At 42.2% G+C, this 123,734-nt stretch overlaps 3 protein-coding genes across 3 annotated transcripts; 1 reads left to right on the forward strand and 2 right to left on the reverse strand.

Annotated features, from left to right (window-relative positions):
* Positions 1 to 471: 471 nt before the first annotated feature.
* TCEAL6 (transcription elongation factor A like 6) lies at positions 472 to 2,466 on the reverse strand. Its single transcript, XM_002831908.3, is given in 4 exon segments — positions 472 to 801; positions 803 to 1,348; positions 1,707 to 1,779; positions 2,346 to 2,466. Coding segments are annotated over 2 exon segments (552 nt in total). The 5' UTR covers positions 1,325 to 1,348; positions 1,707 to 1,779; positions 2,346 to 2,466; the 3' UTR covers positions 472 to 771.
* An 11,283-nt stretch (positions 2,467 to 13,749) lies between these two features.
* Positions 13,750 to 16,056, reverse strand: BEX5 (brain expressed X-linked 5). Its single transcript, XM_054544859.1, has 3 exons — positions 15,915 to 16,056; positions 14,799 to 14,865; positions 13,750 to 14,356 (listed from the first exon to the last, which is right to left on the reverse strand). The coding sequence occupies exon 3, from the start codon at positions 14,309 to 14,311 to the stop codon at positions 13,976 to 13,978; it is 336 nt and encodes a 111-aa protein (XP_054400834.1). The 5' UTR covers positions 14,312 to 14,356; positions 14,799 to 14,865; positions 15,915 to 16,056; the 3' UTR covers positions 13,750 to 13,975.
* Positions 16,057 to 48,526: 32,470 nt separating this feature from the next.
* Positions 48,527 to 121,312, forward strand: LOC100454300 (nuclear RNA export factor 2). Its single transcript, XM_002831912.3, has 23 exons — positions 48,527 to 48,665; positions 49,850 to 49,971; positions 101,614 to 101,709; positions 111,527 to 111,716; positions 111,943 to 112,093; positions 112,398 to 112,481; positions 112,593 to 112,697; positions 112,813 to 112,893; positions 113,045 to 113,114; positions 113,271 to 113,359; positions 113,480 to 113,587; positions 113,767 to 113,876; positions 115,585 to 115,621; positions 116,010 to 116,078; positions 116,165 to 116,220; positions 116,361 to 116,468; positions 116,589 to 116,647; positions 116,786 to 116,901; positions 116,997 to 117,039; positions 117,654 to 117,726; positions 118,261 to 118,443; positions 120,853 to 120,913; positions 121,060 to 121,312. Exons 3-23 carry the CDS (start codon positions 101,667 to 101,669, stop codon positions 121,102 to 121,104), a joined length of 1,881 nt encoding a protein of 626 aa, XP_002831958.1. The 5' UTR covers positions 48,527 to 48,665; positions 49,850 to 49,971; positions 101,614 to 101,666; the 3' UTR covers positions 121,105 to 121,312.
* Positions 121,313 to 123,734: the final 2,422 nt, after the last annotated feature.

A 123,734-nucleotide genomic window follows, 5' to 3' on the forward strand; every position in this document is an offset into this window, starting at 1 on the left:
TTACCTGTCATCTTATGTTCTGATAACAGGAATTCTAAGTGTCTTTATTGCCTTCGTAAGCTCACCGAACAGTTCAATTTCTTAGTATGTATTGTTTTCAGCTTTTATTCATTTTTTAGTATGACAAATATTTAGTATTATATTTTAGTATGAGTCTGAGTATGCAGACCCAGCACTCATGTTAGAGGACCCAGGAACATGATAGAGGACCCAGCAACAGTGCCCACTGACCTGGCTAGACCTAGGGAAGACATAAGGATGTGCACAGCAGCAGAGGAATGTCATGGAGGTACATACAAGAGGTGGTAGGACTCATTTTTGAATACAGGTGAGACCTATTCTTGGCTACCCTTCAGGAATAACCATTGCCTGCTTTTTAGTGTACATGCTTTCAGAGTTTTCTTTGCGCAGAGATGTATTATACAAACATTTACATTTTTATAAAAATTGGCTGATACTGTATATGCGGTTCTGCAAACTGTTCTTTATTTATTCATTTTTTACAATGTGTCATGAACATCTTTTCCACGCACATGGGTGAAAATTCTCTACTAAAATATAGAGCGCTGTAGTTGGGTCAAAAGGCTGCTGGTAACGAGATTGACATCTAAAGCAAAAATATCAGCTTAAGGTTAAAGCATTGGGCCTGGCAAATATCTACCAGGGAAAGCAGGGTTGACAATAATCTCATCAGAGAAGTCAGAATGGAAGGCCAAAGGCATTAAAGGTATGGGATATCGTGTAAGCCTCTTTGGCCCCTACCTCCACCCCTCACTCCCCTGACACCCCGTTGTCCCCTGGGGGCGAATGGATCCTGTACATCTCTTTGCATCCAATGAAAACCACCCATTTTCTGTTTTTTCCTTAGCTCCTCCTGAGCCCTTGACACATCTCCACATTCTCTCATCATCTCCTCACTGCTCAGATGCCTTTCCTGTAAGTCCTCCTGAGTGTCCTTGGGGGAATCGTCGGTCCCCCTGTCTGTTTTTCTTTTTGCTTTCCGGGGCACATAATCTCCAGCCGGGCGCTTTTCGGCGGCCCGTGGCTGGCTCTCTGGCTTTGCCTGGGAGGCTGGCTTGCCCTCGCCTTGTGGCTTGCCCTCACCTTCGGACCTGCCCTGCTTTTCCTGGCTTCCCTCATCTTCCAGTTGTCCCTCATCACCTGGCTCTCCCTTATCCTTTCGCTTTCCCTCGCATTCTGTCTTCCCCTCCGCGTCTGGCTTTTCTTCCTCGTCTGACTTTCCTTCATCATCAGGCTCTATTTCATCTTCTGGCTTTCCCTCGTTTTCCAGGTTTCCTTCATTTTTATTGTAGGGTTTTTCCATGTCGAGATTTCTCTTTTTCCTGTCCTGGGGGATGACAGTGGAGGGAAGAGGAGACAAAGAGGAGACATGGGAGACTGAGGGCCTGGGGTGGAATGCAGGTCTGGATAGTAATTGCATCTCACTCCTGGTGAGGGTTCCCCTAAGCTGGCCGGGCCTCCAAGAGGGCCTTCTGCCCACCACGTAGCCCACCACTCCTCCCACACACGTGAGCCAGCCATACCCTGGCAGACCCTGCCACCTTCTCTGAACTGATTCAGCCTGGTAAGGTGTGTGTTCACGTGGGTGGGGGTATGTGCAGGGGTCCCAATTTGGCCTTGGCCAGGCCCTCCACACTCTCAACCCTTGTGGGCCCCTGTCCATGCAGCCCCCTGCTTTCACAGACCTGCGGGGATTCTGGACAGGTTGCTCTTCCTTTGCAGGCCTCCAAGAGCGCTGGGAACAACAGACGCGCAGACCTGCGGACAGACAGGAGACAGGGGTAGGGGCTGCGTGCTCCTCGGGCTCACAGGAACTCCGTTTCCTTTTCTGAGTCCAGGCCCTGCTCACCCAATGTTTTCCTCCCCTACCTCCCCCGCACCCCAGCCGCCATTTCTTTCCAGGCCTCGGGCACCAAACCAGGATGCTTTCCAAACTGCGTTTGTCTCTTTGTGCCCTTCTCCCGGAGGCAACCTGTCTCGGCGCCACCCCGTTTTTGCGGAGGTCAGATGTTTCCATGGGAGCGGATTGTGAGAGGGGGTTATTTCCAGAATAAGTCTATGTTTCACTGTCGCACTGCAGGGTCGCTACCCCCACCCCCCCATTTCCAGCACTAAAATGGATGGAGGGCTCAGTGCAAGGGGCGTCGAGAAGGCGGGCCAGGTTCTCTTCGGGGTGCTCCCTCCCCTGCCCCCGCCCCGGCCCGCTCCGCATCCCCCGCCTCCCCAATCTACCGGATCCCTTCTCCGCCCCCTCCCCAATCCTATTGCCAGCCCCCTCCACCCCTGTCCCAGGGTCCGCCGGCATCGCACGCCTTCACACTGACCTGCGGGTACCCAGGACAGGCCTGTGCCTCCTCCGGCTCGCGGAAGCCCGCTTGCTGCTCCCCCGCCGCCTGGGCAGCTCAGACAGCTGATTCTGCGCGGGCGCCTGGACCGGACCGCAGGGCGGGCGGGCGGGCGCGGGGGCTGGTGCCCACGTAGGCGCCTGGTCACTCACGTGAGCACCGCGTCACGGGAGCTAGGCCACGACCACCCCCTTCCCGCCCACCTCACCATCCATCCCCGAGGGACCGGGAGGTTGCTGAAGGTGGGAGAGGGTGTGTGTAACAAAGGAATGGGGGTCATCAAGAAGAAGAGGAGGAGGGGTGGCTTTCTGATCCCAGGTGCTTTACCTGGCGCAGCTCACAGCATCCTCGCAAGGTATCTCTCTCTAATGCCCATTATCGCCAGGTGTGACAGCTGATCAGAGAGGGTACCCGACTTTGCCAAGAGCGCTTAGCCCCAGAACTCCACAGCCCGCTTTCAATACCTTGAGTGGCAGTGTTCCTGGGGTTGTGTCCTGGGCCTCCTCTCTCCTCAGTCCTCAAGTTGTCTCTCCCTGTGTGATCTCATTCATTTCCAGTAAACACCGATGACCCCCAGATCTACATCTCCAGGCTGTTCCCTTCTCCGTGTCTCATATCAGCTTTGCCAACTGTTTATTGGACATCACCGCCTGAGTATCCCTGAGGGACACGGTACGTAAAAACCCTGTACCACAAATTGATTTCAAAAGCCCATGTACCCCAGATTGATTTACCAACTTCCTTCTTATAATCTCCATTGGCCTTTCTCCACACTTGAAAGTTACCTTCGAACAGTTGACCAGTTTTCATAGAAAGAGAATGTCAGACAGCTAGGAAAGAAAGCATTCAAACGTTTTTAATATGAACTGTAGATCCACAAATTCATCATAACCCTTGGTTCACAACATGCTCTTCTCACTGACCACTGCTCCCTCCCCTGCTTTCCCCTCTTTCCCCCCACTGTTTACTTTCATTCCATTGTTTTTCTCTTTCACATTTGTGAAACCACCACTAAACCCAAAGAACTAGAAAATTGCTAATAACTGTTTACTTTCCTTCCATTGTTTTTCTCTTTCACATTTGTGAAACCACCACTGAACCCAAAGAACTAGAAAATTGCTAATATTCTTCTCACTACAGTGTAGTGTCATATATTTGGGTTTTGACAAGATGTTTATAACATGTTTTTGTTTGGATCTCTTTCAGATTATCCTGTTTGGAGTGTATTGAACTTCTTGGATACATAGATTGGTGTCTTTCCTCAAGTTTGAGTAATTTGCAGTCATTTTTCTTTTGAAAATTCTTTCTTCCCTATTCTATTTCTCTTCTTGTTGAACCCCCATCATGCATAAGTGTGCTCTGTTCATTTTTCACATTACTTTTATTTTTCTGCTCCTCGGACTGAATAATCTCAATTGACCTATTTTAAGTTCACTGATTCTTTTGCCTGCTCAAACCTACTGTTGTACCCCTCTAGTGACTTTTAGTTATTGTACTTTTCAAATACAGAATTTCTATTTATTTTATAATTTCTACATCTCTTTGTATTTTTACATCTTTACTGATATTGTGTATTTGCTGAGACATTCTTCTCTTTTTCTTTAGTCCTTTGTTTATGATTTCCTTTAGTTTTTCGAGCATATATAAGACAGTTCATTAAAAATATTTTCTAGTTATTCTAATACATGGGCTTCTTCATGATAGTATCTAATTATTTCTTTCCTGTGTATGGGCTATGTTTTCTTATTTCCTTATATGCCTCACAAAGTTTTGTTGAAATCTGTATATTTTGATTCTAATATGTTGACTCTGGAAATTAGATTCTCCCTCTTCCTTGGGTTTTGTTGTTACTCTCTTGTGGGTTATTGTTTACTTATTTAGTGACTTTTTAAACTATTTTAGCAAATTATGTATTCTTTGTCATGTGTAGCCACTAAAGTCTGTGTTTTATTAGCTTATTAATCAGCTGGTGTTTGAATGCCGTTACTCTAAGTATCTAAAGCCAACAAAAGAAAAACAATAAATAAAAAAATACTTTCCTGGCCTTGTGCAGTGGCTCACACCTGTAATCCCAGCAGCTGGGGAGGCCGAGGCAGGTGGATCACCTGGGCTCAGGAGTTCAAGACCACCCAGGGCAACATGGTGAAACCCCGTCTCTACTAAAAATACAAAAAAATTAACCAGGTGTGGTGGCACACGCCTCTAGTCCCAGCTACTTGGGAGGCTGAGACAGGAGAATCACTTGAGCCCCAGAGGTGAAGGTTGCAGTGAGCCGATATCGTGCCACTGTACTCCAGCTTGGGCTAGAGAGTGAGGCTCCATCTCAAAAAAAAAAAAAAAAAAAAAAAACAACAAAAAAAAAACTTTCCCAGTCTTTGCAGATGAACTCTGAGTTGGAGTACTTTTTTAATGCTTTACATTTTTCTTATGCAGAGCCTGAAGCTCAAATTCAATGAAGTTGAATGCTTGCATTTTCTCTAGTCTTTTCTGAGTATGTGTCCCACCCTTGGCATACACATGGCCTTCTTGATTTTCCAGTATATATAAAACGTTTTTTTAAATGCTTGTTCTTCCACATATCTTGTTTCCCAAACTCTTCCTTCTCAGGCTTCTCGGTCTGTTCATTGCTTGTTCTGAGTGTTGTCCTTTGCTCCAGACTTCTTTGGCCAATAACTGTGATTTTAAATGCTTCTGGCAAAAGCCAACTGGAGAGCCAATGCAGCCCAAGCCCTGGGAGTCCTCCCAGTCTGGTGTGATGAAAGAAGCCTCAGTGATGAAAGTGCTGCCAGGCAGGCTGATAGCCATACCACACGTCTATGAGAATACGGTCCGAATTCCTACCACTGGTACTAGCTATCTAAACCAGGATAGTGGGCTATCATCAACAGATCACTGCCAATCTGGGGCACAGAGAATGGTAGATAGGCAATTGAAAATTTCTTTCTTACAACAAATTAGCAGCTTTTATTCTTCACCAAATTTTCCTCTCATTGTTATAATTTTTTGACTGGATTCCAGAGTTCTGAGAAAGCTGATGACAGTTTTTGCCAGCTCACTAATTGCTCATTATTGAGTTCCAGAGTTCCATACACTACCATTTTTAATGATGTTACTTGTGTTTCTATTTATTTTTAAGTCAATTGGGTAGGTTGTGTCTTTTTTGGAATTCGTCCTGTTCATCTACCTTGTCTCATTTTATTGTCATGCGTTGTTAATAGTATTATCTTATAATTTTTTTTATATATCTGTAGAGTTGCTAATGATGACGCCTTTTTTATTCCTGATTTTAATAGTTTCAGTCTTCATCATTTTTTTATTGGTGAGTGTAGCTAAAGTTTTGTCAGGTTGTTTTTATATATATTTTCAAAGAACAAACTTTTAGTTTCGTTGATGTTCTATTCTGTAATTCATTTATTTCCACTCTAGTGGTTACTATTCCCTTCCTTCTGATTTCTTTGATTTAAGTTGCTCTTCTTTCTGTAGCTTTTTAAGATGAAAGTTTACTGATATGGGATTTTTATCTTTTCAAAGTAAACATTTACAGTTACACGTTTCCATCTAAATGCTGCTTAACTATATTCCATAACTTTTGATGTGTTCTGGTTTTTTTTTTTGTTTTTAAAAGTATTTTCCAATTTCTCTCATGATATTTCAGGTTGAATTGAAGTATATTGTTTAATTTCCACATATTTGCAGGGTTTTTGAATTTCTTTATGTTGTTGATTACAAATTTAATTCCATTATGATCATGGAATATTATTTTTATAATTTCTATACTTTTAAGTGTATGTAGGATTTTATTGTTTATTATGTAGTCTTTCCAGGAAAATGGTCCATGGGTGCTTGACAAGAATGTGTATGCTTATGCTGTTTGGAGTGTTCTATACAAGTCTGTTATTCCAGTTGGTTTTGTAGTTTTGTTTAAGTCTTCTTTTTCCTTGTTGATATTCTTATTTGTTTCATTTATTTTTGAATGTGTGGTTTTGAAGTCTCCAATTACTATTGTTAAATTGTCTTTATTTTCTTCTAATTTTTTCCTTCTATTCTGTAAGTTTTTGCTTTATGTATTTTGGAAATCTGTTTTATGTTCATATATGTTTATAATTTTTGTGTAGTCCTGATGGATAGGACTTGTTATATAACACGTTTTTATTCTACGATAACATTTTTTGTCTTAATGTCTTTTTCATCTGACTCTTTTGGTTATTCTTTGCATAGTATATATTTTCCGTCCTTTCACATTAATTTTATTTGCTTATTTAAATATATTCTCTTTTAGATAGTGTATAGTTGGATCATGCTTTTTTTTTTACCCATTCTGCTACTTTCTGCCTTTTGACTGAAGTGTTTAATCAACTTATATTTAATGCAATAATGATAAGGTAATTTTACATCTGCCGTTTTGCTATTTGTTTTCCATTTGTTGTGTATTTTTGTTCCTCTATTTCACCACTATTGAATTACTTTTAAAAGGATATTTTTTGGCCTACCATTTTAATTCTCCTTTTTCTTGTACAAACTTTTTGAATAATTTTCTTAGTGTAGTTGGCCTAGGGATTAAAATTAGTATATTAATTTAAAACAAGTGAATTTGTATCAATTCTGACTTAATTTTAATGGGATGCAAAACTTTATCTCCATTTCCTCTTTCCTCCTTTGTGATTTAGGAAGAGTGTCATAGAAATTACATCTTAGCCATTATATCTGTTTTGTAATTATTGTTTCATCAAGTTTTCTTTCTAATCTAATAAGAGGGAAATGAGTTACAGACAAATATACGTTTATAACTATTTGTATTTATTTCCTATTGTTGCTGTAACAATTACCACAAACTTAGTAGCTTAAAATAGGAAAAACTTATTCTTTTACAATGCTAGAAGTAAGAAATTAAAATGCCTTCATGGGGTTTTAACCAGAGTCAGCAGATATCCACTGCCTTATTTTTTTCAACTTCTGGAGCTGAATTTCTTGTATTCCTTGGCTTACGTCCCCTTCATTCATCTTAAAAGCCAGCAGCATAATATCTTCAAATGTCTCTCTGCTTCCATCATCACATACCTTTCTTTCTCCTTTGTGTCAAATTTCCCTGTGTCTCCTTATAAGAACACTTGTGATTGCATTTAGGGCCCACCTAGATAATTCAGGACAATTAAGACACTTAATAACATCTCAAGATACATAATAACATCTTCAAAGTCTCTTTTTGGCATAAAAGGTAACATTCACAGGTTCCAGGGGTTTGGACATGCATAACTTTTGGAAACCCACTATTCTGTCTACCACACTGTCTTTTATATTTACCTATTTAGTTACCTTACTAGTGTTCTTTATTTCTTCATGTGGATTCATGTTACCATCTAGTGTTTTCTAATTTCAGCATGAAGGACTCATTGGTATTTATTGTAGGACAGTGCTGCTGGTTAAAAATTACTCACTGTTTGTTATTTGAGAGTGTCTTAATTTATCCTTGAAGTTTTAAGGAGAGTTTCCAGACTAAGAAGTGTTAGTTAAGTCTTTTTCCTTCAACTTTCTGAAAATGTCATCTTACTGTCTTCTGGCCTCCATGATTTCTGATAAAAAGTCAGCTGTAGATTCATGTTTTCCATCAAGTTCAAAAAGTATTTTGTCATTATTTCTTCAAATACATTTTCCTGAAACTTTTCTTTTTCCCCTCTTTATGGAATTCCCTTCGTGCCTATGCTTGTATGCTTGATGGTGTACCATGGTTCTCTAATATCTCTATATTTTTCTCCATTTTTCTTTGTTTTTTTGTTCCTTATACTCATAATCTTCATTTACCTATCCTCAAGCTCACTGATTCTTTCTTCGTTCACTTCAAACCCATTATTGAGCTGCTCTAACAAGTTTTTCATTACAGTTGTTTTCTGCTCAATGGAGAAAAGGTAGTCTTTTCCACAAATGGTACTGGAAAAGTTGGATATTCTCATGCAAAAGAATGAAGTTGTACTATTATCTCATATCATTTATAAAAATTAACTAAAAGTTGATCAAAGACCTTAATGTAAAATCTAAAACTATGAAAACCTTAGAGAAAAATAGGAGAAAGCTTGATGACATTGGTCTTGGCTGTTGCTTCTTCAATATGACACACAAAGTATAGGCAACAAAAAATAGAAATTGATCAATATTTAACACTTTTGTGCATCACAGGACAGTGTCAAGAAAATGAAAATGCAACTTACAGGACAAAAGGAAATATTTGCAGGTCTATATCTGAAGAGGGATTAAAATCCAGAACATATTTTAAAACTTTCATAAGTCAGTGACCACAACAAAAAACCACATAGAACCCAATTTAAGAATGGGGAAATAAATTGAATCAACATTTCTCCAAAGATATACAAGTGGCCAATAAGCACATGAAAAGATGCCCAACATCACTAATCATTAAGGAAATGTAAATCAGAAACCCAGTGAGATACCACTTCATGCCCATTAGGATCATTGTTATCAAAAAAAAAATAAGCGTTGGTGAGTGCTACGGTCTAAGTTTGTTCCCACCAAAATATATGTTGATATTTCATCCCCATTGTGGTGGTGTTGGGACATGAGGCCTAATGGTGGATGTCTGGATCATGGGGATGGATCACTCATGAATGGCTTGGTGCTGCTCTGGAGGTAGTTAGTGAGTTTACACTCTGATGAGACTGGATTAGTTATCACTGGAATGGGTTAGTTCCCTGGAAAGTGGGTTGTTGTAAAGCCAGGACACCCCTTGTGTTTTATCTCTTTGCACATCTCTGCTTTCCCTTTGAACTTCTCTGCAATGTTTTGATCTAATTCATGGCTTGCAATAGAGGAAGAGCAGATGTGGGTGCCATGCTTCTTATATTTCCCAGCCCACAGAACCACGAGCTAAATAAACCTCTTTTCTTTATAAATTACCCATCCTCAGGTATTCTGTTTTAGCAACACAAAAAGGACTAAGGCAAGTAGGGTGTGGAGAAATTAGAACCCTCACACACTGCTGGTGGGAATGTAAAATTATACAGCCACCAGGGAAAACATTATGGCCTTTCTTCAAAAAATTAACATAAAATCACTATATTTCATTTCTGGGTATATGCCAAAAATAATAGAAAGCAGGCTCTGGAACAGGTATTTATACACCCGTGTTCCTAGCAGTATTATCAACAGTAGCTAAAGGTGGAAGTAAGTCAAGTGTACATCAAGAGATGAATAGATAAACAATATGTTATATGTACATACAAAAGAATATTAGTCAGCTTTAGAAAGGAATAAAATTCTGCTACATGCTAAAAAATTAGTGAACCTTAAAAACATTATACTAGGTGAAAGAAGCTGGACATCAAAGGGCACATACTGTATGATTCCATTTATATGAGATACCTAGAAAAGTCAAATTCATATAGACAGAAAGTAGAACAGTGGTTACCAGGGGACACAGGGAGAGGAAAATGGGGACTAGGAAGTTATTGTTTATGAGTACAGGGTTTCAGTTTGTAATGACACAAAATTTCTGGAGATGAATGCCGGTGATGATTCTAAAACAGAATGAATGTACTTAATACCAATAAATTGTACATTTACAAATGGCTAAGGTGTAAACTTTATATTATGTATATTTTTCCACAATTAAAAATATCTAAAAACTTAACTATTTTAAAGTGAACAATGCAATGACATTTACCACATTCACAGTGTTGTGCAACTACCACCTCTATCTAGTTCCAAACCATTTCCATCACCCCAAAGTAAAACCCCTCACCCACAAAGCAGTTTTTGATCGTTACTGTCTCCCCTAGTCCTTGATAACCACCAATATGTGTTATATTTTCTATCAGTCTACTAGCACTGCTATAACAAAATGCCACAGACTGGGTGGTTTAAATAGTAGAAGTTTATTTTTCACAGCTCTGGAGGCTGGAAGTTCAAGATCATGGTGTCAGCAGGCTTGGTTTCTCCTGAGGCCTTTCTTTTTGGCTTGCTGATGGCTGCCTTTGCTCTTCGTCTCATCTTCTATTTTAATTTACGTTTTTAGTTGAGAAGTAAAAATTGTATATATTTATGGTGCACAAAATGATGTTTTGATACATTTATACATTGTGGAAGTACTGAATTAAGCAATATAACACATGCATTAACTCACATACTAATCAATTTTTGTGGTGAGAACACTTAAAGTCTACTCTCCTAGCAATTTCAAGTAGACAATATTATGTTATTAACTATAGTCACCATGGTATAACTGATTTAGTGAACATATTCCTTTCTAACTGAAATTCCTTGAAGTTCCTTGAACTTTATTTACAGTCTTGCTTTACTTTGCAGAAGATTTAATATTTTTTACATGGTGAATGTCAATCTTTCCCTTTATGATTTAATGTTTTAAAATTTTTATTTTAGTTTTTTAAATTATTTTTTGTGCCCATATACATCTTCTCCTTGCTGCTCCTTTCCCTGAATTTGGGCAAACATTTATATTTTATTTTAGTTATTTTATTGGTTTGTTTTTTAACATAATCTGGATAAAAATGTATGCACAAGTGGTCCACAAACTCTAATGTGCATCAGAATCACCTAAAGATTGTTAACAATGTAGCTACCTGAGCACCATTGCCAAAGAGTGGATTTTGGATGGTGCCAGAATTATGTATTTTAAACAAGCTCCAAGTGGAATTCTGAAGTATTTGATAGGCTAGCAAAGCTGGACGAACACTGGCAAATATTTTCTTAAAAGGATGTTTTTGTGATTTGGGGGTATAATTCCTCCCCTAGGGTATTTCTTTCACAAGATATAAATTCTACATAAACAAATTAACCTGCTTAGGGTAACACAATCAGGGATAGTACAGAGAAAATAAGCCAAAGATATTTTAGCCACAACTTTCACTCACTTCTCAACTCTACTCTACATCAGAATCACCACGGGATCTTTCACACTAAGGATCTGTTGGTCTCACTTTTAATGAGTCTGACTCAGCTGGTTGGAATTGGGTACTGAGCTCCACTTTAAAGTATCCTCAGGTATTTCAAATCTGAAGCAAGGATTGAGAACATATGCACTAAAGACAATAGCATTAAAAAATAAAAGTAGTTGTCTCTTTAAGAAGGGCACCGTCTGATGGGGAAATAATGCCTGATGTATATAGATTAATTAAATTCTATGTAGTGTTTTCACAGGTCTCAGATCTACCAATCAACCAACCACCCATTTCTATAAAATATAAGGTGGGGAGAGGGGTGTCTGAGATTGACTAAAGCTGGGGCCTCCACTTTAATTTATGTAAGTCCAGAGATGTCTGATTAACTAGGGTACAGTGAGTATGGACTGAAACACATTTTTTTCTGAAGTTTTAGCCAGTTTTTCAGGCAATTTTGATGCATCTGGTCTATATAGCACATGCTGATAAACACTGACATATATAATGTTATGATAAGTGCATTTTTTTTGGAAATTGGCGTACAATGTTTCTTCTGCTGTGTTCCTTTTTAATTGCAAGCTACAGTCTGTAGGGAAAAGAAGCACTTGCCCATAAATAATCAGAAGCAACCCTGGGTCCAGATTGCAGGATTCAACTCAGCTATAATTAACTGTTGTGCCCTACAACTTATCAGGCCCTGTACTAAACACTAAGGGTACCAGTATAAATCAGACAAAATATTTATTGTGAGAAGGGCACAGTTTAGTGGGGAACAGTGATGACTGTGAACAATGTTTTAAAATTGGGATTCACCTACCAGATCCCCGGTTCCTGCCATTATTTCCCATCAATCTGTAATTACGGTTTATTTGGCACAGCAAATCTCAAAGCAAAGGAAGAGGGAAACGTATCTGGATCCGTGTAAGTTAGTGTAGACTACTGGGGACTCCTGAGGTCAGGGTGGTGTGAACCAGAACAGTCTTGGGAACATAAAATTATCCCTACAACTCCTATGTATGTGCAGAATGAAACCTGTAGCAGTGTCTGCACAGAAAATTGATAGTCAAGGAGACTAAGCTATATTCATCAGAGGATGGAAGAGATAGTCCAATTCTGAACACACTATCATGAGTGTCACTCAAATTTGTCTGGGAGAAGGGGATGAGGAAGGAAGTGGGAGAAAACCATAAAGGGCTGTTTGCATTTATAAGCAGTGTTGGTGAAGTATCTGCCTGGTTTAAGTATAACTCTAAAGCAGGGAGGGACACTCTATACATTTTTGAAAAGGCAAAATGGGGATTCAGATTACTGAAGGTTCCAGAGAAATCGGTGGGTCTTTGTCATCTTTAGGAGTCCAGTACATCTGCAGTGGTAGAAGCCAGTGGAGGAAGCAAAACGCAAGAGAAGAGGAAGATGTGCCTAATAGTTATGGCATTATGCAGAAAAGAAAGCCAGAGTAGCAGATGAATAGAAAAGCATTTACAGTTGAGCATCCCTAATCCAAAAATCCAAAATCGAAGTGCTCCAAAATCCAAGGCTTTTTGAACATGACATGATGCTACAAATGGAAAATTCCACACCTGACTTCATATACACAAACTTTGCTTCACACGCAAAATTATTTAAAATATTGTATAAAATTACCTTCAGGCTATGTGTTTGAGGTGTATATAAAATTAAATAAATTTCATGTTTAGAGTTGGGTTTCATCCTCAAGATAGCTCATTATGTACATGCAAATACTTCAAAAACTGAAAAAAAAAAACAACCCAGAAATCTGAAATACTTCTAGTCCCAAGCATTTCGGATAATGGATTTTGAACCTGTACTCACCTGGAAATCAACTGGACTTGCTGATAGGCACTCTCCTTGGAATCTTCCCTAAAAATGAAGGGCACCTGGAGGGCTGGAGCCTTGCATGTATAAATAGAGCGGGACACAGAGCTCAGTCATTACCTCATTTGATTCCCACAGCAGCCGTCTAAGACATTTATAATGTAACGTATCTGTAATTATCAGGTACATGTTTCTAAATGAGAGATCCATAGGTAATATAAGATTTATATGTCTTTAAACTGTGTTTCAAGTGTTTATTAATTGCCCCCATTTCCTATATAAGTTGATTGGTAAGTTCCTTGCTTCTTACTTTTTTTTTTCCTGAAACATAGGAAACACATGTATTCATTTTGGAAAAGTGAGAAAAAGCAGATAACTAAGAAAAAAATAAAGAAATTTAAAAGTACCAGTAACTATACAACATAGAAAAAGCACATTCTGGTTTTCATTCATTCATATACATATATATATTTCATATATATATTTCATATATATATTTCATATATATATTTCATATATATATTTCATATATATATTTCATATATATATTTCATATATATATTTCATATATATATTTCATATATATATTTCATATATAATATATAGTGTGCATACATACACATCTAAATGAAATAGTCTATCTATAGACTGCTTTTAAATTTCTTTATTAACTTTACAGTGTGCAATAAACATCTTTCCATGAAAGTTGATGAAAGTCCTCTTCTGACAGAAAAACTTACAGACTAGGTCAAAATGCAATCTCCAATCAGAAAATTGCAGAAGAATGCCAAAAGGTTCACATTAAAGGTACACCAGGAAAAATGCGAATTTAGAAAGCAGGGATTTTATGAGTATTAACCTCAAGATTCAAGGCATAAGGCAAAACTCATCATGATGACCATGGTGAGGGGGGTCCCCTATAAGAATGCGCAGACTGTACCTCAACTGAAGTTCCCTAATTTTCCTCCTTAGCTCTCTCATCTCCTCCATGAACCGTTCCATATCATCTCCATCTCCATCTATCATATCAATGTTATCGACAAGCCTATTGGGCACATCCTCTCCAAAACCCTGGGCAGGTGGAGCCCAAACTCCTCTAACATTTCCTCCAAGCTCCTGGTATTCACCACCTCCTAAAGCGGGGGCTTCATTCTGCACTGGGGCCTTCTCCACAACTTTGTTTTCCTTGGGGACATTTTCCATGTTGAGTTTTTTTCCTGTTTTTTTTTTTTTTTTTTTTTTTTCTTCCTAGAAGATAAAAAGCAAGAAGAGGGAATGAATGCTTGATAGGATTCAGAGTTCTGTTTGGCAAAGGTTTTCCCAACTGAGAAACTTTGTGAACCCTGTAGGGGGCGCCCCAGACCCAGCGCTGCCCCAAAGCCCATCATTTTCCCTGAAAATCCCTTCCCCAGGCCACTCCTACCGCCAAAATGCAGGACGACTTGGCGGAGGGGGACAATCATAGAGAGACCAGACTTCACCTCCCTGGGATCCTAATAAGCTCTCCAGGAGCGCCCCAGATCTCGCCCCTCTACTCCCTTCTTCCCTCATCAGACACAGGGCTGTCATTTTATGAAGACTCTCCTAAGTTTCTCCTGCACTCAACTCGGGCAGGAAGGGCTGTGAGTCACCCAGATTCTGCTCTGATCCTTGATACCCCTACACTAGAGGGCCCCAGGCGACCTCCTACCTTCAGGGATCAGAGGCAGTCTTTCTCTCTTAGCCTTGAAATCGGCTGCACAAACGCACTTAAAGACCTGCAGACAAATGCGACAATTACCAGGACTGATCTTTTAATCAAAGGACCGGTAATGGGAGTTGATTTAGGGTTCTCCTAGTATTAGCACCTTCTGTTTCTCCTCCATCCTGTCTCACGGCTTCTTTTCCCACCCTGTGACAGGCTATCCCACCTTCCAGAAATGGGCATCAAAGATGATTATTTCCAAAACGTTTTAACCTCTTCTTTAGGCGCCCATCTCTACTGTTTCCTCCTACCTGTCATCTAGTTACCCTTTCTGGAATGCAGGCAACTTGCCTGGCGGGGGAGTTAGAAGAGCTTGCTGAATGAATACGTAGTTTATTCACAAAAAATTTCAATCTAGGTATCCATCAGGCCCTCTCTCCACTCAATCCCCACTCCCATGCCCACCATTTTATGCATCAAGATGGACGATGAGTGAAGAGGTATGTGGGCACTGCAAACTAGGACCTGCTGCGGTCTCTGCGCTTTGTCATTCTCACTCCAGGATCTACAGGTAGCGCCCACGCTTACACCGACCGACCTGCTGAGACCAAAAACAGTTTCTCGCTCCTCGCCTCTGTCCCTCAGTCAGAAGCTCGCCCGCTCAACTGCCACAATAGGGACCTGCTTTCCAGACCTAATCTCTGTTCCCCTCCTCTGCAGCAATTCCTCTCCTCGGCCCCTGCAGCCTATCATTTCCAGCTCTAAATGGGTAGACGGTGAAGAAAAGATACCTAGAAGGCAGGCCTAAAACCTTGGCAGGGTCCGCCCTACCCACCCCTTGGTTGCCGGCTGCACCTCCCTCCCGCGGACCTGCAGGAAGCAGGCTGTTTCCTTTCAGTCTCCTCCACCCGCTGGACTCCATCAGACATTGCCCGATGGCCGGCCTCCTAGGAGATCTCAAATGGTATCCATTCTCAATCCGGCCCCCTCGGGAGATCCTCTCCCCAACCGCTCCATTTCTCACACTAAATGGGTGTGTATCTTTAAAGGGTGTGTATCCAGTCCTAGACCCGCTCTGGTCTTTGCCCTCTGCCGCTCCCACACCGGTCAGCGCCCACCAACCTGCCAGGGCTCAGGGGTCAGCTTCTACCACTTTCCACCTTTCCTGGGCAGCTGGCTCGCCTGCCTTCAGGGCAACAGCGAGCCGTCGCACGGCCAGCGACGACTACCAGATTGCAACTAGGAGGAGGGACTAATCCACGCATTGGCTCTGGGTCTCCTAAGGGCCACGTCACTGTGAGTTCAGATTTCCAATTACCATTCACACCCGCAGTGCGGCAGGAGGGTGGGGGCGGGACTGTGGGCGGGGCCACCTTTCTCTTCATTCCTGCTTTCTCCATCGCTACCACAGGCTACTACCCACCCCTCTATTTTTTTATTTAGCGATCCCCATGACCAAACGGGTCATAGTATTTTGTATTTGGCTTGCTCTGGTTTCTGATGGAGCTTTTAAAAAATCGCTTCTTCCTCTTCTATATCCCTAAACGCACACTTCTCTCCCCTTCACGTCCAGCAAGTAAAGCCCTAACAGTCTTGTAGGGCTTGGTCCCAGATTGGAACCCGGAGAAGGGGTGGGGAGCGAGAGGCTAGGAAGTCTGGAAAATAGGCAGGAAGTGGTATTCAATTTTTTTTTTCACTTCAACTACTTTCCTTTTTGTTTGTTTATTTGGGAAGGGGGTTCCTTTTATTTTTCATCAGCATGCATTCATTTTGTTGTTTTTATAACTAGACAATACAGTTATTTTCAGTTGAAAAAACAGGATTCGAGTTGTAAAAACATGGCAATCTGTTTCTCCTGCTGAATCATATTATAAATATAAACCTTCCAGAAAGCACTCCCCTGCCTCCTTTAAGGACTTTGAAATAAGGCCAGGCGCGGTGGCTCGCGCCTGTAATCCTAGCACTTTGGGAGGCCGAGGTGGGTGGATCACGAGGTCAGTAGTTCAAGACCAGCCTGGCCAAGATGATGAAACCCCGTCTCTACTAAAAATACAAAAAGTAGCTGGGCGTGGTGGCAGGTGCCTGTAATCCCAGCTACTCGGGAGGCTGAGGCAGGAGAATTGCTTGAACCTGGGTGGCAGAGGTTGTAGTGAGCCGAGGTAGCGCCATTGCATACCAAGCCTGGGCGATAGAGTGAGACTCTGTCAAGAAAGAAAGAAGGAAGGAAGGAAGGAAAAAGAAAAGAAAAGAAAAGAAAGGAAGAAAAGAAGGAAAGAAGTGATTTTCTTGTGAAGGATCTCTGTCTTCATGTCCTTCCATGAAATGATGCATTGAGTCTAATAGAGCCTCGCTGGTGGATTTTCATGTCTTGAGAACCTGTGACAAACTGATGATCTCCTCTAAATTGTGTTAGTGTAACCACAATTTACAATAACACCTAGCCCTGACGATTCAGGACAATAATTTGGGGAAGCTACCCCGACAGATGAAAATGTATTGTGATGGACACATAGAGGGGAACAACACTGGGGCCTACAGGAGGGTGGAGGGTGGGAGGAGGGAGAGGATCAGTTTACCTATATAACAAAGCTGCACATGTATTCCTGAACTTAAAAGTTTAAAAAGTATTGTGAAATTACAATGTTAAGATAATAGTGTACCAGAATAAATTTAGAACAAATGAACCAGAAAAGAAATTCGATTATCAAATCCAAATATGGAAAAAATGCTAGTAAATGCATTGAAATATTTTGAATCAGTGGGGAAAGGTTAGATTGAAGAAATTGTGTTGGGATAATTGACTATTTCCAAAAACGATGAAGTGCCTTATCATTCTCATACACTTAAAAATAGACACTAAATGTTTGCATAAAAGACATTAAACCATTAAAAATAGAACTTAGCATGTTATTTTTAATATAATCTTAGAATGGAAAAGTTATTTTAAAATATAGCACCAGATCCTGACAAGACAAAAAGGCAATTGGCTCAAATCTGCTGGGGACCCTCCAAGTCTCAGAAATGACTTAGAGTGCTCCTCAGAATTATCCTAACTAGTGATGAGAAGTTGGGGTATTTTTCTACAGACTTGGCCCTCTATTGGTGGATGTCACCCTGAGGATGTTAAAATCTCTGGCACTTTTAAGTTGTCCTACACCTGGGCTGAGCAAGTTCCCAAGGTACCAGAAAAAGCCCTCAGCAAAATTAGAAAACACAGGTAAGGTAGAAGGATAATATCAGTTTTATCCCCACTACAGGAAATATACTATTCACATTTTACTCTAAATCAGTCCAAATATCTCCCTTCTAAAACAAAGATAATACACACATATTCATTTTCTTCTTCTTCTTCTTCTTCTTCTTCTTATTACTATTATTATTATTATTATTATACTTTAAGTTCTGGGATACATGCGCAGAATGTGCAGGTTTGTTACATAGGTATGCATGTGCCATGGAGTGATTTGCTGCACCCATCAACTCATCATCTACATTAGGTATTTCTCCTAATTCTATCCCTCCCCTTGCCCCCCACCCCCAGACAGGCCCCAGTGTGTGATGTTCCCCTCTCTGTGCCCATATGTTCTCATTGTTCAACTCCCACTTATGAGTGAGAACATGTGGTGTTTGGTTTTCTGTTCCTGTGTTAGTTTGCTGAGAATGATGGTTTCCAGCTTCATCCATGTCCCTGCAAAGGACATGAACTCATTCTTTTATATAGCTGCGTAGTATTCCATGGTGTATATGTGCCACATTTTCTTTATCCAGTCTATCATTGATGGGGATTGGGTTGGTCCCAAGTCTTTGCTATTGTACACACATATTCATTTTCATATTTATAGATGTTTGGGTTGTTTGTAGTGTTCATGTTGATTGAACTTCTGTGTACATAAAATTTTCATACTAATATCATATTTTGAAATTTCTAGAACTGTCGTTTCTATATACATGTGGATATTTTTCATTGTCATAGAAGTCAATCCTGAAAAATGTCCAAATTTGGTATCTATAATGTATGAGCATTCCTGCTTTTTCATGTCTGCCAATGCTTAATATTGCCTGGTGTATTAATCATTTTCACACTGCTGATAAAGACATACCTGAAACTGGTCAATTTACAAAGAAAGAGATTTATTGGACTTACTTTCATGGGGCTGGGGAGGCCTTGCAATCATTGTGGAAGATGAAAGGCAAGGAGAAGCAAGTCACGTCTTACACGGATGGTGGCAGGCAAAGAGAGAGCTTGTGCAGAGAACTCTCATTTTTAAAACCATCATATCTCATGATTCTCATTCCCTATGATGAGAACAGCGCAGAAAAGACCCACCCCCGTAATTCAATCGCCTCCCACTGGGTTCCACATGGGAACTGTGGGAGTTACAATTCAAGATGAGATTTGGGTGGGGACACAGCCAAACCATATCACCTGGTTTATTTTTAAACTATTATTGTATTTTATTTTTTCTTTTGTTTAATTTTTTATTTAAATACACTTCTCAGGGTCACCAGGTAATGTTTTCTAAACTTGACACATCATAAGAAGCACTTGGGGTTAAGATTTTTAGGCTCTTTCTCTAAAGAGCCTAGTTTAATAGATTGGAGTCAGGTGTGAAAACCTGCATTTAAGAAGCTCCTTTGACATAATTTTTAATAGCAGATGGAGTTGGGAAACCCTGTCACAGGCAAAAACCAAAATGAAACAAAGAAAAAAGAATCTCCCATCATTATGTAAGTGATCTTTTTTAAAAAAATTATTATGAAATAATTTCAAACTTATAGAATGTTTTTGAGAAAAACCCCACATGCCCTTCACTGCATTTCCCAGTTCTCAGAGTTTTGCTACATTTGCTTTCTCATTCTCCCTTCATATAGAAGAATACATTATTATTTTTTCTGAAGCATTTGAAAATCAGTTGAAGACTAAATGGTCATTTAAAAATATTTAGTGCAATTGAGTCCATATTATTATATCATTAATTAACATAAACTGAAAAAACTAAAGTAATCACAAATGGTGGAGCAGCCATTTGTGATTCCTGTTGTGATAAAAAAATCCACAACAGGAATTTTTAGCTCAGTTAAAAATTTATAAGATAATCTGGCAGCCATGAAAATGTACCACTTATATCTCCTGCTGTGGGGAGTATTGTTGATTGATGGTTCTAGTTGCTGACCCACTGAATCCACCAGCACATTCATGCTGAGGTCATGAATCCCATGGGCTGATCCTTGCCAATAACTAGCACTTCAGTTGCATTTCTGTAAGTTACAGGGCTTCTCTAATTGAAGTCTTTGGCTCCACAGCTCCCCTTCAGCCTAACTGAAACCTTAGGATTATGTGACAGTCTAGGGCTCTTCCTGTCAAATCTTCCTCCTTTCCCTGCTCTCCTTCACGAATGTCAGATCTGCATTACCATCTGAACACTCTCTCCACCTTCTCCGACTCCTTCTCCTTTATCCTTCACAGGTGTTGTCCCCAATTAAACTCTTGCTCATCTATTCCCATTTGGGTTGTTACTTCTAAGAGGATAAGAGCTAACATAAGTGGTGACAGGAGCTGTCCAAGAAAAATTATGATACAGTGGAGTTTGGGATCTGACTCACTCGCTACCCACTGGGCAAATAAAACAATATCTTGAGTGGTATGTGGACACAGAGAGTTCCTGGCACAAGATAGTGATCAAATAGCTAAAAATTTCACCAGTCCTGACCTGGAAACATATCCTTTAGATGGAGAACACCCTTGCTAGCATTCAGGCATTTGAAAAATAAGAGAGAAATAATGCCTGTCAGGCAGCCAAGTAGGCTAGCTAATAGTTGGATAATTTTTATTGCTACTCTGAAGAGATATAATGAAAAACTGAAGGTTGGGCTGGGCGCAGTGGCTCACGTCTGTAATCCCAGCACTTTGGGAAGCTGAGGTGGGCAGATCACGAGGTCAGGAGTTCAAGATCAGCCTGGCTAACATAGTGAAACTCCGTCTCTACTAAAAATACAAAATAATACTAATAATAATAAGCCAGGTGTGGTGGCAGGCACCTGTAGTCCCAGCTACTTGGGAGGCTGAGGCAGGAGAATCACTTGAACCTGGGAGGTGGTGGTTGCTGTGATCCAAGATTGCACAACTGCGCTCCAGCCTGGGTGACACAGAAAGACTCTCTCAAACAAAAACAAAACAAAAACAAAAAACTGAGGCTCATCACCAAGCAACTAAAGCTAAGTATTAAAATCTAAGAGTCTTTCTGGTAGCTTATAAAGAGGCTCGTACTTCCTGCAGTGGAAAAGCAGAAACAGTTGAACAGCAGACTTGGGACAGTTGCAGAGCTTCAGAGATATTTAAATACTGAGTCAAGACAGGTATGTTATATTCATGTTATGACCTAGGTCGAAAAAATCTGGGATCCAGAAACATGGGATGGTGTATTAGTCCATTTGCATTGCTATAAAGGAATACTTGAGACTCGTTAATTTATAAAGAAAAGAGGTTTATTTTGGCTCACAATTCTGCAGATTGTACAGGAAATACGGTGCTGGCATCTGCTTCTGTAAGGGCCTCAGGAAGCTTACATTCATAGTGGAAGGTAAAGGGGGAGCAGGCATATCACATGATGAGAGTAGGAGAAAGAGAAGGAGGAGGAAGTTCCAAGCTCTTTTAAAAATCTAAATCTTGCATTAATTAATAGACTGAAAACTCACACATTACTGCAAGAATGGCACAAAGTCATTCATGAGCGATCCACCCCCATTATTCAAACATCTCCCACCAGGCCCAACTTCTAACACTGGGATCACATTTCAACATGAGATTTGGAGGGGAGAAAACATCCAAATCATATCATTTCACCCCTGGCCCCACAAATACCATATCCTTTTCACATTGCAAAATACAATCACTCCTCTCCAGTAGTCCCTAAATGTCTTAGTTCATTCTAGCATTAACTCAAAGTACAAAGTCCAAATTCTCATCTGAAACTCAAGGCAAGTTCCTTTAGCCTATGAGCCTGTGAAATCAATACAAGTTATTTATTCCCAAGGTACAATGGTGGTACAGGTATTGAGTAGACATTCCCACTCCCAAAGGGAGAAATTGGCCAAAAGAAAGGAGTAACAGGTCCCATGTAAGTCTGAAACCCAGCAGGGGACATTTAACCTCAGATTTCCAAAAATATTCCTTGATTCCATGTCCTACATCCTGGGCACACTGGTGCAAGGGGTGGGCTCCCAAGGGCTTGTGCAACCCTTCCCCTGGCTTTGCACGGTGTAGCCTCCATGGCTGTTCTCATGGTTTGAAGTTGAGTGCCTATGGCTTTTCTAGGCTCAACAGGCATGCTGCCAGTGGCTCTATCATTCTCAGGTATGGAGGGTGGCAACCCCCTTCCTAAAGCTCCTGTAGGCAGTTCCTAGGTGGAGACTTTGTGTGGGAGCTCCAATCCCACATTTCCCCTCTGCATTGCCCTAGTAGAGTCTCTCTGCAGGGGCTCCACTGCTGCAGCAGACTTCTGCCTGGGCACCCAGGCTTTCCTATACATCCTCTGAAATCTAGGTAGAAGCTCCAAAGGCTCCTTCACTCTCACATTCTATGCACCTGTATGGTAAACACCACATAGGAATCACCAAGGCTTATGACTTTTGCCCTCTGGAGCAATGGACTGAGCTGTACCTGGAGGCTTTGAGCCAAGGCTGGAGCCAGAGGGTCCTGGATGCAGGGAGCAGTGTCCTGAGGCTGTGTGGGGCAGTTGGGCACTGGGCTCGGCCCCTGAGACCATTCTTTCATCCTAGGCCTCTAGGTTTGTGATGGGAGGGACTGTCCCAAAAACTTCTGAAATGGCTTTTAGCCCTTTTCCCCAGTATTAGCACCTGGCTCCCTTTTAGTCATGTAAATCTATCTAGCAAGTGGTTGCTCCATAGCAGCCTGCTTGGATTCCTCTCCTGAGTATACTCTTTCCTTCTCTACCACATATCCAGGCTGCAAATTTTCCAAATTTTTACACTCTGCATTCGTTTTAAATATAAGTTCCAAATTTAAGTCATTTATTTGCTCTGGAATCAAATCACAGGCTGTTAGAAGCAGCCATGCCACATCTTGAACACTTTGCTGCTTAGAAATTTCTTCCACCAGATACCCTAAGTCATCACTCTTAAGTTCAACCTTCCACCAATCCCCATGGCATAAGCACAATGCAGCCAAGTTTTTGCTACCATGTAACAAGGGTGATCTTTGCTCCAGTACTCAATAACTTCCTCATGTTCATCTCAGACCTTATCATCCTGGCCTTCACTGTCCATATTTCTATCAACATTTTGGTCACAACCAATTAACTAGTCTCTAAGAAGTTCCAAACTTTCCCTCATCTTCCTGTCTTCTTCTAAGCCCTCCAAACTCTTCCAACCCCTGCCTGTTACATATTTCCAAGGTGACTTCCACACTTTATAGCAATGCTCTACTCCACAGTACCAATTTTCTGTATTAGGCCATTTATGTTGCCGTAAAGGAACACCTGAAACTGAGTAATTTGTTAAAAAAGATGTTTACTTTGGCTCACAATTCTGAAGACTGTACAGGAAGCAGGGTGCTGGCATCTGCTTCTGGTGAGGGCCTCAGGAAGCTTACAATCATAGTGGAAGGTGAAGGGCAAGCAGGCATATCACACAATGAAAGTGGGAGGAAGAGACAGAGGAGGGAGTTCCAGGCTCTTTTAAACAACTAGATCTTATGTTAACTCATAGAAGGAGAATTCACTAATTATCACAAGGATGGCACAAAGCCATTCATGAGAGATTCACCCCCATGATTCAAACATCTCCCACCAGACCCCAACTCCAACTTTGGAGATAACATTTCAACCTGAGATTTGAAGGGGACAAAATATCCAAACCATAGCAGGTGTGGACATTCTGGATAGATGGTCCTGAGAATGTTGGTTCCACAGATTACTCTGAGCCCTCAGAAGTTGCAGAGATGGTCCGTGATTGTCTCATAAGAATAAACACTTTCCTCATGTTACAGAGGCCTCACCCAGCAATGCAACAAGTGCCACTGTCAGAAACTGCCCTTACTTCCTTGTAAAGGTTACCAGACAATTAATTAGGGCTAAATGACAGCATGATGCAGCCAAGTTCATTCTGAGCCTGATAAGGAAGGAATGAGATTATATATTGAAGTTGCTGTATGTAAGAATTACATAGCATGTACTGGTAGGAGCCAGGGAAATAGCCTTGATATCAGGTTTTAATGATACTTGATCGAGGTAACCAGAATATACTGGATAAGCAATAATAATTGAGTTGAAAGCACTTTCTGGGAACATGGGATTTAACACTCTAGCAAGGACCCTAGGAAGTGAAGTAAACTTGCTGCTAGTGTGGTTCTTCAAAGCCTGGAGAAAGCAATGGCCCCTGCTGAGTGAAGTAGAAATGACTGAAGTACCCTGGCATCCCATAGAGGAAGAAATACAAAGTTCCAGGGCAGCCTAGAATGACTATATTATGGAACACCAGGAAACCCAGCCAAGGATAGTGTTTCACAGCTATCACCAGCCCTTGATGGTCAGCCAACATGGGTGTTGCTCAACATATACAAGCCGAAAAAGACAAGAGTGTAAGACTAGGAGGCTGAGAGAGGTTTCCTCAATAAGAAGTCATGACCCTTGTTCAGTTGCTGAATCCAAGCTAATTTTTAGATCCAGAACACATTTATTAAAGGAGGAGCCAGATCTCTAGAAAAAAGAACCTTGTAGCATCTCAGTAAGTTTGCGTTACTATAATTCTTTCAGTCCTTCCACAAAGGGAATTATAGCCATTCATTAGATGACTGTATACAAGGGGAATAAGAATACCCAGACATTTCAACAACTATTGAACACAGTGCCTGAGTTTGACATTGATACCTAGAGACCCAAGGCATCATGATGGCCTGACTATTATAGTGGGAGTTTACAGAGGCCAGGTAACAAACAAATTTCTGTGTAAAGTCTGGCTCACTGTGGATCTACAGCTTCTATATTCTTTTCCCTCACATCCTGATTGTATAATTAGGATTTATGTACTTGGCATTTGGAATAACTACTGTATTGAATTATTGTCCTGTGGGACGTGAAATCTCATAGTGGGAAAGGTTAAGTGGAAACTTATGGTGATGCCCTTACTTCTGGGCAAGGCAATAAATCACAAATAATATAGCATTCTCAAGGTGGAGAAAGAAATTACTGTCACTGTTAAAGACATAATAGATACAGGAGCTGTGGTCTCTATCATATTTTCACTTGCTTTGCCAGTCTTGCTTTTGCAGAACGTAATTGGATCCTGGAGAATAACAGCATACTACCACAAGTCCAGCCATGGAGTATCCTTGATAAAAGCTGCTGTACTGGATGTGGTAGCATTGCCAGAGTAGATTAACAAAGCCTAAGTATGTGGTATGTAGCTTTTGATGTGGTGAATGTATTCTTTTGCATTTACTTAAAAAAAGGATCAGAACATTTACTTTCACATGGAGATAACATATTCATTTATAGTTTTGCCTCAGGGCAAACAAAATATACACTCCCACAGGGCTTCACATTGACCCATTATATCCATTATATGCTGATTGGACAGGAAGAGCAATATATGGTTATTACACTAGAGGCCTTTGTAAGACACATGGGCTCTAGATTGTGGAAGATAAGCCCATTACTTTACAGAAATTATAACAGGTTCAGTGGTTGTAAGAATGCCAGGATATCTCCTGCAGTGTTAGACAAGTTACTGCATCTTGTATCATCTCCCACAAAGAAGGAAGCACAGCATCTGGCAGGCCTCTTTGGGTTTTTGAAGCAACACATTTTATACCCTCTAAGTCATAAAGTAAGATGAATCCAGCAGTAGCCCATAATACGGTGGAAACAGAATATCCTAGGTTAAGTCCAAGGAAAACCAGAGGACACAGGTTAGGTATATGAGCAGATAGCCCAGATCCCCAGGCTATCCACCACAGTTGCACCAGTGCCTCTCCTTTGGTTTGAACCTATAGCCATATTAAAGTATGTGGTCCCATATAACCAGTTGAAGGAAAGCTCAAGCTTGGTTTACAGGATCAGCTTGGTATGTGAACGTAAGTCAAAATACGTGGTGACTGTATTACAGCCACATTTAGAGGTGGTCCTGAAAGGCAGCAGAGAGGGAAAACATTTTCCCAGTGGGTAGGACTGCAAGCAGTGCACCTGATTATACACTTTTTGTGGAAAAAGAAGTGGTCCAAGGTGGTAATATATATGCATTATTGGACAGTAGCCAAAGGTCTGGTGAGCTGGTCAGGAGCTTGAAAGGAAAAGATCAGAGAAAGGGAAGTCTAGAGTAGAGGCATGTGGATAGACATATTGGAAGTGACACGATATAGGAAGATTTTTGTATCAATCCTATTTTATTGTTCACATGAAAGCATCAATTGTGAAAGAGTAACTGAAGAACTAAGTAGACAAAGCGACTTTGACCATTGACATTAACCAGCATTCATTCTGGCCTTCTCAGGACTGGTCCAATAGGCATCTCAAAGAACTAGCCATGGCAGAAGAAATGGAGGTAATATATGGGCCCAATATCACAGACTCCTGTGTACCAAGGCAATTTAGCTGCTTCCCTGTATGAATATCCAACCTGCAGCAACAGCGACCAAGGCTCTATCTCAAATACGACACTATTTATAAAGACCACTTAGCAGTGAATTGACTATATTGGATGCTTTTTATCCTGGAACAGTCAGTGGTTCATGCTCACAGAACTATATACCTATTCTGGGTATGCATTTGCCTTTTCTGCCTGCACAGCCTCACTAAGCATCTGAGGGATTTGGGGGTTCTTGAGCCATAGTCTTGGAATCCCACACAACAGAGCATCTGAACAGGGTAATCACTTCATAGTAAAGAAGGGGCACAAATGGGTCCAGAACAAGAGGATCCACTTATCATTATCAAATACTGCACCATCCAGAAGGAGCTGACCTCACAAAACACTTCTGAAGGCAAAGATAAAGCACCAATAAAAGTAAACCCTGAAAAAATTGGGTGCCGTTCTCCAGGATGCAGTATATACATTAAATCACAGACCTATATGTTAGGCTTTAGATCTAATTGGAAGAATGGGATTAGGAATAAGAGGTGAAAGCAGGAGTGTGCCTACTCCCCATCATAGTGGCCCACAAGGATCACAGCAGTGGTTTGAACAAGCATTGGACTACTGATATCCAGGAACCGCCACGCAAGAAGGGGAATCCACATGTGGCAGGAGTAATTGACTATGATCTGTAGGAGGGGTAGGGCTGCTTTAGTAAAATGAGTAAGAAAGGAATACATATGAAACCAGGTGATCTACTTGAGTGCCTCCTGGTATTCTCTTGCTTCATTTAACTGTGAATGGATAATGTCATTGAAAAGAGTTTGGACACCTCCACAATGAAAGTTTGGTTCACATGACTAAGTAAGCTTCCAAGACTTGTCAAAATAATAACTGTGTGTGAGGGACATTTCAAATAGGTAGTGGAAAAGGAAGAGAATAATTACCAGTTCTGGCCCAGAAACTAAATGCAGCAAGGGGGGCTGTAGTGTGTCCCACTATCCTCCCTCTTCAAAGTTTGCCTTCATAAAGAGAAGCTTAAAGGAATAAGGAAGGAACTGTTCCACGAACCTGAATGGAGAAATAGATCTGTCGAGTACAAAGGTGGACTGTGGTGACTATGAAAATGTGCTGCTCAGATCCCTGGTTGTAGGGAGCACAGTTACTTGATGGCCACAGCTGCTGTCCCTTGGGACCAACTATTGCATTTGCACCAAAGCCATGCTTCCCTCAGACTTCTCCTAGATAATCACTGAGTGGGAAATAGTAGTGCGGGTCAATTCCTCAGAGAACACCTCCAACAGGCAACTTTGACTCATGGTATGCCTATCAACCTGTCAGAAACCTTAGAACTGTGGGGCAGTCTGAAAGTATTCCAACCTATCTTTATTTTTTCTTTCCCCTTCTCCCTTCACAGACATCATTTCTGCATTATGATCCAAAGGCTCTTCCTGACTTCTGCTCCCTCCCTTTTATCCCCTTTTCCTATAATTAATCTCTTTCACAGGAGTCTTATCTTGGTGTCTGCCTCTCAGGGAACCTGAACTAACATAGGTACTAATAAAAGTATTGTTTAGAATCACTTGATTATATATCGAGAAGCATAGCATCCAAAGAAAATCTGCCAAATATCACAGCTATATTAAAAATAAAGCAGTAATAGTTGTTTATTTTATTTAAAAGCTTACTGAATATAGGCCAGGCACAGTCGCTCGTGCCTGTAAGCCCAGCACTTTAGGAGGCCAAGCCTGGCGAATTGCTTGAGCCCAGGAGTTCGAGACCAGCCTGTGCAGCATGGTGAAACCATGTCTCTACAAAAAATACAAAAATTAGCCTGGCACGGTGGTGTGCGCCTGTAGTCCCAGCTACTCGGAAGACTGAGGTGGGAGGGTCACCTGAGCATGGGAGGTCAAGGCTGCAGTGAACAAAAATCGCACCATTGCAGTCCAGCATTGGCAACAGAGTGAGACCCTGTCTCAGAAAAAAAAACAAAAAAAACAAAACATGGTTACTGAATAATATGTTTTCTTTCATTTTCCTTTTTTAATTTATCTTTTATTCTAAGTTCAGGGGTACATGTACAGGTTTGTTATATAGTTAAACTTGTTTCATGGGAGTTTGTGGTACACATTATTTCCTCACCCAGATATTAAACCTAGTGTACATTAATTATATTTCCTGAACTTCTCCCTCCTGCCAACCTCCACCCTCTAATAGGCCCCAGTGTGTGTTGTTCCCCTCTATGTGTCCATGCCTTCTCATCATTTAGCTGCCAGTTATAAGTCAGAACATGTGGTATTTGATTTTCTGTTCCTGCATTAGTTTGGCTAAGGATAATGGCCTCCAGCTCCATCCAAGTTTCTGCAAAGGACATGATTGTGTTCTTTTTATGGCTGCATAGTATTACATGGTGTATATGTACCACATTTTCTTTATCCAGTCTATTACTGATGAGTATTTAGGTTGATTCCGTGTCTTTGCTTTTGTGAATAGTGCTGCAATAAACACACATGTGCATGTGCCTTTATGATGGAACAATTTATATTCCTTTGGGTGTATACCAAGTAGTGAGATTGCTGAGACGAATGGTAGTTCTGTTTTCAGGTCTTTGAGGAATCGCCACACTGTCTTCCACAATGCTTGAAGAAACTTACACTCCTCAGCCACAGTGTATAAGTTTTCCTTCCCCCACATCCGCACCCCCCCACCCCGAGCCTCACTGCCATCTGTTATTTTTTGACTTTTTAATAATAGCCATCCTGACTGGTGTGAGATGTTATCTCATTGTGGTTTTGATGTGCATTTATCTAATGATCAGTGATGAGATTTTTTTCATGATTGTTGGTCTGCATGTATGTCTTCTTTTGAAAAGTGTCTGTTCGTGCACTTTGCCCACTTTTTAACAGGTTGTTTGTTTTTTCTTGTAAATTTAAGTTCCTTGTAGATGCTGGATATTAGACCTCTGTCAGATGTGCAGTTTGTAAAAACTTTCTCCCATTCTGTAGGTTGTCTGTTCATTCTGTTGATAGTTTCCTTTGTTTTGCAGAAGTTCTTTAGTTTAATTAGATCTCATTTGTCAATTTTTGTTTTTGTTGCAATTGCTTTTGGCATCATCATCATGAAATCTTTGCCTGTTCCTATATCCGGAATGCTATCTTGCTGTTTGATCTCAGACTGCTGTGCTAGCAATCAGCGAGACTCCGTGGGCACAGGACCCTCTCAGCCAGGTGCGGGCTATACTCTCCTGGGGCACCGTTTCCTAAGCCCGTCGGAAAAGCACAGTATTCGGGTGGGAGTGGCCCGATTTTCCAGGTGCCATCTCTCACCCCTGGAAAGGGAACTCCCTGACCCCTTGCACTTCCCGAGTGAGGCAATGCCGCGCCCCTGCTTGGGCTGGCGCACGGTGCACTCACCCACTGACCTGCGCCCACTGTCTGGCACTCCCTAGTGAGATGAACACGGTACCTCAGATGGAAATGCAGAAATCACCTGTCTTCTGCGTCGCTCATGCTGGGAGCTGTAGACCGGAGCTGTTCCTATTCGGCCATCTTCAAATTTAACTCTTAACACTACCTTAGCTGTGTCCCAGATATTCTAGTATGTCATATCTTTGTTTTCATTAGTTTCAAAGAACTTCCTGAACCTGACTTAATTTTGTTATTTGCCCAAAAGTCATTCAAGAGCAGGTTATTCAATTTCCATGTAATTGTATGGTTTTGAGTGAATTTCTTAGTCTTAATTTCTATTTTGATTGCACTGTGGTTCACGAGATTGTTTGTTATGATTTCAGTTCTTTTGTATTTGCTGAGAAGTGTTTTACTTCCAATTATGTGATTGATTTTAGAGTATGTACCATGTAGAGGTGAGAAGAATGTATATTGTGTTGGTTTTGTATGGAGAGTTCTGTAATGTCTATCAAGTCCATTTGATCCAGTGCTGAGTTCAGGTCCTGAATATCTTTGTTAATTTTCTCATTCTTTACTCTGTCTAATGATGTCAATGTGGTGTTAAAGTCTCCAACTATTATTGTGTAGGCATCTAAGTCCCTTTGAAGGTCTTTAAGAACTTAATTTATGAACCTGTGTGCTCCCGTGTTGGGTGCATATATATTTAGGGTAGTTAGATCTTCCTGTTTAATTGAACTCTTTACCATTTTATAATACGCTTCTTTGTTTTGTTTTGTTTTGTTTTTTATCTTCATTGGTTTAAAGTCTGTTCTGTCTGAAGGAGACAGTTTTGGGCTTGCTGAATTTAAAGCATCTCAAAAGACCTTCAAGTATTATCAAGAGGTAAAATCCTTTCCTAGATTTCAGGCCTGAAGGAAAAATAGCATCTGGTTCAAAGGTTTAAGTCTATGGCAGTGGAAACTAAGTCACACATCCAGACTAGATGCAGAACTAGGGTTAGAAGTTGGGGTCTGTACTTCTAGTTTATGGTTCTTCCTGCTGCAGGAAGAGAGTGTCTCTGGAGCCATGAGATACCCTTCTAAGAGAATTTAGCCAATGCTTTTTCATCTGAGACTAACTTCAGTTTACTCAGCCCTTCTCAAGTCTAAACATAGATCCTCTTAGCCTGTCAATTTAAAGTCTTTCATTATTTTAAATGCTGTTTGGGAGATTATGATCCTGTATCAATTCTCTAGGTAAAAAGCAATCTACTCATTTAACCCCCTCTTTTTTTTTGACGGAGTCTCAGTGTGTCGCCCAGGCTGGAGTGCAGTGGCACAATCTTGAATCACTGCAACCTCTGCCTCCCGGGCTCAAGCAATTCTCTGCCTTAGCCTACCGAGTAGCTGGGGATTATAGGCACCTGCCACCACATCTGGCTAATTTTTGTATTTTTAGTAGAGACGGGGTTTCAGCATCTTGGCTAGGCTGGTCTTGAACTCCTGACCTCGTGATCCACCCGCCTTGGCCTCCCAAAGTGCTGGGATTACAGGCATGAGCCACCACTCCTGCCCTCATTTAACCCTTCTTATAGTGTGGAAGGCAGGTTCACAGGGGCAATGTACAAAGCTTTTTGGAACCATCTGAAAGAACAGCTATTGAGTACTCCTCCTGACTTCACTTGTGCTCTTGAACTTCTAAAAGAAGTTAAGGAGGTGAGTAACCAACCTCCCATTTGTAGATGGGAGGTTCCTGGGCATCTCAGAACCTTGGATCATCAATGGCTATTAATATCTTAAGTAGCATACTTTTTTAACGTGGCCTGCTACTTAAATAGATAGGATGAGGCAGCTGCCAGTTTATTTGTGTAAGACGAAACTTGACAGTTGGGTGATTACTATAAAAATATATAATTCAGTTAAACAAATTCTTACTGAAACCTCACTATGGTCTATGTGTTTCAGAAGCCCAAAGATGAATAGGACAGCCCTTGCCCACAAGGAACTTACATGTTTGAGTCAAAAGGCTATTTCAAGTGACCCATAAAGATTCCGAATTTGCTATTTTATCCTCGCGCTTTAGAGTAAAACTATCCAAAAATGTCCTTATCCTTTATTAAGAATAAATAATCTTATTTCCTTTATTAGCGGTGGCTCATATCTGTAACCCCAGCATTTTGGGAGGCTGAGGCAGGCAGATCACAAGGTCAGGAGATCGAGACCATCTTGGCTAACACAGTGAAACCCCATCTCTACTAAAAAAAAAAATACAAAAAATAAGCCGGGCGTGGTGGCAGGCACCTGTATTCCCAGCTACTCGGGAGGCTGAGGCAGGAGAATGGCATGAACCTGGGAAGTGGAGTTTGCAGTGAGCTGAGATATAGCCAGTGCACTCCAGCCTGGGAGCCAGAGCGAGACTCCGTCTAAAAAAAAGAGAAAAAAAAGAATAAATAATCTTATTTTCCTTCCACTGACTACCCTTTTTCCCACTGACTACCTCATCTTCTTGTGGTGGTGTGTATATCATATTTCTTATATCCCACACATTTAAAATCACATTCTTGTTTTTATTTATATTTTTACCTCATTCTACCTAAAAAATAATAATAACTACTACTATAACTGATCCCAATGAAACCTTGAATGGTAATTGTCCTCTAAACAGAAAGAAATAATACTCTCTAAGAAACTTAGATAATCAGTTTTCTGACCCACAGAAGACATAATCTGGGATGCTTTTGGCCTAACATAGTTCACTGGAGAGAAAGTTTGAGGTTCTAAACAGAACTTGGCTCCTTTGATTTCCTTTGTTGGGCAGATCTTGTTATCACTGCTATTACCATGGCAGAACTGCCTAAGAAATGAGATAGAAGAGCTCTGGACACAGATCTCCTCAAGCAGGAAGCAGAACATGGGGCCCTGGATGTCCCTCATCTTTCTAACTACATTCTCAATTTGATGGCCTTGCTATGTGCACCAGTTAGAGATGAAGTGATACAGAAACTAGAGACCATAACAGATCCAGTGCAGTTACTGAGGTGAGAGTCTAGATGTGCTGTCCCCCAAATCTGCCTTAGACACTGTGCCGGAGAACTCTGAGCCAGATACTGTGATATAGCCCGTGTCTTGTCTAGCTCTTGTGTACTGACAACCTGACTAACACACCTTTTCTCCTTTCTGGATTATTGGCTTTATTTTCCAAGGACAGCCTCTCAGGGTTCCTTTGATGATCTTTAGATCAGTTGGGTCTCCTTTATGTCCTGATACTGTTAAGACATTAAGGTACAGTAATTCTTTCTCCTATAGATTGCAAATTACCTTTTCCCAGATGTTGTCCTGTTTGTCCCAACTCAAACCTTGTGAGGGGACAGAAAAGAGGATCACCTGTGTTTCACAGATAGAAGAACCAGGACCTAGAAAAGTAAAATGATCTGCTCAATGAGTTAGAAATTCAGTCACCCACATCCCAGCTACCCACATATAATTGCTAGCACCTTGGTGATTTTCCTTTCACTGACTACCCTTTTTTCAAGGTGACAGAATGATTACAGGTGAAAGAACTCTAATCTGGTAGTTAAAGTGTCAGGAGGTATAACTATCCTTAGTTTTGCCATCAACTCACTCTATGGCCTTGGGTCACTGGCTACAGTACCACTATTAATAAGTTGATGTAGGACTGTGCTGGGGTCTGACCCACAGATCCAGGCTGCACGATGGATCAATAACATACTCAGACACCAATATTCAGTGAAAGAGTGGCTAGGGTCCAAGGCCACTCACAGAAAGAGATGTAGCAACTGCACACACTGAATAGCTGGCCTTGTGGGCATTTATTCAGCGCAGATTTAATGACAAAGGCTTTGAATCAACACACCTGTGGGTAATTAATCTGGTCACCCTCCCCTGGAGAGAGCAGTCCTACGAATGATCAAAGGCCAGTCTTAGGACCACATGAGTAAACAAGCTCTTTAGATAAACTCCCTTACACTCCTTTGTACCTACTCTAAGCTATTAACTCAAGGTAAGAGAATTAGGCTGCCTTCAGCCAAATTTTTTACTGAAGCTATGCAAACCTTCCAGCCTTCCAAGAAGGTTTGTGTCTATTTCCTATAACTTTATCTTTATCTTTATAATTTTTCTACCACCCAGACTGAACCCCTAAGTCTCCCCTTTTTCTGTTTTTTGCATCAGGCTTTGTTGATTGAAGAGTGCAGATGTGTGCAGCAACAGGTCTGTCAGGCATCGTGGTCACTGCTCTTATTCCAGCTTTGCATCCTATAATTAGCAAATAATATATGACAAACATGTGTATAATGAACAACACTCTTCCAATCAAGGAGTGGTGCCCAAGAGCGGGGGTCTATCTGGGAGAGATGATCTTGCACACCCTTCCATATGGCTGTTTGTTGGATGTGTAGGGTAAATCTATCCCTCCCAGCCAAGAAGTTAAGTTATTAAAGGCTGGGAAGGGGGTGTCTGCCAGCTGACAGGGTGAAAGAAAGGTGGATCTAAGATATAAGCCCAATAGAGCATAGCAGATACAGGTTGCAGACAAAGTGAGAGCATGAAAAGGATCAATACCCTAAGTGAGTTGCAATGTACAACAGAGAGCATAGCAAGGAACAAATTATCTGGAGTAAATGGTGTCTGTATCCAGAGTAGGATTTGTTCAGCCTCTTGAGTTGTCTTCTTTAGCATCCCCCAGGTAATGTCCGGGGTTTGTGTCATCCAAGGAAGCCACATTGTCCAGGGCTGTGGGTCTTATAGGGTCATTTTCTTCATTTTTGGTACCAGGTTGGGCCCCAGCCATGCCACGGTATGGTTTGATGCATCATGCTGGAATCCAAAGAGGACCTGAGGGGGTGTGAACACAAGCATATCCTCTTCCTCACGTTAACAGTTCATTTGGACCACACCATACATTACTGTTTACATCTTTCCATAAAACTGTGGGTTTTATGTCTTGAGAGGTTTTAGCAAAGTGCTTTTCTATAGCCAATTGAAATTTGTCATCTAAATTTTAAAAATTAAGGGTCAATAAGACTTGTGCTAGTAGCATCGCAGGGTCTTTACTCATACTCCCCCTTTTTTGTTTTTAGAGAATATTTTTAAGAGTGGAGTGGGCACGCTCTACTATGGCCTGTCCTTAGGGGTTATACAGGATGCCTGTGGAATGTTGGATATTCCACATGTGAGAAAATTGTTGAAATTGTGAGCTGGCATAAGCTGGACCATTATTAGTTTTAATTTTTGTGGGCCACCCCATAAACACAAAAGTTAAAAGAAGATGTTTATTGATATATCGGTTGGACTCTCCAGGAAAGGCCTGTGCACTAATTAAGTGGGAATTGGTATTAACGGACACATGATTGCACTGTGGTCTGAGAGACAGTTTGTTATAATTTCTGTTCTTTTACATTTGCTGAGGAGTGCTTTACTTCCAAGTATGTGGTCAATTTTGGAATAGGTGTGGTGTGGTGCTGAGAAGAATGTATATTCTGTTGATTTGGGGTGGAGAGTTCTGTAGATGTCGATTAGGTCCACTTGGTGCAGAGCTGAATTCAGTTCCTGGGTATCCTTGTTATCTTTCTGTCTTGTTGATCTGTCTAATGTTGACAGTAGGGTGTTAAAGTCTCCCATTATTATTGTGTAGGAGTCTAAGTCTCTTTGTAGGTCACTAAGGACTGGATTTATGAATCTGGGTGCTCTTGTATTGGGTGCATATATATTTAGGATAGTTAGTTCTTCTTGTTGAATTGATCCCTTTACCATTATGTAATGACCTTGTCTCTTTTGATCTTTGTTGGTTTAAAGTCTGTTTTATCAGAGACTAGGATTGCAACCCCTGCCTTTTTTTTGTTTTCCATTTGCTTGGTAGATCTTCCTCCATCCCTTTATTTCGAGCCTATGTGTGTCTCTGCACGTGAGATGGGTTTCCTGAATACAGCACACTGATGGGTCTTGACTCTTTATCTAATTTGCCAGTCTGTGCCTTTTAATTGGAGCATTTAGCCCATTTACATTTAAGGTTAGTATTGTTATGTGTGAATGTGATCCTGTCATTATGATGTTAGCTGGTTATTTTGCTCATTAGTTGATGCAGTTTCTTCCTAGCCTGGATGGTCTTTACAATTTGGCATGTTTTTGCAGTGGCTGGTACTGGTTGTTCCTTTCCATGTTTAGTGCTTCCTTCAGGAGCTCTTTTAGGGCAGGCCTGGTGGTGACAAAATCTCTCAGCATTTGCTTGTCTGTAAAGTATTTTATTTCTCCTTCACTTATGAAGCTTAGTTTGGCTGGATATGACATTCTGGGTTGAAAATTCTTTTCTTTAAGAATGTTGAATATTGGCCCCCACTCTCTTCTGGCTTGTAGGGTTTCTGCCGAGAGATCAGCTGTTAGTCTGATGGGCTTCCCTTTGTGGGTAACTTGACCTTTCTCTCTGGCTGCCCTTAACATTTTTTCCTTCATTTCAACTTTGGTGAATCTGACAATTATGTGTCTTGGAGTTGCTCTTCTTGAGGAGCATCTTTGTGGCTTTCTCTGTATTTCCTGAATTTGAATGTTGGTCTGCCTTGCTAGATTGGGGAAGTTCTCCTGGATAATATCCTGCAGAGTGTTTTCCGACTTGGTTCCATTCTCCCCATCACTTTCAGGTACACCAATGAGACGTAGATTTGGTCTTTTCACATAGTTCCATATTTCTTGGAGGCTTTGTTTGTTTCTTTTCATTCTTTTTTCTCTAAACTTCTCTTCACGCTTTATATCATTCATTTCATCTTCCATTGCTGATACCCTTTCTTCCAGTTGATTGCATCGGTTACTGAGGCTTGTGCATTCATCACGTAGTTCTTGTGCCGTGGTTTTCAGCTCCATCAGGTCCTTGAAGGACTTCTCTGCATTGATTATTGTAGTTATCCATTCATCTAATTTTTTTTTCAAAGTTTTTAACTTCTTTACCATTGGTTCAAACTTAGTTTGATCTTCTGAAGCCTTCCTCTCTCAACTTGTCAAAGTCATTTTCTGTCCAGCTTTGTTCTGTTGCTGGTGAGGAGCTGTGTTCCTTTGGAGGAGGAGAGGCACTCTGATTTTTAGAGTTTCCAGTTTTTCTGCTCTGTTTTTTTCCCATCTTTGTGGTTTTATCTACCTTTGGTCTTTGATGATGGTGACATACAGATGGGTTTTTGGTGTGGATGTCCTTTCTGTTTTTTAGTTTTCCTTCTAACAGCCAGGACCCTCAGCTGCAGGTCTGTTGGAGTTTACTGGAGGTCCACTCCAGATGCTGTTTGCCTGGGTATCAGCAGCGGTGGCTGCAGAACAGCAGATATTGGTGAACCGCAAATGCTGCTGCCTGATCGTTCCTCTGGAAGTTTTGTCTCAGAGGAGTACCTGGCCGTGTGAGGTGTCAGTCCACCCCTACTGGGGGGTGCCTCCCAGTTAGGCTACTTGGGGGTCAGGGACCCACTTCAGGAGGCAGTCTGCCTCTTCTCAGATCTCAAGCTGCGTGCTGGGAGAACCACTGCTCTCTTCAAAGCTGTCAGACAGGGACATTTAAGACTGCAGAGGTTATTGCTGTCTTTTGTTTGTCTGTGCCCTGCCCCCAGAGGTGGAGTCTACAGAGGCAGCAGGCCTCCTGGAGCTGTGGTGGGCTCCACCCAGTTCGAGCTTCCTGGCCGCTTTGTTTACCTACTCAAGCCTGAGCAATGGCGGGCACCCCTCCCCCAGCCTCGCTGCTGCCTTGCAGCTTGATCTCAGACTGCTGTGCTAGCAATGAGCGAGGCTCCGTGGGCGTAGGACCCTCTGAGCCATGTGCGGGATATAATCTCCTGGTGTGCTGTTTGTGAAGCCCGTTGGAAAAGCGCAGTATTAGGGTGGGAGTGACCCGATTTTCCAGGTGCCCTCTGTCACCCCTTTCTTTGACTAGGAAAGGGAATTCCCTGACCCCTTGCGCTTCCTGGGTGAGGCGATGCTTCTCCCGGCTTCGGCTCACGCACGGTGCGCTGCACCCACTGTCCTGCACCCACTGTCCGGCACTCCCCTGTGAGATGAACCTGGTACCTCAGTTGGAAATGCAGAAATCACCTGTCTTCTGCGTCGCTCACACTGGGAGCTGTAGACTGGAGCTGTTCCTATTCGGCCATCTTGGCCCCACCCAGTTTTTAATATTTAACTTCACCACTGAGTCAGAACTGAAACAGTTGATATGGAGGCCTGTGTTAGTGAGACTTTGGCTTGCCACAAAACCACACTAATTGAAGAAATGAAAATCTGTTGTCCAAGTAAGTAATGAAGCCAATTTGAATAAAGTTATTTATATGATTGCAAATTTTAAAAGGAACCTACAAATGAATACTTAAAAAAATATTTAAGGTAGTGCTATGCTTTGAATATGTCCTTCAAAGTTCATGTGTTGGATACTTAATTGCTGTTGTAACAATGTTGAGAGGTAGGACCTTTCAGAACAGACTAGGTCGTGAGGGCTCTGCCCTCATGAATGGATTAATGCCGTTATTGTGAGACTGTGTTAGTTATCATGGCAGTGGGCTCCTGATAAAAGGCTAAGTCCAAACCCCATTTTCTCTTTGTCTCACACACTCTATCACCATGTGACACCTTCAGTGTCCCCTGCCAGATACTGGTGCCATGCTCTTGAGACTTCCCAGCCATCAGAACAGTGAGCCAAACAAAATCGTCTTCTTTATAAATTGCCTAGCCTGTGCATTCTGTTATAGCAGTAGAAAACAGACTATGACAGGTAGGTAGACATATTACCCAAAGAGAAACACATCTGAAAAATATATACCAATCGTTTTACATTGAATATGTATGGGTCACAGTGATGGGATCATATAGATGGAAGATGTAGAATGATTTCATCTGCTAAATATACATTTATAATGTTTAGTATTTTTTGATTAGGAAAATTTCTTGAGAGAAACAGTTGAAAATATGTAACAGCAAATTAACAAAAAAGCAGATAAATATTTTTCTTTTAAGAAGTGTTCATGCTATGCTGTTTTTTTTTAAAGAAAGATTATAATAACTCTTGACTTGAGAGTTACCCCTATCTATGTAGATGTGTGATTTGTATATCACAATTCCATCGTTTAGAATGTTCAAACTCTCAGTGTGCAGACTTATCTTCTGCTCTCTCAGGGGTTGGATGTCTCTCGGGGCATAGAGACACAAGAAGGGATTGCTGTTAAAGGATGGACAATTATAGAAATTTCTGGTTGATGCACTGCATATCAGTCCCTTTTATCACTCCCTTCCCCTTGCAAACTGATCTGTCCCGAGACTTTTGGGGTTATAAGTCTGACTCTGACAAACAGATAGCATCTATGTACATTCAATACTTTAAAGGGAAAAGGTGTGATTCTTTTTTTCTACTCTCATTCCAGTGGCCACTAAATTATCTTTCCTATTTCCTTTATACTTTCCATGTCTGTCTCTAATATGCCCTCTCTGAGATGGACTGAACTTTTTTTTCTGTCATTCAGTTATTTTCAGATATTTTTATAACTTTGTCCTTCCTTAAGAATATGTGATATGCAAGAGTTTATTGAAACTATGTGTGGTGAAATCATGCCCATCTAATAGAGCTCAGTTCTAATGCTGGCAATTTCATGTAGCATCTGAATGAACCCTGACAAGCTTCTACAACTCATTAAGTCTCAGCAACCTAAGACAGGCCAAGAAGCTGGTAATTCTGCCTACCAGAATCCTGTTATGAGGAACACATGGAGGAAGAAAATGTAATGTAATGTAATGCAGCAAGCACAGAGCATGGCATGCAGCAGGCCCTCAGAGTTCCCCCATGTCCGTAGCTACAAGTACCTGGGTTCCGGGTCTCCCGACTATAGTTAGCTTGCTCTGCAGGGGTGACTCAATTGGAAACAGCTTCCTGGGTGTTGGTGGCAAACTCAGGGGGCACTAAGAACAGGAAGTAGAGCCTCTTCTGGCTCCCAGGGCTCTCCTCACTATGCCCTTCGGGAAAGGACTTATTTTGAAAACTCCACCTTGCTCACGTGAGCCTGACAAAATGGTCTGAGGCCTACTCTTGCCTTGTTTGACAGATCCCCTCAATTTTCTCTGAACCCCAGCTCCAGATCTCACAGATTCTCCTCACAAACACCATGTGAAGACAGTGGTGACAGGTCACTTCCCACATGCCACACCATGGGTGAATTGGTCAGTGCCAATCCTTGGCCTCAGGATCTCACAGGGCATGAAGGGTTCTGGGCCCCCTCTCCCACTCCAACCCACAGGACACCCAGCAGACTCACTTTCAGTTAGAGCTGGTAGGTGGCAAGGGCCCAGGCTGAGTGTTTTCCATTGTCCTGAGGATGAGGGCGAAGTGAACCCTGAGATACCTGTCTTAGTCCATTTTGTGCTATTATAAGAGAACACCCAACACTGGGTATGTTAGTCTGTTCTCACACTGCTGTAAAAATACTACCTGAGACTCGGTAATTTATAAACAGAAAAGGTTCAGTTGACTCACAGTTCCACATGGCTGGGGAGGGCTCAGGAAACTTACAATCATGGGAGAAGGCGAAGGGGAAGCAAGGCTTGTCTTATATGATGGCAGGTGAGAGAGAGAGCGAGGAAGCGCCACACTTTAAAACCATCAGCTCTCGCAGGAACTCCATCACTATCATGAGAACGGCACGGGGAAAACCGCCCCCATGATCCAGTCACCTCCCATCGGGTCCCTCCCTCCACACGTGGGGATTACAATTCAACATGACGACTTGGGTGGAGACACAGAGCCAAACTGCATCACTGAGTGGTTTATAAAGAACAGCAATTTATATCTTACAGTTCTGGAGGCTGGGAAGTGCAAGGTGGGGGGGCTTGCATCTGACGAGAGCCTTCTTGCTGTGTCATCCAATGGCAGAAGGTGGGAGGGCTAGAGTGCACAAGTGAGAGAAAGCAAGAGATCAAACTCATAGACTCAAGCCCTTTTATAATTGGTATTAATCCATTCATCAAGGTGCAACCCTCATGACCTAAACACCTCCCATTAGGCCCAACCTCCCAACAGTGTTGCACTGGGGATTAAGTTTCCAACACATGCTTTTTTGGGGACACATTCAAACCAACCATTGCATCCTGCCCCTGACCCCCAAATTTATGTCCTTCTCACATGCAAAATACATTAATTCCATCCCAGTAGCCCCAAAGTCTTAACTCACTCCAGCACCCAAAGTCCAGAGTCTCATCTAAATTAGAGATGGGTGAGACTCAAGGCAGGATCCAGACTGAGGCAAATTTCCTCTAGCTCTGAGTCTGTGAAATCAAAACTAGTTGTCTATTCCCAAAATACAGTGGCGGGACAGGCGTAGGATGGACATTCTCATTCCAGGAGGGAGAGACAGGCAACAGAAAAGACATAACTGATCCTGAGAAAGTCCAAAACCCATCAGAGCAAACAACATTAAATTTTGAGGCTTGAGAATAATGTTCAAGTTCTGCCTTCTGAGGCAGGGATTGGGCCCCCAGATTCTCAGGCAGCCATGCTTCTATGGCTTTGCTAGGCTCAGTCCATCCAGCAGCTCTCACAGGTTGGAATCTTGTTCCTCCAGCTCTCCCAGGGTATCATTAAATGCCAGTAGCTCTGAAATTCTGGAATCTTAGTAGCAGTCCAGCTCCCACGCCTCTACTAGACATTACCCGAATTGGGACTCTCTGCAACTGACTTGTTCCCACAGCCCCATCAGGTGCTGGCCTGATGGGGACTCTCTCTGACAGCTCTGCCCCTGTGGCAGGTCTCTACATGGGTCCTCAGGCTGTCTGCAACATTCTGCGAAATCTAGGTGCAGGCCGTCACAGACCCATAGCTCGTGAATGCTGTGCACCTGCAGAATTAGCACCATTTGGATGCCGCCAAGGTCCACCGCTTGAGCCTTCCAGACCGGCAGCCTGTTCAGCACCCGGCCCCCCTTGAACTATGGCTGGGACAGCCGAGGAGTGCTGCACGAAGGTGCGGGCAGCAGACACTTAAAGCAGCAGGGGGCAGCAGATGTTGAGGTCCCGTGGGCGTCTCTCTGGAAACTTTGCCTTCGCATTGTGCACTGGGCATGTGACTGGAGGAGCAGCCTGGAAAACTCTGAAATGCTATCAGGGCCTTTCTCCAGTGGTCTTTGTCTTACTGAATAGCACCTGTTTCCCTTCTATCCGTGGTAATCTCATTAGCAAAGTGGTCACTTGGCCATGTCTGTAGTTTGCACTCCTAAACACGCTTTTTCATTCTTTACATGGCTAGGGTGAAATTTTTCAACATATTTACCTTCTTCCTATCTTTTAATTTACAAATTCCGTCTTTAAAGCATTTCTCTCTTCTCTCATTTTTGTCTAAGTGGCCGAACAAAGTCACGCAGTACCTTGAATGTTTTGCTGTTTAGTTATTTTCACTGCCAGATATCCTAGTTCATTACCCTGAAGTTCTTTTAATTTTTTTTCATTTTTACATTTTTGTGGGTACATAGTAGGTGTATATATTTATGGGGTATATGAGATATGTTGGAACAGGCATGCAATGTGTACTAATCACATCACATCCCCTCAAGCATTTGTTATGTGTGTTACAAACAATCTGCATCCTCTTAGGTACTTTAAAATGTGCAATTCAACTATTACTGACTTTAGGCAACATGCTGTGATATCCCACCTTATTCATTCTTTTCGTATTTTTTTGTATCCATTAACCATCCCCACCTACCCCCTGCCTCCACACTACCCTTCCCAGCCTCTGGTAACCATCCTTCTACCCTCTGTGTCCACGAGATCAATCATTTTGATTTTTCAGGTCCTACAAATAAGTGAGAACATGCGATGTTTGTCTATCTGTGCCTCAACATAAAGTCTATCTCACTCAACATAAAGATCTCCAGTTCCATCCACGTTGTTGCAGATGACCGGATCTCATTCTTTTTATGACTGAATAGTACTCCATTGGGTATATGTAGCACATTTTCTTTATCCACTCATCTGTTGATGGACACTTAGGTTGCTTCCACATGTTGCTATTGTAAACAGCGCTGCAACAAACAGGAGTGCAGATATCTCTTCCATATACTGATTTCCTTTCTTTCGGGTATATACTCAGCAGTTGGATTGGTGGATCATATGGTAGCTCAAATTTTAGTTTTTTGAGGAACCTGCAAACTGTTCCCCATAGTCGTTGTACTAATTTCATTCCCACCAACAGTGTACGCGGGTTCCCTTTTCTCCACACCCTCATCAGCATTTGTTATTGCCTGTCTTTTGGATATAAGCCATTTTAACTGGGGTGAGAAGATATCTCATTGTGGCTGTGATTTGCATTGCTCTGAAGATCAGTGATATTGAGCACCTCTTCATCTGCCTGTTTGCCATTTGTACGTCTTCTTTTGAGAAATGTGTATTCAAATCTTTTGCCCATTCTCTAACTGGATTATTGAATTTTCTCCAATACAGTTGTTTGAGCTCCTTGTATATTATACTGGTTATTAATCCCTTCTCAGATAGGTAGCTTGCAAATATTCTTTCCCATTTTGTGGGTTGTGTCTTCACTTTAGTGTTTGTTTCCTTTGCTGTGCAGAAGCTTTTTAACTAGTCATGCTTGATCCCGTTTGTCCATTTTTGCTTTGGATGCCAGTGCTTCTCGGGTATTACTCGAGAAATTTTTGCCCAGAACAGTATCCTGGACGTTTGCCCGGTGTTTTCTTGTAGAAGTTTCATAGGCTGACATCTCAGATTTACGTCTTTAATCCATTCTGATTTGATTTTTATATAAGATGAGAGATAAGGGTCAAGTTTCATTCTTCTCCATAGGGATACCCAGTTTTCCCAGCACCGGCGCCATTTATTGAAGAGACTGTCCTTTTCCCAATGTATGTTCTTGGCACCTTTGTCAAAAATGAGTTCACTGTGGGTGTGTGGATTTGTTCCTGGGTTGCCTATTCTGTCCCATTGGTCTATGGGTCTGTTTTAATGTCAGTACCTTGCTGATTTGGTTACTATAGCTCTGTAGTATAATTTGAAGTCAGGTAATGTGACTCCTCCAGTGTTGTTCTTTTTTGCTCAGGATAGCTTTGGCTATTCTGGGTCTTTTGTGGTACTATATACATTTTAGGATTGCTTTTCCTATTTCTGTAAAGAATGTCACTGGTGTTTTTGTAGGGATTGCATCGAATCTGTGGATTGCTTTGGGTATGATGGACATTTAAACAATATTGATTCTTCCAATGCATGAACATGGAATAACTTTCCATTATTGTGTCCTCTTCGATTTCTTTCATGAATGTCTTATAGTTTTCGTTGTGGAGATCTTTCACTTCTTTGGTTAATTCCGAGGTATTTAATTTTATTTGTGTCTATTGTAAGTGAGATTAATTCTGATTTCTTTTTCAGGGTGTTCGCTATTGGCATATATAAATGCTAGTGATTTTTGTAGGTTGATTTTGTATCCTGCAACTTTACTAGATTGGTTGATCAGTTCTAATAGTTTTCTGGTGGAGTCTTAAGGTTTTTCTAAATATAAGATCATATCATCAGCAAACAAAGGTAATTTGGCTTCTTCCTTTCCAGTGTGGATGCTCTTTACTTCTTTCTCTTACCTGATTGCTTGAGCAAAGACTTCCCGTACTATGTTGACTACCAGTGGTGAATGTGGGCATCCTTGTCATGTTTCAGATCTTAGAGGAAAGGCTTTCACTTTTTCCCCATTCAGTATGATACTAGCTGTCAGTCTGTTGTATATGACTTTTATTATGTTGAGGTATGTTCCTTCCATACCCAGTTTGTTGAGAATTTTATCAGGAAGGAATGTTGGATTTTTATCAAATGCTTTTTCAGCATCAATTGAAATAATCATATGGTTTTTATCTTTGATTCTGTTGATGTGATGTGTCACATTGATTGAGTTGCATATGTTGAACCATCCTCGCATCCCAGGGATAAATCCCACTTGGTCATGACGAACGATCTTTCTGATGTATTGTTGAATTGGGTTTGCTAGCATTTAGTTGAGGATTTTTGCATCGATATTGATCAGAGATATTGGCCTGTATTAAGAAGTCACTGTAAGAAGATGCCTGAGAGTGGATACTTGGTCAGTGTAATGATTTTAATATGCGCCTTTTCTAGTCTTCAGAAAATAGTCTCTTTTCTTATTTACTTTAGAATGTCATGACCCCCAACCTACGGAATTAATTAAACAAAGAAACATTTCCAATACACTATTTCACATTCAGAAGATTTCACAGTCTTTCAGCGTCAAACCTTGTGAGCAAAGCCAGGACAACAGGCTCTAAGCTGACAAAAAAGTTTACCAGTATCTTCCATAGAGATGTCCTTTTCATTCATATAGATTCCATCCGCAAGTCAGGCCAGATCTTTCAGACTCTGACTTGTAAAAAAGTCTTGTGTAAGGAAAACTTACCAGCTTGCAACTAGTGTTTGGTCACTGCTGAGAGAAACAAATATTAAAAGATAAATAAATACGTCTCAGAGAGTTAAATGGGCATACTTGGAAACACGAAAGCTTAGAAAATGAATTTAATATGGCAGATTTTATTGAGAATGCATCATGAGTCATAGGAGTTCAGAAATCAGGAAGTTCAGGAAGAAGAAAAAGATCACAAAGGCAAGTTTATGATTACATCTACTAATCGAGGAACTGCTTGCTCTGCAACCAATAGATGATCAAGAGATGGTCAGATCTTGGTAGGCCCACAAGAGACGTCAAAATAAAATTCTCAGAAATAAACATCCTAGAGACCTCCAGTTCTGGCCAAGCTGGAGTTTGCCCTTTCCTCCCAGATGGTCCCTCTACATCAGAACACCCTGAATATAACAGCAAACCAGCAAAGAAAACTCTGAAACGTGGAAAGGGGAAAGCAGACTGACTCGTGCTCTCAGGACTCGAGCAAGAACACAGGCAGTGCATTCCCTTGGTTTTTCTATTTCCACCCAATATCCCAGACAGGGCACCGCAGAAGCCCCCAGTCCAGAACCACCAACAGTGGCAGACACAAAGCTCCAAGAAAAGCCTATTCCCTCTGCCAAAAGACCAGAAAAAACGTGATCTAAAAACTGAAAAACCTTTGTGACAAATTCCCCTCCCCTACACTAGACAAACAACAATGGAAAAACCTTACCTCCCCCACCCCCCGAGGTTTCAGGGAACAAGAAGGAAACTTGTCTTCTATCCTGCCTCTCTGAGGCAGATGGTGATGATCCAATTCACCTGTCAGGGTAGTGTCAGTGGTGTCCAGCAGCAAGATGAGCCTTCACCTTCACCTGACATCAATAACACTGAACAAGGCAGTCCAAGTTGGGACTAGGAAGCATTCCGTTTATCCCCATCTCTGGTGTCAGTGATGCCCAGTGGAAAGTTGAACCTTTACACTCATCCAAACTCAATGAAGCGGTGTGAGGTGGGGCTAATCGACACTCTGCTTTCCCCCTCAGGCATTCTGTGTAAGCTAGGCCCTATGGAGAGCTGTGCCTCCTTGTCCACCCATCATCAAGATGGAATCAGGTGGTGGGAGGCAGGGTTTGTTGGCAGTCTCCTTTCCCCCTCCTTCTCCTGATGTTCTCAGAGACCAGTGGGGACCTAGGCTTCTGCCCCACCACACTGCTGCAACAAAACATTGAGTCAGCCGTCCAGTTCCCCTTTCCCTGAAGCCTAGCAAAGAACTGTGCCTATACTCCCCGACCCCACCTCTGAGGTAACAAAGTGTTGTGAATTGGTGCCCCCTTTTTTATTGGAAATGTTCTCAGGGGGGCTAGGGTAGAAGTTCAGGTCCCACCCCCAGCCATCTGTGAAGAGGCAAGGTGAACCAGCAATCTAGTTTGCTAGGATGGTATCAGAACAGGAATCTGCACATATCACCTTATGATATGATGGGACCACCATCATATATGTGGTCTATCGTTGAACAAAAAGTCATTATGTGGTGCATGACTGAATATGGACTGTCTTAATGAAATGTCATCACAGCCTTATGAGGTTAAATTTATTACTATTCCAAGTTTAAAGATGGATAATAAAAGCTTGGAAGAGTTTACCTGGCCAAGGTTATTTAGCTACAAAGTGGTAATGCCACGGATTCAATCCTAAGATACCTGATGCCCATTACCCCATCTACTGAAAGATGACACCGTACTGCAAAAATTAAAACAGGCATAGCTGATCTGCTTCTTTACCTGTAATTAGAGTAAAAGAAAACAACAAAGCAAAACATAAAAACAACACAGTGACATGCTAACTGTCATGAAGAAAAGTACCACATGTCTGATAAGGTGATCAGAGATGTACACTAAGTAAGGAAGGTAGCTATAGGGATATCTAAGGCCAGGCTGTTACAGAAAAACACTTAACGGTATGGGAGTGTGCTTGCTGAGCTAGTGTTAGAGCAACAAAAAGGAGGCTAGTGTGGCTGGAGAAAAATCCATTTATTCATTCAAAGTATCCACTGAAGCAGGCATTGTTATAGGCACTTAGGATACATTAATGAGCAATAGACAAAGATATTCGCCCTTCTGGAATTTGTATTTTTCCACCATGGGAGACAGACAATAAAAAACAAAAACAGCATATGAGTGAAATATATTGTATTCCAGAAGATGACTGTGGGGGGAAAAATCAAATAGGGAAGAAGTGGAATCAGGAGTGTGGGCTGAGGGTTGGACATTCAAACAAATATTGCCTGCTTTGCAATTGATAGTATTATTAGATGGGTGGAAGTTTTCTCCTTTGTGCTGCCTTTGCCAGGCATCAGTGTAAATGCTCTATTGGCTTCACTGCAGAGGACAACACATTTTTCCTATCTTTGGTCAGGACTCATTTCCTTCTTTAATATATCAGAGAACCAGAGACACTAATATCTGACAGCCTTTTGCCATCAAGTGGCCACGCGTTTTTTAAGCAAGCATCCCCTGCTACACGTCCACTAAATTTGAGCTTTTAACTGTCTGTGTTTAGACGTGGCCTGGTAGAAACCCTCGCTGGGGCCAGGCGCGGTGGCTCACGCCTGTAATCCCAGCACTTTGTGAGGCCGAGTCGGGCGGATTACGAGGTCAAGAGAGGGAGACCATCCTGGCTAACATGGTAAAACCCCGTCTCCACTGAAAATAGGAAAACTAGCCGGGCGTGGTGGCAGGCGCCTGTAATGCCAGCTACTCGGGAGGCTGAGGTAGGAGAATCGCTTGAACCCGGGAGGCAGAGGTTGCGTGAGATGGGATCCCGCCAGTGCACTCCAGCCTGGGCAACAGAGTGAGACTCCCGTCTCAAAAAAAAAAAAAAAAAAAAGAAAAAAAAAAAGAAAAGAAAAAAAGAAAAAGAAAGAAAGCAAAGAAACCCTGACTGGCCAGTGCCCAGGCCATACACAAATGGCATTGTGCCTCACTTTTCACCTAGACGAAATCAGCAGGTGGGGCAGGCTTATAATCAGAACACCCCTCCCTTTCCACCTCACACACTCCCACCCGCCTGTCCCACAATCCTTCCTGCCCCTCCCGCTCTCCCACCCTTGGTTTCTCGAAACCCCTTCTCCTTCCCTGCTCCCTGTCCCCCCAGCTCCAGGAGGGGGAGGGGCAGGAATCTGGCTCCTCTTCCTGCCCCTCCCACTCTCCCACCCTTGGTTTCTCGAAACCCCTTCTCCTTCCCTGCTCCCTGTCCTGCCAGCTCCAGGAGGGGGAGGGACAGGAATCTGGCTCCGCCTCCCAGTATGGAGATGATTGGCCAAAGGAGGTCACCTGACCAAGCTGAGCCAATTGAAGTCCTCTCCCCGCTGCTTTGAGACGGAACCCTTAAGACGCTGGGCCCCACCCGCAAGATTGCGTCTTGTTTGTGGCAAGATTCTGAGGGGAAGTGTAGCTCCCAGGTTGGTTCCAAGTCTTCTTCCAATTAGGTAAATTACAACAATATCTTTTCCATGAATTTCCTTTCTTTTCTTTTTTGCCTTTTTTTTTTTTTTTTTTTTTGAGACGGAGTTTGGCTCTTGTTGCCCAGGCTGGAGCGTAATGTCGCGATCTCGGCTCACCACAACCTCCACCTCCCGGGTTCAAGTGATTCTCCTGCCTCAGCCTCCCAAGTACCTGGGATTACAGGTATGCGCCATCATGCCAGGCTAATTTTTGTATTTTTAGTAGAGAGGGGGTTTCTCCATATTGGTTAGGCTGGTCTCCAACTCCCGACCTCAGGTGATCCACCCGCCTCGGCCTTCCAAAGTGCTGGGATTACAGGCGTGAGCCACCGCGCCCGGCCCTTCTATAAATTTTATATAAACTAGGCCTTTTTTGGCCTACATTACCTAGGGTCAAGGTTTAGGGATTCATAGGAAAGGCAAATCCAGCTGGATTGCTCGGTGGTCCACTCTCCACTCCACTCTCTATGTATCCCTTATCTTCACGTGTGATTAGCTTCAATTGTATGGCTAATCACTTCATGCTCTCTCTTTGCAATTCCTCAGGCAGGTTTTCTCTTCTTCGTCAAAAAGTTATATTTCTCTTTTGCATCTTAGTTTTGTTTATAGTTAATTTTGATATGGCGGGCTTTAAATTGTAAATATTGGATTGTATAGATATTTTTCTTTCTATTGTATTTCATTCCTTTTATGCTTAAAAATGCTTTCCTCATCTGAAGAGTAAATACATATTCACCTATGTGTTGGAGATGACTGGGCTTTCATCTCTTATAGTCTTTTTAATGAATGATGTGGTATGAGCATGTATGCATCCTTCTAACTATGTTTCAATTGGTTATCGTTAAGCAGTGTGGTTTATAGGTTGCCAGCCCTTTAGCCACTGATTTTGTCTTTTAAAATTCTTTACTCTGAAATAACTTTGGACTTACAGAAAAGTTACAAAAATGATTATACAGAGAGCCCTTGCCTGGATTTCCCTAATGTTAACATCTTATATAACCATAGAAAAATTACCAAAACTAACTACTACATTACATTGATGTACTAATTAACATTACTACATCGATGTTAATTACCAACAGTTAACATTGATGTGGTACTATTAACTAATCTACAGATTTTATGTGAATTTCACCAGTTATCTCACTGATGTCCTTCTTCTATTCTAGGATCTTATCCAGGACACTTCATTGCATTTGGTCTTCATTTCTCCTTAGTCTCCTCCAGGCTGACATTTCCTCAATCTTTATTGGTCTTCCACAGCCCTGACACTTTTGGAGATACCAGTCAGGTGTTTTGTGGAATGTCTCTCAATTTGTCTTTGTCTCATGTTTTCTTATGATTAGATTGAAGTTGTGCATTTGTAGCAAGCACACCTGTTTTATTCTCCTCCCTTTCCCAGTGGTGAGGGACGGATTCCCACCCTAGTGTTATGGGGGCAGCTGAACACATGGTACCCTATACTGGACAGACGGAATCCACAGCAATTTATTAGTAACATTTACTCACAACCAGAGAGAGGAGGGCACCTCACGCCAGGTAGAGCCACACAGTGTCACACTCTGGAAGAGAGTGAACAAGCAGGGGCTTTCAGGGGGAAGTCTTTGTAGTAACCAGAGGATGAAGTGACCGTTGTTTCAGGGGAGGACGATTGGCTTGTTTGAATAATTCTGCAGGCTGGTGGGGACCTGAAACATGCTACCCAGAGATAAGCAGGCACTGTGTCTGTTCAACATGATAATAAGGAGGGTACTTTGGCCAGGGGGTCTTTCTCCCTGGGAACCCAATAGGGAAGATAACTTGTGGTGAGGCCAGTCAGTGTCCTCCTGTTCTACCCCAGATGTCAAGGCATCCATATAATTGGGCCTCTAATTTTAGGTCTTATGCGACATTACCGCAAACGTGATTTCGTTCCCTTCTACGTGGATCATGTCAGGGGTACATGACATCCATAAGTTGTATTACTGGTGGTCCTCACCTTGATCACTTGGTTAAAGTGGTGGGAGTTATGCTGCCCCAGTGTAATGCTACTATTTTCTTCTTTGTTAGTAATAAACATAGTGTGAAAAGTTCTTTAAGAAGAAACACAATAGGTCCTCTTATATTCCTGTTTCTTCGCAGACTTTGACCCACTACTGTTAAAATCTGTCTAGGGATCTTGCCTACAGCAAATATTACCTAATGGTGATTTTCTGTTTTCCTAATTTCTGCTACATTTATTAATTGGAATTCCTCTGTAAGGAAGAGCTATCTTTACTCCCTCATTTGTTTATTTCTTCAATTTATTTATCTCAGTATGGGCTCTTGAATAATTATGTTATACATGCCAGGCTTAATACCTAGGTGATGGGTTGATGGGTGCAGCAAACCACCAGGGCGCAGGTTTACCTATGTAATGAACCTGCACATCCTGCACATGTATCCCAGAACTTGCAATAAAATAAAATAAAAATTTAATCTAATTATATCATTATTTTGTTCTTTGAACTGTTCTAGCCTTGGCCATTGGGAAGTCATTTTGGTTGGTTCTGTGGTCTTTTGATATGACCCTATCGTTTTTTGGTACCTTTTTCTGGCACAATAAGATGTTCAGATTCATCATGTGTGTGCCCCCCTACCCTCACACACACACACCCCTTATAGCCCTGGATTAAAACAACTTCTACAAGGGGCCCCGGTTCCCTTTCTTGGGGAATGACATTTACCAACCAGTATCTCGGTGTGTGTTCATTATTAATGGCGTTTCATTGCTGCTAAGGCTCTCTCTATGGAGAGGGTTAGGAAATAACGTATGTATACACCCATGCCTATAGACACATCTACATTTATTTTGGTATCTATCTGTATGCATAGCTATTAAAAGCCAGGAGCTTGTATTGATACTTTCAATTCCAATCATTCTAGACTTATTTGTAGATTCGTTCTCCGACCTGGCTTTCATTATCAAATAGTTTACATACCTGTTTATTTCTGGTCAGTAGATACATAAAGTAGCGTCTGAATTGCTAACAAATAAATGCCCCTGTTGCAAACATATTAATAAGTTATATTTTTGTACAGTTGTTTTTGTCTTTGGCCTTAGAGGATATAGTCAAAATACTGCTCTCCAAAGTTATGTATCTTAGATCTTTTCTTCCTCTCTCCTTCAGCGTGGTTAAGACACTCATTTGTAATATTGTTAGTTGAACCTGTTTCTGTTTGATTTGGGGTACCCTCACCCCAATATCCTGGTTGATTTCAATTTTTTATTTATATTTTGGGTATGTGCAACATTACTATGATCCAAAGAGTCAGGGTTATACAAAAACCTATACTCGGGGAAGTGTCACTCCTTCGTCATCCCTTCTACCCTGTTCCCATTCCCCATTTCTTTCCACTTCTTTCCCTGGCCCTCCCTGTAGGGTAATCAGTCCCTTTGGTTTCTGATTTAACCTTTCCTGTATTTACTTTGCCCAAATGAGCAGATACATACATGTTTTCTCATATTCCCTTCTTACACGAAGGATAGCATACTATACATGTTCCTTTGCACTTTGCCTTTCCTACTTAACAGCATTCTTGGAAATCACTCCATATTGTTTCACAGAGATCTTCATCGTTCCTTTTTATGGCTGCATTGTACTCCATTGTGTGGCTGTGCCACACATAGTTTGTTCAACCACTCGCCTATGTTTGGGCATTTTGTTTTTAATACAGAAACCAGGTCTCGCTCTATAACCCAGGCTGACTGAAGTGCAGTGGCACAATCATAGCTCATGGTAACCTCAAACTCCTGGGCTCAAGCAATTCACAACTGCCTCAGCCTCCCAAGTGGCTAGGACTACAGGTGTGTGCCACCATGCCTGGCTAATTAAAGACAATTTTTTTTTTTTTTCGATACGGGGCCTCTCTATGTTGCCCAGACTGGTTGGATCTCCTGGCCTCCAGTGATCCTCCCGCCTTGGTCTCCAAAGTGCTGAGATTACAGGCATGAGCCATGGTGCCTGGCCTGTATGGGCTTTTAAATTCTTTCCAAGATTTTGCAGTTACAGACATTACTCCCGTGAATAACCCTGGACATGATTTTTTTTTTTTTTTTTTGTATTGGTAGAAATGTACCTTCAAGGTATATTCCCACTAGTAGGATTATTGGGCCAAAATTTAAGTGCACATGTAGTTTTCTTAGGTGTTTCCAAGTTTCTCTCCAGAAGGATTGTACTGGTTTTCATTTCCATTAGCAACATATGAGAATGACAATTTCCCCACAGCCTCACTAACAGAACATGTTGCCTTACTTTTGAAACTTTTTTCTACGGGTTAGGTGTCTCGCTGTTTCTGTAATATACCTTTGTCTATCTATGAGCAAGTTTTGACACTTATCATATATTTGAGGACTGTTTTTATACTCTTTGTTGGAATTATCTGTTCGTATCTTTCCCCCATATTTCTATTGCTGTTGTGGTCCTTCATCCCTCAATATTTAAGAGTTCTCTATATATTTGGAATATTATCCAGTTGTCTGCGATATATGCTGCAAGTACTTTATACCAATTTGTCAGTTGCCTTTTGATTTATTTATGATGCATTTGCATCACTTTCTTTCGTTTATCCTTATGTGGTCAAATCGATTGATTATTTCTTTCTTTCATTGCCTCCGGAATTTGAATCCTAGTTAGAAAGCCTTTCCCTACAGTGGGATTCTGCCATGTTTTCTTTTCTTTTCTTTTTCTTTCTTTTCTTTGGTTGACATGGAGTCTCGCTCTGTTGTCCAGGCTGGAGTGCAGTGGCGCGATCTCGGCTCACTGCAACCTCTGCCTCCCAGGTTCAAGCAATTCTCCTGTCTCAGCCTCTCGAGTAGCTGGGATTACAGCCGCCCGTCACCTTGCCCGGCTAATTTTCGTATTTTTAGTAGAGACGGGGTTTCACCATTTTGGCCAGGCTGGTCTCAAACTCCGGACCTCAGGCGATCCACCTGCCTCAGCCTCCCAAAGTGCTGGGATTATAGGCGTGAGCCACCCCCCTCCCCCGGCCACTGCCATGTTTTCTTCAAGAACTTACATGGTTTCATTTGTTATGTTTAGATCACTAACCCATTTGCAGTTTATTCTTGTGCATGCTGTGTTATATGGATCTACCTTTATTTTCCCAGACGTCTCAGTTGTTCCAGGACCATTTATTAAATGTCCATCTTTGCCCTAGAGAGTTTATGTGCCATCTTTATCATGTACTAACTTTCATATGATTTGGTTGTATTTCTGAGTTTTCTATTCTAGTCCACTGGGCTATTAGTCTATTCTTGCACCAGTGCCACTATGTCGTAATTACAGAGGCTTTATAGTGTGCTTTTCTGGCTGATATCATAAGTCCCCTCTCATAGATTTTCTTTTTCACGCGTTTCCTGGCTATACTTGCATGTTTTCAAAAATATATTAACTTTATTATCAATTTGCCTAAATGCATAAAAATGTGTGCTGGCGTTTTTGAGACTGAATTAAATTTATACACCAACTTAGGAGAACCGACATCTTTTTAATGCTGGATTATTCCATCTAGGACAGTGACTTAGTCTGTTTGGGCTGCTATTACAAAATACCATAGACTAGGTAGTTTATAAACAACAGAAATTTATTTCTTGCAGCTCTGGAGACTGACAAGTCCAAGATAAAGATGCTGGCTGATTTGGTGTCTGGTGAGGGCCCTCTTCCTCATCGATGGTACTTTCTAATTGTATCCTCAACATGGTGGAAGGGACAAGGCAGCTCTCGGAAGCCTCTTTTATGAGAGAACTAATCCCATTCATAAGGGCTCCACCCTTATGACCTAGTCGCCTCTCAAAAGGCCCCACCTCCTGATGGCATCACCTTGCGGGTAAAATTTCAAGATAGTAATTTTGGGGGTACACAAACATTCAGACCATCTCGGATAGCGTATGTGTTTCCATCTGTTGAAGTCTCCTGTGGTGTCATTCAGGCATATTTAAAAATTTTTCTTGTATAAATGTTGTTATCAAGTTTATTCCTAAACTTTAATCCTTGTTGCTAGTGTATGTGGGGCTTTGTCTGTGAGTGTGTCCTCCAGCTGCTTATTTTTTTGTGTGTGTATTAAAAGACTGCTGATTTTTTGTATGTTAATTTTATATTTTGCTACCTTAATGACTTCTTTTACTGGTTCAGTTGATTTATCATTGTTTCTATAGGGTTTTTCAGGTATACTATAACATCATCTGCACATAGAGATGGCTTTACTTCTCTTTGTAAAAAGTAAGTTTTATTGTGTATATCTAAGGTATACAACACGGTGTTATGGGACACGTATGGATAGTAAAATAGTTACTATAGTGGAACAAATTAACATGCCCATTATGTCACATAGTGACCCATTTTTGGTTTTGGTAGCAGGAGGCGCTAAAATCTATTCATTTAGCAGAAATCCCACATCGTATCTAAAATCTATTCATTTAGCAGAAATCCCACATCATATTTAATAGTACAATTGTACAAACTGTATTCCAGCATGTTGTGCACTAGATCTCTAGTCTCTTTCATCCTACATGACTGCTACTTTGCATCCTCTGACCTACATCTCCCCCTTTCCTCCTCCCATCCCCTCCTCACCACCCCGACCCTGATAACCACTGCTTTATTCTGTATCTCTGTATATTTGAGTTTTGTTTTACTTTTATTTTTTAAGATTCCACATATAAGTGAGATCATGCAATAGTTCTCTTTCTGTATCTGGATTATTTCACTATTATTTCACTATTATAGCATAATGTCCTCCAGATTCATCCATGTTTTGGCAAATGGCAAGATCTCCTTTTTAAAGTGTATACATACAACACATTTTCTGTATCCATCTGTCCCTTGATGGACACCTAGGTTGTTTCCATATCTTGGCTATTGTGATTAATGCTGCAGTGAACATGGGAGTTCAGATACTTTTCAAAGATCAGCTGCTTTTAAAAGGTGGTGATTTTATTTCCTTTAAGTAGATACCCAGAAAAGGAGTTGCTGGGTCATATGATAGTTCTGTTTTTCACTACCATATTTTTTTCTAAAATAGAAAAATGTAGAACTACCATTTTATTTCTAAAACAGAAAAAAAAAATCTATTTCTTTAGGTACCTCCATACTGTTTTCCATAATGGTTGTCCCTATCTACATTCCCATCAACAGTGTACAAGGGTTCCCTTTTCTCCACACACTTGGCAATGTTTGCCATCTCTTGGCTTTTTGATAATAGCTATCCTAATGGTTGTATGGTGTTGCCTCATAGTAGCTTTTATCTGCATTTTCCTGATGATTAAATGATGTTGAGCACTTTTTCATATACCTGTTAGTCAGTGTGTATGTCTTCTTTGGAGAAATGTCTATTCAGGTCCTTTGCCCATTGTTTAAATTTGATTGTTTTTCTGCTATGGAGTTGTATGATTTCCTTACAAAATTTGGATGTTAACCCCTTATTCGTATATATGTTTCGCAAGTATTTGCTCCCAATGTGTAAGTTGCCATTTCATTTTGTTGATTGTTTCCTTTGCTGTGCTTTTTAGTTCTTCTTATTCATTCCTAGGAAAATGATCGATTTCTCTGGTCAGTTGACTAATACTTGTAATGCAAGATTGAATAGGTGTGAGGTAGTAGGCATGCTTTCCTTGTTCCTGATCCCAAGCGAAAACTTTGAGTGCCCCCCCCCCCCAACCCCATTAAATAAGTTACTAGCATTAGGACTTAGGTATAGATGTTTTATCATGTTAAGAAAGCATCCCGTGGTGCCTATTTTCTTAAGGCTTTTCTATTTTTTAACATAAAGAGGTGTTGAATTTTTCCAAAGGCTTTTTCAACATCTGTGGTGATAACCATATGATATTTGTCTTTAAGTGTATTAATATGGTGGATGATATCAAGGTACTTTCTAATATTGAACCAATCTGTATTGATGGGATAAATCCCACTTTGCCAAAGTATATTATGATTTTTTAAAATATGTTGTTGGATGTTGTTTGCTAATATTTTATCTAGCATTTTTGCATCTACACTTATCTATCCATGTCACACTTGCTTCATAAAGGAAGTTATGAAGATTTCCTTTATAGTGCTGTTGAATAATTTATAGAGCATTGGCACTCTGGTACTATCTGATCTTTGAAGGTTTAGTGGAATTGACCTGTAATAGCATCTGAGCCAGGTGCTTCTTGGGAGTTATTCCTTAATAACTTTTTCCATTTTTTTCTGTGAAAATTGGCCAATTTAAGCCTTCCAGCATTAGAGTAAAAATCTTGATAATCTGTATTTTCCTAGGAAATTATTTATTTCATGTGTATTTTTAATTTCTTTATACACAGGTTTGAAAAGTAACCTAATTTTTTCTGTTTAAATGATTATCATTTGTCATTTATTATTTTGTATATTTGTGCTCTCTCCCTTTCTTCCTTCATTAATCTACCTAGTGAGTTTGTCCATTAAAAAAAAAACCCAGGATTTTGATTTAATAAATATACACACATTGTTTTTCTACTATGTATCTTATTAACATCTGCTTATGTATTTATTTATTTATTCATTCATTCATTCATTCATTTTAGTGACCGAGTCTCCCTGGATCACTCAGTCTGGAGTGCAGCGTTGTGATCATAGCTCACTGCAGCCTTGAGCTCCTGGGCTCAAGCAATCTTCCCACCTCCGCCTCCTCAGTAAGTAGGACTACAGGCATGTTCCATCACGCTCTGCTAAAGAATCATTATTATTATTATTATTACTGTAGAGGCAGGGTCTCCTTATGTTGCCCAGGCTGGTCTCAAACTCCTGGCCTCAAGTGATCCTCCCGCCTCAGCCTCTCAAAGTGGTTGGATTACAGGTGTGAGCCACCAAGCCCGGCAATTTCTGCTTTTATGTTATTTCTTTATTTGTGTTTCTTTTGGTTTCCCGGGTTGTTCTTTTATTAGATTTTTGAGGCAATGCTTTAATTTGTTTAATTTTATTCGTTCATTTTCATTGATGAGAGTATTTAGTGCTCTGAATCTGCTTCCAATCACTGCTTTAAATATCTTCTACAGATTCTCATATGTAAGCTCTCATTATCACTCCTCTTAAATATTTCTGTAACTTCAGTTTGTATCTCCTCTTTATCTCGACATTTGCTTAATAGAAGGCTTAACATTTTTTCCAGGTAGAAGAGCCTTTGTGCTTTCAGTTTGTGTTAGTAAGTTCTACTTTTGTTGCATCGTGATTGCAGAGGGTTGGTTGTAATATTTCCACTTTATGGAAATTAGCGAGGCCTTCACTGTGAGGTAATCATGATCACGTTTTGTTAACGTGCCATCAGCTTTTGACAAGGTGGTATATTCTTTATTTCCAAGGTGTAGATTTATGTGTGTGTATGTATGCCTATGTGTGTATACACACACTCAATGTATCTTATTAATTGTGTTGTTTACATTTTCGGTATAGGTCTCTTTATTGTACCACTGGATTTGCCTTGTACTGAGACTTGCCATATATTAAATCTCCTATTATTATTGTGCTTCGATGTCTCCATACCTTTTGGCATTACAAAGGTGGTTGCTATGTTATTTGGTGCATAAGTATTCCTAAGTATTATATCTTCACTGTGAATTTTCAATTTTTAATGTTAGCATGTAAACTTTGTCATTAAAAAAATTACTTTTAGCACCTGCTTGCTTATTGAACATTTTACTCTCTGGTCCACTAGTTTGTTTTTAACCCCCAGTCTCCTTTTAACACTCATCTACCGCCTTATGAAAAAAAAAAGTTTATTCTCTTTTTTTCTATCTCTCTCACTTCTCTTATTTTACTTGCACTATTTTTTTTCCACAATATAAAATAAATGCACGTTAGTCGTTTTCCTTGCTTCACCTTCATTTTAGTATTAGATACCAAATGCTTGCCATCAGATGTTGTAGGGAAGATTTTCCTGTCATTACCTGTGGAATCACAATCCCAGTTTACCCTTTAGAATATAAGTTAGCAAATGTTTTCTGTAAAGAGCCATATAGTAAATATTCCAACCAGTGGGCCATAGTTTGCAGACCCTTGCTCTAGTGGAGTCCTCAGGAAGGGCTGATGGGTACATAATTTCCTAAGTTCCTGTCTGTTTTTCTATAAGCTGTGATATTAGTGAAGGATCGGCTGGGCTGGATATCAAATCATTACTTCAGACATTTTTCTAAGCCCATTTCTGAGTTTAGAGTTTTAAATGATATTCTAATTCAAGGCAGGTTTTATATCCTCAAATGCTTGTTTGAATGGAATTAATTCTGTTTGCAGGGTTGACGTACAGTTTCCTTCTGTTTCATGGTTGTTTAATATGTGTGAAATTTTGTCTTCTGCTCTTTTTCTCTGTCTGGAATGTTTTTGTAAGGAATTATCCTTCCTTTTGTTCATTTTTATGATATTGGATTGTTTTACCAGATTCCTATTTTAATGGTGCTATTTTCTGTCAGTGTAGAAAAATTCAGGCCTGAAATTTACTGATTTCGTTTGCTTGTTTTGGTAGCAGACAAAGAAGTTATGAGCGCTCTGATTCTGTGGTTCTCTTATGTCTTGCAAGATTCTTCATTTTCTCCTTTTGTTTCTTTTCCCCATCATTACCAAAGTGGCAAAGCATGCTTCTCCCTTTCTGTTTGCCCTTACTCTTACCCAGAAGCTGTGGATTTCAAAGGCTACTTTTATTTTATTTTATTTTATTTTGAGATAGAGTCTCGCTCCGTCTCCCAGGCCAGAGTGCAGGGGTGTGATCTCGGCTTACTGCAACTTCTGCCTCCTGGGCTCCAGCGATCCTCCCACCTCAGCCTCCCGAGTAGCTGGGACCACAGGCGCACACCACCACACTTGGCCACTGTTTTAAGTTTTCGTAGAGACGAGGTCTCACTATATTGCCTAGGCTGGTCTGAAACTCCTGGGGCTCAGTGGTCCTCCTGCCTCGGGCCTCCCAAAGTGATGGGATTACAGGCGTGAGCCACTGCACCCAACCCAAAGACTACATTCTAAGATCATCTCTACCTCTTTAAATTACACATATTTTAGAGGTCCTTCCCTATAGTCCCTGCTCTTATTATCTGGGACACCTTCTTGGTATTTTTTAGACTTAGTCTGGGCTCAGTCATTTTAACTGTAGCTTCAGACCAACTTTAAGCCCCTTGCCTCTTCCTTTCTCTGTGTCTCTTGCAGCTTTTCTTGGTCTGTCTTTGCTTGCCACAAAGCCTGGTGATGAGAGCATGACAGATCCTGTGCTGGGATTTCATGCCTTTTCTCCTTTTACTCACTACTAAAGATTTGGCATTATCTGTTTCTAAGTAACGATGAGGATGTGGCTTCTGTATAGATTTACATCTTCCTTTCTGATTGGTTTATAGCCTTTTGACACGAAACATTGGGAGGCAGGTGCCTGGGTGGTTGACATTGCCTTATGCTGACTTACAGCTGATTTCAAATGGCATTTTATCTTATCTAAATATATATGTGTGTGTATACACACACAGACACACACACACACACACAAACACAGACATTTATACACACATACAAGTCTATTTCTATTCCATGTCTATAGTAGAGGTCTCTTGAAGTGGTTGTTTGATTCACCATATATTTGTTCAATACATATTTCATTTATTGCTATCTTTGGTGGCAGGCAAGAGACTGTGAAAATCTTCTCAGGACTTGTTAATGTTCCTCACCCTAAAGCAGGTTCATGTCGATGGGCAAAAAGGTGCCAGCCACACTGCTAGAGCTTGCTGCATGGAGTCTGCTGAGTGATGAGCCTGCAGCTATCCATGCTCTTGAGGAGCTCCCATGAGACCTCTTTGTTCCATTGTTCATCACTGCCTTCTTGGGTGGGCAGAAGATGAAACTAAAGGCCATGGTGAGGATTTGGCCCTCCTGTTGTCTCCATGTTGGACCGTTGAGCGTAAGGGAGTCACACTACGAAATCTTGGGAGCCACGATTGATGGTCTGCAGATCTTCCCTGCCCAGAGCTCTTCTCCTTGGTAACCCTATGTACACTAGAGACATAGTGAGTCATCAGGAGGGTATGCTGCAGCCTGAGGCAGGGGGTGGCCTAACAGTCTCCCAAAGGTAGTTGATGGTGAATGCTGAGGATCTCTGTGAGGTTGTTGGTCCAACACTTGGGGTCACCTTAAGGACTCTAATGTCTTACAGAGGTGATTATGGAATAGAGGTGATTGAGAATACTATTGATGGATTCACCTACTGGGTATGATTACATAGAAGAACAACATGGACACCAGACTGGGGAGGATCGGAGGAGAAGGAAGGATGGGAAAAACAATAAAAGATGTTGAGTTTGTACGGAAAAATATTTGTTGGTAGATTGTTTACAGAGTGAAGAGCAAAGATAAAGGGTTTGTCCCTCCTTCCCCTCATTGGTGTTGCTGGGTTATATTAAAATCAGCCACCTTTCATATTCTGTCTCTTCCTCTTCCTGCAGACGGCCAAAACGGAGGGTCCTGGATTTAAAGCAGGACCCAGACAGCAGAACCACATGCTCTGAGATCAGGAGCACATTCCCATTTTGTTTTCAGTCTTGTGTTTACTCTCAGCACTCTATCCTGAAAATAGAAGAAGCCAAGAGAAGTGTTAGGTGCCTGGAAATTGTACATTTAGAGTCTCAGTCTCGGCCCATCCAGGGAACGCATGGGATTGTTAGCGGACATTTCCCTTGATGGCACCTTGAGAACAAGGCAACTCTTTTCTTTTCTTTCGAGTAAAGTTGAGCAGAGCCTTGGGTCCTTGCATCTCTGCTGTAGAGATTTGCAAATTCTCTACAGACAGACAGACAGACACACACACACACACACACACACACACACACACAGACATTTATACACACATACAAGTCTATTTCTATTCCATGTCTATAGTAGAGGTCTCTTGAAGTGGTTGTTTGATTCACCATATATTTGTTCAATACATATTTCATTTATTGCTATCTTTGGTGGCAGGCAAGAGACTGTGAAAATCTTCTCAGGACTTGTTAATGTTCCTGTCAAGTGTCTGCCCACAAAAGTGTCCTGTAGTTTCTGGATCTGGGATGCACTGATCACCTGGAAGTAGGTCAGGCTTATTTGAGTGAAGTCAGCACCCTTTTGGCACAGATGATCCAGCAGGACAGACTTAGTCTATCTAAAATCCTTTTAAAATCCTGTAAAGGGAGAAACTTCTCAACTTTTCTCACTCATCATGAGCAGATGAACAACCTCCAGGAATTCAGCTTGTCTTGCTTCTGCCCCACAGATCAGCTGGACAAAATTTCCGGGTGAGAGGTTAGGGAGGGACCTGGGTTCCCTGAATGCCCCATTACGAACAAAGGAGTGCGACTATCCTTAGATACTCTTAAACACTTTGTAACCTATTTCTCCTTCCACATCAGCACGGGCACTGCTGGGTGTTTTAAACGAGCCAAGCTAGAGAGTGTGGTCCCTCATGCTGAGGAGAAAGACAGGATTAGAAAAGTCAGCTGTGCCCAGTCAGTCAGTCAGTCAGTCAGTCAACCAACCATGTGCAGACACTAAGATAAGTCTGTCGACATATTGGCGAAAAAGACAACAGTCCTTCTCTTATTGGAGTGTGTAGCCTTCTAGAGAGGAAGGGGAGGCATTCAGTTGGAGAAATAACTGACGCTGTAGCACTGATGCACATCCCCATGGGCTGGTCACAATAGGTAATACCGCCAGATCGTTTTGTTCCTGTAGTTTTCCCGAGGCTTAGGACCTGAATGGAGAACTTGTCATTTGGAAATTCGTCAAAGGGAATTCTCAGTCGGCTGCTTTCCCAGACGCATCCCCATCAAATAACTGAACTAGATACACTGCTAATTATACTGTAGGCACTAAGTTAAACTCTTTTTCCCTTAATCTGTCCCACAACCCTCTATAATAATTGCTATTGTGCACATTTGAAAGATTAAAAAACTGTATCTCAGCGTGGAAAAGTAACTTTCTTAGGGTCACAAATCTATTAAGTCTGACTGTAAAGTCCACAGTGTTAACTGCTGTTGCAATGGACATACAGATTACTTTATTCTAGAGTCATAAGTATCTATAATTCGGGACTGCTTGCTCTAATCCAACCCTCATTCTTCAGAAATGCCTTCCTTTTTTCTCTCTACAGAGCCCTGCCATCTCAGTTGTATACACTGTATGTGTCTTTCTGTGGACTTTCTACCAGAGAGACATCACTGTCCTATCCCAGAGCTCTGAGGTTACCCGCCTAAGACTGTTGAGTCTGAGTAACAATCAGCTATCCTGGGAAGTTTCTGAGCCATTCCAGGCTCTGCTGGAGACGGTCTCAGGGAACCTGCAGCATCTGGAGATAGACAACTGCCTGATAACTGATTCTACTTTCTCTGTTGTCATCCCAGCCCTGAGCCTCTGTTCCCACCTCTGTGTCCCTAGCTTTGTCTTCAACCCCATTACAATGCCTATGCTCATGAGTCTTCTGCAGCACTTAACAGCGTTGATGGAGCTGAAGCATGTGATTTATCCTGTCCCTGTCCATTGCTATGAAGAATGGCATTCACATGGCAGTTTGGACATACAAGCTTGCTAAAGTGCAGGCCTCATTGAAGGTGATGCTGCAGGCAAGTACCACAGAACGACATGAACTAGACCACCCATTCTGAGTGATTTTCACAGGACAAGGAGTTGTTTCATCACTGATGTGTGGCCACTAAAACACTGAGTGTTCTTGCCTGAAGCCCAATTAGTAAAGACACATAATGTACCATTCTGCTATTCCAGGAAACTGGTGTTAGGAAGATTGGATATGTAACTGACCTCTATAAAAGAAAAACTCTAAGAAGGAAACAGCAGACTTTACGAAGTCCTGTGGGTCTCTTGCCCATTGTCCTCTACGTCCTCCTTCTTGTTACTGACCACAGTGTTGGGTACGTGACATGGGCTGACCCAGTCGTGGCACACCATTTCCCTGTCCACACTGATCGGTTCACTTATGGGTACTTGACGCAAGTCAGGACAGTTGAAACCTTTCCTGAATGTTTTTCTGGAGTAGGTGCTGGTTACTGAAGCCAATAATATTACTCACCGAGGTCCTTTAATCTTCTTGTATTCATGATTGCCTTAGGTTGCTTATGACAAACCATTGGCAATTAAAATGAAAAACAACAACAAGAAGAAACAAACTATCCCCACTACCTACTGGTGTCTTTATCAGTATATTGCTATCTCCTTTCCTAGGTGTCAGAAGCCTGGGGTTCAGTTTGCCCTTATTTCACACAGATTCACCAAAGATCTGTTATTAGCTAGGTACTGTTCCTGGTGCTAAGGATGAATAGGCAAACAAGACCCTACACCAAGTCACTCACAGTACAGATCTTCCTATGATTTGTCTGTTTCCCCGCTCTTTTCTTAGGGGATTTGGGAAAGTTATTTTGCCCATCTATAGCCCAGATTTTTTTTTTTTTTTTTTTTTGCTTTGCCCCTTGCATACTCTGCTGAATCCACATTGGCCTCTTTATGCTGTTGGATAGCTCATCAAGTCTCAGGCCGTAGCTTAGATGTTACGTCCTCCGAGACGTTTTTCTCTTACTTCCCCCTCCTTACTTACCCCACTTCTCTCCCATTACTTCCCTTACTTCACCATGCTGTTTTTAAATGTACCATGTACATTTCCTTCGTGGTACACATCATTCCATATGTATTTGCTCCCTCTGCTCCTCCCCTAGAGTTGCACTATTCAGTATAGTAAACACTAGCCACATGTGGCTACTGAGCACTAGAAATTTGGTTACTCCAAAATGTGATGTACGATAACTGTAAAACGCACACGGTATATTCAAGACTTAGTGAGAAACAAAAAATGTAGAATAACTAACTAATAACTTATTTGCATTGTTTACGTGTTGAAATGATAAGTTACTGCAGATCAAAGACATAGTAAAAAAAAGACAGAGTACTAATGTGTTTATATCGTTCAACAAGTTGAAATGATAGCACTGCGGCAAAGACAATCACTCTCAGCATTCCTATTGAATACCTCCTTGGAAGACCCAACCGGTACAATAAAGCAAAGGAAAGCACTAAAAGGCACACAGATTGGAAATGAAGTCATGAAAAAGTGTCCCTATTTACTGACATGATGGCTATGTATAAAACTTCTAGGAATTTGTGAAAAACCTCCTAGAACTAATGAGTGAGTGTACCTAGGTTGTCATATACCAGGTCAATATTAAAAGTAGGTCAACTCTATTTTTATATACAGTCCTCCCTTTGCACAGTTCTGATATGCACTAAGGTCATTTACCGTGATTTAGTTAAATAACACTAGTCCCTTCACAGTATGGGTCAAACTTCAGTTACCATGGTAAACTAACTGTCAGTAACTACATAAAGACCAAACATTGCTGCTGGCTCTTCAGTCCACAAATCGCTACTGAAATAACAGATGAGAATCATGATCAGTGGCCAGTCATGTCACTTCTTTCAAATTCTGTTTGTGTCGCTCCACAAATCACTATTTAAATAATAGGTGAGCATCAGGATCAGTGACCAGTCATGTCACTTTTCTTTTAAAATCTAATCATGTTTGGTCACTGAGTATCTATTATTTATTTCATGCATCAACAGCCAAGAATGAAGCTGAGTTTCCTCCTTGTCTCCCAGTGAACTACTCATATGACATTTTACCAAAGAACTGGATAGTTTAAAAAGGTAATTGGCCAACAAAGACAGAAACATGCAAACAAATGACAAGAGATAATGCTGGAAGTGGAAATTGCAAAAACGGTTTTGATGGAAAGGATTAAGATATCCCAGTGAAAGTGACACTTGCAAAAAACTTTACACTACAGGATTCCTTGAAGATATTCATGACATAGAAAGAACAAAGAATAAAGTTATGGAAGCTGATGAACACTCAAAACTGAGAAACAAAATTTGCCAAGTCACGGGAAAAAATGTCTACTCCATATCACAATTAATAAGATGAGAAGAAGGCAAGAACTGTTCATACTACTCTTTTTTTTTCCATGAGAAATTCTGGATTTAGTTTTATTTGGAATGTCACCAACTTCTCTGGCATAATATATGGTATAATTACTTTTAGAATGTGATTATTAATATCTGGAGACATTTTTATGTTTTGAGCACTTTTCTGAAACAATAGCTTCTGTTTTAGTGAATAGTAGTGGACAAGGCCAGAATCGATGTTTTTCTGTAACATTAAGCTAGTATTGGTAGAAGCAGTTAGATAAATTCAAGTCCCTTGACTCCAGTCACGAGACTTTCTCTAAATTATTGTGACTTTGTAAAATATTCTTAATTTGAATTTTCTTATCAATCCAATAGTTATTTACATTGATCTTAAGTCAAATTTGTATGTGGCGGCCAGGCATGGTGGCTCACGCCTGTAATCCCAGCACTTTGGAAAGCTGAGGCAGGCGGATCACTTGAGATCAGGAGTTCGAGACCAGCCCGGCTAACATGGTGAAACCTTGTCTCTACTAAAAAAGAAAAAAACAAAACAAAAAACAAAAAACAAATTAGTCAGTTGTGGTGGTGGGCGCCTGTAGTCTCAGCTACTCAGGAGGCTGAGGCAGGACAATTGCTTGAAACCCGGTAGGTGGAGGTTGCAGTGAGCCGAGATCGTGCCATTGCACCACAACCTGGGCAACAGAGTGAGACTGTGTCTCAAAAAAAAAAATTGTATGTGGCTAGTTATTGTTAATTTCACTTTCATTGACATTTCTACTTTCACTTCACAGTACTTTAAAAATAGGCAGGCCAACATTCAGACTCAGGAAATACAGAGAACACCACAAAGATACTCTTCGAGAAGAGCAACTCCAGGACACATAATTGTCAGAGTCACTAAAGTTGAAATGAAGGAAAAAATGTTAAGGGCAGCCAGAGAGAAAGGTCGGGTTACCCACAAAGGGAAGCCCATCAGACTAACAGCTGATCTCTGGGCAGAAACTCTACAAGCCAGAAGAGAGTGGGGGCCAATATTCAACATTCTTAAAGAAAAGAATTTTCAACCCAGAATTTCATATCCAGCCAAACTAAGCTTCATAAGTGAAGGAGAAATAAAACACTTTACAGACAAGCAAATGCTGGGAGATTTTGTCACCACCAGACCTGCCCTAAAAGAGCTCCTGAAGGAAGCGCTAAACATGGAAAGGAACAACTGGTACCAGCCACTGCAAAAACATGCCAAACTGTAAAGACCATCGAGGCTAGGAAGAAACTGCATCAACTAACGAGCAAAATAACCAGCTAACATCATAATGACAGGATGAAATTCACACATAACGATATTAACCTTAAATGTAAATGGGCTAAATGCTCCAGTTAAAAGACACAGACTGGCAAATTGGACAGAGTCAAGACCCATCACTGGGCTGTATTCAGGAAACCCATCTCATGTGCAGAGGCACACATAGGCTCAAAATAAAGGGATGGAGGAAGATCTACCAAGCAAATGGAAAACGAAAAAAGGCAGGGGTTGCAATCCTAGTCTCTGATAAAACAGACTTTAAACCAACAAAGATCAAAAGAGACAAAGAAGGCCTTTACGTAATGGTAAAGGGATTAATTCAACAAGAAGAGCTAACTATCCTAAATATATATGCACCGAACACAGGAGCACCCAGATTCATAAAGCAAGTCCTTAGAGACCTACAAAGAGACTTAGACTCCCACACATTAATAATGGGAGACCTTAACACCCCACTGTCAACATTAGACAGATCAATGAGACAGAAAGTTCACAAGGATATCCAGGAATTGAACTCAGCTCTGCACCAAGTGGACCTAATAGACATCTACAGAACTCTCCACCCCAAATCAACAGAACATACATTCTTTTCAGCACCACACCACACCTATTCCAAAATTGACCACATACTTGGAAGTAAAGCACTCCTCAGCAAATGTAAAAGAACAGAAATTATAACAAACTATCTCTCAGACCACAGTGCAATCAAACTAGAACTCAGGATTAAGAAACTCACTCAAAACCGCTCAACTACGTGGAAACTGAACAACCTGCTCCTGCATGACTATTGGGTACATAACGAAATGAAGGCAGAAATAAAGATGTTCTTTGAAACCAACGAGAACAAAGACACAACATACCAGGATCTCTGGGACACATTCAAAGCAGTGTGTAGAGGGAAATTTATAGCACTAAATGCCCACAAGAGAAAGCAGGAAAGATCTAAAATTGACACCCTAACATCACAATTAAAAGAACTAGAGAAGCAAGAGAAATTCCATTCAAAAGCTAGCAGAAGGCAAGAAATAACTAAGATCAGAGCAGAACTGAAGGAAATAGAGACACAAAAAACCCTTCAAAAAATCAATGAATCCAGGAGCTGGTTTTTTGAAAAGATCAACAAAATTGATAGACCGCTAGCAAGACTAATAAGGAAGAAAAGAGAGAAGAATCAAATAGATGCAATAAAAAATGATAAAGGGGATATCACTACTGATCCCACAGAAATACAAACTACCATCAGAGAATACTGTAAACACCTCTATGCAAATAAACTAGAAAATCTAGAAGAAATGGATAAATTCCTCGACACATACACCCTCCCAAGAATAAACCAGGAAGAAGTTGAATCTCTGAATAGACCAATAACAGGCTCTGAAATTGAGGCAATAATTAATAGCTTACCAACCAAAAAAAGTCCAGGACCAGACGGATTCACAGCCGAATTCTATCAGAGGTACAAGAAGGAGCTGGTACCATTCCTTCTGAAACTATTCCAATCAATAGAAAAAGAGGGAATCCTCCCTAACTCATTTTATGAGGACAGCATCATCCTGATACCAAAGCCTGGCAGAGACACAACAAAAAAAGAGAATTTTAGACCAATATCCCTGATGAACATTGATGCAAAAATCCTCAATAAAATACTGGCAAACCAAATCCAGCAACACATCAAAAAGCTTATCCACCGTGATCAAGGGGGCTTCATCCCTGGGATGCAAGGCTGGATCAACATACCCGAATCAATAAATGTAATCCAGCATATAAACAGAACCAACGACAAAAACCATATGATTATCTCAATAGATGCAGAAAAGGCCTTTGACAAAATTCAACAACCCTTCAAGCTAAAAACTCTGAATAAATTAGGTATTCATGGGACGTATCTCGAAATAATAAGAGCTATCTATGACAAACCCACAGCCAATATCATACTGAATGGGCAAAAACTAGAAGCATTCCCTTTGAAATCTGTCACAAGACAGGGATACCCTCTCTCACCACTCCTATCCGACACAGTGTTGGAAGTTCTGGCCAGGGCAATTAGGCAAGAGAAGGAAATCAAGGGTATTCAATTAGGAAAAGAGGAAGTCAAACTGTCCCTGTTTGCAGACGACATGATTGTATATCTAGAAAACCCCATCGTCTCAGCCCCAAATCTCCTTATGCTGATAAGCAACTGCAGCAAAGTGTCAGGATACAAAATCGATGTGCAAAAATCACAAGCATTCCTATACCCCAATAACAGACAAACGGAGAGCCAAATCGTGAGTGAACTCCCACTCACAGTTGCTTCAAAGAGAATAAAATACCTAGGAATCCAATTTACAAGGAACGTAAAGGACCTCTTCAAGAACTACAAACCACTGCTCAGTGAAATAAAAGAGGATACAAACAAATGGAAGAACATTCCATGCTCATGGGTAGGAAGAATCAATATCGTGAAAATGGCCATACTGCCCAAGGTAATTTATAGATTCAATGCCATCCCCATCAAGCTACCAATGGCTTTCTTCACAGAATTGGAAAAAACTTCTGTAAAGTTCATATGGAACCAAAAAAGAGCCTGCATTGCCAAGTCAATCCTAAGCCAAAAGAACAAAGCTGGAGGCATCACGCTACCTGACTTCAAACTATACTACAAGGCTACAGTAACCAAAACAGCATGGTACTGGTACCAAAACAGAGATATAGACGAACGGAACACAACAGAGCCCTCAGATATAATGCCACATATCTACAACTGTCTGATCTTTGACAAACCTGAGAAAAACAAGAAATGGGGAAAGGATTCCGTATTTTGGAAATGGTGCTGGGAAAACTGGCTAGCCATACGTAGAAAGCTGAAACTGGATCCCTTCCTTACACCTTATACAAAAATTAATTCAAGATGGATTAGAGACTTACATGTCAAACCTAAAACCATAAAAACCCTAGAAGAAAACCTAGGCAATACCATTCAGGACATAGGCATGGGCAAGGACTTCATGTCTAAAACACCAAAAGCAATGGCAACAAAAGCCAAAATTGACAAATGGGATCTAATTAAACTAAAGAGCTTCTGCACAGCAAAAGAAACTACCATCAGAGTGAACAGGCAACCTACAGAATGGGAGAAAATTTTTGCAATCTACTCATCTGACAAAGGGCTAATATCCAGAATCTACAATGAACTCAAACAAATTTACAAGAAAAAAAAAACCCGATCAAAAAGTGGGCAAAGGATACGAACAGACATTTCTCAGAAGAAGACATTTATGCAGCCAAAAGACACATGAAAAAATGCTCATCATCACTGGCCATCAGAGAAATGCAAATCAAAACCACAGTGAGATACCGTCTCACAGCAGTGAGAATGGCGATCATTAAAAAGTCAGGAAACAACAGGTGCTGGAGAGGATGTGGAGAAATAGGAACACTTTACACTGTTGGTGGGACTGTAAACTAGTTCAACCGTTGTGGAAGTCAGTGTGGCGATTCCTCAGGGATCTAGAACTAGAAATACCATCTGACCCAGCCGTCCCATTACTGGGTATATACCCAAAGGACTATAAATCATGCTGCTATAAAGACACATGCACACGTATGTTTATTGCGGCACTATTCACAATAGCAAAGACTTGGAACTAACCCAAACGTCCAAGAATGATAGACTGGATTAAGAAAATGTGGCACATATACACCGTGGAATACTATGCAGCCATAAAAAATGATGAGTTCATGTCCTTTGTAGGGACATGGATGAAGCTGGAAACCATCATTCTCAGCAAACTATCGCAAGCACAAAGAACCAAACACTGCATGTTCTCACTCATAGGTGGGAATTGAACAACGAGAACACATGGACACAGGAAGGAGAACATCACACACTGGGGCCTGTTGTGGGGTGGGGGGACGGGGGAGGGATAGCATTAGGATATACCTAATGTTAAATGACGAGTTAATGGGTGCAGCACACCAACATGGCACATGTATACATATGTAACACACCTGTATGTTGTGCACATGTACCCTAAAACTTAAAGTATAATAAAAAAAAAATGACCTGTTGGATGGATTTCTACTTTCATGAAGTTAATGTCATTTTTAGGCCTAAAACTTTTTCTTTTCAAAAAAAATCTTCAGGTGTTTTTAAATTTTATTTCATTTTATTTTAAGTTCCAGGATACATGTGCATGACGTGCAGGTTTGTTATATAGGCAAACGCGTGTCGTGGTTTGCTGCACCTATCAGCCCATCATCTAGGAATTAAGCCCCGCATGCATTAGCTATTTATTCTGATGTTCTCCCTCCCCCGGTGCCCCCGACCAGGCCCCACTGTGTGTTGTTCCCCTCCCTGTGTCCATGTGTTCTCGTTGTTCAGCTACCCCTTTTAAGTGAGAACATGTGGTGTTTGGTTTTCTGTTCCTGCATCAGTTTGCTGAGGATAATGGTTTCCAGCTCCATCCATGTCCCTGCAAAGGAAATGATCTTGTTCCTTTTTGTGGCTACATAGTATTCCATGGTGTATATGTACTGCATTTTCTGTATCCAGTCTATTATTGATGGCCATTTGGGTTGATTCATTGCCTTTGGTATTGTGAACAGGGCAGCAATGAACATACGCATGCATATATATTTATAATGGTATGATTTATATTCCTTTGGGTATATACCCAGTAATGGGATTGCTGGGTCAAATGATATTTCTGTTTCTAGGTCTTTGAGGAATCACCACACTGTCTTCCACAATGGTTGAGCTAACTCACACTCCCACCAACAGTTTAAAAGCAATCCTATTTCTCCACAGCCTTGCCAGCATCTTTTGTTTCGTGACTTTATAAAAATCGCCATTCTGACTGGTGTGAGATAGTACCTCACAGTGGTTTTGACTTTCATTTGTCTAATGATCAGTGATGTTGAGCTTTTTTTATATATGTTTGTTGGCCGCATAAATATCTTCTTTTGAAAAGTGTCTGTTCATGTTCTTTGCCCACTTTTTAATGGGGTTGTTTGTTTTTTCTTGTAAATTTGTTTAAGTTCCTTGTAGATTCTGGATATTAGACCTTTGTCAGATGGATAGACTGCAACAGACACTCTGTAGGTTGTCTGTTCACTCTGAAGATAGTTTCTTTTGCTCTGCAGAAGCTCTTTAGTTTCATTAGATCCCCTTTGTCAATTTTTGCTTTTGTTGCAATTGCTTTTGATGTTTTTGTCATGAAGTCTTTGCCCGTGCCTATGTCCTGAATGGTATTGCTTAGATTTTCTTCTAGGATTTTTATAGTTTTGGGTTTTACATTTAAGTCTTTAATCCATCTTGAGTTAATTTTTGTATAAAGTGTAAGGAAGGGGTCTGGTTTCAATTTACTACGTATGGCTAGCCAGTTCTCCAAGCACCATTTATTAAATAGGGAATCCTTACCTCATTGCTTCTTTCTGTTAGGTTTGTCAAGGGTCAGATGGCTGTAGATGTGCGGTCTTATTTATGAGATCTCTATTCTGTTCCATTGGTCTATATGTCTGTTTTTGTACCGGTACCATGCTGTTTCACTGTCAAGTGCTGGAAAAAGAACAAAAGGAACTGTCTCTCATTGTCGATGGAAGTATAAAATGGCCCAGACACTTTGAAAAACAATTTGGCAGGTTTTCATGAAGTTAAAGATACACTTATACAGCAATCGCACTCCAGGGTATTTACCCAAGAGAAGTGAAATCCTTCTTCCCAGGAAACCTTCCAGCAAAACGTTCTTAATTGCTAAAAACTGGAAATATCTCAAATGCCCGTCAACTGGGGAATGGATAAACAAATTGTGGTAGGTACCTACACTGGAAGACTACTCGACAACAAGACAGGTCTAAGTACTGATAACATAATATGCGTGCCACAGAATGGATGACTCTCAAATACATTATGCTAAGTGAAAGAAGACATACTCAAAAGACTACATACAATGCCATTTCTTTGGCTTTATAGAAAAGGGAAAACTAGAGAGAGAGAACAAATCAATCAGTGGTTCTCTTGGGCTATAGAAGATCAACTTTAAAAGGGCACGAGGGCACTTTATGGAGGTTTGGACATGTCCTAGATCTTCATTCTTGGGTTGATCACATGGTTGCGTGCTTTTGTCAAAATGCACAGAATGGTGGACTGAAAAGGGGAGAATGTTATACTATGTCTCAAAACTCGGCACCTTGATTGTTATTTTGTAACCTGCCTTTCTCCCCACTGTGTCCTGAATCAGCAAAAACTCTATCGGTTCTAGGGTGTGATTCCTGCTGTAATCCCCAACTCTGACAGACTGTCACCCCTGTATTCCTGATTCTGACCTGGTTTGCCTCTGATTTGGAAGATATGCTTTCTCAGACCCTCTGCCACTCTTACTCATTAACCTTACTCAGAGCCTTCTGAAACTCAGTCAGTGCAATGCAAAGGAGGGATCCACAGCTGCACAGAAGGTGGTTGTCAGTTTCTGGCTTTTCCATGATTCTTCTGAGATGTGTTGACTAGGAGTCCCTGGGCTTCATGCATAGATTCATTCTTTCACCAAATACGTGTTGAATATTTTCCATATGCGGTGGATTCTGTCATCATTTCCTGTTTATTCTCCACTGCCTAACCCAGAACCAGATGTTCACGATGTCCAGTTAACAAACACTTCTGGAGCACATATGATGTTCTAAGCCCTGTGCCTGGCACCAGAAAGACAGATAAATTTGAAAAGACCCTCTTTGTCATCTCTAGCCTCACATGCCCTCCGTGGTGGACATAAAGATCTATTAAGCATGTCTTTTATTTTCTGTATCATGATGCTTTGACATCCTGGGCCTTGCTGACCCTGGAAGGCTTGCTCCTTCCAGGCCTGGTAAGGCAATTCTTAGAAATAGTAAACACCTTGCCCTGGAGCGTGCTTTTCACATGCAAACACATCAACGCGGATACAGTACCTCCCAACTGTGTCCTTTATAGGGCTCTCACACCCTGGGTCACTATCCACCTGCCCTAATCACCCCAAGGCCAGGCACCAGGCAACTAGGGACAGCCCCTATGCCCCAAGGCTGCTTAAATTATTCAAACTAGCCAATCCTAAACTGGTTACTCTGCCTTGCCTGTTCCTTCCCACAGAGGCAGAGACAACAACAAATGCTCTGGCTTGCAGTTCTCCCTGTTCTCTTGCAGTTCTCTCTGGCCCGGACCAACCATGGTGCTTCGCCATGAGATTTCCCATGTCTGGGCATCCTGTCTTCTCTTCGGAACTGTGACTAACAATCTGTCTCTCCAAGGCAGTCATTTCCTGATCTGTTTCAAATGTTCTACTAATCCACTCTATTTTAAAACACTCTCAGATTCCCCTTTAGGATGTTTTCCTCACTCTGCTGGGAGTGCTGTCCGCAGACAGCCTTGAGCTACCAGCTTCCTTGGAGAGCACCTTGGCTCCGGAGAGCCTCCTTGTTTTTCCAGAGTGGCCCACATTCAGTGACTGGTGGAGGCAGGAGTATAAAATCAGACATTTTTAATCAACGTAAGAAAACCCCAAGGGTCATTTTTAGCTTCAGAGTACCCCGTGGAGCTGGCTGAGGGTAATGAGACCTCATAGTAGCTCATTTCCTTCCTTTTCCAAATTCTGTGTTCTGACTCTGCTCTCCACAGGTACTCATCCCATGTGTACTCTCACATAAACATCCTGCACAATAAAATCAGTCACACAGACTATCTGTTGCAGTGCTTCAAGCATTTGAAAAATATGGTGGAGATTGTAATGGATAAATAAGATTCTATGGCTACTGCTAAGCTCAACTGACACTCTAGAAAAAGACAAAGAAATCAGAGAGAAATTATTATGCACTTGAAAGCCGACTGCGAAAGCCATAGGGCTTCCTTGGGATTATAGGGAGACTTTCATCTCCTGGCACAGGATGGCAGAGAAAGCTTGTGATTTGATAATCATAGAAGTAAACCTCCAAAGAAGGTTAAATTTCCACCCAAAGTAGGACTGTTTCTCCAGGTTCAGGGCTCGCACTGGGCAAAATTGAGACCCATAGTGTAGTTTGGAGTGAGACCTCTAGAAACCTGAATTTCCGCAAATCTGAGGAATCTCCTGAACTGCAGAAGTGAGCTACTCCATCTTATCATGAGCTAGCATTTCTTCTTGCTTGAAGAAAATGCACAGGTTTCTCTCTCAAGTCAACATATCACCCCTTCAGGATGTACCTCCCAAACATCCCCTTGCCATAGGCCATAAGTAGGGTTAAATCACAGTAAGAGAAGAAAGTACAGAAGTAGGCCCCCAGATAGAAATGGAGATGACAAGACCCTGAAACTATAGAAGGCAGGTGTCAGCATTTGACTGTCAGCAGCCAGGTGGATTGAATTACTGTAATGAGCCCCAAGGAAACCTGACAACAGAGAGCTATGGAAATTGTTAACAGAATGTGTTGCCACCTTACTCTTGAGTAAAACGGAGTACTTCTCAACATGTGCCATCAGAAGAAATCAAGACTGACGACAAGTAGACTGAAGAGTTTCGCAGCCCTTCCAACCCCTGCCACAGGAAACTCGGGATCCTTTGTTCAATTTCTGGACCTGAATCAATTTTTTACATCTGGAACTTTTTGACTGAAAAGGAGGTTGGGTACCCAGGCAGAGAAGGTCTGTGCAGCACCACAGCCTGTGGACACAGTAATGATTCACCCCTTGCTATGGCTGGGCTGGTATCCCAGATGCAAGACACAGTCTTCACCACTCTTTTCTTTCTCCCCTCCTCAAGTGGAAGGAAGGGGTCTCTTTTGGAGCCACAAGGTGTGCAGCCTGGGGTTAGGGGACGGGTGATGCCAGCACTCCCTTGGCTGCCCCAGCTGGTATCTCAGTATGTCGTGTGACCACCCCCCCGCCCCCACCCCTGGTCCACTGTCTCTGGGCCTAATTCAACACTAGGACTCACCTAAGAGTTGCAGTTCATTTTTGTTTGTTTGTTTTTTGAGACGGAGTCTCGCTCTGTTGCCCAGGCTGGAGTGCAGTGGCGCGATCTCGGCTTACTGCAAGTTTTGCCTCCCGGGTGCACGCCATTCTCCTCCCTCAGCCTTCCGAGTAGCTGGGACTACAGGCGCCTGCCACCACACCCGGCTAATTTTTTTTTTTTTTTTTTTTTGTATTTTTAGTAGAGATGGGGTTTCACCCTGTTAGCCAGGATGGTCTCGATCTCCTGACCTCGTGATCCACCCGCCTCAGCCTCCCAGAGTGCTGGGATTACAGCCGTGAGCCACCACGCCCGGCCAGAGTTGCAGTTCTTATGGCCCAGTCTGCCTTTCAAATTTACTTGGAGACGCAGAGTGCTATAGCCTGCCATGGTGAGGTTTGTGGGAACTCAAGTTCTGATCACTGGGATCAGTGATTCCCCTCTGGCTAGGGCTGCTTTAAATGCTCCCTCTGGGGGGGGGGGGGGGGGCATCAGCTGAGTTTGGTCCGGTTTTCCTTTCTGCTCTAACAGGATAGCACTGAGGTCATTGCTTCACAAATGCTGTGGTCTCCCTCCCGCTGCACCCAGAGATGCTCTCCGCACCACGCTGCTGTGGCCAGGGGTGGGGGAGGGGTGGCGTCGGTAATTCAGGACTATTTTTTGGTTCTCAGGGAGAATGCTTCCAGGTTTTGGCCTTTGAGTAGGATGTTGGCTGTGGGTTTGTCCTAGATGACTCTTATTATTTTGAGGTATGCTCCTCTGATGCCCAGTTTGTTGAGGGTTTTTGACACGAAGGGATGTTGAATTTCGTTGAAAACCTCTTCTGCATCTATTGAGATGATATGTGGTTTTCGTTTTTAGTTCCGTTTATGCGATGAATCACATTTATTGATTTGCACATGTTGAACCAACCTTGCATCCCAGGAGTAGGGCCTACTTGATCGTGATGGATTAGTTTTTTGATGTACTGCTGGAATCAATTTGCTGGTATTTTGGTGAGGATTTTTGCATCTAGGTTCGTCAGGAATATTGGCCTAAAGTGTTGTATTTTCACTGTGTCTCCGTCAGGTTTGGGAATCAGAATGATGCTGGCCTCGTACAGCGAGTTAGAGAGGAGTCGTAGTTCCTCAATTTTTTGGAATAGTTTCATTAGGGATTGGTTGCAGCTCTTCTTTCTATGTCTGATAGAAATGGACTGTGAATCCGTCTGGTCCAGGCTTTTGGTTGGTAGGTCTTTTTTATTACTGATTCAAGTTTGAAACTGGTTATTGGTCTGTTCAGGGATTCAGTTTCATCCTGGTTCAATCTTGGGAGGTTGTATGCTCCCAGGAATTTATCGATTTCTTCTAGGTTTTCTAGATTATGTGCATACAGGTGTTCATAATAGTCGCTGAGGATTTTTGTTGTTGTTGCTGCATTTCTGTGGGGTCCGCAGTAATGTCACCTTTGTCATTTCTGATTGTGTTTATTTGGGCCTTCTCTCTCTTTCTTTTCCTTGTTTGTCTAGCTAGCAGTTTGTCGAGCTTATTTATTTTTTCAAAGGACCAACTTTTGGTTTCTTTGACCTTTTGTAGGGTGGTTCACATCTCAGCTTCTTTCAGTTCAGCTCTAATATTGGTTATTTCTTTTCCTCTGCTAGCTCTGGGGTCACTTTGCTCTTGTTTCTCTAGTTCCTCTAGGTGCGATGTTAGATTGCTAATGTGAGATCTGTCTGACTTTTTCCATGTAGGCACTTAGCACCATAAACTTTCCTCTTAACACTGTTTTAGCTGTGCCCCCAGAGATTCTGGTATGTTGTACCTTTGTTTTCAATAGCTTCAAATAATTCTTTTGAATTCTGCCCAAATTTTGCTCTTTACTCAAAAGTCATTCAGGAGCAGGTTGTTTAATTTCCATACATTGGTTTGGTTTTGAGACATCTTCTTGGTATTAATCTCTATTTTCATTGCACTGTGGTCCGAGAGCGTGGCTGGTAATGATTTCAGGTTTGTTTTTGACTTTTTTGAGAATTGCTTTACGGCCGAACATGTAGTTGACCTTATAATATAATTGATTGGTTTTGAAAGATCTATATATAATTGTTTGCCTCTGAGAGATCTTCCTGTTACGGATGTCTAATTTTATTGCACTGTGGTCTGAGAGTGTGGCTGGTATGATTCCGGGTTTGTTTCTGAATTTTTTGAGAATTGCTTTATGGCTGAGCATGTGGTCGACCTTAGAGTATGTGCCCTGTGCAGATGAGAAGAATGTATATTGTGTTGTTGTTCCGTGCGATGTTCTGTGGATATCTGTTAGGTCAATTTTGTCAAGTGCTGAGTTTATGTCCCGAATATCTTTGTTAGTTTTCTGCCCCAGTGATCTAGCACTGTCAGTGGGGTGTTGAAGCCTCCCACTATGATTGTGTGGTTATTTAAGTTTCTTTGTAGGTCTCTAAGTGATTGTTTTGTGAATCTGGGTGCTCCAGTGTTGGGTGCATATATATTAAGGATAGTTAAGTCTTCTTGTTGAATTGAACCCTTTATCATTATGCAGTGCCCTTCTTTGTCCTTTCTGATCATTGTGGGTTTAAAGTCTGTTTCGTCTGAAGTAAGAACAGCAACCTCTGCTCTTTTCTGTTTCCCATTTGCTTGATAGATCTTTCTCCATCCCTTTACTTTGAGCCCGTGATGGGTGTCATTGCATGTGAGATGGGTCTCTTAAAGACAGCATGCAGTTGGGTCTTGCTTCTTTATCCAACTTGCCACTCTCTGCCTTTTAAGTGGGGCGTTTAGCCCACTTACATTCAAGGTTAATATTGATATGTGAGGATTTGATCCTGTCACTGTGCCGTTAGCATGTTGTTATGTAGACGTGATTATATAGTTGCTTGGTAGTGTCAGTGGGCTGTGTACTTAAGTGTGTTTCTGTGGTGACAGGCAACGATCTTTTGTTTCCATGTTTAGCACTCCCTTAAGGACCTCTGGTAATGCAGATCTAGGGGCAATGAGTTCCCTTAGCATTTGCTTGTCTGAGAAGGATTTTATTTCTGCTTTTCTTATGAAGCCTAGTTTGGTTGGATATGAAATTCCCAGTTGGAATTTCTTTTCTTTAAGGATGCTGACTATTGGCTCCCAATCTCTTCTGACTTGTAAGAGTTCTGCTGAAAGGTTCGCTGTTAGCCTGATGGGGTTCCCTTTGTATGTGACCTGCCCCTTCTCTCTGGCTGCTTTTAGTAGTTTTCCTTTCACCTTGACCTTGGAGAATCTTATGACTATGCATCTTGGGGATGGTCATCTTCTGTAGCATCTCACTGGGGTTCTCTGACTCTCCTGAATTTGCCTCTCTACCTGTCTAGTGAGGTTGGGGAAATGTCTGTGGACAATAGCCTCAAATATGTTTTCCAAGTTGCTTGCTCTCTCCCTCTCTTTGTGGGACACCAGTGAGTCATAGGTTTGGTCTCTTCACATAATGCCATATTTCTCGGAGGTTTTGTTCATTTTTGTTAATTCTTTTTTTCCTTGTTTTTGTCTGATTGATCTGATTCAAACAACTGGACATCAGGATCTGAGATGATTTCCTCAGCTTGTTCTAGCCTGCTGTTAATACTTCTGATTGTATTATGAAATTCTTGTAATGAGTTTTTTAGCGCAAGCAAGTCAGTTTGGTTCTTTCTTAAAATGGCCATTTAATCTTTCACCTCTTGTATTGTTTTATTGGATTCCTTAGATTCCTTGGCTACCATGTCAACTTTCTCGTGAATCTCAATGATCTTTGTTGCCATCCAGATTCTAAATTTTATGTCTATCGTTTCAGCCACATAGGTCTGGTTAAGAACCATTACTGCAGAGCTAGTGTGGCCATTTGGAGACAAGAAGACACTCTGGCTTTTAGCATTAACAGAGTTCTTGGGCTGGTTCTTCCTCATCTGTGTGGGCTGACGTTCCTTTAATGTTTGAAGTTGCTGTCCTGTGGATGGGCCTTTTTGCTTTTATATTCTTTGATGAACTTGAGGTTTTGATGTGGTATAAGTCAATTTAGTCAATTGGCTTCATTTCTGGATGATTTTGGGGAGCCAAGACACAGCTCAGCGCTCCTGGGCTGCATGCTCTACCCCTGGGGGCTGGGACGTGTCCACGTTTTTTTTTTTTTCCTGGACTCTCAAGGTTTACTACCTGCTCTTCTGGAGGGGCTGAGGTGTTCCCATTCCGCTGGCAACAGCACTCTGATGGGATGTGCCAGCCAAAGTACTTCCGTGGGGCAGCGGTAGGGCAGCAAGGGCCCCCAAATGCATGGGCTCACCAGTGAAGCAGTGCAGGAAGGCTACGGGTGAGAGTGCATCGGTGGAGGACGGCTGCCGGAGGGCGCACTTGTCTGCAGGGGACCGCCTGCAGAAGATCCCCAACTGCTAGGCAATGTCTGCCAGTGAAAGAGCTATGGTGGTGGCTGCTGGCAAATGCCTCATCTGGGAAGCTGAGGCTGCGCTGCAAGCAGGTGTGGGCAGGGAGGGACGCTGGGATAGGCCAGCAGACAGCGGGACACTCAGATCAGACTGGCCCTATCCCATGGCCAAGATTGCCCTGCTGCGTCCAGGTCCAGCAGCCAGCAAACACTAAAGCCACAGAGAGGAGTATGGTGAGGCTTGGGGTTGGGTGCCCATGGCCGTGCTTCAGTGCAGCTTTTCCCATGCTAAACCCTCTGGACTCCATGCAGGCAAGAATTCTATCTCTGCCAGCTCTCCCGGCAATTCTCCCTGCAATCTCCAATGTCTGTGGGGGTCATGGGGTCTCCTGCAGCTTGGATTCCAGAGGTCCAGGGTAAGAATGAGCCACTCTATGCTTGTTTTACTCGCCCCTTCCCCAGGAGTCACTCAGGCCCCAAAATGAGTCCTGGTCTTCAGCAACCTGATGCAGGGTTCCCAGCTTCCTCCCCTTTCAGCTCAGGGTCTGTGTCCTTCCTCCATCCATTTTCAATGCCTTCTTTCCAAAGATCTGTTTGGAATGTGCTGGTCTTCTTGATGATCAGGTCTCTTATTGGGAGGAGCTCTTCCTGTCTGCATCTGGTCAGCCATCTTTGCCCCAAAGCCTTCAGTAATTTTTAAATCTGAGAATGTGTTAATTTTCCCCTTCATTTTTGAAGGATGGTTTTGCTGGATATGTAATTCCTGATTGACAGGTTTCTCCTTTTTTAGAACTTTGAATATATCGTCTACTGCTTGAGGACTACATATCTCTTATGACATACAGTCTCCTTACTAGTTATAGTAAGGAGTTATCAGTAATAGGAATTATCAGTAATCAAAACGTTCCAACAAAGTCAAGTCTTGGGCCAGATGGCTTCATTGGTGAATTCTACCAAACATTTAAAGAAGAATTACCACCATTCCTTCTAACTCTCTTCCAAAAAATTGAAGAAGAGGGAACACTTCCTAACTCATTCCATAAGGCCAATGTTACCATGATACCAAAGTCTGCCAAAGCCACAACAAGAAAGCTACAAAACAATATCCCTTATGAATACCAATGTTCAGAATCGTAGATGAAATGCTAGCAGGCACAACCCTGCAGTATATTGAAAGGATTACACACCATGACTGAATGGGAATAATTGCTGAAATGCAAAGATGATTCAACACATGAAAATAAATCCATGCACTATATTAACAGACTGATGATAAAAGACCGCATCACCATGTCAACTGATGCAGAAAAAGCACCTAACAAAATCCAACATGGTTTTATAATAAAAAACCCTCAACAGATTAGGAAGAGAAGGATACTTCCTTAGCGTGACATAAACCATGTATGGAAATACGCATAGCTAATGTCATACTCAATGGAAAAGACTGAAAGCTTTTCCCCTAAGATCGGGAGCAGGACAAGGATGCCTGCTTTTGTCACTTCTAACTCAACATACTATTGAAAGCTCTAGACAAGAGTAATTAGGCAAGGGTAAGAAATAAAAGGCATCTAAGATGGAAAAGAAGTAGTTATCCCCTGTCACAGCTGACATGATCTTCTATGTAGAAAACCCTAGAGATTCCACAAAAAAAGCTGTTAGGGCTAATAAATGAATTTGTCAAAGTTGCAAGATAGAAAATCAACACACCATAACCAGTTGCATTTGTGTGCACTGACAATCAACAGTCCAAGAATAATTAAGAAAATAATTACATTTACAATAGCACGAAAAGAAAAGAATACTCAGGAGTAGACGTAATCAAGACACTTACCCTGAGAACTACAACACTTTGCTTGAAGAAATTAAAGAAGACATAAATAAGTGGAAAGATGTCCTGTGTTCATGGGTTGTGGTTACTTTTGCGAAAAAGTCTTTCCTGCTCTGAGGACATAAACTTAGTCACTCTCGTAATTGTTCTAACATTTTTTTAAACTTCAATAGTTTGGGGGCATACAGGTGGATTTTGATTACGTGGATAAGTTCTTTCGTGGTGATTCCTGAGATTTTGGTGCACCCGTAACCTGAGCAGTGTACACCGTACCCAATAGATAGTCTTCTTTTACCCCTCACCCTCTTTCCACCTTTCCCTCCGAGTCGCCTAAGTCCATCATGTCATTCCTATGCCTTTGCACCCTCATAGGTTAGCTCCCACTTATAAGTGAGAGCATACGATATTAGGATTTCCATTCCTGAGTTACTTCACTTACAATAATGGCTTTCAGCTCCATCCAAGTTGCTGCAGAGGCCATTATTTCGTTCCACTTTATGGCTGAGTAGTATTCTGTGGTGTATATATGCCACATCTTCTTTATCCACTCGTTGATTGATGGGCAATAAGGTTGCTTCCATATTTTTGCAGTTGTGAAATATGCTGCTATAAACATGCATGTGCTTGAGTCTTTTTGATATAATGACTTCTTTTCTTTTGGGTAGATACCCGGTAGGGGGATTGCTGGATCGAATGGTAGTTTTACTTTTAGTTCTCTAAGGAATCTCCATACCATTTTCCAGAATGGTTGTACTAGTTTGCATTCCCACCAGCAGTGTAAAAGTGTTCCCTTTTCACCACATCCACTCCAACATCTATTATTTTTTGACTTTTTAATTACGGCCATTCTTGCAGGAGTAAGGTGGTATCTCATTGTGGTTTTAATGAGCATTTCCCTGATAATTAGTGATGGTGAGCATTTTTTTTCATATGTTTGTTGGCTGGTTGTATATCTTTTTTTTTTTTTTTTTTGAGAATTGTCTATTCATGTCCTTTGCCCACTTTTGGATGGGATTTTTCTTTTTTCTTGCCGATTTTTGTTGAGTTTCTTGTAGATTCTGGATATTAGTCCTTTGTTGGATGCAGGGTTTGTGAATGTTTTCTCCGACTCTGTGGGTTGTCTGTTTACTCTTCTGAGTATTTCTTTTGCCGTGCAGAAGCTTTTTAGTTTAATTAGGTCCCACTTGCTTACTTTTGTTTTTGGTGCATTTGCTTTTGGGTTCTTAGGAAGGAATTCTTGTAAATTTGTTTGAGTTCATTGTAGATTCTGGATATTAGCCCTTTGTCAGATGAGTAGATTGCAAAAATTTTCTCCCATTCTGTAGGCTGCCTGTTCACTCTGATGGTAGTTTCTTTTGCTGTGCAGAAGCTCTTTAGTTTAATTAGATCCCATTTGTCAATTTTGGCTTTTGTTGCCATTGCTTTTGGTGTTTTAGACATGAAGTCCTTGCCCATGCCTATGTCCTGAATGGTATTGCCTAGGTTTTCTTCTAGGGTTTTTATGGTTTTAGGTCCAACATTTAAGTCTTCAATCCATCTTGGATTAATTTTTGTATAAGGTGTAAGGAAGGGACCCAGTTTCAGCTTTCTACATATGGCTAGCCAGTTTTCCCAGCACCATTTCCAAAATACGGAATCCTTTCCCCATTTCTTGTTTTTCTCAGGTTTGTCAAAGATCAGATAGTTGTAGATATGTGGCATTATTTCTGACGGCTCTGTTGTGTTCCGTTGGTCTATATCTCTGTTTTGGTACCAGTACCATGCTGTTTTGGTTACTGTAGCCTTGTAGTATAGTTTGAAGCCAGGTAGCGTGATGCCTCCAGCTTTGTTCTTTTGGCTTAGGATTGACTTGGCAATGCGGGCTCTTTTGGTTCCACATGAACTTTACAGAAGTTTTTTCCAATTCTGTGAAGAAAGTCATTGGTAGCTTGATGGGGATGGCATTGAATCTATAAATTACCTTGGGCAGTATGGCCAAAACAACCTCATCAACAAGTGGGCGAAGGATATGAACAGACACTTCTCAAAAGAAGACATATATGCAGCCAAAAGACACATGAAAAAATGCTCATCATCGCTGGCCATCAGAGAAATGCAAATCAAAACCACAATGAGATACCATCTCACACCAGTTAGAATGGCGATCATTAAAAAGTCAGGAATAACAGGTGCTGGAGAGGATGTGGAGACATAGGAACACTTTTACACTGTTGGTGGGACTGTAAACTAGTTCAACCATTGTGGAAATCAGTGTGGCGATTCCTCAGGGATCTAGAACTAGAAATACCATTTGACCCAGCCATCCCATTACTGGGTATATACCCAAAGGATCATAAATCATGCTGCTATAAAGACACATGCACATGTATGTTTATTGCGGCACTATTCACAATAGCAAAGACTTGGAACCAACCCAAACGTCCAGCAATGATAGACTGGATTAAGAAAATGTGGCACATATACACCATGGAATACTATGCAGCCATAAAAAAGGATGAGTTCATGTTCTTTGTAGGGACATGGATGAAGCTGGAAACCATCATTCTCAGCCAACTATCACAAGGACAAAAAACCAAACACCACATGTTCTCACTCATAGGTGGGAACTCAACAATGAGAACACATGGACACAGGAAGGGGAACATCACACACTGGGGCCTGTTGTGTGGTGGGGGGACGGGGGAGGGATAGCATTAGGAGATATACCTAATGTTAAATGACGAGTTAATGGGTGCAGCACACTAACATGGCACATGTATACATATGTAACAATCCTGCACGTTGTGCACATGTACCCTAAAACTTAAAGTATAAAAAAAAAAAAAGGAATGAATTCATTACCGAAGCCAATGTCTGCAAGAGTTTTTCCATGGTATCTTCTAGAACTTTTGTGGTTTCAGGTCTTAGATTTAAGTCTTTGATCTATCTTGAGAGTTGATTTTTGTAATAAGGTGAGAGATGAGGATCCAGTTTCATTCTTCTACATGTGGCTTGCCCGTTTTACCAGCACCATTTATTGAATAGGGTGTCCTTTCCTCACTTTATGTTTTTGTATGCTTTGTCAAAGATCGGCTGGCTGTAAGTATTTGGCTTCATTTCTGAGTTCTTTATTCTGCTCCATTGGTCTACATACCTATTTTTATGCCAGTACCATGCTGCTTTGGTAACTATAGCCTTGTGGTATAATTTGAAGCCGGGTAATGGGATGCCTCCTGATTTGTTCTTTTTGCTTAGTATTGTGTTGGTTATGCGGGCTCTCTTTTGGTTCCACGTGAATTTGAGGATATATTTTTTTCTAGTTCTGTGAAGAATGATCATGGTACTTTGATTGGAATTGCATTGAATTTGTAGATCGCTTTGGGCAGTATGGTCATTTTCACCATATTGATTCCACCCATCCATGAGCATGGGATGTGTTTCCATTTGTTTTTGTCATCGATGATTTCTTTCAGCAGTGTTTTGTTGTTTTTCATTTAGAGATCTTTCACCTCCTTCTTTTTCCACTAAGGTTTCTTTTTTTTTTTTAATTTCTGGAATTTATATTTGTGTATGGAGTGAGATAGCAATCTCCTCTCTAAAAAATGGGTATAACCAATGGATCCAGCACTATATATTGAATAGCCTGTCTTTTCTTCAGCTAACCTTCAATGGCAAACCTCTCATGCCAAGTTTTCCTATATTTAATGGGCTCTCTATCCTATCAATTGTATTGGCCTAGATGTCATGTAAGTGAACTATCTTAACTATCTTAATTATTAAAACTTGGTATCTTGTAAGCCATGTCCCTTCTGATCCCCTCTACTTTCTTTTAATATTCTTGGATATTATGTGCCCTTGGTCCTTCAGTATGCATTCTAGAGTCATAGAGTCTATTGTTCCATAGAAAGCTGTGTTGGATTTTTTATTGGAATCACATCAAATATACAGGTTAAGTGGAGAAAACCGTCATCTTTATCACAGGGATTCTTCCATGAGCATGCTTTGTATCTGCCTAATTTGGAACTAATAGCTCTCGATAACATTTGATAATTTTCTCATTTAAAGTCTGAAGCATCTTTGTTAGACTTATTTCTATGTACCTTACTATTTTGTGGCAGTTATAATTGGTGTTCATTGAAGAGTTGTTTTTCCTCTAAGTGGTTGTTGCTGGTTTGTAGGAATACAATTGATTTTCTTCTTAGCTGTAATTAGTGCTGAGAGTTTGTAGATTATCTCAGGTTTTTCCATACAGGTAAATAATATATTGTCTATATAGATATGATCGTTTGGGTGTTTTTAATTCCAATCATTATATCTTTTATTTATTGCACTGGCTAGAATCGCCACTGTTGAGCAGAAATGACAATATTGAGCAATCTTGTCCTGTTCTTGATTTTTAAGGACAATCCATGTAAATCTTCACCAGTGTGCACAGCTGTTGGTGCAGACTATTTTGTAGATATGTGTTTTCCATCCATTGTTTCCCAGTTTGGCAAGAATTGTGTTTTGGTTTGTTTTTGTGTGTTCCATGAACAGGCACTGGATTTTATTAAATGATTTTACCCCGTCTATTAAAATGATAGCCCAATCTTGTTTCTTTCCATTAATGGGATGATTTACATTAACATTCCTTTCTAATGTTAAGGCATTTTTACACTGCTGTGATAAACCAAACTTGTTCTGGTTTATTATCATTTCTGTGCGTTACTTAAGTCTGCAGTATTTAATTTAGCATTTAGCTTGAATTATAAATTTCCTTTCTCCTATTATACTCATTTTAGAGTCAAGATTATCCTCATAAAATATGCTTGGGAGCATATGCTTTTATCTTGGTCTTTGGTGAAGTTTGTATGAACTTGGAATTATCTGCTCCTTGAACGTTTAGTGGAATTTTCCCCGTGTTCCTGGTAGTTTTCTTGACGTTGTTTTGTTTTGTTTTTTGAACTAAAGATCTATTTTTTTTTTAATGTCAACTTTTATTTTTAGATAGAATGGTTACACATACAGGTTTGTTACATGGGAATATTGTGTGATGCTGAGGTTTGGGGTGTGGATCCCATCACCCAGGTTGTGAGCATAGTATCCAATAAGGAGGTTTTCAACCCATATCCCCTCCCTGCCCCCTCAAGTAGTCCACAGTAATTTCTTTAATCATTGTTAAGTCTAGTCAAGTTTTCTATTTCTTCTATAGTTAGTTTAGGCAGGATATGTTTCTCTTTCAAAATTTCTACATTGTCTAGGCATTCATTTATATCAGTATGAAATTGTTTTTGGTATTATCTTGTTTATTGTTTATGTCTAATCATGTTCTGCTTTTTAATTTTTAATATTGTTCCTTTGTGTTCTCTCTCTCTCTCCTCCTGTCCACTGCTCTCCATCTTTCTCCCTTCACCAATATTGCCAACGTTGGCTGTTTCGTCAGTCTTTTCAGAAACCAACTTTTGGTTTGGTTGATTTTGTTGATTCTCTCTATTGTACTTTTCTTTCTCTCTTTCTTTCCACATATATATATATATATATATATGGAATATGTATATATATGGAATATGTATGTATATGGAATATACATATATAGGGAATATATATATAGGGAATATATATATATAGGGAATATATATATATAGGGAATATGTATATAGGGAATATATATATAGGGAATATATATATATAGGCAATATATATATAGGGAATATATATATATAGGGAATATATATATATAGGGAATATATATATATAGGGAATATATATATAGGGAATATATATATATAGGGAATATATATATAGGGAATATATATATATATAGGGAATATATATATAGGGAATATATATATATATAGGGAATATATATAGAGAGGGAATATATATAGAGAGGGAATATATATAGAGAGGGAATATATATAGAGAGGGAATATATAGAGAGAGGGAATATATAGAGAGAGGGAATATATAGAGAGAGGGAATATATATAGAGAGGGAATATATATATATAGGGAATATGTATAGAGAGGGAATATTTATAGAGGGAATATGTATATATAGGGAATATGTATATATAGGGAATATATATATAGGGAATATATATATAGGGAATATATATATAGGGAATATATATATTTAGTTTTGTTTGTTTGTTTTTTTTTTTTTTGAGAGACAGAGACTCACTCTGTCGCCCAGGCTGGAGTGCAGTGGCGCCATCTTGGCTCACTACAACCTCCGCCTCCCTGGTTCAAGCGATTCTCCTGCCTCAGCTTCCTGAGTACCTGGGATTACCTGCGCGTGACACCGCGCCTGGCTAATTTTTGTATTTTATTAGAGACGGAGTTTCACCATGTTGGTCAGGCTGGTCTCGAACTCCTCACCCCGTGATCCGCCCGCCTCAGCCTCCCAAAGTGCTGAGATTACCATGCCCGGCCTCTATTGTACTTTTCTTTTATACCTCATTGCTTTCTCTCCTCATATTATTTTTTCTTTTTATTTTTCTGCTTTTCTTTTGCTCTTCTTTCAAGCATGGATATGACTCTACACAGCCGCACCCAGGAGTGGCCTTTAAAGACAGTGCAGAGAAAAGTACCTCCCTGTTGTGGGGTCGGGGGACGGGGGAGAGGTAGCATTAGGAGATATACCTAATGTTAAATGACGAGTTAATGGGTGCAGCACACCAACATGGCACATGTATACATATGTAACAAACCTGCACGTTGTGCACATGTACCCTAAAACTTAAAGTATAAAAAAAAAAAAGAAGTCTGTTGAAAAGATACACTATGGACCTTGGGCTCAAAGACCTGCGGTAGGAAGCTCTGAGTAGGATGTGAGAAAAATCAATGTGACAGTGAAAAACAATTGTTATGTACAACTCTTTTATATTCTAAAGAAGGGGTTTAAGAGTAAAGATCCTTGATGTGCTGATCAGGGTGATGAGTCTGAAGATTCAGTCATCAGAATCTCACAGAGATAAATGGCTCCACAGAGAAAAGAGATTTGAAGGGAATGATACTGTTCAGGAAGAACAGGAGCTGATGCCCATTCATCTCATGAGGGTATGAGGAAGAGAGGCAAGATTGTCTAACGCAGACTGGTGACATTTCACTGGGACACGTGCCATTGAATCTCCCCCGTTTGTCCCCATGAAGTCGTCTACAAATGCGCATTGAATGTTTTGGTAATCAGATTTATCATTGGTTTGGGGGTCGGGGGTGAATTTCAGCATCTACTGTCAAAGCGGGGCAAGAGCAAAGGTAGCTCTTGGCGCCCTAATAGTACTCTGCTTCAATACGTTAGCTGTGGTCATTGCAAATTATGTCAGCAGAAGTTGAGTGGTTAAACATGGGCTTTACCTTCAGAGAAATGGAACAATTCTGAAAAAGAAGAAAAGAGAGAAGATCCAAACTCGCCACAGGCACATGCAGCAGGTTCTCCAGTCCTCTTTAGAGTCGTTTAGCTGTTTAAAAACATTGGGTGGGTTCTGGCACGTGCCTAGTGTTTTCCACTCTTACCCTGTTTATGCACCTCTGTCCTGCTTCTTTGATCAGCTGCCCACCAGTCCTGAGATTCTCCCAACATGGATCACTTCTCAGTCATAGAGAAGGGAATATGAGAGGAGGTCTAGATCATTATGTTCTTATTTGGCAGTTTAATTGTGAAAAGGAACATTCACCAATATACTCCCACCTCGACACCCACAGAATGTAAAAATAAACTGTTGTAGGATGTGGTACAGTGGTTCTTACAGGGTCTACTAGAGAAGAATGAGGATGTGAAGAAAACTGGGGTTCACATTGAGCCTGGGGTGGAAATCCTGGCTGTTCAGGGTGGTGGAAAGTGTAGGGCTGATTGCCGTTCCTATGATGCCTTCCTTGAATCCTCCGGTAAGTATCCACATCTTCTAGTCTCTGACTTCGACCATATTTATCACCTCTAATACCAGAGTTCTGGAGTTTGTTTCTTGCTGGATTAGTTTCTGTGGTCTTCTAAGGACTTATGACTTATTCGTCTGTTTTCTAGCTTATAAAATTTTGCTAACATATTTTTCTTGGTGTGGTGTCGTTGTCTGATACCTTCTGATTTTTTGTCCCGCTTTGCACCCCCCGTCCCCCCACTTCGTTATTAGGGGTTTTCTGGTGGGAGCATAAAAAGCATTTGCACTCAGTATTCCCGAAGTAATCAGAAGTAAATTGATAGATTCTCTAATGTTCCACTACCCTTTCATTCCTGGAACGAACCCTTTTTTAATAGACATACACTAGTTAAGTTTAGTAATAATTAATTTAGAAGTTTTGCATCTGTAATTATATATGCTACAATTTTTACTGCTCATATTGTCCTTTTTGAACTTTTAGTGTCTAATTTTACCAGCCTCACGATAGAGACTTTAAAAATAATCTCATTGACTTTACTGACAAATGTCTTATTATGTCTGAAATATAATGGATCTAGAACCTGAAAAAATTAGTTAATGAAATGCACTGAAATGAATGGAAAGTAGGATACTCTTCTACGGTTTTTAAAAATTGAGGCATATACTGAGTCATATAGTGGCCCCCGCCAAATTCCTGTCCACCCTGAACCTGTAAATGTGGCTGTATTTGGAAACAGTGTTTTTTCAGACGCAGTCACATTAAGATGAGATCATATTGAACCAGGGTAGGCCCTAACTCCAATACGACTGCTGTCCTTATAAATAGAGGTAAATTTGGACAAGGAGACACAGACACATAGGGGAGTCGCGTGGAGACAGAGACGGAGACTGGAGTAAGGCATTACAAACCAAGGAGTGCCAAGGAGTACCAGCATCTACCAGGAACTAGGAGAGCTAAGAAAGGCTTCTTCCGTCAGATGGAGCATGGCCCTGCTGACATCTTGATTTTGTACTTCTAGCCCCCAGAACTGTGTGAGAATAAATTTATCTTGCTTTTAGCCACCCAGTTTGGGTATTTTGTTATGGCAGCCCTAAGAAACTAATGCAGATTTTAGTGCTAAGACGTGGGTTGTGCCTGTCACAAATGCCTAAAAATATGGAAGTGGCTTTGTAATTGGGTAATGACTAGAGGCTGGAAGACTTGAGGCACATGATATGAAAACCCTAGATTGCCTTGAAGAGACCGTTGGTAAAAATGTGAATGCTAAAGGTGATTCTTGTGAGAGCTCCAGAAGGAAGTGAGAAGAGTTGTAGAGGAAGTGCTTATCATCTTAGAGAACACGTGTATCATTATGAACAGAATGATGCTAGAAATATGAATATTCTAGCTGCTTATGACGCGATCTGAGATGGAAATTAGACACATGTTAATGAGCACTGGAGGAAAGGTGACCCTTGTGATAGAGTGTCAGAAAACTTGAATGAATTGTGTAGAAAGCAGGTCTTGTAAGCGATGAACTTGGATATTTAGCTAGGAGATTTCCATGCAAACTCTGGAAGGCGTGGCCTTGTCTCTTTATAGTAAAATGTGAGAGTAAAGAGATAAGTTGAGGAAGGAACTGTTAAGCCAAAAGGAAGCACGCTTGATGATTTAGAAAATTCACAGTCTACCCAGATAGTGCACTATGGAAACAGGGCCAAAGGTGTGGCTGAACAGCCATTTGCTAATGAGACTAGCTAGGCATGTGGACCCAACCCACCACCTTGGCCCTAAGCCAGGAAACCAGATAGGTTAATCCAGGAAGGATCCACACAGAGCCTACATATCTAGTTATGTGGATCCCCTTGGCATCCGCAAAAACATGGCAAGGATTTTGAGAGTTTTATACTAGCAGAAATGCTGCCAGCCTGGACTGAAATGGCCAGAGATGGGACAAAAATGAAAGAAGAATGTCTCTGAAGGCAGAAACATGGAAGACCAGACCAGAAATGGCATTGTCATTACCCTGGAGGGCTGGATGGACTGAGTCCCTGACCCAGAAAGCCAGGAAGATGGGGCTGCCTCCCTGGAGGGTCCTAAAGTTTGGGGCTGCCTCCCTGAAGGGCCCGTGAGACAGAAGATTGAGCCATGGAAGTTTACTCTCGGCCGGAAACTTAATGGACTTTTTTCCTGCTGGGTTGTGAACTTGCCCCAGAGCGACAACCCCTTTAATCTTTCCACCTTCTCCCTTTTGTGAAGGGGACGTCTAACCTACGTCCCTCCCACTGTAGTATTCTGGAAGTAGATAACTTGTTTTCTAGCTTCATAGGTCTGCAGACAGAGAGGAACATTGCCCCAGGGTGGGCCTTACCCAGTCTACTCGGTAAGGTCCTGACAATTTTAGATGAGATTTTGGATTTAGGGTTAATGCTGGAATAGGTGAAGATCTGGAGGATTTGGAGATGGGGTGAATATAGTTTACTCACGGTAAGATTGTAAATATTGGGGAGCCAGAGGGCAGACTCTATTGGGTTGAATAGTGCGTGCATCCCCCTCCCCAAATTTATGTCTACCTGGAATCTGTGAAGGTGATTTTAATTGGAAGTAAGGTCTCTGTAGATGTAATCAAGTGACGATAAAGTCACACTGGATTAGGGTGTGCCCTAATCCAATGACTGGTATCTTTATCAGAAGAGGAAAATTGGGACAAAGAGACAGACACACAGGGAGAATGCCATGTGACAACCGAGGCAGAGATTAGGGTTAAGCTGCCACAAGCCAAGGAATGCCAAGGATTGCCAGCAACCACCAGAAGCTAAGAGAGATGTGTGGTACAGTTTCTCCCTTTAACTACCACCCTCACCACAAGGTACCAATCTTGCTGACACCTTGATTGCAAACATTTGGCCAATAGAAATGTGAGAGTTTAAAATTCTGTTGTTTCAAGCCACCTGTTTACGGAAATTTGTTATAGCAGCCTGAAGAAACGAACACAGCACTTGAGTCCTGTTTAGCAAGGATCAAGCTACAGCTCTTTGGTCACTGTGTCTAGCCCGGTGAACATCAGTGGCTGCTTGGGGCAGCCATATGGACATTATTTGTGATTGTGCATCCCTGAGATGGGCCTGGGGATGAGCCCTTGTGAGTTATGCAAAAAAAAAAAAAAAAGGAAGGACCCCAGCACCCCAGGGAGACTTAAGCATGGCATCAAGTTGCCTAACAGTCATTGTTTTTCAGGCATGGGTACCACAGTTGCTGCCGTAGCATGCATTCTCCTTACCCTCAAGCGTATTCATGTGCTTAGCCATGGCAGCCGGTGTCCCAGGAACCGATGATTAAATAAAGAGCATGGTGGAGGAGGAGCGTTTGGCACTCAGCTGCTCCCACAGTGCTAAACCACTTAGCCCTTATTCTATGCAGAGCTATATCTAAGTTTCATTTAATTCTCACGCCAAATTGGGGGTCATGATGAAAAATTTTGTCTATAGCTAAATAGAAAGCTGAAACTAAGAAAGGTCAAGTATCATGAAGTAAAAGAGAGGTTCTATTAGTAATAGCAAAAAGTTAGACTTCAAGCACTGTGTTGCTTTCATTTGTTTTTAAATTTTATTTATTTTTTAATTCGACAAAATTGTATATATTTACGGGGTACAATGTGATATTTTGATAAGTGTATACATTTAGAAAGACTAACTCAAGCTAATTAATATATCCATCATCTCACCTACTATCACATTTTGTGGTAAGAATATCTAAAATCTACTTTTAAAGCAATATCGAAATATATGATACGTTATTATTAACTCTGCTCACTATGCTGTGCAATTGATCACCAAAACATATTCCTCCTGTCTAACTGTGCGCCAGTCCCAAATCCTCAGCAGTAAATGCCCCTGTCTCTCCTCAGTGAAACCACTCTTGATTAATAAAGTAGTCTTAGTGTAGTCTTACCTGGGGCTTAGTTGTCCCAGATCTTTCCTGCCATCCACCAGAACCTCTTTGCCTGTAGAGAGTCTTCTGAACTTGAGAAGCTGCAGGATTATGAAAGCCCAGCATGTCATACACTTGCCTGCTCATTGACCCTTCTCTCACCTTGGCTCTCTTGTCTCTCATAGCAATGTCATCTCAGTATCGGGCATCATGAACATAACTCTTCCGGCCTGTCACAGAAATGAAGCAAATAAAGTGATGGAAAAATAAAAAATAAAAAAATAAAAAACCCACAATACCAGTCACAAGTCAAACCATTTAAAACTGTTACTTTTGTATTAGTAACAGACAAAATAGACGTTAAGACAACAATAATTATTTGGAATAAAGAAGGCCACCATGTAGTCATGATAGAACATTTATCAAAGAGCTAAAAAGTCTGAACTTACATGCACTCAAAAACATGGCCAAGAAATATATAAAGCACGATGTTCAGAGTTACAAGAAGGTTGCCACAATAAAATATAAAAGTGCACTATTTTAGAGTTGGGGCAGTTCCAAGAAGTAGCAAGATCCAGGGAGTGCCCATGAGCATGGCAGTCAAATAAGAGGTCTTGCGACCATGAGGCTTGGAATCAGACTGGTTTTCTACATGGACATTGAAATCACCCAGGACCGTGACAAGATTAGGTGTAGAAACTCTGAATGAGACATAAAAATCTTTGACCAAAAGACCAACACGTTGGCTTTATTTTAGAAAGCCATCTTTGTAAGATGCCCAGGATGGCCATAAAATTGAATGTGTATTGGTCAGGGATATTTAAACTACAACTAACAGAAAGTGCAAGTCTCGCTGGCTTATCCAATAAGTAAAGACACTTGCTTATATAACTGAGAGTTCAGAGGCAGAGTGAGTTTCATGGTTAACTGAGCCGGTAACTGAAAGATTTAAAGATCCAGGCTAAATCTTGACCCAACCACTGCTGGATTGGGCATTGGATTATTGGATTAGATTAGACTAATTCTGGGCCCACTCTTGGAGCTAAGAAAGTGGCCATATATCCTCAAGCACATGACTCTATTGGGAGGAGATACACTGATGGAGGCCTGAGCCCAGCCAGGAAGGTGAGGAATGTATATTGTGTAGGTAAACAAAAATGTCACCTGCAGGTACAGACTCAAATTATATATACTGCTATGAGCATAGTAACCACAATATTCAAGTCCTTCTTGTTTCCTAATAGAGTGACTCTTCGGGTAACAAAGACGGATATTTTATTCAGGAGCTACCTATATTGAATTCATGAATAGGCAGTTACAAAGCATGAGAGCTCTCCCCTGTGCAGTATATGTTTTGGAAGAACCTCGACAGGCATCCACTGTGGGATGCTTAAATCCCATTTTCATTCTTTTTCAATTCGTCGGCAAAGTTTTCTATTCGCTCTTGTCCTGAGGTGATGTTGTGTCAGGATTATTTGACCAGAGGTAAATGAATTCTTCATATTTACTGTTAAGTTTTGTCTTTCTGTAAACACGCGACACAGATTGCACAAAGATAACAAAGATCCTCAGATTTCAGTATGGAACAACCTTAAAAGCCCTGGGTCTTTAGAAGAAAGTCAGACTCAGCCGGGCGCGGTGGCTCACGCCTGTAATCCCAACACTTTGGGAGGCCAAGGCGGGGTGATCACGAGGTCAGGAGATCGAGACCATCCTGGCTAACACAGTGAAACCCTATCTCTACTAAAAATACAAAAAAATTAGGGCTTGGTGGCACACGCTTGTAGTCCCAGCTGCTCAGGAGGCTGAGGCAGGAGAATCACTTGAACCCGGGAGGCGGAGGTTGCAGTGAGCCGAGATCGCACCACTGCACTCCAGCCTGGGCAACAGAGCGAGACTCCATCTCAAAGAAAAAAGAAGAGAGTCAGACTCCTATAATGTACCAAAATTAAAGAACAACCTTTTCCTCTAATGCACACATTTATTCACGCTTTGAAAAGAATATGTTTCCATAACGATACCAAATATGCATATGAAAAGAAAATTAAAAATAAGATAATCACCCAATCTGCGAATATGCAGATTTGAAAATTAATTATCAATATATAAATGGAAGCTCTTAATAAAGACGTTGTAGTATCACATAGACAAGATATGTAATGTGTTGTTGCTCATGTTTTGCCTTAGTCTGCATCTACACTGTCAAATGAGCTTAATCGTGTTCACTGGTTCATTATTTGCTAACTCCTTGATTGACTTAGCCAATTGAGCAGTCCAGCCAGTGAGTCATTCTATAACTGTTGATAAACTACGTGATGTTTTAAATCCAAGGATTAAAAGAAAACCCAAACATTATGTATCTTGCATTTTTTCACAGGTTCTAATCACTGATAATAATTTATCAGTGATAAGCTGATCACAAAAAACAAGGTATAAATGCTTCAAACACTAAAAAAAAAAACAATGTGGCTGACTATGTTTTAAAAATTATCTGACAGTATTTTCCAACAGAGTATCTAGAACTATTTCTTGAATTGCAAAATACAGTTGCCTTGAGCAGATAACAAGAAGCAATCTGGGAAATTTAAAATTCTCTACTTTTAATACATTAGAAATCTTTGAATCGTAATTGCTCATTGTTTTAAATGGTCTTCACAGTGGAGGGGGTTTGGACCAGAGAGCTGCATCTTCACAAATGGCACTGCTCTTGAGTAAACACCCTCTATGGAATCCCTACCTTTTCACTCCTCTCCATCCTTTGCCTGAAGGAAGTTTTCATTGTAGATGTAATTTTGTATTTGTATGTTGTGGTAGTCCTCAAAGAGTGAGCCTATTACCTAGAGCTGTTGAATTTTACCTCGCATTGAGGGGTTGGCATATTGAGCAATTTGCCAAGGAGCACTATCTGCAACTGCTTCTCTTTTTTTCCTATTGCTTGGCACTGACATAAAGTTACTTCTAGCTACGTTAATGAATTTCACAAAGGAACACAGAAAAATAGGTCTTGGATGTAATGCCCGTAATGATAGAGTCCCATCTTATGCTTTCCCTTGTATGCTGTTGCTAGGTCAGTCATTTTTACTTTCTGAAAGTTAATTTACATAGGACACCTAGTTCAGGTGTATGTATCTGTTCAAACCAAAAGCATTAGAGTATTTATGTTTAATTTAACAACGTCGCAACCGTTCTGATACTTAGGGGAGTTCTGAGTAAGTAAGTTCTAGAAAGGCGAGTTCCAGTACTCCCCTTTCTCTCTTTTCTGTGTTAGGTAAAGCCACTCCTCCTAAAGCCACTAGCATGGATCCCCAAAATGTCCACCACAGAACGAAAAGGTAAAAGAAGGAGAAGTTGTTCCCGTTAAATCCTACCATATCACATGCAAGAGAAATGGCTTATCAACCTGCCTCACCCCAGTGAACACAGCGCCTAATAAATTCAGTGCCTAAACTGGACCCCGGACATATGAATCTTTGTCCACAGAGTTACCTCCCCCCACTGTTTGTGTATATTAGAGCACCGACAGACTTCCATTGGTGTAACTTAAAAAAAAAAAAAATCCTAACAAAGTCCTGATAATCATCTCAGAGAAAGAGTGAATGCTATGAGTATCAGGTCTGACAGGAGCAAACTATGACTTAAAGTAAGAGTTATAATTAGGATTTGTCTTTTGGTGAAAGAATTTGACCATCATCAATACCGTGTAAGTTCCAGTTGAGCATAGGTGGGCTAGATAAAATTCTGCTGTGCCTTTTACTGGTGATCTGTTCATCTGTATGTAATGATAGAAACTGGGGCCAGGGCAGGTACCAGGTCTTGAAGTAGGCTTCCATCCTGTGACTTTGTGTAGATACTTCCTAAATCCAACTTGAAATTTCATAATAGGCCGTTTCATAAATATGTAGCCCCATTTTATATCCTCTATTTACATGTGTCCCATAAATAATTCTCCAGAATTATCCGAGACCCACTGATTGGCACTTCCTAGTCTTCCATTCCAAATATCATGACTTCAGTCTATGGCCATACCACCCTGAACGCGCCCGATATCGTCCAAATATCATGACTTCCTTTGATAACCTTAGAGCCACAAGCACAGCCTGTTGTCCTCACTAGTACATTCAACTTTAACTGTGGTGGAAAATTTGGTCTGTTGAGTTTTCTTCTGCTTATTTATGTAGCCAGGCCACAGTGCGGGAACCTAGCAAAGTAATCCCAACGCTTGTATAGCATTGTTTGCCTCTGCAAGCAAACCAGAAAGACTCCACTCCACCAAATTTATTTTGGACATGCAGATGAAGCTGCAGTTTCCCACACAAACCAGCAAAACAGGTGGTCGTGAAATTGCGATTAACAACAACTGCAATGTGTACGCTCCTTCTCTTTTCTCTATCCTTTCTGGGGAGACACAGGCAGAATAAAAATACAGTAAAATCTAATTATAATTCAGATTCCATTCATACAAAATTGTTGCAGTTCAGGCCAGAGCCAGGTATGATGTTTTAAAAGTGCTAATCTTTCTCTTTTCAGTAATTTTTTTAAAGAAGGAAATGTTTTCAGCTAACCTCAAACATTTTATACTGACTTTCATATATGCATATTTTATATATTAATGGTAGGTTTATATGTATACATTTAAATGAATCTCCTGAGGTCCTTAATTAGATTCAGCATTGACTGATGCTAATTACTGATAGTACTTGAAATTTCTTAGTTGGTATTTCAAAGAGAACATCCAAGACCTCAACTCTTCAGTAACTGGGTCTGGCTTCCAGTTTGTGTGAATTAATAAGGCTGAACTAAAATTAATTTCCTTTGGAAAACCCGGGGGTGCTCAGAACAGTCTAGCACCATACTGCCTGGGGGAGACAGCTGGTTTGCCACCTGCAATGTCTGTGACCTCTTAGGCAAGTGCTTTAACGCCTCTGTGCTTCAATTTCCTCGTCTGTAAAATTCTGTTATCCTACCTACTCCATAGAGTTAGCACTCTTAAATGCGTTAACCTTTTGGAGTGTGTGGCACATACTAATCACTATACACATTTTCTTTTTCAAATGAACAGCTAAAATTTATTAGGTTTGCCCTAATTTCCTTTGGCCCTGTATGAAATTAAGTAAACAGTGCTTACCTGTGCGGACTGCTTAGGCTCTTGCAGTAGTGTCTACGATTATGGTTTTAGTGAGGACCTTTTTCATTGTGAAGTATTAAATTTCACGTGTTGTTAGAAATGAAACACATAAAATATATTAAAGAGGGATGGGGGGCCGGGAGCGGTGGCTCATGCTGTAATCCCAGCCCTTTGGGGGGCCAAGGCGGGCAGATCACCTGAGGTCGGGAGTTCGAGATCAGCCTGGCCAACGTGGTGAAACCCCTTCTCTACTAAAAAAATACAAAAATTAGCTGGGCGTGGTGGTGGGCGCCTGCAATCCCAGCTACTTGGGAGGCTGAGGCAGGAGAATCGCTTGAACCGGGAGGCGGAGGTTGCAGTGTGAGCCGACATCATGCCGTTGCACTCCAGCCTGGGCAACAAGAGCAAAACTCCGTCTCAAAAAAAAAAAAAAAAAAAAAAAAGTGAGATGAGAGTAGCAAAAGCTCAAGTTTGTGTGCTGTGGAAGGTTATCTGGAGGACCACCATCTCAGTAATATGGGCAGTCTCAGAGCTCCAGGCCTCATGAACAGAACGGTCTCCTGAAACATGCAGATCAGGAGAACTCTACAGTGGGTGGATTCTACTGTCAGGAAGTTGACCCAAGCTCACCCACCTATCCTGGGTACTTGAGTCTTGCAGGATCCTAAGGCTGCAAGCCACGTGGATGCCACCATCATGTGAACACTACAATTATGAGCCCTACTGATAGGGCCCTACTGGTCATATCAGCACCAAGGGCTCTAAAACTTTGAGGTCATGTGGCCTCTCTTGTCATGTTGCTCCTATGGTCATGTGATGGGCCCAGATCTTCCAGTCACTACAGTATGGTGGACTCCTGAACCCTGTTGCTCACATGGATTCTTCCCTCACCTGGCCATTACTGGCTACCAGCATGTGGAAGTCTCAGCCCTCAAAGTCATATAGATGACCTACTGTTTAGGGTCATGTGGACTGCTCCCACTCACCCCTCCCCACGGCCACAGCGTCAGGCTCATTCCTCTCTGTCACGTGAAGACTGTGAGCTGCCAAACTCTGCAGATGCGTGTGTGGGCAGCCAAGTGGCTCCTGTCATCTCGTGGCAGGCAAAGCCTTTGCGGTCCTGTGAGCACCGCAGCCAACCAATGGCTGTTGTACATGTGGCTCTTATGGTCACGTGAGATTCCGCACCCTCCCATTCACGTGAAGATTGAGTGCTCCGAATCCTGTCAGAGAGGTGCTTCCGGCTCCACACCCTGACTCAGGCGGAAGTTTTACTGGACTCCCGCTCAGATCTCCAGCCTTTCGGCAACTTTCATATCCTGCCGCGCTGGAAGGAAGTCTGGTACGAGTGGAAGCAGCCGGTACTAGAAGTTTACTGAGAATTGGGCTTTAAGGCGTGGCTGAGCAATCTCCAAATAGCAGAGGCTCTGAGGGGGTGGGGTGGGGGGGTGAGGGAGGTGGAGGGGTGGGGATGTGGGGTGGGGGGGTGGGGGAGGGTGGGGGGGTGGGGGGGGGTGGGGGAGGGTGGGGGGGTGGGGGAGGGCGGGGGGTGCGAGAGGGTCGGGGGGTATGGGGGGTTTGGGTGGAGGTAGCGGAGGACTTTCCTAATGTGGCCGAACTTGTGAACACCTGGCAGAGAAACTGTGTGTGCGTGCGTGTGTGTGTGTGCGCACCCATGCATCTATGTCTGCCATCCGCCTTGATCCTGGACTCACAGGAGCTGTTGTTGGTAGAGAGTGAAGTGAAGGAGGAGAAAACACTGGGGCAGAATGTGGGGCTAGGGGGATAGGGGTAGGGTTGGTAGTGGGGCGGCAGGGATTCATAAACTTGTAAGTCGTTTCTCAGGGGCAGGGCTGTGGAAGCCTGGTGGGATCCGCCCCCCTTCCCGCCCCCACACTAAAAGCCCTACCCTTGCCTGTCACTCTGCCCGATTCACCGTCTGTGCCAGGTGATTCTGTCCTCTGCCGCTCCTCAGACCACGTTGTTATTAAGGACACTCGAGACTGCCTAGATCCCAGTTTGTATAGACGATTCCAGACCCAATCTTAATTTCTGTCTCTTATTTGATTATGTAAAGATTCTCTTTGTTTCCATGATTTATTTTTCTACTAAACCTTCTAAACATGGGCTCAGGGGGGTGAGCGAAAGGGAGAGAGGGGAATCGGGAATTTTTTTTAAAAGAGAATTTGATATTTCAATAAAAGTGTCCAAGTCGTCATGATGTGAAGATTCAGAATTTACTTGTTATACTTTATTTGAACTTCATTGGCTTTAAAAAATACATTTGGGAGTGGGTGACAATTTTTGTGTGTGTGCGCGCGCACTTAGGATCTCTCAGTAGCTTACAGTAGTACAGCTTCACACTCTTTTGTTTCTGATTCTCCCCCCATCAACCCCTGATTTTCTAATGATTGCTTCTTAGATTCCTTCCTGAAAACTCTCTCCTTTTCTTCCTGTGGAAAAGTATAGTGAATGGATTTAAGGTACAATCGTGGGTGATAACGTTTGGTACATCATGAAAGCGGTACTGGGTGAATGAAGTTGAGCAAATAGCAAGATTGTGCTTAAACTTACGGGGTTTCAAATATTGCTTGGCAGATGGTTAGAGAATATTGTCACTTGTGATATTTGATATTACATGTAGCTTGAATAATCTATTTTTCTCTCATTTCAGCATTTCCGAGTTCGTTCTATGAGACTCTAGCGTCAGGACAAAGCAACAACAAAATGTGCTCTACTCTAAAGAAGTGTGGGACATACAGAACTGAAGGTAAACGAATACTGTAGGAATTTTTTAGATGATATGCTAATAAACAACACGAGTCTCAAAGGGAGGGCTACTTTCCCCAACTTGTATGGGAATGGAACATTTTTTTCCACAGAGCATTTGAGGTACCAGTGTTCTTCAGAAAATATTTGGGGAAACCCTGTTCAGACTACATCTTCTAACACTTTAAAACCTTGTGCCTTTGTTTACTCAGAACAATGGAATGTGGGTTTATAATCGTTGTAATCTGTTCTGCTCATTAAGACATTGATTATTGTTCTTTAATTCATTTTATCTTATGTCGTCAGTCGGTCTCTCCTGCTGGAATCTTGCTACCTTTTTACTCTTCAGAGATACTGCCAAGCATGAGTCTGATACCATGGTGGTGGCAAACAATATGTGCATAAATGCAAGTCATTAGGAAGCGTTACCTGTGGCAGCAAATAAAGTGTCCCACTCTTGAAAACAAGATACAACTTACCTGTCAGGACAAGCAGATGCAGTACCGCTCATTTTACACAACAAAAAACCACACTTCTTCAGAACCATTTTATTATTACTTAATAATTACAGCTGCCGTAGTTTGAGCCCCTGTCATATGTCAAGCACTGTGATAACCTCGGCTGTCATGCAAGTTACTGCATTTAACCCTCAGGAAAATCCTGAGGGGGTGCTATTTTAATTGACAGATGAGATATATGAGTCAGGAGAGGCTCAGTGTGTAACGCTGTGCTTATAGGCAACCCCCAAACCTCAGTGACTTATTTCTCACTCCTGCTGCATGTTTATGCCAGGTGCATATCCTTCACGGGATGGTGGATGTTGGGTTTGAGCGATTCTTACTGGAATGACTCAGAGACCCAAACTAACGGAGCAGCCACCATCTAGAAAAGGGTTACTCACTGCGTCAGAGTGGGAGAGAGCCGTAGAGGGTCTCAAACCAACAACCAAAGGTTCTGACCCAGAAATAACCCATGTCACTTGTCACTCACAACCCATTGGCCAGAGCTAGTCACATGCACGGCCCTGCCCCAAGGAAGGCAGTCGGGTTGGGCAGTCCTACCAGGTGCCTGGTACAGGGGAGAATGTAAACACTTGGTAAATGGCAGCACTGACTACTGCATGAAGGAATCAAAGCTGGGAGGGATTAAGTACTTGCCTAACATCACATCGGCCGTAAGTGACAGAATCAGGATTTGAATCCATCCAGGCGTGATTTCAAAGTCGATGTCCTTTCTGCTTCTTTCTACGCTGCCTGCTCTTCTCTTAAAGGAAGCTTATAGTAAAAATTCTTTTACATCAATGATGCAATGCCCTCTTCCTTAATCATCTGATAGTTTAATTGAATAGACACGATGGCACTGGTTAAAAAGACCAGCATTGATAAGCCAGAGGTCTTTTCCAAATGAGGGAATGTATTGGATATTTGAATATCCATTGTATTCAATTATAAAAATAAAACCAGGTGGTAGATGAAAGGACTTTTCATTGATCATTTACTTAATATGGAATAATCCCCATGTCTTTCCGCTATGTTAAGGAAAAATGATAAAAAAAATAGAGCCTACCTTGACGAAAGTGAAAACAGATGTGAGAGAGTCGAACAAAATTGCTAGATGTCAGTGTTTCAGAAGCGCAGGATAATGATAAAATCTCTGGCCACATGGGCAGAGAAAATTAGCGAGATGGTGCGGGTCAGCCACTTTTGGAATGAAGATAGTGTCACACTTACAGTGACAGAAAAGATTGAAAAAGATCACATTATGAAAAGGATGTGAAAATTTGAAAATTTAGATTAAATAGGTGAATTCCAGGGGAAAAAATATATGTAACTTTCCAAACTGAAGGAATAGAAAACCTTGGTTTATTCAATGTATTCTTGACAAGGAATACTTGCAAAGGCAAAATTACTAGCCAAGCCGAATTAGTTACATGAACACAAATAATATAAATCAATTAATAGCAAACTAAACCCAACAATGGGTAAAGCAGATAATACAGCATGACAAGGTTGTGTTTAATCCCAAGCATGCAAGCTGAGTTTAACATTTTAAGAGATCCATAATGTAATCTAACACATTAGCTGAATAAAGGGAGGAGGACAGGACAAATACCACAAAAGATACAGTTTAAAAAAAAAAAGTGTGCAATAAATTAACCAACCGGGATTGAACAACAACAATACCAATAATTCTCAGCAGATCGGTAATATAGAAAGCTATCTCTTTAAACTGACAATGGGTATCAAAACAATAGACCCCATCAGACACCACCCCTAATAGTAAAACATTAGAAGTATTCTCCCTACAATCAGAAAAGGGATAAAGATGACTGGTATGACGAATTCTGTTCAATGTCGTACTGAGTCTAGTGCAGTAAGCCATATGTCATACTAGGCAGTGCGGTAAGCTGTGATACATGCATGCCTACATACATAAATTAATACGTGTATAAAAGTGAAAATAAAGCTGTCAACGTGACTACCTTCATATGAAACTCAAGAGAAGCTACAGAAAATTAAAATTAATAATGGAGATTAACAAGTTTGTTGGATATAAGACGAATATACACAAACCATTGTAACAAAGAAAATACCATCATTATTGTAAATATACCATTTACAACAGAAAACATGTCTTGAGAAATATACGATGAATCTGCTTACTTGGCAACTATTCTAACACTCTTAAACATTCTTATATACTTTCCTGTACTGTGGAGACTAGAAAGTTGGAACATGAAAGGAAACACACGTGCACATGACCACACGCATGTGCGCACACTCTCTCTCTCTCTCTCTCTCACACACACACACACACACACACACACACAAATACACTCTCACACACATACAAGTTACCAGAGTCCCTTGCAGTTAGGGTCCCAAATGGGATATCTGTCGCATCAAGCGTATGTGCCAACATGAGACTCAGAGGTGGAACTGAATAACATGGGAGCCATATGTGGGGTGGAATACCTGTGATGAGGGAGGTCTCCAGTTTTCATGCGGCAGCCATTGCAGAGTTTCTAGAATTCAGTCTCTGTCATGCATGTCAATTAACGGGCAGGCAGCAGTGGTATTTCAGCTGTAGCAGTTCCATCACGTGGGTGGACTTCTCCTGGCTGTGCAGCATCCAGGCCTGCTTTTCTGGCCCTCACAGAGTTTTTGTAAGCTATGTAATATATTTTATTAGAGATATCTTGTTTGTATAAAAGAACTAGAGTGAATTCTGGCATAGGCAAGTTGGGACCTTGATTAACAGAGTACTTGGCAGCAAAATTGGTTGCAAGCAAAAGACCTTGAAGGAAATGGGGATCTGGGATAGATTTGGCCCACAGGGCATAGTTGCTGACCTCTAAGCTAATAAGTTGCTGACCTCTAAGCTAATAGACTCACTAGGTCCCCAAAATGGTGCTGAGTGGGAAGTCAGCAAAATGAGGAGGCAGCTATTGGTAGGATCCTCTGGCAAGCATAAGCCAGAAACTGAGGCTTTAACACAGTTGTTTTCAACCTTGGTTGCACACTGCAATTCACATGGAGAGTTTAAAAATGTGGTTGCCTGGATCTAACCACGGTTCTGCTTTGATTGTTCTGGGTGTGTCCTGGTGCTAGTGAATTGTCTCAGTGTCCCCAAGTGGCTCTAATGTGTAATCGTGGTTGAGAACTGCTTGAACAATTTAAATGATAAGAATGCAAACCTTTTACAATATTTAATTTTAAAATTTTATAATTGTGGTTTCAGAATGATAATATTACAGTAATAATAAATACATAGTTACACTGGAAAATATGAAATAAAGATTCCCATGTAAGACATAGAGAAGATTGTCTTTTTCAAAGAGAAAGGAAATGGGAAAACACAGTGGTAAAGCCGGGGCCACCACAGGTTGTGTCCGGCTTGAAGCTAAACTGCCGGCAAGGCCAGAGCAAGGTATGGATCAAAGCTAAGTGTCTGTGAGCCCAGGGCTGATTCAGCAGTGGAGCTTCCTCTGCAGAAGACAGCCACAACCCAGGATGAGCAAGGAAGGGATGGCACAAACTCAACAAATCCAATAATTGGCACTGAGGGAACAGAAAAAATGGAAGAGGCTGAAACAGACATTAAGATAATATTTCCCCAGAGAGACAAAGGAGTGATAAAGGATGAAATTGTGTCTATTATAAAAGAACAGAAGACTGCCCAAGAAAGATGGCTTTTTGAAGGCAAGGATCTCCTTTCACTTCCTCCTGAAACTTCATTAAAACAACATCAAAGGTGAACGAATTATGGTATATCCATCAAGGGGCTTTTACTCAGCAAGGAAAGGTCAAGAACACGGATGGGTCTCAGAAACATTACGCTGAGTTAAAGAAGCCAGACCCAAAGGGGTGCAGCATGTACGAGTCCATTTGTGTGAAATCCTAGAACAGGAAGACGAATATATAGTAACTGAAAGTATATCAATGTTTGCACGGAGCCAAGGGATGAAGAGGAGATCGACTGGAAACCTTTTGGGTTGTGTTATATGTTCTATATCTTGACTGAGGTGGTAGCTAGCCCTAATCTCTGATTTTTACATATAAGGAACCTGGGATCAGGAGAAGTTGAATGAGTCGTCAAAAGTGAGGTTAGCTTATTAATCAGAGAGAAGATATTCACACCTGATTATCAGTAATAAACGGTTTCCATTATGCTGTATATGGGTCGATAGGAAAAGTGTTTCTCCCCAAGCACTTGACAAAACCCTGACCCAGCCATAAACATCCTCTTATACAAGTATAAAGCGTAGGTGTGAAAGTATAACCATTCTGCATTCCAGCCACCTACTTCTACACGTGGTTGACATTCTCACGTGTCCCTTTACCCTGACTTGTTTGTGTTTATATTTACAAATGAAAACAACTTCTCATTAATATTTTCTCCTGAGGAATCATACTGTAATATACAGTTTTATAACCTGACTTTGTTTTTCTTTCCCTTTGTATCATGTGGTGTGACGAGTATTCTCCCTTGTTGCTTATAGTCTGCCACTTAAACCTGAAACATTTCTTGCATAATAATACATTTTTTTTTCCTGAAAGATCGGAAACGGGAACTTAAGCTCCCTACTGAATCCTTCCACATAACCTGTTTCATGCTCTGAGCTTTCTATTTTGGTTCCCTTAACCCATATGTCAGATGATTCCCCACTGGAGCCGGGGCTGCCCTGTTTTACTACTGCCGCTTTGTAAAATACATTAATAGCTGACATGGCAACCGGATGCCACTCACTCATCTCTTTTCCTTGTCATTTCCAGGAGGACCAATAACAACGAATGCAACTAACACGTATTTCTCCCTCAGTAAACGCCAGATGTTGTACTACGTTCTCGACATAGTAATAGACAACTTATTTATAGTGCTTGTTAGGTCACGGGCATTTCTCCAGGTGCTTTTCACGTGTTTCCATGTGTTAACTCACTTAATTTTTACAGTAGCCCATGAGGTAGAAACTGTTACTATCTTTGAGTTAGGGGGAAAACAAGCAAAAAGAACTTGAGTCGCAGCGAGGTCAGTTAGTTGCCTTGGATCATAGAATTTAGCACCAGGATTGAAATCCTGATGGATCTGACCTCAAATCCTAGGCCCATAACCAATAATGTGCGACTCTGTGTCAAGGCTGAAATGAGCAGTACGACAGGGCCCACTCGAAGTCTGCTGGGCAATGATGGGTGTGGTTTCTGGAACCAGTGTCCCGACTCCAGCCTTCTGTCCAAGAGACTCATCATTGCACACTGTTGCCCTATACCATCTCTCCTTTTCTCGGACTGTGTAGGAACCGTTTCTCTGGTGTTCAACTTGAAGTGAAGTAACAGGGACAGACAAGATGTACATGGACAGGAAGGAAGGAGGGTTTTCAGAGGGGAGCATATCACCAGGATGAATTCAGTTCCCTGGAGGTGTTTTCAATGTGTGTTTCTTTGTCTTCTGTGTACTCACCCTCTTCTTTCTGACCCACACAGCCATCCCTTGGCCTTTTCACCCTGTATGTCAGGTACTCATGCCCTTTCCTTGCCATGTCTACTTCATTGCAAGGGCAGTCATTTCTACTTCTCCCTTTGACAATATCAGCCACTCTCTGGTCCCGTCATCCTTCTGTCCCAAAGAACCTCAGCCGTATAATTATATGTATATATTTAGACAGAGTGATTTATGTAATAAATTCGAAAAGTGAAATGTCTGGATCAAAGTGTAAGAATGACTTCTGAATGGTTAGGCATATTGCAGAAAATTAGACTCACACACGGTTAGTGGAAGTAGGTATTGGTGTAAATATCATTGAAAATCCTTACGAAAATATCACTTTATGCTTAAAAGTACTGGTGTGCTTCTCCTGGGAAACTGTAGAGCAGGGACTCAAAATCTTAAACCCACTTTGAAGCCCTGGCTGTGTACCACTGGGTTTTTTGGCCACCCCTGCTGGGGGTGCTCTGTAACCCTGGTCAACCTGTGGATATTGTTCCATTACTTTTGTGTACAGGGAACTCTCTTACTTTCTTATTTTAAAACTATCAGTTGAAATATTAAAACACCGAGAGGTAAAAAAGAAAAAAAGCACTAAAAGGCATATTCTGAACAAGAAACAAAATTTGGCCATATATAATACATAACACAGGAAAAGAAATGTGCAGTGGGATCCAGTGTTGTGTGGCAATGTGTTTACCAACATGATTTGGAGTACATGTATCTGTAACCTAATTGTAGAAGCACGTAATACAAAACACTAATACTTGCTCGCGTGGGCAACACGGACACACAGACCACACATTCTTCCCTTTCTCTGAGACAGGGATGATGCTTCCTGTCTGTCACAAGGCTGAGTGAACACAACATGCCTGTAGGTCCAGAACATTCTTCCTACAGAGACCAGGTGTCCAGAAAGCTCTGTCTGCTGGATTCAGGGAACGCCTCTCCTCATTTCTGTCAGCACTATTTGCAAAAGCCTCCTTCTCTGAGATCTTCAAAGCTGCAGTTCTAGCCACAGTCTGCAGGGAGGTACTCAGTTCTATTTCTAAGGATACATTAATGAAAAAATATTAATGTTGCAGAAGAAAAAATTAATTTGTTCTAGTTTTGCAGTCGGGTTATGAAATAGTTCTGCAGCCCGAATAGCTCTGGAATAAATATAAATAGAGGTCGGTAGAAATGGTTCAGATGGATGTATTCTCAAAAGTGGTTTTGTCGATGATCCCAAACCTACATCAAATGCATTCATTTAACAAATATTAATTAGGCCCTTATTCTATGCCAGACACTACCAGCCCAAAGTGACTCGTAATCTGAAAACCCGTGACCCAAACAGACTACACCCATCTGGTCCAAAACAGAGATCTCTACCTTATCCAAGACACCTGGTTCCCACCCCAACAGGAGTGACTAGCACAAAACATCATCCCTGGCCTGCTCACAAAAAATCTGTCGATGAGACCTGAAAGCTTGCCATTTAAGGGAGAACCAGTGCAGTCTCTGGAGGAGCACTCAGGGTATAGAGGCAGACCAATATACGTGAGGACATAATTCCTGTTCTGCCACTTACCTGGCTGGGAAATGTACTCAACATCTGTGAACCCAATATTCATGATCTGAAAAGGGACTGTGGATGGAATTCTCATGGGATTTCTGTGAGGAGGTCAAGAGAAACCTAGTGAGTCTGCCCAACACTGAGGAGATGTTGGTTGCCACTGGGCAAGGGTTGGTTTTCTTCTTATCCCGTTCTTTCCCTGCCGTAGCAGGGATGCTGATGCCATGTACTCAGTGGCATGGCAGTGATGTAGGCAGAATTCCAAACTAACACAGGAAGTATGAGTAGGAACGCACGTGATGTCATAAAGGTTACTCACTACTATGTCTGTGTGGGGGGATCAGCCAGTACATGGTGGGGCTTGAGGGGAAACCCAGGCGGTCTGGGTGAGAAGTACTAGCTGCTTTATAACACTCTTGAGATCGCCCGTAATTCTGGCAGCACAACTGCGAGACAGGGATTGTGCTGAGATGCCAGAGTTCAGCAAGTGGATGTGCGCCTGTGTGTGTTTTGTCTTCGGCATCTCTCTCTGTCCGTTCCCTCTGTGGCTTTTTATCACATGTGCTCTCTTCCAACACAAGGCCTTGCCTGAGGCTGTAGCTGTAGCTGTTGGCTAGCTTACACTTTTACACCTTCTTCCCCTCAGTGACGTTATTTCTGAAGTAATGTGTGTTCTCAAAAATGACTCTGACTCTTCCTGTGCTCCATATATTGACCGTGTGCCCTTAACCCTCACTTTAATCTTTGATTGTTTTCCCTTTCATTTATGGACTTCCATGAAAATGAGTTGGTTTCTGGACATCCTCCAAATGTCACCAATAGGGGTCTTTGTTGTTGTTGTTGTTGTTGTTGAATATTGTTATGGACTCATAACTTTTTAACATACTGATGGGCTCCAAACCCTGGTTAAAGGATTTTGAGTAAAGGAATGACAAGATTTGACTTATGCCTTAAAAAATCACTCTGCCTCCTGTGTTGAAAATAGATGGTAGGGGAGTCAAGGGCAAAAGCAGAAGGACAACTTGGAAGGCAGCATAATCCAGGAGACAGATGTTGGTGACCTGGCCAGGGTAGGTAGCAATGGAGGGGGTGAGAAGTGGCCAGACTCTGGATATATATTTAAAGGTAGAGCCAAGAGAAGATACATCCATCCTGATCGGTTGGATGTAGAGTGTGAGAGAAAGAGAGCACTCCAGCCCTACTTCCAAGTTGTAGGGACCAAGCATCAGGAATGTCTAGGTCTGATGCTCTGCCCACATTTAATTTCACTTCTAATGGCACACAGGGAAAGTCCCAGCAGTCAAGAGGAGCAGGACTGTCCTGACAGTGGGTCACACACAGTGAAAGCAATGACGCCCCCTACAGAAGTTCATCTGAGGCCTGGCCATAATCGGTACATTGCACAGAGGTCAGCAGTGACCGAAATTTTATTCGTAAGAGTGCCCTGAGACAAGGTGTACATTTTGAAATTGGTTGAGGTCTGTTTGATGGTCTGGGAGATGGTCTACCTTCGTGAATGCTACAAGACAGTAGAGGGGGAAAAAACATACATGCTCTTGTTTTTGTTGTTGGGTACAGTGTGTTGGGTACGGTGTTTTATTTATGTCATTTACATCCTGTTACTGTAGTGGTTTTCAGTATCTGCTGATTTTCTTTCCAGTAATTCTGTCACTTGCTTAGGAAGAGTTGTCTCTTGGGCTGAAAGCATTTCGGGCTGGGCAAAAAGAAAGCTTGCTCTGGATATTTCAAACTGAGTATTGTTGAGGGCAAGGCTGGAGGCAGGAGGGCAGCTTGGGAAGCTGTTACATCAGACCCACCTGTCATTAAAGCTTGTACTGCACCGGCAAAGAAGTATAGCTTGCTGATTGTTCACAGAATGCATTTGGGGATTGGATGTGGGAGGTGCGAGAGAGCTTGTCTCCCAGGTGTTGGTGTGGTTGTTAGATTAGAGAAGCCTGAGAGAAGGCAAGATTAGGACCCCTTCCAGGTGTGTGGCTGGTGTCTAGTCTAACCCATGGACACACGCACCTCTGTTCTTTATAATTCCTGCTCCATTTCTTAGGAGGTTCAACACAGTTGCTTCCTCTCCCAAGATTCCTGCCCTGATTGTGCCACCTTGTGAGATAAGGCTCTTGTATCTGGACAGGCAGAGGAGTTTGTTTTCTGGGGCTTATGTGGCGGGTTGGCACTTTGCCAGCCCTACCATGGAGTTAGCTCACGACGTGGTACATGGTAAGTGGACCATTGATGTGTCTCAAACTTGTCTTTTTGTTCTCAGTTGCAGAATGCCATGACCATGGTAGCACTTTTCAAGGAAGAAAGAAAGGTGGGAGTTCTTTCCGGGATAATTTTGACAAGAGGAACTGTCATTATGAACATGGTGGGTATGAGCGCCCGCCTTCACACTGCCAGGAGAATGATGGAAGCGTGGAGATGAGGGATGTCCACAAGGACCAACAACTAAGACAGTAAGTGACCAGGCAGCCTGGTTTGCACGTAGCAGCCCCCGGGACTGTGCAACCCTTTCATTCTCTGTGGTCTTCCTTTTCTTCTGTCATTAGAGAACTGAAGAACGCTGGAAGTGGAATAGTGGCTGAGCAATCCTAATTGTAGCCCTGGCGTCAGTGAGTGGAACATGTATAGAAGACTTTCTTAGATTTAATGGATACCCGCCTTCTCTCCTCTTCCCCACAGCACTCCTTATAGCATCCGATGCGAAAGAAGAGTGAAATGGCATGGTGAAGACGAAATCTGTGTTACCACGTGGAGAAATAGAAAACCTCCAGAGAGAAAAATGAGTCAGAACACACAGGATGGCTACACAAGGAACTGGTTTAAGGTCACGGTGAGTATCTTGGTGGGGTCTGCATTAGGTAGACTATTCTGGAACCTGATAGAAGGAAGACCACTTAAAACACCCTAAGTTGATTATTTGGAGGAGAGCTTCGGAATGGGGGAAAGGGGGTTTAGGGCATCTATATTTGGCACAAAAATAAGAAATCATGTCAGCGGTCCTTTCTTTAGAAGTCTAAGCTAAGTAGAAGGTTGGAAAAAAAGAAAAAAAAAAAACCCAGCTGGTTGGTTCTGTTCTCCATCCTTAGTTCCATGTTGTCTCTCCCTTCCCTCCTATTTCTTCTTTTTACCCTTAGATTCCTTATGGGATAAAGTATGACAAGGCGTGGCTAATGAATTCAATCCAGAGCCATTGCAGTGACCCCTTCACTCCGGTTGATGTAAGAGAGGATGGTGAAGCCAGATGAGTGGGCATGGGGGACAGGGAGAGGCCTGGCTCAGCAGGGGCCATTGGCCTCTGACGCTGTTGCTCTTGCCTTCACTCCCTGTAGTTCCACTACGTCCGAAATCGGGCATGCTTCTTTGTCGAGGATGCTAGTGCTGCCTCCGCGTTGAAGGATGTCAGTTATAAGATTTGCGATGACGAGAACCAAAAGGTGTGTGCTGAGGGCATGCCCTGTACTTAGTCTCTGGGCAGGAGGACAGGCCAGGGGGCTGGTCATCCTCTTTGGGATTAGAGGTCCTGGTACTTACCACCCTGCCTCCCTGCAGATATGTATATTTGTCAATCATTCTACTGCGCCCTACTCTGTGAAGAATAAGTTGAAGCCAGGCCAAATGGAGATGCTAAAGGTAATACAGACTCAAGGATCATTGTATGTCCACTTCCTGGACCCATCTCTTCTTCCCCTGGCCCCCTCTTTCCCTGTCACCACCACCACCACCACCAGAGCCCCAGAGCCCCAGAGCCCCAGAGCCTCTGTCTTCATCTCTATCTCTGCAGCTGACCATGAACAAACGGTACAGTGTCTCCCAGCAAGCTCTTGATCTCCAGAATCTCCGCTTTGACCCAGGTAAGGCTGACAGCAGCAATTCTAAGACAAGCGGGGGCAGAGAGGTCTGCCTGGGAGGGAGACTTAGGAATGGCAATTAAGAGAGGGGTTGGTGCTGGCTCTGGTCCAGCCAGGGCCCTCCCAGCCTTCCAATTCCCTTCTCTTGGCTTCTTCAAGACTTGGTGGGCCGTGACATTGATATAATCCTGAATCGAAGAAACTGCATGGCTGCCACCCTGAAGATCATTGAAAGAAATTTCCCTGAGGTGAAGCCTTAGGCTCAGTGCTGGTATTTAGTTAGAGGGGTGGAAGGGATAAGGTGGAGGGCAGATTTGTCTCTGAGGCCCAAGATAGTGGCCGCCACTCTAACTCTTCTTGACCCAAAGCTGTTGTCTTTGAACTTGTGCAACAACAAACTGTACCAGCTGGATGGCCTTTCTGACATTATAGAGAAGGCTCCCAAAGTCAAGACCCTGAACCTCTCCAAAAATAAGGTGAGAAGGGGGAACCAGATCAGCTTTGGGTGGAGGGCAGGACACAGCAGGATAATGGCAACAGGCAGGCAGTGGCACCTGTGGGTGACTGTGAGGACTGGGGGAATTCGGGACCCAGGGTTCCAGGTGTCTCTCTTTCCCTGGCCCTCCTTCTCCAGTTTCCTCCCCATCTTTCTTAGCTGGAGTCGGTGTGGGAGTTGGGCAAGGTGAAAGGGCTGAAGCTCGAAGAGCTATGGCTAGAAGGGAACCCGTTGTGCAGCACCTTCTCGGACCAGTCCGCCTATGTAAGGTCAGTGGCAACCCCTGTCACCCTTCCTGGGCACCTTTGCTCCCTGGGTGACTGAGCTGTGTCTGAAGGTGCCCTTCTGCAGGAAGAAGCAGCTTTGGTCCTCTGGGAGGACCACAAACCTCTCCTCTTACACATACACACACACACACACACACACACACACACACACACACACACACTCCTCTCTCTGTGTCACTCACTCATCTGTGCTTAGAGGTCTCCTTTCCTTCCTCTGACATGGCCCCCTTTTCACCTGCTCTGGGGTGTGTTTCCCGCCTGTCTCCACCAAGCCTCCTCCAGTGTGCCCTCTGTGAGTGTGCTCCAGGAAGTGTGGCTCCCCCACCTCCCCAGGACCAGCAGTATTCAGATGCTGGTGCCCTGGACCGAGAAGAGTCCTTTAGTCCGGGGCCTCATGCTGAGACAGGCCTTCCTGCCTCCATGCTGATATGGGGCTTCCCTCCCCTGTCCCGAGAGGGGTTCTCCTTCTCTTGCTCCAAAAAGGTCCCCCCACCTGTCCTGGGCTGGCATGGGGGCTTCCCTGCCCCATACTGAGGGCTGGGGCCCTGGGTGGCTGCTGTCATGCCATCTCTTCCTCTGGCCCAATGCCAGGAGCTGGGCCCTCCTTGGGGAGAAACCTGGGTTTCCTGAGTCAAGGGGCCAGAAGCGGGCCACGTTCCTGAGGCAGGAGTGGAAGGCAGAGGGCAGAGGAGGTTGAGAAGACAGAAGGACAGGCCTCTCAGGGCACTTCCCCACCTTCCCTCCACACCTCACATCGTCCTGCCTGGGCCCTCAGAGGAGCCCTGGGTAGCCCGAGATGGGTAGCATTCCTCGGTCAAGGCATCAGCACGGAGGGGCACAGGAGTCAGGGACCATCAGAAGAGAATGCAGTGGTCTGGAGAGGGGGTCCCCAGACTCTGAACCCCATGCTGAGCTGGGGCTTGACTCTTCACTCCTCCCGGGAGAAGGTCTCCTGTCCCCGTGGCTGCTCTGTTTCCCATGCCCAGCTCAGACTGAGCTCACACAGGTAAGGAAGGCTCCAGCTGCATCCAGTGGGCCCCAGCCCAACAGGCGCATGTTTTCCTTTCCTGCCTCGGTCCCCAGGGCCAGCCAGGGAGCAGTGAGGGAAAGGGCTGCAGCAGGGGAGCCCTTTTCTCCTCTATTCCTCCCTGAACTCCACCTCCGCAGTAGAGAGTCTTTCCCTTCCCTTTGCATTGCATCCTGTTTCTCCCTCGTCTCTCCTCTCCTATGTCTCACCCATCCGTCCCTCCCCTACCTTCACCCCGTTTCTGTTGTCGTCCCCTCTGCCTTCCCCTTCCTGCCTCCTGAGTCCGGCCTCACTCACCTCCGTGTCCCAGCATCCTGGGCCATCCCTAAGGGCTGACCTGATCTTGGCCAGGGCCTGGTCAGGCAGGTTGATGGACAGCCAGTGAGGTAGCAGAGCCCTGGGCTCCCACCCCATTTCCTGCTCCCTGCGGAGCCTTCCATGGTGACTTGGGCAAAGGGGAGGGAGGGAAGGAGGGAGGGGAAGAAAGCCCTGGAGCCTGGGCTCCCAATGCTGCTTCTTGTGGCACTGGAGAAAAGGGAGTCAGGACAGTCTAGATGGAAGCTAACCAGGAGGAAGGAGAGGGAGGAGTGTGAGAGGGAGTGGGAGAGAGACTGTGCAACCCTGAACTGTCAGTCACTTCATTCAATTTTTGGTTTTGGACAGTGCCATCCGGGATTGTTTCCCCAAGTTGTTACGCCTGGTAAGTATGTATAATACCGTCATCATTGTCTCCTCTTACTCAAGAAAATGACCTCCACGCCTGCCCTCAAGTCCTTTGGGTCTTGCCTAGATTACATGCTTGTATCAGACCCTCATCCATTTTATAGGCGTGGATTCCTGAAAAAGACAAGAATATTCTCCCTGGAAAATGTGTCCCCCCGCCGCCACCGCCCCCCCCTCCCCCCACACACACATTTGCATGTAATAGTAGAGATGTCCAGCACCCCATGAGAAAGCCACCCACTGGAATTTCCAGGGCCATTTCCCACCTGGCCTCTGATGCTTGTCTCCCTGGGCATGTTCATCTTATCGGTCATCCAGCTCCACCTCCTTGGTCTCCACTGCTGACTTCCTCTTTCCTTCTCCAGGACGGCCAAGAGTTATCCGCACCAATGATTGTTGACATTGACAGCTCTGAGACAATGAAACCCTGCAAGGTGAGGAAGAAGGACCAAGCAAGATTTGGGTTGCTGTAAGGGAGGCTTTGTCCACCGCATAGATCCAAATTGTCTTTTGATTTCAGGAAAACTTTACTGGATCTGAGACCCTAAAGCATTTAGTCCTGCAATTCCTGCAGCAGTGAGTATCCCTGGGACCATGAGGAAGGGGAGGGCTGAGACAGGCTGGGCCACCCGTGCACAGGTCAGCTCATGGGAGTTTTCAAGTCTCATCTGGGGCCCAGGCCACAGAGATAGCCTATCCTCACTGCTTCCCCACAGGTATTACTCGATCTATGACTCTGGAGATCGACAGGGTCTCCTTGGTGCTTACCACGATGAGGCCTGCTTCTCCTTGGCTATTCCCTTCGACCCCAAGGACTCAGCCCCGTGAGTATCACGGCTCAGACCCTGCTCTGGGGCTGTGTGTCTCCCCAGCAGACACAGGCCAACTCCTGGAAATGCCCGCACTGGCCGGACCACCCACTCCTGCTCCTCTTTTTCTCCTAGGAACAGCTTGTGCAAGTACTTTGAGGATAGCAGGAATATGAAAACACTCAAGGACCCCTGTAAGTGTGTGATGGGGAAGAGTGGGCAAAGTGAGGGGGTGTGATGGGAACAATCACAGGGGCCAAGGACCAGGATGTGGTAGCCCCCCGCCCTGCCCCGCCCACCCTGCCATTCCTTGCTTCTCTTCTCCTCTACAGACCTGAAGGGGGAACTGCTGAGGCGCACAAAACGTGACATTGTGGACTCCCTCAGTGCGTTGCCCAAAACTCAGCATGACCTCAGCTCCATCCTGGTGGACATGTGGTGCCAGACGGTGAGCACCTGCTTCCTCCCTTGGGCAGGCCCAGAGAGCCAGAGGTGGGTAGGAGGTTAAGGAGGATCCTGAGCACCTGAGCGCTTCCTTTTCAGGAAAGGATGCTCTGCTTTTCTGTCAATGGGGTTTTCAAGGAAGGTGAGTGTCTGTATAGTCCCCTCCCCAGATCCCCCACTGCTCCCTCCCCCTGGCTGGGCTCCCTCTCAGAACTCCCCCAGCTTCCCTGCTTTCGTTCCTTTCCCTTCCTTCCTCTTCTTTCTTCCGTGTTTTCCCACACCCACTCTGCCCTCAAACCACCCTGATCTGACCTAGGCCCATGCCTGTCTGCCCTGCACAGCTCAGGCGTGCGTTAAGGACACAGACTGTGGAGTTTGACAGCTCTCATCCCAGGTCCTTACTCTGTGAACTTGTGCTGGTTACTTAACCCTTCAGTTTCCTCATTTGCAAAATGGGGCTAATAATCTATCTCTTGGGCTACTGTGAAATAGGAATTAAGTGAACTTGTGGTTTTCACAGGGCCCCACACATGATAGGGGCCCTGTCACTGGGAGCGGATTGTTCCTGTTGCTGCCCTCCCCATTCCTGCCACATCCGCCTGGCTCCAAGTGAACAATTGTCCTGGTCTGCCCGCCCCCCGCCCCCCCCCCCCCGCCTTCTGTGTGAGTGTCAAGCAAGACTCTGACTGGGGATCACCGTGTGAGCATGTTAAAGCCTGTGCAACTCTAAGGTGGTGGTGTTTGTTGTCTTTGAAGTGGAAGGACAGTCTCAGGGTTCTGTTCTCGCCTTCACCCGGACCTTCATTGCTACCCCTGGCAGCAGTTCCAGGTTAGTGCTGTGTTGTGGGTGGGAGCACCCATCCAAGCTTGGGGCCAGTGTTGTGGAAATGTAGTGGGTGCAGTCCTCCGGGTGTTCTCAATATTGTGGAAGGCCGACAGGAAGATCCAAGGAGCAGTCTAGCCTAGTGTTTAAGAGTGTGGGCCCTGGAGTCAGAATACAGATTCTGTTCCTCACCCCAATACTCACAAACTGTGTGACCTTGATCAACTTATTCGACCACTCTGTGATTCAGTGCCTTTTTCTGAAAATCGGAATAAGACTATCCACTTCCTTGGGCTGTTGTATAGGGTAAATGCGTTGGGGTTGGATCTAAAAATCTAGTGAAGCTGGTAGGCAGTCTCTCCAAAGGTGGACTCTGTGGGAGGGTTAGAGGGTACCAGCCAAAAAATCTGGGAGGCAGGCACAGTTAGGGATATGGAAGGAATTTGGTTGTTGAGTGGCGGTGGTTAAGAAGGATCCTGTTGTTGGGGGTGTGGAGTTATCTACTTGTCCAGTTTGAGGGAGCATTTTTCTTTCCTCCAGTCTGTGCATCGTGAATGACGAGCTGTTTGTGAGGGATGCCAGCCCCCAAGAGACTCAGAGTGCCTTCTCCATCCCAGTGTCCACACTCTCCTCCAGCTCTGAGCCCTCCCTCTCCCAGGAGCAGCAGGAAATGGTGCAGGCTTTCTCTGCCCAGTCTGGGATGAAACTGGAGTGGTCTCAGAAGTGAGTGCTGGGAGTACATGGGGATGGGGGGCGTTGGGACATCAGAGGAATGAGTAATGGAAACTCACATGCAATTTGGAAAAATAACTATCTGGGTATTTTGCTTCCAAAAAACGTGGGCCTATGAAAAAGGTATCATGCTTTTATACTGGTATATGTAAATATTTTTTTAAATGGCATAATGCCCAAATGACATTACCTTCCATTTGTAAAATCTGAAAGAATCAACCACAACAAACTACTGATAAACCAGGTCAGCAAGGTTGAAAGATACAATATACAAAAATCATTTGTACTTCTATGTAGTTGCAATGGACAATCCAAAAAAATGAAATTAAGAAAATAAGTCCATCTGCAGTAGCACTGAAAAGAATAAAGTATGTAGGAACAAATTTAAGAGAAGAAGCGCAAATCTTATACTCTGAAATCTGCAAAACATTGCTGAAAAAAATTAAAGAAGACCTAAATACGTGGAAAGGCATCCCACGTTCATAGATTGGAAGACTTAATATCATTACGATGGCAGTACCACCCAGAACAATCTGCAGATTCATTGCAGTCCCCGACAGAATCCCAACTGACTTCTTTGCAGAAATTGACAAGGTAATCCCAAAATTCATGTGGAAATGCAGTGGACCCCAAACAGCCAAAACCATCTTGAAAGAGAAGAACAACGTTAGAAGACTCACACTTCCCGATTTCAGAACTTGCTACAAAACTACATTAATCAAGACTGTATGGTACCGACATAGGAACAGACGTGGGAATCAATGGAATATAATTGAGAGTCCACAGATAATCTCACGTATTTGCGTCCAGTTGATTATCTTTCAGGGTGCTGAAAAAATCCAGTGGAGAAAAAAAATAGTCTTCTTAACAAATGGTGCTGGGAGAAGTGGATATCCACTTGGAAAACAATTAATTTTGACCCCTAACTCACATCATGTGCAAACACTGGCAGAAAATGGATCAGTGACCTAAAATAAGAGCTAGAACTGTAAAACACTGTAAGTGTACAGCTTCATTACCTTGAATTAGGCAACCATTTCTTACATATGAAACCAAAAGCACAAGCAACCAAAGAAAAAATAGGTAAATTGGACTTCATCTAAATTAAAAGCTTTTGTGCATCAGCAGACACTAACAAGAAAGCGGAAAACTGACTGATGGGAACAAGGGAAAATATTTGCAAATCACATCGCTGACAAGAAGAACCCTTACAACTCAACAACAAACAGACAAGCCACCCAATTAAAAAATGGGGAAATGATTTGAATAGATGTTTCTCCGAAGAAGATATACAAATGACCAAGAAGCGCGTGAAAATCTTCTCGACATCATTAGTCATTAGGGAAAGGCATATCGAAACCACAGTGAGTTACCACTTCATACCCACTACGATGGCTTTAGTCCATAAAAGGAAACATTACAAATGTCGGTGAGAATGCAGAGAAATTGGAAATCTCATGTTACTACTGGGAACATGAAGTGGAGCAGTTGCTGGGGAAAAGATTTTGGCAGTTCCTCAAAATCTCAAACATGGAGTTACCACATGATCCAGTAATCCCACTCCTAAGTGTATACCAAAAGAAATGAAAATATATGCCCATTCAACAACTTGCACATGAATTTCCGTAGTGGCATTATTCCAAATAGCCAAAAAAATGGAAACACACGGATTGACCTTCAGCTGATGAATGGATAATGTGGTACACCCATACGGTGGAATATTATTAGAATATTATTCATCCACCAAAAAGGATGTAGTTGTGATATATGCTATGACGTGGATGAACCCTGAAAACATTATGTGCTAAGTGAGAGCACCCAGTCACAAAAAGCCACATAATTATATGATTCCATTCATACGAAGTGTTCAGAATAGCCAGATCCGTAGAGACCGAAAGCAGAGTAGTGGTTGCCAAGATCTGGGGAAGAGGGAGAACAGGGAGTGATCTCTAACAGTTAAGGAGTTTCTTCTTGAGGTGATAAAAATAGTTTGGAATTAGATAGTTGTGATGGTTGCACAATCTTGTGAATAGACTTAAAAGCACTGAATTGTACACCTTAAAATGGTGACTGCTACAGTATGTACATTATATATCAATAAAAAAGAAACGTATTATTGAATTTCCACTTGTTATTTCTTGAACATCTTTCTTTATTAATATGTATTAAGCGCCCTTGTTCATTTGAATACCCCTGTGTTTCTGATTTGAATTCTAGTGGGCATTAATGCCAGAGATAGGCGTTTTGGTTTTCCCTAGGCCTTTTTTCATTGTTACAATAGTGCTCATATTGGTACATGTGACCCAGCAAAAAGGTAACATAGATTAAGGGTGGCATCGCATAGTCAGCGTGTCTGTCCTGGGGTAGTAATGCAGAGCACCTGTTCTTCTCCCACCCCAGGTGCCTTCAGGACAATGAGTGGAACTATGCTAGAGCTGGCCAGGCCTTCACTATGCTCCAGGTGAGGTCTGGGAATCAAGTGGGTAAAAGACACCTGTCTCTGGGTCGTCAGGAGGGCCAAGAAGATGGAGGTCAGGTAGTGTGGGGATGGAACCCAGGGCACCTGGCTCTACTAACATCCCAACTCCTTTTCTTTACTTTCTCTAGACCGAGGGCAAGATCCCCGCGGAGGCCTTCAAGCAAATCTCCTAAAAGGAGCCCTTCGATGTCTTCTTTGTCTTCGTTCACATCCTTTTTGTTTCCTCTTTTCACCAGCCTAAGGCCTGGCTGACCAGGAAGCCAACGTTAACTTGCAGGCCACATGACATAACCACCCAAAGAGCCAGTTGCTCTGTGTATTCGCCCCACTCATGATCACCATTTTATTTTCATAATAAAGAGTGACGTTACACGTTGTACATTGTGTGCCCTGGATTGCTCTTCCCCTGCCCCAACCGTGAGCCAGCGGGGCCAGGACTGAAAGCACTGCATCCCTGTTCATCCCTCGCTGGCCTTAGTAGATACATGAATCTGGCTTGCCTTCGTAGGTAATTTTGTCAGTAAATCCTCATGAGAAAGGACACACGCTCCTTCCAGAGACTGGCCTTGAGAGACAGTGGGACTCTGTCAGATGCTCGACCTGGAGGCCCACAGAAGCAGGCATGTTACCTTGGCACACCAGGGGCTTCCATCCACCATCCCGACCCCTCCCTTTCCCAAAGGTGCACTTTTTGAGAGGAGTCTCAGGGTAGCACCTGCGGCGGGGGTTGGGGAGGGGGGAGACTCAGCCCATCTACCCGGCGCACTCCTCAGAGAGCTGACACCGGGTGCTCCATGTCTGTGTTCTTGAAGGGGTTCAGCCATTTATTTTCACTTCTAAACAAACAGCGGTAGCACAGAATCTCACCTTATGGTCAGTTCTCAACAACTGGCATTTAGCAGTTGCGAATTGCAGGCAAGAGTTGAACGGAACATTTGCACAATTTATTGTGCACACTCCTGTGATGCTTGCACGTTAGACAATCAGCTGGCATACTTTTCGGAATTAAAATAATAGCAGTGTGACGTTTTCAAGTCACAGTCCTACAAATGGTGACACAGGAGAAGTACCACCAGTTTACAAATTATGCCTCCACTTTCGTGTTTGGCATACGTTATTTCCTACCACTTGCCACCTTCCTACCACTTGCCACTTTTCAGTTCTTTATGTACATGTACATTAGGGATCCATATGTTGGAGTGTGGATTTCATAAAACTAGGAACTAAGGGGATAGTTGCCATTACAAAAAGAATAATGCCAACCTTGTTCTTCCCTGTAGTGCCTCAATAGTCAAAGACAAGCTCCTATACCTCTCTAAGCCTTGGTCCTCTCACCCAGGGAGCAGAGACTACAATGTGTGCTTCTCAGTCTCATCGTGGGGACTAGAGATGGCCTCACATGTTACCCATCAACCACAGTGTCTGTTCAGCTCAGGCTCTCAGAGCTGCCAGGGCTCCTTTGTGGACAGGAACCATGGAACCCATCACATGGCCCCTCTGCTTCCTCTCTCTACATCATCAGGCTTCCACAGCTTGGACCTCCTTCCCTAGCCAGCTCTGACATCCTGGTCTTCCAGTCACTCATCCTCCTGCCAATTCCCACGATTTCCTGTGGTCCTATCCTCCCAGCACATGCTAACTCTGACACCTGAACTCACTCTCTCATCTCTCCTGCGCTCTACCTCTATACACACACACACACACACACACACACACACACACACACACACACACGCACATCTCTCTGCAAATGGTCCATTAGGACACAATCTTGGAAGTTTAAATGGTGAGGCAAAGTGTATGCTTCCCAAGATTATTTCTGAAGTTGGAGGGAGGAGATAAGGGTACTCACATACATTGCTTCCGAGCATGTAAATTGACATAGCCATTTTTTAGAATCATTGAGAACAATTCAGTCATAAATAATTGAATTAATATATATATGCACATAAATATATATGCACACTTTTTATATAAAAATCATAATGCAGATACAGTTTAATATCCATTTCATTTTAGTTAACAAAGTCATTAACATAAAGCTATTCATGTCATCATGCTATAATTTTATGTAGATCTGCAGCGATGACTTTCTTTTGTTCTTGACATTTTCCATTTATGTGCTAATTGTGCGGAGTGTGGAAGGGAAACTTTGATTAGGACAGAAAGGAGCATATGGCAGCCACAGCCGGGAGAGTCCATCCACAGCTGCTCTGTTCTTTTCCTTGGGCCTTGGCACACTCTCCTTAGGGATAGGGTGGCAGGGAGGCCGGGGCTGTGGAATTCATAAGGGCTCATCCCTGAGAAGAGGCATTATTTCCCGTATGTCACATGTTTTCCTGCCCATTGCATATGATGGCATCAAGTTTATAGACACCTCCAACAGGGTGTACTTTTTTTTAGAGTTGGGGTCTCATTATGTTGCCCAGGCTGGACTCTAACTCCTGGGTGCAAACTCTTGGGCTCAAGCAGTCCTTCAGCCTCAGCCTCAAGAGTAGCTGGGATTACAGTCACCCGGCAAAGTTGCACTTCTTACAAAGGTTGCTGGTGTGGGCGGGTGGTGGACCCCTCCCTGTCTTCATCAGAGCACAGGAACCTCCGTGTGGAAGGAGTCCAGAAGCAACTGCACGAACACCAGGGTGAGTGGCCTCGATGATGCCCTTTTCTATCCCTCATCTCCAAGTAAATTTTGTGCCTTCCCTGAGAATACCTCTGGCTCCTGTGTATTAGTCTGCACTCCTAACAGTTTGTCCCAGAACTTGCCTCCAACTGATTCCCTTGCCCCGGGGTTCCTGCCTATAGC

The sequence above is a fragment of the Pongo abelii genome, chromosome X, assembly GCF_028885655.2.
Source record: "Pongo abelii isolate AG06213 chromosome X, NHGRI_mPonAbe1-v2.0_pri, whole genome shotgun sequence".
Taxonomy (NCBI): Eukaryota; Metazoa; Chordata; class Mammalia; order Primates; family Hominidae; genus Pongo; species Pongo abelii.

Bases quoted from the DNA above. Each gene is read 5' to 3' on its own strand.
- BEX5 (XM_054544859.1), bottom strand. From the start codon at position 14,311: ATGGAAAATGTCCCCAAGGAAAACAAAGTTGTGGAGAAGGCCCCAGTG.
- LOC100454300 (XM_002831912.3), top strand. From the start codon at position 101,667: ATGTGCTCTACTCTAAAGAAGTGTGGGACATACAGAACTGAAG. The intron at 113,588-113,766 runs GTGAGAAGGGGG...CATCTTTCTTAG, and splicing joins TGAACCTCTCCAAAAATAAG to CTGGAGTCGGTGTGGGAGTT. The intron at 116,648-116,785 runs GTAAGTGTGTGA...TCTCCTCTACAG, and splicing joins GAAAACACTCAAGGACCCCT to ACCTGAAGGGGGAACTGCTG.